Source organism: Halichoeres trimaculatus, unplaced genomic scaffold (genome assembly GCF_033239565.1).
Source record: "Halichoeres trimaculatus isolate MK-OKI-2021-1 unplaced genomic scaffold, fHalTri1.1 fHalTri1_scaffold_15, whole genome shotgun sequence".
Lineage (NCBI taxonomy): Eukaryota > Metazoa > Chordata > Actinopteri > Labriformes > Labridae > Halichoeres > Halichoeres trimaculatus.
The window spans coordinates 34,517,698-34,661,876 of record NW_027437193.1 but is presented as its reverse complement, the minus strand read 5'-3'; the positions used below and the strand labels follow the sequence as shown (position 1 = coordinate 34,661,876).

The 144,179-nt window shown below is 42.8% G+C and overlaps 2 protein-coding genes across 5 annotated transcripts; one reads left to right on the top strand and one right to left on the bottom strand.

The window, feature by feature from the left end:
* Positions 1-827: 827 nt before the first annotated feature.
* On the top strand, positions 828-47,566 carry asph (aspartate beta-hydroxylase). 3 transcript variants are annotated; one of them, XM_074687998.1, is made up of 12 exons: positions 828-1,018; positions 16,616-16,777; positions 18,471-18,515; positions 20,289-20,357; positions 35,746-35,832; positions 36,195-36,275; positions 37,195-37,295; positions 38,592-38,663; positions 39,597-40,278; positions 40,771-40,809; positions 43,508-43,558; positions 45,252-47,566. In XM_074687998.1, the coding sequence occupies exons 1-12, from the start codon at positions 976-978 to the stop codon at positions 45,257-45,259; spliced, it is 1,440 nt and encodes a 479-aa protein (XP_074544099.1). In that variant the 5' UTR covers positions 828-975; the 3' UTR covers positions 45,260-47,566. The 3 variants fall into 3 exon arrangements, with proteins under 3 accessions (XP_074544099.1, XP_074544100.1, XP_074544102.1); XM_074687999.1 differs by lacking the exon at positions 18,471-18,515; XM_074688001.1 differs by lacking the exons at positions 18,471-18,515; positions 20,289-20,357.
* Positions 47,567-76,236: 28,670 nt separating this feature from the next.
* LOC141804783 (phospholipid phosphatase-related protein type 4-like) lies at positions 76,237-131,883 on the bottom strand. 2 transcript variants are annotated; one of them, XM_074689400.1, is made up of 11 exons: positions 131,220-131,883; positions 101,312-101,497; positions 99,751-99,880; positions 98,223-98,418; positions 96,370-96,427; positions 96,116-96,289; positions 88,383-88,521; positions 87,549-87,777; positions 86,449-87,055; positions 80,071-80,206; positions 76,237-77,854 (listed from the first exon to the last, which is right to left on the bottom strand). In XM_074689400.1, the coding sequence occupies exons 1-11, from the start codon at positions 131,301-131,303 to the stop codon at positions 76,944-76,946; spliced, it is 2,850 nt and encodes a 949-aa protein (XP_074545501.1). In that variant the 5' UTR covers positions 131,304-131,883; the 3' UTR covers positions 76,237-76,943. The 2 variants fall into 2 exon arrangements, with proteins under 2 accessions (XP_074545501.1, XP_074545500.1); XM_074689399.1 differs by having other exon boundaries at positions 76,238-77,854; positions 87,549-87,780; positions 131,220-131,882.
* Positions 131,884-144,179: the final 12,296 nt, after the last annotated feature.

Genomic DNA, 144,179 nt, shown 5'->3' with positions numbered 1-144,179 from the left:
CTCACACCCAAAACACCTCTCCATTCAGTGATCAGGTCATTTTAAGCTGAACTCAAACATTCAGTGTATGAGAGCAACCGTGGGGGGCTGTGAGCGGACCAAATGTGAGATAGGCCTGAGAGATAACCAAATGCCCCATGCTCAAAGGGACGGGGGGGGGGGGGGGGGGGGGGGGGCAGGGTGGAGCACCATCTACTGATAGTGGAGCAGATAGTGTAGACTATAATGTTTTCCATTGGATTAAACAAAAAGTTTTTAAAATACGTAGTGTTGGTCCCAGGGGGTGTTGTCTGAATGTGATTGGTCAGAAAGTTATCAGCACAGGAAAACTTTTTTTTCTTTTTATTCTTTAGAGTAGGTGATGAAGCTTTAATGGATTACCTTCACAGAAGAGTTACTGGACTAATTTTTATTCAGCTTCTCTGTGAGGCTCTGTTGACTAATAAAGCATAATACAACACACCCACCATTCGTTTATGAGCCGGAAACGCTGCAGCGACGAGTCAGACATGTGTGGTGAGGGAAGGGATCATGTTCTGTGACTTTGATTTGTCGATCTTAAACCTCAGTAGTTCAGGGGTTTGGGTTTAATCTGGTGGTTTAAAGTAATCTCAGCATGGCAGCAGCAGCTACAGCTCGCTCAGCCGTCTACCATCTTGCCACGTTCCAGAGAAGCGGAGGGGGTGGGGCTTAACAGAGGACTGTCCACACAGTTGAATAAGCCCGACGCCTCCCGAACACGATTGGTCCAGAGATTCTTACACCCCGCCCCTCTTTGTGTCGCAGCCCTCTAATTGGTGGAGAGCCCTGTCAGTCATAAGGGGGACGGCGCTTCAGAGAGTCTGAGTTTTATGAGGCAGGAGGTAGAAATAGGATTTCTTTTTGACTGCTGCAAGTACAGCCCACGGCCACTTCAGCCCATCTTTCAACGGCCCCTGCAGAATCCAAGCAGCCCACTTTCTCCCGTGACTCGTCATGGCTTCAAAGAAAAACGCTAAAGTGAACGTGAAAGCTAAAGGTGCGTGGCAGCTTCTTTCTGTCTTCATGTGTTGCAGTGATGGATTCAGCTTTGAGTCGCAGGCCCCGCAAAGTTAAGCGCGGGTCCGGGCTGCTATTTCATTCAAAGCTCGCTGTCCTCTCCCTCAGGAGGCTCTGGCTCTGAAACTGTGGGTGCTGCGCGTTTAGTGCAAGGTGCTTTAGCCGTGAGGTTACGTAAACGTGCTGTGTGTTGCATGTAAACACACTTTTATTCCAGCACATCTACTGAAGCGTAACAAAGTTAACACGCTATTCCACTTTGTTAGGCACAGCGCCTCTTGAGATGTTAGCATCACAGATTGTAGCATTGCTTCTTATTTGTTTGATTTTAACTCGCTATTCGTGGTCACACCAGCTGTTTATCTACTGGTGACAATGGCGACTGCAGCTCGTTGGGATTATAGTGGAAAACCGGCTCGCACGGCAGGGTTGGAGCTGGCCTATTTCGTGCGCAGGCTTTCCCAGAGTTCCGCTCGTGGGCCTTTTAAATAAAACCCGAAACGTGGGTAGAATCACGGCGTACTTTAGCAGAAAGAACTTCATTAATGTTACCAGTTTATGTGCAGCTAGGCACCCCGCCCCCATATCAGTCGTCCCCTCTCCGAATGCTCACGTGTCAATATAAGATGCCGTGGGTGGGGTTATACGTGGCTCGTGGGGGTCCTCGTCAAAGCTCGAGCTACATGCAGGGATTCATTATCATATCTCCTTTGTACAGATTGCTCATGTAGTAACGTTGCATAATGCTACTTCAAACATGGCCTCCAGTCAGAGCGCGTCGTGGATCACTCAAATAATTAAAATAACAAGCAAATAAGTGCGCACATGGTCCACCCGAGTACTACGATCTGGATGCTGCTTTCGAGGACAGTTTGAAAACCTTCCCCTGAATAAAGAGAAGTCTGTCTTGGTCTCTACACTTGAATGATGAAAGTTTCTGACGCGTGGCCGTGGGAAAAAAAAGAGTGATGCTATTGTAGTATTCAAACTGAAGGGGTGCGCGCTGCATCATGAGTACACAATGTTCTGTACTGGCTCTGCACCCCGAGGTCCTCACACAGCACAATTTAAAGTTACAGATATTTGGAGCACATCATCCAGACCTCTTACTCTGATGCGTTAAAAAAAAAAGCTCAGGTTTGGATCGACGTGTGCAGTCCAAACGCAGCACTAGATTCTCCAGTGTCATCATCAGTGAATGGAGGTGGAAAAGTCGCGGCGCACACACGGGCGCAGCATATCTGGGAAGAATGCATAGCTATTCCTGAATTTTATCCAGATTTTCAGAGTTTTTATTGTTAAATGTGGCAGTTCAAAGGGCACACAGTTGTTTGGAAGCCCAAGGAACAAAATGTTCAGTTGTATGAGCCCTTTTTTCTTTGCCCCGCCCCCATAGCACCGTGGGTGTGTGTGTGGGTGCTTCCCAATGTGCCAAAATGCAGTCTCCTATCTCCTCTCTCCTCCGCGACACCGGAAGTACTTTGTGAGCAGCCATATTGGAGGACATTCCAAAGCGCCAAATGTGCTCGGAGGAGAGAGGAGAGAGGAGAGAGGAGACTGAGCTGGAGGAGGCATAATCGAGGAAACACAAGTGCAGGCTTCGCGGAAGTCTTTTCACTGACAGACACGCCCCCTTGTGACGTATCAGAGCCGGCCACAAAGCGTCAGCTGTCCACATGTGTGAAACGTGAGCACCATGGAGCAAGATACGCTGTTTAAGTGTAAAGCCGGGCTCGCACTTCAGCATTCTCGCCCGATTTAACCCAGATTCGGTCCTCCCCACAATCAGGGAAGAAATCTGGTCGGAGACTAAAATCAGCCCCGACGTTCGGCGAAGATTATCTTCTAGTGTGAGCTGTTGACAGATGAATCTTTAGCCCCACGATCGTCTCACAGACTCGTCGGAGCCGCCCCGATAATTTTGAAACATGTTTGATATTTATCTGGATGATTACAACATTCATTCTCACCGAGGATGAAAACAGACAATTAGAAAGAGCCCCAGAGACCGGACAACAGACAACAAGGCTCAAGGTGAAACTGAAAGGCTTCGGGTCAGCTGACTGCGCGCTCCACTGGCTCACTCCAGCCAGTTCAATAATGCCTTTAAAAATAACACATAACCACGCAATTGTCATACAGTAGCAAACTGTTGTTTTATCAGTGATGGGTGTGAGATCATGCAATTTTTGGCTGATACAGCAACAGTTTCACCTCTGTCCCTCTGCGTGCGCGTAATGGATGAAAGGCACCGCTGCAGACAGCTCCTCTTCTCTCTCCTCCTGTCCCACCAGTGCGCTAAGCAGTGCTTATAGCAGAATAAATACATTATTTATGAACACAAAGTGGCCCCAACATAAGAATTAAAAACTATCAATCTGGGCCTGGGAAAACGTGACATTTTTCTTTTTCATTCATAAACATATTCATGTTAAACTGATGTAAAAGTGAATATGAATTTTCCGTGGTCGAGCGCCCTGTTGTTTACATTATTTTCCTTAATTTAGTTTCTCCCGTGCGTTCAGACCGGTTTATCCAGCTGTGACGCCGCCATCACTACAAGACTGACGTCATGTGACGCTCCGGAGGAGAGGACATCTCAATGCTCATAAAATGAACCTCCTCGTCTCCTCTCTCCTCTCTTCGTTTCCTCGCGTCTCTGGCATGCATCTCTGGTGGGCGGGACTAAGACGCAAGTGGAGGAGGCGAGTGGAGGAGGCGTGGATGGAACTTTGGAGCTTTGAGAAGCACCCTGTGTGTGTGTGTGTGGTTCAACAGTCCATGCTGATCATAATAAGACAGCCAGCAGGTCTTTGTAACAGGACCTCTGTCAGAGACACGCTGGACTCGATCAGTCTACAGTCACATTGCCCTGACCTTTGGTGCATAGCTGCACAGGAGCTCTTCTTGCACATGAAACTTTTCAGCCTGTAACTCCAGGTTAAAGTCAGTTGTATTGATGAACAGAGGTGGGTTTGACCAGAGCGCTGCAGAGAAAGGCTCGTACAGTCAGACTTCATTTATTTGTGTTATATTGCATGATCAAACACTGAAAGTGGCTTGTCAAATATTTGATTTGTACTTGCAGAGTCAAGCCTCAAAGTAGAGAGTAAACAGTGAATTCACAGTCAGGTTATTAAACATGCCAATAAACAGAGAGGGGGGCTCCACGCTGACGTGTGGAGACAGGTTTTCCTTGTAGTGCATCAATCACAGTGGAATAAATTGGCGTTACATTTTCTGAAAGCTTTCCTCAGATTTTTGCTTCATCCTTTACCTTTAGCCCTCCTATCCTCTCTCTGCCTGTCCCCTTGACTCCTCTACATCATGTTTCATCTCACTCCCTCAGGCCTCCTCCTCCCCTCTCCAAAGGGCTGGAAGTGTGGAAAGCTGCAAGGGTAACGGCTCTGTCTGCTCCTCGGGGACTCGTGTGATGCTGTGTTGTGTTTCTTGCATTTGCAGAGTGGGGTTGTTTTTTTCTTCAGTGTTGTGGATGGAAACTTTACCATATCACCTTGCATGAAACTGCCGTGCTGTGTGTTTTTGTGTCGGGTGAATTTCAAAGGAATCTAACAGCACTGGTTCGTGCATTCATCAGGTTACTGTTTCAAGTGATCTACAGACTTTGAGTTTTGTGAAACTGCTCTGGGATTAACAAGTCAAGTTAAACTTAGTTTATCAGACAAGTTAGAGAAACATTTAACATTTAATGTCAAGTAATGTTTATGCTCTTTGTGGGGAGGGTGGGTTACTTAGCATACTAACTCACCTGAACTGAGGTCATGTTGCTTGAAAAAAGGACTATAACATTCGTGCTGATGTTTCTACATTGTGTCCAATGATTGAAGATTTTTTTTCCCAACTTTTGTCAAATATTGGAGTTGGTGTATGTGGTGGTTGCCCTGTGAGCACATTAGCTATGGGTCTCAGCTTTAGAAACTGTTTAATATATTGATGTACAGGTAAAGACAAAGAGTAAAGCTATATAAAAATGATTAATATCAAGATAATTTTAACTAATCTGCTTTCTGAATTGGAAAGAAAAAATACAGATGTGTTGCTTACACATAACCCACCAGGGTTTTATTGACTTATAGAAAAAAACATTTTTTTAAAGATACTTTTGAACTGTTGAAATCAACCATGCTGAAACTACAAAAAGACAGTGATTTGTTAATAGATAATTTTAATCTTCTCTTGGATGTTTAAAGGTACAAAATGCACAAATTATAGGTTAAATGTATTACATAACAAAACAAAGTAAATCAAGTGCTTCATTGTCATTGAAGCAGGGAAACAATGAAATTGGAGTTGCAACTCCACTTGGTGTGCAGCATCGAAAACAAAAGGTAAAAACAAACATCGACAGTTAATATGGCAGGAAGTAATTACTAAATATTTATGTATAAATGTTTGAAGTAAAAAAATCTACTAAACCTTATGCCTTGGTGAGGTGTTAAAGTTAGTAAAGCAGGTAAAAAATTAATTGTTGCGAATAATTCACCAAAATAGAAATAGTCAACCAGATAAAATAAAATAGAAAAACAAACAAACAAAAAAGCACATTTTAAAAAATTCTGCTAAGTGCCATACGTTGTCATATTTTATGTTTGACATCAGATATTTTAACCATTGTGTTGGAGTACCAATAAGAAGCCTTTCTTTGGTTATTTTGTTTAAAAGGTAAATAAGATATTTTCACAATATTAAATATTTTAAGTGACATTTTCACTTTTTTCTTCTGGCTTATTGTGTCCTTGTCCAGAGAGGACAGGATTGTGCATAGAGCAGGAAACGTGGTGATAGTGGGGATTTAAGCCTGAGTCACATGGACTGTCAAAAAAACTGCACATCAGTAAATAACAATTCATAAAATATTTGTCAGGATCAATTTGTAGGCAAAAAAAACACAAAGGGTTTATAGGAATATTAAAGTGATAATATATTTTTAATATTTTTGTTGTATCCCGGTTAGTTGAGATAAATATTTAGGTTTTTGGGGTATTAAAAAATGCTTTTGTAGACTCGTAACCCCTGATAGTGAAGCTGCTTCTCTCACCTGCTGTTCTGCTGTCTGCCTGTTGGAGCTCAGGGTTTTGCTGACACACACACACACACACACACACACACACACACACACACACACACACACACACACACACACACACACACACACAAAGGAATGCATGCCCCCACATGTTTAATTCACTGAGTCACCACTAAAACCAGGTTATCAGGATCAGGATGCTGTGGCCACGCTTCCAGGCTTGATTTGCATTTTTCCCTGCTCAGCCTGCCCCTCCCACTCCTCTCTGTCAGACACACTCCAGGGATCCCAGTCTAACCACTGTTTGAGCTCACAGCACAGAACTGGTCGCAGTTTAAAGGAATTCAAACTGAAAAAGTTTTTTTGAAGGTGACAAGTTGAAAAAGTTGCTGTGCTTTTTCCAGTCTTCTACGTTCAGCACATATCTGGCTTCAGTCTCTGAAGGCTGTGAAATCTGGCGCTGGCTGTCAGTAAGGTTTGAAACACACGGTGGTAAAACCAAACCTGCTCTTATCTTCTCTTAATGGTTTGATAAGGTGTCAGCTGCCGACTAGAGAGCTGAGGCCTTTAGCACAGGGTTTGTCTCTTTATCTAATAAAACCTAGGACATACAATCTCCCTGTGTGCGTATACTGGGTTCAGCCCTTTGACAGCTGCATGAACAGGCAGAAAGGGAACCGGTAGAGCCACCAGATCCTGAATCTACCACAGAGAGACTTGTGAAACAGTGATTATTGGCAGGTCATTAGCCTGTTTTATCAGTGAGCTAATGTTTTGTTTCTCAGTCCATTATGTCTGGATGACAGTTTTATTGTTTAGCAGTGATAGGTATCATGGTGTGTAGTTAATCAATGAATTCAAACTCAGCGCAGGTATTAACAGATTTCACTCAGCTGATGAATGAATGAATGAATGAATAAATAAAAGTCAGCAGAGTGAGGAGACCAAGGCTCCTGCTCTTTAGACAAAATTGCAAAGTACAACGAAATTGAAAACTACAGACTACGGACTCGCAACTAGTTCAGTAGGAAAAACTGAAATCTAAGCAAGTGTTTATGTCAAGTCAAGAAAAATGTCTTCATTCCAGATGTTACAGGCAAAAAATAAGGCCTGGAATAATGAACGTGAGCAAAGTTCTGTTTCTACAAAGTGGTCCGGTTTGAATCAATGCAGTCTGGTATTGGTTGGATCTGTTAAAGTCTGATCCCAACCGTGCTCTTCTTGGAAGGCTCAGTGTAAGCTGGATGCTGATAGTTGTGTCAATAATGTACATATATACATAATAATGTGACGGCGTAGCAGTGTGACACAGTGTACCCTGCTTATAAATCGGATGAAGAAGAAAAATGCGACCATGGAACGATGTGTCGTGACAACACTTTACAAACGAACAGAAAGTTTTCTTCAGGAAGTGGACAGGCGATTTCAACATGGTGGGTTATGTGTTTTTCTTAATTACTGCTGTCACACAGGAGGTGACCGTTCTTTCCACCAATCAACAGACTGCAGTGTTTCTAGCTCCACCCTCTGGAGTCGGATCAGTTCGTCGATCACCTCAACAGATGGGAACAAAAAAGTGGGACGGTATGGGTCAGTGATTTGTGGACCTGTCTCAAATTTAGGCAAAAGCCCCATTTCCACCAAGTGGTTCAGTTTGGTCACTCAGTACGGCACACATTTTGTTGCGGTTTCCAAACCAGTAAAAATAAACAAATCAAATTAAAAACAGCTTACAGCGAGAGTAAAAAAAATCTGCCAGTTGGTTTGAAAAGTTTGCCTTTGTAGTTTCCTGTATTAAGATATAAGGTTTATCTCAAGATAGTTGACAAGTAAATGTTTCTTTGAAAAGAAAGATTTTTGGCCTTTGTTGAGTCTGATAAAATCTAGAAATAAGACTTGAAATAAAACATTAACCCTTGCTTCGATTTCAGTTTTTGCAGTACGCCACTAAAAGTCATATCTTTGCATTTATTGTATGAGATCTGCAGGTGGAACAAGTGTTAGCCAGAGATGTTTGTTGAATGTAAGGAAGTTGTCCAGAGCAGCTGTTTTATATAAATTATTACGGGAGCCATTTGATATTACCAGCTCATGGAAATCTAAAAGAAGCTTTCCCTGAAGTTGAGCTAACAGTTTCCCCCCAGGTGGATGTCTTTATTGGTCTTGTTGTGCTGAAAGACCGTAGCTGTGTTTCCATTACGCCCAGAATTGTGCAAAATGTAAAAATTGCAATAAAAAATGGTAATGGAAACACCACATTTTCGAAAAAAACCTCTCAAATTTCGAGAAAAGTTTTTACGCTCTCATGAGGTGGTTTTTCTGAAGTTTCGATATTAAAGTTTCTTGCAAAAGTGCAATGGAAACACCTTTTTCGCAAAAACATCACATTGTCATAACAACACACCTCCCTCATCTCCTTGTACATGTCCACTGCCACAAACGGACTCTGGCAGGATAGCTGTGAGTGGGTCAGAGAGCAGCAGGAGGGAGGAGGGGAGGTGTGTGTGTGTGAGTGAGAGTATGTGAGCAGGAGATGATGATCTTCATTCAGTGTTTTGTTCGTGCCTGTTTTAAGTTAGCGTGATCACGGCTGACAGTTTGAGCAGTGAATAAAAACACTAACGTTCAAAAACCGGCGTCATCATGAGTGCAGTGTCCGGACGGACATTATGTTTTACTTTACTCAAGTTGTGTGCAATTCTGGTTGTAATGGAAACACCAGCAAGGCAAAATTTTTCTTTATCGAAACTTCAGAAATATTGCTTTGATTTTGCGAAAAAGTGTAAAGGAAACCCAGCTTGTGATGGGCTCCAGTCAGACATGTATACCTGCCTGGTATAACAGGACCCTTGAGGCTACATTATGTAAGGACTGAGTTTTTTGGATTCAGTCTGTACTGTTCAGTCACCAAACACGGATCTCTCTCCTTCTCTTTCTGTCTTCACTGTCCTTCCTCCACCTCTCCCACAGCCACCCTTCCATTAACCTTTGTTTAGGGTCAGGTTTGGCGTGACCGTGCACACTGAATACCAGCGGAAAGTGAGTTTTACTTGAAGGCGTTGTGGAGCAGCCTGCCTTACATAAGAGCTCGGAGCAGCAGCTGAACTATGTGTACTATGCCTCTCAGAGAGGAGTGGCCTGGACAGGGTTTGTCACTAGTGTCTTTTTGTTTGGTGAAGAAGGAGACTACTCCAGGTTTCTCACATCAGGAGGCTGCAGAGGTGTGTGTGAGGCGTTGTTACGATGGAGTGTGTAGAAGCACAGATGGGTATGTTGATGCATGATTTCCAAGGTTTGGCTCTTCTTTGTTGTGTGTCTTTATCTCTGGGATTGATGGCTCCTCGCTGATTGAAGCTGAGCAGAAAGTGTGTGCAGTGAAAAGAGCTAACCTCAGAGCAGCTGGAGTTTGGCACCAGCTCTGTGCTTCTCTCTCAGCTGGCTGGGAAAGCTGGCTCAGCAGATGCTCATCCACATTAGAGTCAGTTCACTGTGTTTAATGATGGAGAAAAGTTCAAACAAAAGTCTTTTTTTCCCTTTTTGACAGGCAGCCTGCTGTGTTTAAACCTCTCATCTGTAAGTCTGAGCATCAGACACTGAATTTTCTGCTTTCTGATGCACAATTTGGCACCTGTTTATCAGGAAACTGTTGTTATTTAGGTGAAGGTTTTTTCATATAAACAGAAACATCTTCCTGCAGGTATACCGTTCTAAAGACACGTGATAGTCTGATAATCTCAATCTAAGACCAAGAGACAGGCTCCATTAATTTCCTCAGCTGCACCTTATAGGAGTCAGTCCATGAAAAACATGCAGGAGTCATACTCTCTTTGTAATTCATTGTGGATTAGATCATTTTGTGTTTGTCCGTCCGTCCATTCATTTCATACCACCATCTGGTCCAACAGCAGTGTTTGAAATGTCAACCTGTTAAACAACTTCTGACTGTGTAATCAAGACCTCACACCTCTGTCTGTATCCTCTCTGTCTGTCTTCAGTGAGGGCTTCTGTTAACATGTATTCATCCATACTTCATCAGCATGAGGGAGCTTTAAACACACGCTACATGAAGTCTCTTTATTTGCAGCATTTTTTGATTTGGATCTCAAAACTTTGTTGGCACATTGTGTCTCTAATGACCTAATGTTACATGGAAGCAGCAGGTCCTGCCAGGTTAAAGCATCTTCTTTAGGGTGCAGAGGTCTCACTGAGTAGAAGGCATGATAAATCTCTGATACAACTGCAGGTTTCTGGGTTTTGGAGCTGTGCAGCAGCAGCCTTCATGTCAGAAAACACAGACTCAGCCAAACTTTAAGAAAAGCTGTTTACACTTGAGTAGAGGTTTTATTTCTTTAACAGTTTTTAATGATTCAAATCAGATACTTGAAATAAGTGTGAAGGGATCTTTTAGAGGACTTGGAGACCTATCTGAATAACAACAGTCAACTCAAGACACACAGCGGTGTGTTTGTTTCTGTGGGTGTGTTCCCAGCTTACACAGGTGTTGCTATGGACGACGAGTGTTTGTTATTGATTGTCAGTCTCTTATATGAACCTCTTCTTTTGACCCCTAATGGGAAACATTTACAAAGTGAACTGTAGAAAAATTAATTTTAAATTAGACAAAATATTCAGAGGAAAAAAACAAGAGGTATTCGTAGATAAGTGGTAAAATAAGCAAAGATGGATGTGGATTATTTCAATAACACTTACACTATTTTTCCCAAGAATTAGTGAGGGACTAATGTGTTTTTTTTTCAGCACCAATACTGATCATTAGTAGTAAAGGAGGCCAATAACCGATATTTGGACTTTGTTTAAACCCCTTTAAGCATAGGTTAATTGAACAGGCTCAGCAGCATGTCTTATAAAGTTAAATGAACACTTAAAAAAAATCGCTCCCTAAAGTTTAAACCAGTATATAAAGATTTCCATAAAATAGCTCAGTGTAACAGATCAGATGGTGGGTGACTGTGGGTGACTGTGGGTGACTGTGGGTGACTGTGGGTGACTGTGGGTGACTGTGGGTGACTGTGGGTGACTGTGGGTGACTGTGGGTGACTGTGGGTGGGAAGAAGCTAGAGACAGTAGTGACTGCAGACAGGGAAGCGCCGCTGCATCAGAGCCAAAAAACAACAAAGTCTTAAATGATTTCTTGTTGTCTGTTACATTAACAATAAAGGCCGGTGCAGTTTGCCTCAAAATGCGAAATAGTTGGCCCAGCCGATCATCGGTCCATCCCTATCAAGAACTATCTCAGATCTGGGCCTGTATTAATGTCCAGCCATTGGAAAACAAACAGTTAATCATGAGGGGAAGAAGGAACGCGTTAAATTTAATGGAGGCAAAGTAAGTCAGAAGTGAGTCTAAAAGCTACAGAGAAGCTGCGTCAGACGACCAGCCTGGAGCTGTGGAAATGGTTTTCGCCCTCTTTGGGGTCCACGCCAGGGTCTGTCCCCACCTTACCAACGCTTTACAACTGTGTTTGTGACAACACACAAGGTGTCAGCAGAGACTCTGTTTTCAAGTTGTGAATGAGGAATCCTGGGAACAGAATAAGTAGATTGGAGCATTTCTTCTGGAAGGTGAACCTTTCATACTTTTTTATGTTTCTTCATGTGATTTAGGGAAAACTCACAAACCTCTGCTCTGAGGAAGTACTAATAGGCCAAAACAAAAGAAATCTGTACATATAATTTTAAAATGTAATTCCCATATTTACTTACATCTCCAGTAATGGATAAAATATGTGATTGTTAACAGGGTTTCTGCTATAAAAAAATGGCACCGGACAATGTGACCGGCAGGTTTTCAATTTACCGGACAAGCGTTTGATTTCCCGGTCAAATATTATCTGAATTTATTGAGCTTAAATGTTGCAAAGTACCCCAGCAGCTTCTGTGAGGCTGGGGCGGGGCAGGGGGGGGATACTTTTCAAAGGGCCCTGCCCTCGCCTGACAAAGTTCATGCGGACTAAATTTCAATAGAGTGGTAGGGGAATTTATTCAAAGTTATGCCCAAAGATCAGTACATTTATATAACGTGTACTCACCTGCAGAGCAAGCCTGTAAAAAAAATCTATTCCTTTTATTAAGTGGGGGTGTATTTTTGATCGATGTAATCTTTGTCGCTAAACGTGACAAAGCAACTTAAAAACATAAATAATTTGGTACTAGAAACATTTGTTCTATCTTCAAAGTAAAGTTGTGTAACAACCTGAGTGGACTGATTCCAAAAAAGTGATTATAAAACCCTGCACTGTGCGTCAATGAGTAATGAGGAGTCAAACAGCGGAGTCCCGCGGACAGCTCCTGAATAATGACAGTTAGGATCTGCACCTCAACAGCGACGATGACATTTGGGCTCTATAGGGTGATCTGTCACTGCAGGAGTGAATAGCCTCATGGAAGTTATATTTTGCAAGCCTTTACATTATTTACTGACGAAATTTGTTAAGGCAACTAATTTGGTGCTTTAAGGTCATGCCACTAAGTTTACATGGATCCTCACGTTTACCTTAAGGGACAGACTTAAAATGATGCGACGTTCATATAAGAATGATATTAAAGCATGTCACTTTATAAAACTTTCTTTTAAAGCATAGGCTATATCAAATAAAATGAGTGCCATCAACTGACTCAACTGGTTATCTTAAATTAATACTGCACAGCAGAAGCTTCCATTCGGTCCGAAACGACCGACTTTTCCTTTTCTTCGGCAGGAGGCAAGACATCATCTGCTGCAGCCTCCGGGATTTCAGCCTCACCACCATCTTTCTCCTCTGAATTATTCTGTTTAGTAAAGAAGTCTTTAAGTTTCGCCTGTTTCGACATGTGTCTCCCGCTGTGTTGTTGTTCTGCGCTGTGTCGGAGTAAATGAAACCTGTGCTACAAGTTTAGTACCGCCTAAAAAAAAAAAAGTTTTGTTCCACATAGACCAGGCCTATCCATAAAAGATAAGAGGGGATGTTTTTCACCGAACATTTTGACCGGTGGAGCTGAAATATGTCGGACTTCGGCAGATTTTACCGGTCAAGGTCCGGTAATTACCGGATAACGGAAACCCAGATTGTAAATAGTTTCAAAAGCAGCATAGCTCCTGTATTGAGTCTCTGTCTATAGCTGGTGTTGCCCCATCAGTTTTTCTCCCCTCTCTTTGTGTCAGGGCCAGCTGGTCCAACAGCTCTATAAATAGATGTCTTTGACCTCCACGGTTATATTAGGATCTGAGAAAAAAGTCACTGAGCAGAGGCCGGTGACAGACAGAAGACAGAGGAGGAGAAGCAGGGACAGAGACGAGAGCAGACAGCAGCGTGACTGTTCTCACAGAGTTGGGGCAACACCGTACTTTTGGGCCTATCAGAGCCAGGCGTCAGAACCAGCTGTCTGCACGGATGGGTGATCCAGCAGCTCTGGCTGATACCACCATCCCTCCAGTGGCCACAGCGATCCCTGAGGTGATAGCTGGGGAAACCCAAGGTAAAGACAGTTTCAGTTTAAGGGTGTCGAGTAAGCTGAGGGGGACCAAAGTGTGTGTGTGTGTGTGTGTGTGTGTGTGTGTGTGTGTGTGTGTGTGTGTGTGTGTGTGTGTGTGTGTGTGTGTGTGTGTGTGTGTGTGTGTGTGTGTGTGTGCGTGTGCGTGTGCGTGCGCGTGCGTGTGCGTGTCAGTCATAGCATGGGTCTAATAGGTTGGTTAAAGGATGGAGTGGAACTGAAGTTGGGGTTGGCTCGTTGCTGGTCTGAGAGCAGCTGGAGCTTTGTGTGAGTGTCGTGTTGCAGCATGTTCATGACTCTGATCTGTATCAGGCCAAATTGGAAGTTTTGCTGTGTGTAATCAGACTGGTGCTGTTTGAGGTACTTCCTCTTCTCTTTTGACCCCCACTGGTTTCTCCAGCTCTAATTAAAATAGAGTTGATAAAACACTCTCAGCTCTTTGTTCTTCCTCCCTTTTCACTGAGCTGTAGTATTTCTGGATAGTCATGGATTTTCTCATGGTAAATGCTCATTGCATCAGCACTTCTCTTCGTCTTTGCAGAATGCTTCTCTGTAAAGGTCTTTCTGACCGTACACCAAAGAGTAATGCTCTGTGAGAATGTCCCTGAGTATGACCTGACACCACAGAGCTGACGGCACCACCTGTTCTTTTCTTTGTCACTATTTTCTCCCATCATTCACTGTGGGATGCCATTACAGCCCTAGAATAGCTTCTTGGATGTGGTTTATTTGTCCCTGTGTCAAAGGCTTTCTGGCCTTTTCCTGGAGTCAGCACTGAAGTCTGAGGGCGGCAGCAGGAAACCTTGTAAATGCCTTTGGCTGATGTATAAAGATGAAATGCTTCATGTTGTGAATGAACGGTTTATTTTCTCTTTGTTGGGTTTGATTTGAAGTATTAAGATGAGAAACAGCTCATCTAAAGCGACTCAGATGGGAGGAGAAGTGTTTCTGGCATGTGTGATCTCTGGATGGTATCTAGCCTAAGGCTGCATTCTGAAGCTCAAAACGTCCCTCTCTCTGTCCCCTGGATAGCTCGACCGAGCCTGAAGTTCCAGTTTGAGATGTTCTGTCAGAAAGGTGGTTATGAACCGTCTCTGTTGACTCAGGCTGTCTGCTTCAGGCTCTGAATGCTCATCTGAATGGGTCATTTGTTGCGCCACACGAAGCTTCTTCCACACAATAATCTGATGATCATCGGCCGTTCGCTACAGTCAAACTTTGATTGGATTGATGTGATCTTTGACATTTGCTGCTCAGTTTGCTGCTCAGTTTGCTGCTCAGTTTGCTGCTCAGTTTGCTGCTCTTGGTTGCAGAACCAGACTCCCCTCGCTCGAAGCCTAACAGCAGGAGCAGTGCCTGATGGTTGCTGCATGACTTTGTGTGGTCTGGTGTGTATTTTAACATATTGGAGCTCTAACAGCATCTCTAGGCTAACATATCATTATAAAAATAAGGAATGGGATATGTGTAGATTTACCCAGAATTCAATACATGGTCAGTGTGTATTAAAGGGTCAAACCCTACAGAGTAAACTCAGCAGATCGGAGCCCTCCATGATGATGATGCTGATGAAGTAAGAGCTGTTTTGGGGGTTGGCAGAGATCTGCTGTGAAGGAAAAAGTGTTTTAACCCAAGTGATCTTTTTCTAAGATCACAGTTGCTGAAATCACATTTGGTTTACGGGCTCAGCTCTGAGAGGGAGTTTCATGCTTACTCTCAGAGCTCTGCTGCAGCAGCACACGGACCATTAGCACATTTGATCTCATCAGATAGTAGCTTATATTCCAAATACAGTCCCAAATGTTAACAAAAGAAGTTCAGTCTACTGTTTGCACAGTGAGGCGCCCCCCCTACCGTCAGTTAATTTCATTCTAAATCATATTTCAGACAGTGAGTGTGTGATGCTCTTTGTTGGGGATCCTACCAAACTTTGACAGACATCACATAAATCACGACGCTCTAGATTTAACCCATTTAAACGGGACGCCACATATGTGCCATTATTCCTTTTAAGTTCTTGTGAGGACTTTATAAGTGATCTAGAAAAAGTCTCCCTTCTGGATATCTAGCTGATCCTAATCCACACTTTAAAATGAGATTATCAGCAACATTTAGGATTATTCTTAAATGCTGTACTTAGCTTCCTGATCGGGTCGAGCAGGACAGGATTGGTTTACAGCACGTCTAAGTCTCTATGACAACACCACACCAGCTGATGATGTTTAGTAGAGAGAAGAGAGATCTGTGTTTTTCTCTGCTGAAAATAATTTCTGTGATTAATTTTGGAGTGATGGTGGACACTGGAGCCTACCTGTCAGACAGAAAAAGTAGAGAAGAGCAGACAAACAAGGAGAGAGAAAAGGTTTCATCATCACTTTTCAATCAACATTGCTATGATACCTCACCTTGTGGCATTGTATCCAGTAAAAAGTTGTCTTGGATGGAGATCAGATATTCATTTTTACCCTTCAAGTTCATCTCAGACAGTGTCATCCATCTTAGCTGTCAGGAAGGCCTGTTGTAAAAAGGAATTAAAGAATCCTGAATCATACCCTTCATCCCTCCATGTGTATTTCAGCCAATCTCGGCACATATCCACCTGTCTCAGAAACGATGACACCGTCTAAAATGACTTCTTCACATTGAGCCTCAAAGGTAGAAATGTGTTGATGTTGCATCAGCTTTGAAAGGGTTAATATTGAGGTAGTATCATGTTGAGGTTTGTATTTATTTTTGTGCTGCCATCTCTCTCTCTGCACAGCTTTATGTCTGTCTGAGAATCAACCTGTTTCATGTATTTGCATCCTGAAACCGTGCCCTGACATGTTTTGCAGCTATAGTTGAAGTGGTCTGTCTGTGTCAGTCGTTGCCTCTGTTTTCTTTCCCTCTTTTCTGTCTTCTTTCTCTTTCCTGCTCTCTTTTTGTTGCCTTTCTCTCTAAACTGAACTCATTTGGTGGATACACAAACAGCATGGCGGTTAGTGTGTAGACAGAGACGATGTGTCCAAACAGCCACTCATCCACTGTTTCTGTGTTGCAGATGGTACCAAAGCCCAGTCAGCCAATAAGAATGGGAAGAAGTCCGACTCTGGGTCTGGCGGCAGCAGCTTCTTCACCTGGTTCATCGTACTGGCCTTGTTGGGTGTGTGGACATCTGTAGCTGTGGTCTACTTCGACCTGGTTGACTATCAGGGAGTCCTTGGTGAGTGTACCATGCAGCACACACTGAGGCTGTTTTAAGGCTGTATGTGTTTGATCATTCCACATCAGGCACCTCGTCTAAAGGATGTCCCAGTTGTCTTGTTGTTCTTATTCACTTCCTTTAGTGTCTCATGGCCATAACCATGGAGATAAACCATCTGTTCATGAAATGACTTCATCCGTAAGCAAAAGCCAGTCATACCAAAGTAACTCCCACATTCGACCATGGAGTTTGGAGTCATGGTGAACATAGAGCTGTACAGTCCTGCATGTGGCTTCCTCATTCCAACCATTATTAACCAACCACCATGTCTACCCCTTCCTCTTGGCCCTCTGTTTGGAGGTGAACACATTTCTACAAAGTGATGATAAACTGATGTCAGAGCAGGGCGACACACTCACAGCAGACTTCACTACCATGGACTGCATTACAGGAGTGATGAGTCAGCTAATCTTTGAAAAGCTATATGTAGCTTCTGAACACCATTTTGTTAGCTTAACATAGCTGATGTATTTAATGCAGCTCCTGAATGCAGCTTGGCTGTCTGGTTGTTCATGAAATGCACTTCATCGTAGTGAAGTCTGTTTGCTGTGGATATGTCACTCTGCTCTGACATCACCGTAGCTTTTGCTAGCTGTAACAGTGTTAGCCAGATCGTTATAACAAGCGATTTCAAAATACAACCAACAATTCAAACATGGCTAATATTAACTAACGTGGAGTAACAGAGGACTGGGCATCTGATAAAAACATGGGTACTGTTATTTCCTGGAGCCTCATACCCCTTCCTTTCAAGTGAGGTTTGTTTTAGTTTCAAGGGCTTTGTGTCCCTTCCCCTTAGCCCATCTCCTTCACCTCACAGAGAAACGAGACGCCCCTTCTCTAGATGTGAACGTGCAGCACCAAGGGCCAAGGGGTAGAATTGGGGTGGCCTTAAGAGTCGGTGAATCAGAGTCTACCTTCAGTAAACATCATTTTCAGCATAAGTGGTGATCTCTGCAGTAAAATAATAACTGTGTTAACGACTTTACTGAGTCTGCTTCCATTGCTCGTGCCGTATTTGACGTGTCATTGATGGGAGGGACTCTTGGGTTTTTGTTTGGGCTCTTTTGCTGTTACACAAAATGATGCTCCGTAGCTGGTTCATTATCAACTTATCACCCTGTCTGACCATGGAGCTGATGGAAGTGACTCGGTTTCTCCAAAGAGCCTTTCATTTTGCAGATCATAAACACTTACAGAGCCAAAAGGCCACTCACTCAGTTACGGTTTAATGTTTTTTATTTAGATTTCTTTGGGTCTGTATCAAAAAAAGACCCTCACATAACAATCATCACCACTAACGATATCATTTGATTATGCTTGACTCTTCATCATAAATAATGCTCAGCCTCTGTTTGAGAGTGCGTACAGATTTACTGTTACTAAAACTGTTATCTTTGATTCATATGATGTTCATTTCTCACCCCATAAACATCCATCTCTCATTGCTCTGTGGCATGAGGACCATCATGCACTCTCCATCACACTCATTCTGTGAACTGCATGTCTGCCTCACCCTGTCACTAATCTGCTCTTTCCAATGAGAAATGATGAACATTCCTCTCTGACCATGATGATGATTGGTGTATATGTCATGAATCTGTTTTTTGATCTTTCTAAAGTAATCTGTGTGTTTTGTGTTTGCATGCAGACAAGGCTAAAGGCTTACAAATTAACCTGTCTGACGCCTTGCAAGGTAAAAATCACTGGAGTGTTTGTGCTGAATTCTGTATTCTCAGGAATGATTCTGTTCTTCTTGTTGTCACGCTCCCTCAGGGTCTTCAGTTTTCGGCGATATAATTTTTTCAGACAGACAGCAATCTTCCTAACAAAAACAAATTCTTTCACCAACTACCAAACCTAAGATTTTGAGCCTCCAGATGAAATTGGTGCAGTGCGTAACATTTCATTTTGCTAACTGTGACTACAGCACACCAGATTCAGGGTACCTCCTCAAACCTGTGCTGTGTGAAAGTAAAGCCGCTGTCACAGTGGATGTGCTTTACCACACATGTTGTGTAACTACCTCTGTAGTGAAGCTTTTAGCCAAACTGTTGTTTCGACTCGTCCTGGCAGATAAGACGACTTCTTCAGACCAAGAGTCAACCCTGAACTCTTATCGAAGCCACAAATCTAAGAAAATTGGTACCCAACCCTGGTTTATCCAACCTCATGTTGCTCATAGCTGTTTGGCTTCTCATAGTTGATGGACAAAGACCCTCCAGCTGTTACCAAGTCAGTCAGAAGTGAGGCCAAGGGTTGAAGGAGAAGGCTTCAGTCTATTTTCTTACACTGTTAAAAAAACATGCTGTTTTTATGTTCAGTAATAGATATGTTATCCTCTAACCCTTTCTGAAAAACTCCTCAGCTGAAGCCATTTTCTCCCATGACCCTTGGATTTATGTTTATTTCTGACCTTTGACCTGTTAAATGTGTTTTTACATGTTTCTTTTTTACATATGTGTAAATCAGGGATGTCAAACTAGTGCCATGGAGGGCCAAGAGGCTGCAGGTTTTCGTTCCAACCAAAAACTCTGCCAGGTGATTTCACTGTTTATCTCGCCTTCAAGCAGAGAGCAGAGACTAATCAGTGAAATCAGCTGGTGGAGTTTTTTGGTTGGAATGAAAACCTGCAGCCTCTCGGCCCTCCGTGGCACAAGTTTGACACCTGTGGTGTAAATGATGAGAAGTTAAAATCTAACTGATCTAGAAAATCAATCAGACTGTCATTGCCTCACTGACTGAATACCTGTTAGGAAATGCACCTTGACAGATCACTTTCTGTAGTAGAGCCTGTTTTGGCCCCTGAAAGGACGAGATGGACACAAAATAAAGTAGTCTTAAAAATCATACCCATCCACTGATTGACCAGTCCCCTTATTATCCAGCTCCTGATTAAAGGCAGAAACAAGCGGACTCAGTGAATCTTAATCTATCTGCAGGAGTTTTTCTGTCCTTACTTAGGCTCTTATTGCTCTGATGTTGACTTACCTTTGTGCCGATCCCTGTTTCACATTGGCAGCTAATGCAGTCTGCTGCTCCACTATTGGTGTCTGGATTGCAGGACAGGATATTGCTTCTCTCTCCATCTGATGGAGATGGTTTGGGTCAGGCTGCTCACAGACTGAGCCCGCTAACTGTCATTATTTCCAGACCTTAAAAACCACCCTGAGACAGCACTGGTGTTTTCACAAAAGTGTGTTTCAATGGTTTTACCAAACTGTCAACAGGAAAGGCTGAAGTCTGCCAGATGTGTTCCTGCAAATTGATTAGATTTTATCTTCACCAATCAGAACCAAGTCTCAAACACAGCTAGGGGGTGGTTAAGAAACGGCTCGTCTTCTGGAGGCTTGGTGCATTTCCTACCTGTGGATCATACATGTTGAATGATGCATGTGAATGTCTAATGATCTCTGTAGCTCAGACAGAGAGAAACACTGAGCTCAGTGTGTGTTTGTCGCTGCTGTAGGTAAACTGGTGGCATACGATACAGATGGCGATGGTGATTTTGACGTTGAAGATGCTAAAGTTCTTCTAGGCAAGTTGATTGATTTATCTCCATCTTCCTGCCAATATCAGAGCGGATCGTCAGTGGCTCACAGGAAGCTGCACACCAACCATTGATACTTTGTTATTTTGACAACCAATGTGATGGTTTTTAAACTCCTGTCACAGAACTAATGGATACTGAGCAGACTATTCCTGCAAGCCACTGATGTCCCAATCATAACTGTGTTTATGTCTCAGTAATTGGAATGAATTCAATTGAATGGGTTTCCTTTGCATGACTCAGAATCCTAGAGATGAATTGTTTCCCTCAGATATTAACTGTGGCTTGGTGTGTCCACTAAAAACAAAGAAAACACAAACAAAACCACATTTTAAAAGGTCATTTTTAGCTATCTGATTTTTTAATTCTGGAGCTTTTACTTCATTGATCTACGTAATTCATTTATATACTATTAACTCTCAGACCTGATTCCTAATAAGATTTTCTTTAAAGTAAAAAAAAAAAATGAAATGTTCAAATTAAGGCATAAAAAATTACAATAAGTCAGGAATGATAATTAAAAAAAAGCAGCACTTTGATCCGCTCACCTTTCCACTGTACTTTCCTCCCCACTTCTGTGTGTGTGTGTGTGTGTGTGTGTGTGTGTGTGTTTGTGTGTGTGTGTGTGTGTGTGTGTGTGTGTGTGTGTGTGTGTGTGTGTGTCTACATGTGCATTTTGAACTGTGAGTGTTTCATTTGGATTGATCAGCTGATCATTAACCATGATTTTGTAGACCAGCGACTCAGTGGCATTCTTTGTATCAGACATCTTTGGTATTGGTTACAAAGTAAGCCTGAGTAAGGGGTGGCCTGTCCCATATTTAATGATTTAACTCTTGTGTTATAAATCTGTTAGGTAGTCTTGATAAAACCGCTACAGAAGTTTAGCCATCACCAGAGAGATGACTGCATCTGTGAATTCTGTTTTTTTTTTTCATTATTTATATTTTAATGGAGAGAACCACATACTTCTGCATCGGTGAGTCCAAGTCACTCTGCAGTATACCTCCAAAACACATGAGGGCAATGTGGTCGTCAGATCCCCCGTTCACAGTCCTGCTCAGTTTTCTGCTAAATCACAGACCCTGAGCATATGGATCTGTACTGTACCGATTCATGTCTGCATTCATCGTACAGTGAGTACGACCAGGAAGGACAGAGAGGAGACGTCTGAGGACAGGAATTTACAGCCAATGTGTGGTGATTCTGAGAATGATCCTGATCATCTAACCACTACTCATCATTTTCAAATGAATAAAGTGTGTAGTTGTGTCCATATAAGGGCATGGCTGAATTAACAGGTGGACACCCTGTAGTTGTCCGCACTAGAACAAAGTAATGCCAGGGATACACCAGACGCATCTACGGTCCAGCTCCACTCTGTTGCTTATTGGCTGCGTGCTAAACTCACACTGGCTGCATGTTCAGTCCGGCCTGCACCAGAACTGACAGACAGCTGGAGTCTCGAATCCAGAATTTCCTCAGTTTTTGCTCCAATGATGATTCTCTCCTCCTTTATGTTGGGCTGTAAAACTGCAAACCTGTTAAGTCCTGGTTTGCTTTCCCTCATTATGTCCGTTTATTGTTGTAGTCAAGATAAACACAATCTGGTTTTGACTCAGTTTGTTTTACTTTGAAAGTCACTGTGTGTCTTTTCATTATCCTTTTTGTAAGTTGATGTGTCACAGCTCCAGCACCGAGTAGTGATAGGGGTGTGAACTGGCTGAGCAGGACCTCAGTGGAGTCGATCCAGTTGACACACTGACTTGAATAGAAGCCTGTCCGCTCTGGGGCTGTTGACAAAGCACAGCCGGACCAAAACTTCGTGAACTGCATCTGGTGTGCTTTGAGGTAGCAATTAAAATATGGCTCCTATTGATTACCGTCTTAAAAACTGAGGCCTCGTTTACGCAACAACGTTTCATCTGAAAACGCTGAAACGCAGTGAAAAAAATCTCTATTTACACAGAAACGCTGATGGACTGAAAACACAGTAGTAAGCATGCCAGGCCTGTAGGTAGAGATATAGCTGTCTTGTCCAAAGCAGCTTTTGGAAGATCTCCACTGAAGTAGAGTTGAGCCAGTCATCTGGTGTATTGGGGAATACTAAGTTAAAAAGTGGAGCCACAGATGCACATTTTGTTGAAAGACAGTCACAGAAACAGCAGATTGAGCAGCGCAAGCACATCATGGTTGTTCGCGACGATCGTACCAATGGTGCTGTTGTCCTGTTGTATGTGTGCGCGAGGCGGAGTGTGACATAAACGTTTACACTGAAAACGCCAGGGCCCTGTTCTACGAAGCAGGATTACTGCCTAGCGAGGTAGCTTTGAGGATAGGTTTCGGATTCCCTGTTCTACGACACGGGATCACTCCTCAGCGAGGCGAGTCTCCATGGCAACGTACGCTGAACGGCTAACCTGCTCCGGGGCAGGTTAGGTTCCAGATTGAACTCCCGGACTATTAAAACCCCGCCCACTGACCAATGAGCCCTCACGAAAAAATGGCTTGTCCGTTCTTAGAGGATCCCGTGGACATCGGAGCCCGACCCACTCTCTTTTTCTGATGACCACCTTTATGAAAGGTACCGGTTTTCCAGGGAGAGGTTGGTAGTACATGACACTTTCTACAGGTAGCCTAGTTAAAGGGAATGAAGAACTCTCATTGCCGTAATAAGATCTTCAATGCCAACACTTCTGTTCCATGACAATATTTTATCGCCCGTATTAAAATTGTGACAGGAATTCATGTAGGGCTCATGTGGGCTACGTATCACACAAAAAATGTAAACACGATAGGAATGAACAAATGAATAAATTCATCTAATAAATAAATTAGGTATGGTGCATGTTACAGTAAAAGTGCATGGTGAACAGTGCTATTTCAGGATGATAATGGCACTAAAGATTTTATTTGCACTACACCACTACACTTACGCATTTAGACTGTCAGCAATTTTCTGCCAGCACTCCTTCCGTGCTTTAGAAGCGGCGACGGTGCTGCTTTTAACGTTAATTACATGTTTCAGCTCGTCATACTTCCTCATGATCACCTCCTGCTCCTCCTGTGTGAAGTATGCGGTCCTTCTCTCTCCGGCCTGCTCTGACGCTCCAGACTGCTCCATGTTCGTGATTGGTCAGATGCAGTGGGCTCCGCCTTATTACGTGCACGCGCTCATTGCCAAGCTGGATCCACTTATGAGGTTGATAACCAGCGTCGTAAAACCGTGTAGTGAGACCGCCGGCTAACGCGCTCAGTTCAGCGAGGTAGCTTCAAGGCTATCTCGCTAGGCTGAACTTGCTTCGTAGAACAGGGCCCAGCTTACTGTTTACACGGCAACGGTGTCGGCAGGGTTTCAGAGAATCCCGCTCTGGAGGCCGTTTTCAAAAGTTTGCGTTCTAGGTCAGCTGAAACGCCATTTTTGTGTAAATGCGAGGCTGAAACGCAACAAAACTTTTGCTTTTCACCCTAAAACCAATGTCGTGTTAACAGCCCCCTGAGTGATGTCCCGCTTTTGTTCCTGTTCCTGAGTCTGCATCCATACTTAAAACAATCTGTGGCCAGGCTATGTGATGCTCCAAGCTACACAGACCTACAATGTAGGGCACTCTGTTCATTCAAGCTACACATAGAAACCCGACACCTGAAACTAGTGTCTGAAAGCAGAGCTTCTTTGACGTATTACTCTCAGTTTTATATTGAAACCCATTTTAAACTAACACCAATTCTTCTGCACAACCTATCACAGCAAAATGGACCAACATAAACGCCTGTTTGTCCTGACTTGCTCTCCTTAATGCCCGTCACACTCCAGCTCTTCCAGTGTCAGTCTGCGTGCAGGATGAAATGGGCTGTAGCCCTGATACAAAGATTACTTTATCATTTACGGTCACCAGAACTCATCACATTAACTTTAAACACTCAGAGGACGAGACACAGTGAATGTATCACTTTCTGAAAGTAACACGGGACAGACTCAGTCTTCTGCCACGATAGCACACTCACTGCCCATCATCACGCAAAGACATCAAGACGCTGACTCTACAGACTACTTTTTGGTGAATTTATCCATTGAACTGATGGTGCACCTTTGGACTCGGACACACATCAGCCCACTCTGTGGTCTCTGAGTGAGCTAATAGCCTATCTCTTACTTTAACCCAAACACACACGGTTCCTCTGTTTTCTACGAAGAAGGTGTCCTTTAGCTTAAAACAAGGGATGTTCCATACCACACCAAAACCAAAATAACAGCTGTCAGAGTTTAGGTAATTAACACAAGTGCAAAATAAAACCGTTAATCTGTTAACTCTCCCTGGTTCATTCATATGGTCAGAACAGGATCTGGTGCACATATTCTGTGGTGTCAAACCGTGGCAGTGTAGCACCAACTACTGGTGAAGAGGACTTAAAGAGGACATATCATGCTTGTTTCTCCTTTTCACTCTGCCAGACTAGGATGCCTGTAAAGCATTTCTGCCTTCAGTACAAGTCATTTAGTTCCTTCCTTGCCCCACAATAGCGTTCTCAATATCCTCATTTTAGGCCATTCTGAAGATCTAGTTGAAACGCTCCGTTTGGAGAATGACCTCCAGTAACCTCGCAATGTCACAGCCCTTTGTGCTCTGATTGGTCAGTTCTGTCAGAGGGGCGGAGGGGGTAGAGCCAGGGGCAATTTTTGCAGCATGCCAGTATTTACAAAATCACCATACTGGATGGGGCAGACAGAGCGAGTTTGCTGTTTGCCAAAACTTCACCATAAGGCATTGATAGCAGTAATAAAATGTCAGAGTGTAGGATACGTCCTTTCGTATTGGACCCCGAGTCAGACCCGGACGGTTCTGCAGCTCAGGAGGAAGAAAATCCACCTTGACACAGATCATCTCAGGACGCTTCAGTGTGGTGAGTCAAACTGGTACTGTAACATGTATAGTTCATACGTGAAAATATAGGCAGACTTCACCAATAAACTATTTCTATAACAGGGCTCCATCCTGCTCCTTCACTTTTCTCTGTCTGTTTTATCCATCATGCTGAAAGTGTAGTCTAAAGATCGCCTCTACCGTCAGTTCGTCACTATGTTATTACCACCTCATTATTGTGGTCCAGGTTCACAGTGCATGTCAGAACAAGCATGCAAATATCACAGTCTCACAAGTATTACCACATCTGCTAAAACTACAGTGTTTTAACTGCTAATTCACCACGTAAAGCCGCGCTGCTCAGCAGAGCAGAGTCCCTGCATCCAGCACTTAGTCAAGTCAGCCAGAGCTGCTAGGGAGCTGTATTTATACTCTCCTCTCGGTGGGTGTATCCCTTGGTGGCGGTTGTGTGACTAACTGACATCACAGAGGAGGAGCTGCTTTATCAGATTACTCCAATAAAAAGAAAGGATCCTCGTGGCATCACGACGTTTGAAATCTCGCAGTCATCACAAAAATAGGTCATCGCAATGACCTGTTTTCAGAGGCATCAAATCTCGTTCTAGGATATCAGAAAAAAAACAATATCTCATTTTTTGAAAATTCAGGGGGTGTAAGGTCTTGTTTTCAAATTTATTATATTATATGCAAGTATTAAATCAGGCATCAGCATGATATGTCCTCTTTAATTGACGTAGGATATTTTTGCTTTGAATATCAGCTGCTGCTATCGACAGCCTTCACGAGTATGGATACCTTGAAATAAAGCTGGTATCTGTTCTCGCCCATCCCCTTGTGAACAATGACCAAAGAGACCTCTGACATTTTCTGATGCAGTTCTTCAACCAATGCTAATCCAACCAGTATAAGAACTGTGACTTCCTCAGGATTTGGCTTGATGATGCAGTGTGGCAGTTTGTTCCTTATGTCAAGGTCAGGTCTGTAATATCAACCTGCACATGGACGTAACTTCAGCCTTTGCAGACGACATCTGTCTTCATGTTTCAGTTTTGTCCTCGTCATTTTGAGCGTATTTAGACCAAAGTCAGACAAAATGAAGAAAGATGCAGAGCTGTAGTTGGAGGAAACTCAGCCTGTAACTCGTCGAGAGTGAGACATGCAGGTTTTTAAAGAGATGCTTCTTTTCTTAGTTTTCCACCCATGGTAAAACCAGCTCTGTCTTTGTTAAAGTCGCTGTGAGGAGTTTCCAAGTGATCTAGAAAAAGTCACTCTTCTAGATATCTCCCTGATCCTAATCCACATTTTGAATTGGGATTATCGGCGGCAGCAAAGATTATTCCTAAATGCAACTTCATAGCTTCCAGATCAGGTCAGGCAGGACCAGATTGATTTACCAAGTCTCCATGACAACACCACGCCGGCTGATGAAGTTTAGCAGAGAGAAGACAGATCTCTGTTTTTCTCTGCTGAATACGGTTTCTGTGATTAATTTTGTAATGATGGTGGACACTGGAGCCTAACTGTCAGACAGAAAAAGGACAGAAGAGCAGAAGGAAGAGAAACAGGAGAGAGATAGAGCACCAGCTAAAGGCTAAAACATGAGCTAAAGGCTAAAACCCAGGTTAATGTGTTTGTGCTAATGTTTCCTCCAACCCACAGTCAGCAGTTATTCTGCAGTGGTCTGTTCAAACTTGAGGGTCTATCAATAAAATGAAGAGCCAGGTTACGTTAGCTCTGCTTGGTGAGGTTGGAGTTGGTAGATGAGCTCTGGTAGGACAGAACCAGGATTCACTAACGTCACACGTTACAGACACGTCTCAGAGCACCGGGCTGTGTGTAGAGATAAATATAGCAGCTACTAAACTACGGGACAAACTGACAAAGTTCGCTTGTTGTCAGGTTTCAAAGCGTAGCTCTCCCTCACTGTTGTTGAGAAATACCTCAGTTGGTCGTATTGTATCCAGGGATTTTGTATATGTTAATGTGTTCATTAATATTAATTAAAATCTCAGTTTTCCATTTAACATATTTATTTCTCAATGCATAAACTTGCAATGCTGTGTTCATGTCCAGTAGGAAAATCCCCTACTCTTCCACTCCCTCACAGCCACAGGGATGTGTTCAGGTACCAAAAATAGCACCATTTGATTCTATGTGAATGTGTACTCTGAACTACAGACAGAATTTGGTCAGTACCTAGAAAAGTACCTCATTCAGTGCCTGTCTCTAGTTCTATCTGGTAAAAGTTGTCTTGAACAAAGCAAAGTAGGTGAAAATAAGATTTGAAATGAACAAACACCTTGATCGAAGTCGCTGCAGGTGGCGCTGCAGTGTAGTTAAAACAGATCCTCATTACAGTATCTTCAAGAAAAAAATCATAAAAACTGCTCTCACTGATAATCTGATTACTAAATGCTGAACCAGCAGACGTATTTCTTGCTGTTCTTCTATTGTTCTTTTTTATTGTCAAACTATCTCATTGGGTGTTTAATTTTCAGTTTTTATGCCCTTTTTAAAGGAGCCTTCCTGCTTTTATTTTGTCTCTGTTAGGGTGATCCCCAGTTCCCTGTGATGCTCTGTTCACCAAACACAGTAAAAAACCAAGCTGCAGGCTTCTTATGGTTGATTTAACTCATCTGCTTTCAGTGCCCTCCTCTTTAACAACTGCTGACATCTGTTGGATTTTAAGGAGAAATATTTCACTGACCCCCAGTGTTCCTCTCTTTTCTGTGTCTTAACTTCTGTCCATCACTCTGAGGCTGTCTCCACATGAAGAGCAGTACAAGCTGAGCTCTGCGGTGTGTGAGTCAGAGCGTAGAGCTGTATGATTTTAAAGACTCACTAATGGACTTAAAGTCAGAGTTTTAACATTAGCTCAGGCTCCCACAGTGCACCCCTCCTCTCATGTGCAGACAGCCCTCCTCCAGATGCTGTGATTAAAGTTTGAGTAGTTCCCTAGCTGCCTAACCTACGCTTACAACTTCTCTTACCTTCTCCTCTTATTTCTTTCCCCTCTGCTCTCAACCCTGTCTTTCTTCATCCCATCTTTACTTTCTACATTAACTCAACCCTTTCGCCCTGTTTTTTTCACCTTCTCCCCACACGTTTCCATCCTCACCTACACGAGTTACGTTTCCTCCCTCCTCCCTCCATCGAACCACGCCTCCATCCCTCCCCCCTCTTTGTTTGCGTAGGCCTGACCAGTAAGGGCGGTGGTCAGGGTGATTCCCAGGTTCTGGATTGGTTAGAAGAAGTGGAGGAGAGTGGGACTGATTGGTTGAACGGTTTCTTCACTTTCCTATACGGTCTGATAAACCCCTTGGAGACCTCGGAGGAGGAGGAGCGCAGTAACTCAGGAGGAGTCCTGGAGGCGCAGGAAGAGGACGAGGAGGACGAAGACGAGGAAAGGGAAAGGAGGAAAGGAGCCAAAGAAAACGGGAATCAGGGTCAGAAGATAGTCATAGTCGGCCTCCAGAACCAATAGCGCCGGGGGAACTGCTACACCATGATTTCCCTTCAGCTCCTCAGTGACCAACAGCCAAAGCTGACCAGTTGTGAAAATGGTTCACACCGATTTTGGCCAGTTTTGGCGACTTGAGAGCCGAAGCTTTAGATCTGAACATCTCTGGGCTGACTTTGTGTGATGAGGCTTGACACCTTAATGAGCTCCATCACTGTATGATCAGAGTGCTGACACCCCGAGTCAACCCTTTACAAGTTCCACATCACTGTTGATCCTGTTCTCATGTGGACCCATGGACCTGGATCTCAGGAACTCTTTTAAAAAGTCTTCAAATGTTTTGTAAAATCTTTTTTTTAGCTTTTTTTGGCACTGAACTGTCAGCTGAGACACTCTGACTAACATGAAGTGGACATCTGCTCCTGTCAAGCTGCTGTCCAAACCTCCTGTTTTTACCTGTTGCTGCATGCCATGAAAGCAGATCTGTACCATATGTCGACCATCGGACTATAAGCATGAATTTGTAACTCAGACCCTTTATCAAACCAGACTTTTCTCCTGGGCTGTATTTGTACCTGGTTTTCATTCACTCTGTAGATAAGGAACGTAAGTATCTTGTTAACATGTTGCCAGGGCTTGTTCGGGATGAGCCTGCCTCAGGTCTCCGTAAATAACAAACCCGGCCATGATGCCTCCATACCTGCTCCCCTGTAGATAACTTTTATGAGGATTTTATGCTGTAGTAATGAATATTTAAAGATTAGTTCATCTGCCAATCGGAGAGGATTATTTCACATAACTAATAATAAAAAACTTCCCAGCTAGTTGAAAAGTGTCCTCCTCAGCATCTTTCTGCTTCCTCTGCTTTTGGCCAAAAAACTGTGAGCTGCTTCACAGCGAGTACGACCCAATCCACCCTGATGATGAGCTCTTAAAACTTTCTCTGAAAGTAAACTGTGTGAGTACACAGTTTACTTTCAAAACTTTCCCAGCGTATCAGCGGTGTGGTCATGGACACAGCTGGTAAACAGTCCTCTGCATGCAAGGACACAAAAGTCCCATGTCCACCACTTGGTTCAGTTCAGTTCCTCCCAGTAGGGCAAGGATTTTGTGATGTTTCCTTTGACTAAACCAGGACAAGTCCCCAAATCACCGACCTGTACCATCCCACTTTTTGATACCCCTCTGTTGGGGTGATAGACAAACTGATCTGACCCCAGAAGGTGGAGCTAGAAACACTGCAGTCTGTTGATTGGTGGGAGAAATAATCACTTCCTGTGTGACAGGGGTAACAAAGAACAACATGTAACCCTGCTATGTTGAAATCTCCAGTCAACTTTGGGAAGACAACTTTCTGTTTGTGTGTACAGTGGCGTCACAAACACTGTTCTGCAGCGATGTCATCCCGCTGTCAAGTAGCTAAAGCAGCTATCAGCATCCAGCTTACACGCACTTACCAAGAAGGGCATGGTTAGCTGTGGAAACACAAACAGGATCAGGCTTTACCTAACTGTACTGATCCAAACTGGACCACTTAGTGGAAACAGGGCTAAAGTAAGATTAACCAATGTGAATGATTTAATTTTATTTTTGAAAAATGATATGAGCAAAATTACTTCTTTAGATAAGTTAATGATGTATAAATATAAAAATTGGTTTTCATTAGAAATGTGGGAAACAAAGGTGAGGCTTCTCCTCTCCTTGGGGGTGCTTTTCCTAGTGCCCTCCTCAGCAAATAACCAATAAGAAACTGTTGCTGGGCAAAATACACTCATATTACAGTGAATTTGGCCAATCAGCATCGTGGAAAATAATCCCTTCAGGGCAGTTCTTAATTTGTCCTTCGAGGAAGTTTGGTCAGTGTATGTGGTTGAAATACAATGGCTCTGACAACGATGGACACTGACCCTGTAAACAGCTCTTCTCCAAAATCCATTCAAGTAGAATATGTTTATAATATGTTGATAATACGTTTATGATATGTTTATAATATAAATATGATAATAACACTTCCTCATATAGCACTGGTATCTTGCAGTTTGTGTCAAATCGCAGTGGAACAGTTGTTAAAATCAGTGTGGCATGGCCCTACCAAGATCATGTTTTACCAGCTGCCACTAAGATTAAGCACACATGGACCCTGGAGGCTGTGCAGGTGGATAAAGCTTTGCTCTAAAGAAAGAGATGTTTCTGTGCTCTCGTCCCCTGAGGCTCTGTGAGAGGTCGGGTTTGTCATTCCTTACCTTAAGCTTGTTCTCAGACATCTACTCAATCATGTTCATGGAGTCCTGTCAGGTTTACCAACACCAAGATTTTCAAATCTGGCTTTTCAAAGAAAAGTTAAAGTTTTAAGAATTATCAAAGAATATCGCTTGTGTTTTCTCTAAGGTAGGGGTCTGGAAATCACTCTCCTACTTTTCAAACCTCGGTTTCTTGGAAGATGCTCTAACTTCACTGATGAATCACGATGCCACCAGATTTGGTGACTTGAGAATCGGAGCTGCACATGGCACTGTCAGCTCTTCAGTTTGATCCAGAGGCTGGAAAGCAGAATAACTGATATGTCATGGTTGCCCGTTGAGTCATCCTGGCTGCATGTTGAAATCTGATACGCTCAGGATGAAGAGGAGGCTGAAATGTCAAAGCACAGACTTTAACGCACGCATGATGAGATTGATGAGGTGTCATTTAGTGTCACTTCATGTTTGGAGGTTCCTCTAATCACCTGTCTTTATCTCTGTAGGTGTATGAACCGCCCTCATACCTGAGTGTTTGATTCTCAGAGTGATTCAGACTCTGAGGCAAATTGAAATGTCACATTTGAGTCTTCTTTGTTTGCGAGCTGTTTGACTGAATTCCCTCCATGACTGTTGTCTCTGGACTTGTCCAGGGTGTGTGTGTGTGTGTGTGTGTGTGTGTCTTTGTTTTCAATGCATGAGTGACGGCTGATTCAGGAACAGGCTCTTCCTGCTGCGCCTTAGAGAGGATCTAGCTCTAGAATGAATCCATGTGACGCTACCGTAGCAAACAGACGGCACAGATTTTTATTTTAGTCCTTTTTCTTCTCCTGTCTTTGTATTTTTACATTTGTCTGCAGCTCTTTTTCCTCTGACTCCATTTCTCTCCTGAAGTGAAGTGTACACATCAGTTCTTATTTAAAGCCATGAGTTTGAAGATGCAGACAGGAAGTACATGTAGAAAGCGCTTAGTCCCTGAGCACGATATTGAATTTGTTCTGTGTGTGCACACTGCCCCCTACTTGGGCTTCAGGATATTGGAAAATCAGTTCCTTTTCTTTCTGTGATACTTCATCTGGATTTTAAAGCCTTTAATGCAGAGCTCTTTGGTTCTTCATTTATTAACCCAACATTGAAAAACTCCATAAAACAGCTGTAACATTCATATCTGTTTAATGTTTCTCTGTGGTCATGAAACCTGAGGATCTTCATAGATACATATGGTCAAACTTACTTTAGATCTTCATCAGCAGTCCTCCTCAGAGGTTAGACAGGATGTTGAACACTTAACCTTCAAGTCTTTGACTCAGCAACCCTCCAACTGCTGACGAGCACACACCTCCTCAGTCCTCAGTCAGTTTTAATCGCTCTGAGCGGACCGCATGAAATGTTAAGAAGAGGCAGAGGAGACGTCTGATCATGCTGTTAGCCACCAAGGTTATTTTTTTACGGTGTTGTAGTCCAGTCACTGAACTTCAAGGCCGCTCTGGTCGAGTCCCGTTTATCTGAGTTCAGGTCAGAGTTTAGTCTTGGTTGGTTATATTGTATATTACATGGAGGACAGCTGGAACCAGTGACTGTGTGAGACCTTGAGGATGTTTAGAAAAATCTTCTGTTGTCAACATCGGTTCAATACACAATTTCTAAAAAGGTAACACAAACAAATATTAGATAGTCTCTGTCAATATGTCCCAGAATCATCCTCTCAGTCTCCTGATTTCTGACGCATCCAATGCTCAAAGCCCACTGCAGTCTGAGCACTGGACTCAGATACTACAGCACAGTTTGTTTGAGCAGTTTTTAAAGCTGGAGTATCACCTGTTACCTACCTGGCTGTAGTTCAGTCATACCCAGAGCGTCACCTCAGCTTCACCCCTCTGTGCGTTCCTTTGTACACGTCCCAGTGACACTGCAAAGTATGGGCAGCATAAACAGCTGTTTAGGATCACACTTTCTGTGACATCACAGCACCAGCACACATCGTAGTTACTGTGATATGTTGAGCGTCCTGTTAGCCTCCTGAAATGTCCTCTTTTAGCTTGATGATGGCGTGGCCGCGAGACGTAGAGCAGGAAAAGAACATGTTCCAGCAGACTGGTGTTAAAACTCGTGTTTTCTTTGTTTGTAACATCAGATGAGAAACCAGATCCGTCCAGGACTGGACTAAAGAGAGGTACCAACCTGCAGCTGTTAGCATGACGCTAGCTCTTTGACTGAGGGATGGACTAACTCAGAAACCCTTGTTTGCTGAGTCATGCTGACCTTGAATGCTGGCTATAAGCTATATTAACACTGTTTTATAATATATCACTAACTTCATGGTTTGGAGTAGTTCAGTCTTTCTCTTTCTGTGCCTGACACAAAGTGTTTCAGAATCATGTTTTTAGATGCATTTTCAGACATTTAAAGGTGTAACATGTGTTCTTTTTATCAGTTTGTTGTGATTTTAAAAAAGTTTCAAAAAAAGTGGAAATGACTCACAGCCTGGAGGAGATGTGGCGTTGAGAATGGCGTGATTTAACGGTGGATACTCTGGATTTGTTCACTGACCAGCCTGACTGAAGTGTGATGAGGTCTGTTAACGGCGTACCCGGGCATGATCAGCATGTTTGATGAAAGTTATTGTTAAAAAAGGTTAAAACCTCAAAGTCTCGTTGCTTGCTCATCCCAGAACCCTCTTCAGCCAAAGACGTGGGCTTGAAGCTGCGGGAGGCCCTAAAGCAGCAGCTGGCCATCATCCACGAGCGCGTGGAGGCCAAGAAGCTGGCCAAGCTGGCGCTGGCTGAGGTCAGGGAGCTGCTGATGAAGGAGGAGGAGGAGAAGGAGCTGGAGCTGGGGAGGAAGGACATAACAAGCAGGGTGAAGGAGCGAGTGGCTGCCAGGCTGAAGGAGGAAGAGGAGAAGATGGAGAAAGCTGAGATGGAGAAGGCTTTGGAGAAACTGAGGAAGGAGAAACAGAAGAAGGAGGAGGAGAAGGAGGCTAAGGGCGGAGGAGAGGAGAAGAAAGAGGTGGAGGACAAGAAGGCGAAGCAGGAAGATGGAGGAAGAGGAGAGTCTGCTAAGGAGAAGAAGAAGAAAGGCAGAGTGGATAAACCTGAGCGAGGAGGCATCAGGAAGAAGTGAGGTGCAGAAGAAGATGAGCAAACATTCACAACTGGTTTCTGTTTGAGTCCAGGTCCCGTCCTTCAGATCGATTTGACATGAAAAGATGTTTCCTTACGCCGCTCACATTCAGCGCTGTGTTTTCAGCTGTAAGGTTAAACACACCTGCTCTCTGTATGCATAGTTTCACTTCTTCATCTGTAATTATTAACCCATGGTGTGCTGTTAGACAGCTCCTCATCCTCATCAGTTTACCAAGGGAAGAGTCAGATCTGCTTGTTGGAAGAATAACTGCAATGATCAATTTTAAGTCAAACCGTCTCACATCAGTCTTTTTTTATTTTAGCTTTATTTGTGTAGGATATCAGAAATACTGTGTTGTCTTCTGTCAATAAAGTAGATGGATCTGTGTGAGTGTCTTCTCTGGCCTACAGCGGTGGATTCAGTCTCTGGGTTCAGATGTGTGTGTGCTGAGAGGTTTACAGGAGGTCAATCCGGCGTTAATCAGCTGTCCTCTCTTCAGACTGTGGACGGGCCGAGGCTTGAGTCACTAAAACTGGATTTAAAAAATGGGTTTGAAAAGCATGACCTGCAGTTAAGTTGAATGTTTTGAAACTGAATTTATATGCCTTGAAATTGTTTCTTACCTACTTTAAAAATTCAGTTTCATTTTGCAAAATTCAACCTTACAGTGGTTTGTGTTTGTATGTATGGAAGAGGTCTGGGAAATGTCACAATCTGTTGTCAGCATTAGCATCTTTAGTTAGTGTTAGCATTAACCAGCTGACTCAGTTTACCACGCTGACCAATTGTAACCCAGTTATTATTGTCGAAGTGTCTCACAGGAAAGTCAGATGCAATGACGACAAACTACAGGGCCGTGCATTTTCCTATTTTTTTTTTTTTTCCCTTTTTCTCCTTTTTTTTTCTCTTTTCTTTTTTCTCTTTTTCCCCCCTTTTTTTCCCCTTTTTTACTGTGCATGTGCTCTTAAGTCTGAAGCAAACCTGATTCAACCTGAATCTGCTCAGTCTTCCTCATGCTCTTAGACTATTCTCTAACTTTTAAACTGGATCTGAATTGTGCAGACTAAAATTGAATTTTGTATTTTTGAACTCAAGAAATACAAAGAGTTTATTTTTCAAGTAGGTTAAAATAAAACTTCAAGACAAATAAATTCAGTTTGGAAACATTGGATTCAGTTGTAGGTCACGCTTTTCAAATTCAGTTTCTAGTGGCACAAACCTCAGCCCATAAACTGTCCTCTCTGCGACCTCTGTGAAGGACAACAGCGCAATCTTTGGATGACTGTTGATATGTCTTTAACAAAAAGTTGTTGTCAAACATAGGCAGGTATCTGTCTGCTCTGGACTGATTTACTGTAAGAGAAACTAAACCAGGAGAAAACCAGAGGACACGCCAAGCCACAGTTAAAGGTTTGAAAGGAAACCTGTTTGATGAAGTGACGATTTGTTTTCTGTGTTTCCACTGACCGGCCTCTTCTTTCCTTCACACACTGAATAAAAAGTTAGATTTTGATGAAGCTGTGATTTTACTGCAAGCTTTCATAGGAGTAGATGCTTTCAGATACTTGACCTCGCTGCAGTCTCTCCTGTAAGTGTGAGTGTGTGTGTGTGTGTAGCACCAACACCAAACGCACATGCCTTGCCAACAACTTCTGCATCGTTTCATGTAGGACTGAAAGAGAAAGCCGTCGTGGTCACTTCCCGTTCTGGAGCCGCGGCCCCAGGGATGGTTCCTGAACCAGAGCCTGCACCTGAAGGTACCACTGAGCTGTTTTTATTTCACACACACGCGTGACCTCAGACTTCACCAACACTATCACAGGAACATTTCAGTGGGTCACTGAGGATGGACAGACGGCAGCTCAGTTAATCAGCATGTTGTGATCAGCACACACTCTGATGGCACCGTGACATGTTCTCTAACATCAGTGTCCACGTGTTAACGTGTGGTTTGCATCATACACACATCATGAAACAGTGAAGAGATGAAGTACTGGCTATGAACAGCAGAACGGCTTATTTCAGCTGTTTTCTGAGTCAGGAGAAAGAGTGAACTTTAAATAACCACAAAGACTTTTCTTCCTCATCGATCCCTCGTCATCACTCCTCGTCCTGTCAGCTGTTGAGGAGCCTGAGCCCGTGCCTGATGAGGATGTGCTGGAAGCGGTGACAGCAGAGGAAGCCGCTGCGCCTCCACCAGGTGTGTATGCATGCTTTCATTCAGCAGCTGCTCCTCATTAGCACAGGGTTAGGGTACGACAGACTGAATAAGCACAAACCGTTAGGAATGTGGGGACTCTGAAAGAACCATGTCACATATTTAATCGCTGTTATCATGTTGGAGTCCTCTCTGTGTGGAAGAAGACGTTTAATCTGAAGTGTCTAAAATCCTAAAACCCACAGCTGCAGGGATGTTTACTCTGAGGTCTTTCTGCATCATCAAAACTCTTGTCCAAGCCCCGTGAAGACTTTGAGTCATCTTAAAAAAGTCTCACTTTAATATTTGCCTGAGATCATCAGCGACAAAATATAATTTCTAAATGACGTTTCTCTGAATCTGTGTCAGGCAGATTATTCCTGGGAGAACAGGAATCTATTTACAGCACACAGAAAGTCCTTTTGATGACACTGCAGCCCTACGGTAGGACAGAACCAGGATTCACTGACGTAAGACACGTCTCAGAGCACCAGGCTGAGAGTAACACTGAACAGTCTGCTCACCTTCTGGACACTCAGGCCTCATACACACCTAGCCAGGTGTTTTCAAAAAACCAACATCTCCTCATTTGCTTTTAAGAGTGTCTACACATACCTGCCAAATCTGCAAACAACGCCTCAAACACACCAGATACGTCTGCAGTCAGACTCCGTTCTTCTGTGTCTTGACTGTGTTCATCAATTCAGTTAATCTCTCCGTTGCTGGCTCTTTCAGCAGGCAGGTGGTTTACCCAGGATGAAAGCCCGGTGAAGAAGACTCTCCATTGTTCATTTTTAAACACGTCTGTTTCAGCCCGCCTGGACGTGCCCACGGTTTTCACCATTAGCAGATCTGACCCCAAGTCAGTGAACGAGTTCATAACCAGCCACCTGTAAAACTCTGAATCTGTTTCTCTTCTCAGAGCCTGAACCTGAGGCAGCAGCTGAACCTGAAGAGGTGACTCCTGAGGCTGAACCAGAACCTGAGGCTGAGGCTGAGCCAGAGCCTGAAGAGACTCCTGAGGTTTGTTCAGATTTCTCAGTTTCTGTTTGTAAAACTTTCTTGAACCCTTATCTTTATCTTTTTCTCAACAAAACCTTTGTTCAGAAAGTTAAACTCAAACATACGCTCCAAGGAAATACTGTAATTAACAGGATCCGGTTCTCACTTCTTTGGTCAGTCTTTTATGTAAAAAACAAACATGTTTCTGTTTGAGACAGTAAAAAAGTGTAAGCTCAAAATCTGACATGCAAAACTTCCAACCTACACTCCTTAGCACAATTGGATTGAAAAGAAACTAGTTTACTCATATTTCAGTCCCTCCTGGTTTGAAGGACACATCTATTTCTGTCTCGCCATGATCTGATCCTGCTCAAGGGTAACTTCTAGCTTTAGACTTTGGTTTAAAACCTTTTTGTTAACTTTATAAACAAATCAAATGAGATGACAGATTTTGAAAGCAAATTTTTCAACAAGCTTTAACTATATGCTGAAATTTGTTCTCATTTCCCAAACCTCGTTGGACTTCTCCATAAGTGATCAGGGTAGATATCTCTGAGGTTTGCAAACCGTCAGTACAGGCTCTTAAAAAAACACCCATCTGTTCAGGAAAAGTGTGACTTTGCTCAGAAGTCTTTCTCAGAGTGGACGTTTAAAGGCAGCGATAACAAACATGCTGCAGGTTTACAGTCATACAGATTTTGAGAGGGAAGTTTGGTTAAGTTTAAAAACTGAATAATTTGAGACAACACCGATTTCCAGCTCAAACTAAGGAGAGTTCACGTCTAACATATCGTAATATTTTCCTCTTTAAGAGTATCAACCATGACAAATCAAAAGCTGCTTTTACCTTGATGCGTGGTCAGAATTACCTCAGGACTCTCACATCCCTACCTTTGAATTGATGATCATGGTAAGGTGTGGATAATACTCAACCTGAGACACAGAGGTTCAACATTAAGACACAATGTGATTGAACCACCCTGAGCACAGCTCGGAGCAAACAGCTGCTGTTAATGAGGTGAATCACAGAGATGGAGGAATTAATCTTTTTTTATTCTAGGGATGATTTAGTGGATATGAGCAGCTACCACATGTGACTCACTCTTAAAAGTCAGTGATTAAATAATCCAGCCTCAGACTTTGACAGATTTGTCTTTATCTCAGGTTAGAGATCATCAAGCAGGGATTCAACACTTAAGGATTGGAATTTTAGAGAATGAGCGTCTTCAGTGATTAAAAAAAAAAAAAAAGGAAAAGTAAAATAAAATAAAAATGATGCGCACTCTATTGACAGTGAAGGGATGAAATCTGTTTCAGGTGATTGAAGAGGATCCTGAGGTGCTGACAGAGGAAGCACCAGCCGCAGAGGAGGAGGAAGCTGCAGAGGAGGTTGGTAGTGTGTCTGAAACTGAATCAAAAACTGTGCAGACACAGAAAACTTCTAACGCAAGGAAATCCAGAAAAACAGCTGGACTATTGTAATTTCTAGAGCTTGGCACTTCTGCTATCAGTTCAGTCAGTCAGGGTTATTACCACTGAGAGTCAGGGGAGATGATGGTCACAGGGTGCAGATAAGAAGACCTCTGATAACACATGAATGAGCTGTGGTTGCAGCTGTGGTCTGAACCCTGCAGAGCGGAAGATTAGTCTGCAGGAAGAGGCCGAGAAAGAAGAGAAAGCTTACTCAACAATGAATGAGAGGGAGCTGGGAATGCTAAAGGCTGAAACACAAGCTAAAGGCTGAAAGAAGAGCTAAAGGCTAACACAGGGGCTAAAGGCTAAACCATAGGTTAATGTGCTAATGTTGACTCCAACCCACAGTCAGCAGTTATGCTGCAGTGGTCTGTTCAAACTTGAGAGTCTATCAATAAAATGAAGAGCCAGGTTACGTTAGCTCTGCTTGGTGAGGTTGGAGTTGGTAGATGAGCTCTGGTAGGACAGAACCAGGATTCACTAACGTTACAGACACGTCTCAGAGCACCGGGCTGTGAGTAGAGATAAATATAGCAGCTACTAAACTACGGGACAAACTGACAAAGTTCGCTTGTTGTCAGGTTTCAAAGCGTAGCTCTACATAACTGTTGATAAATACCTTACCTCATGAAGTTGAATCTGGGAAAAATTTGACTTGAACGAAGAAAAGTAAAGTTAAAAGAAGATCTGATCTCCGTTCATTTCCAAAACAAACAGCCCTGGGTGAAGCCATCCTGCAGCTCCACCAGGTTAAAGTTTGACGTGAGAGTGATTTGTCGGACAAACTTGTTGCTGCTTAACGGAGAACACAAACCCTTCTCTAACCTGTGGAAATGTTTCTTGATTCAGGCTGCTCCCGTTGAAGAGGAGGCTGCAGCTGAAGCTGCAGAGGAGGTAGAGGAGGCAGCAGCAGCTGTGGAAGAAGAGGTGGCTCAGGCAGAGGAGCTGGTGGAGGAGGTCCAGCCGGTGGTTGAAGAAGTGGCCTCAGAAGTTTTAGAAGAGAGCGCTCCTGTGGAAGAAGAAGCTCAGCAAGAGGAGGCTGCTGCAGAAGAAGCTGTCGAAGAGGCTGCTGAGGAAGAGGAGGCTGCTCCTGCTGAAGAGGCTGTTGAGGAAGAGGAGGCTGCTCCTGCTGAAGAGGCTGCTGAGGAAGAGGAGGCTGCTCCTGCTGAAGAGGCTGCTGAGGAAGAGGAGGCTGTGGAGGAAGCCGTAGAGGAAGCAGTGGAGGAGGTTGCTGCTGCTGTAGAGGATGCTGTGGAGGATGCTGTTGAGGAGGTAACAGAGGAAACTGCTCCCGTCGAGGAAGCAGTGGAAGACGCAGAGGAAGAGGCGGCTCCTTTAGAAGAGGCAGCAGAGGATGCAGCGGAGATTGCAGAGAGGGTACAAGAGGAACTGGAAGCAATCTTAGAGGAAGCCATCGCTCCTCCAGCAGATGCTGCTGAAGAGGAGGAAGCAGCTGCAGGTGAACCTGAGGAGGAGGCACCTGTACAAGAGGAGGCAGCTCCCTCAGAGCAGGAGGAGGAGGCAGCAGCAGGTACGCTGAAGAGGACATTCTCACTGTGTCTTTTTCTCTTTGTGGTCCAAATGTGGTGTTTTCACTGTAATCCAAACAGTCAGTCTAAAGGAGCGATTCAACATTCATCATTTAAAGATTGATGGAAAAAGACTTTTTAAGGAAACTTGGTTCAAATGTCAGTTTGTTCGCAGGAGTGATGGAGACTCAAATGTAAATCTGAAAGTAAAACATTAAATAAGAAATGAGACCAGGTGTTTGCCACCTGTGGCTCCTGTTTGCTGCTCTAAACACAGATCACACACACACAGCTCACACACAGCTCACACACACAGCTCACACACACAGTTATCATTCAGCATCCTGAGCACTGAACTATTTACACAGGTTCAAGTCAAACTAACAGACTGGTTTTCCAAAACATGACGCAGGTTTTTGTTTTTAAGTTATGATTGTTGTCTGTATTTATTTGTTTGTTTTTTTGAATAAATTTATTTGTTTGTTCCCTGACAGAGAGTGAAGACACACCAGTGGAAGAGGATGCAGCAGAAGGTTGGTGTGACTGTTAGTCAGTTTTTGGTGGTGGTATAGTTGCATCAGTTTTCAGCAGAGAGAGAAAAGAAATGCTTCAGTAATGTTGGTAAAAGTGGTTTATTGAGAGCAGATGCAGCGGGGTTTACACGTGTCGAGCTAGACCCTGGCGGAGCTTCACAGAGGCTGAGTCCTCCTTTTGGTCAGTGGTTGTTAAGAACTTTTGAAATAATCAGTGTTGTGTGGACGCACTGCAAAAACTGAAATCAAACAGGTTTTGTCTTGTTTTTTTCGTAAATAAAAAAATGTATTATTGGACTTAACATGAGCCACTTTCACCTTCCGAGTCCAGAAAACGTCTTATTCAAGATTTAAGAGACAAAAATAATTGTTCGTAAAAAAACAACAACAACAACAACAACAAAAAAAACTGTGAAAATGTATTTTTTCAAACTTTTTTTGCCTCATGGCAAATGTATTTCTTACCTTTCTGAGCACTCAATGAGTCTTTTTCTTCTTTTACAGTGAAACAAACCTTTTTTGGACTTGTCAGGTGAATATGGCTCATTAGATATAATAAGATAATTTCTTAACAGTAAGAAAAACACATCTGCTGGATAGGGACTGCTAGACAGAGATTTTAACTATTTACCCTGAAGTCCACTGTAAAGATCAGTTTAAGTGAAAGAGTTTTAAAGGAGCAACTCATCATGAGGTAAGAGTCTACGCAGGATGTGTGGGGAAACGGGAAGGAAAAGGTATTTGTTTGATAGTAAAACTCTCAATATTTCAATCAATTTCTGGAGAAGAATCATCTGGAAAAGTGGAATAATCTAGATTTCCAACAAGATAAGGCCCCAACCCTGAACTCTAACCCTAACACTAGCCTTGTTTATTAGTAACACACATCCTTTTTATAACCCCCTATGACATCAGCTGTGTGGTTTCCATGGTGATGGAACATCTCTATTCATTTCAATGGTCCAAGACAAACTGGAAAAAGTTAGATGCTTTAATAAGTGTAAGAATGAGCAACATGAGACATACAGGCACACTCCTCCTGAACATGCTGAACAGTTTGAAATTTGAACAGAGAAAATTTGTAGGAACAGCAGTGAGCCGTGGGGAAGAGTAATGAGAAGTTCTTTAAAGTCTGATTTCTATATGTCAAAATGTGCTCAGCTTTCCAACATAACTGGGTGGAGGACTGAGTCAGGGAAACCCAAACAAACAGTTTGGTTCAAATAAGAGAATCAAAACCACAAAAGAAGTTCTGATGGAGGTTTAAAAGAACAACCAGGACAAAATAAACTTTCATATTTCTGCTACAAATCATCTTCTTGCTGTCTGGCCAAGTGAGCTAAAGAGTACGGTGGTTGGGTGGGTGCTGCCCACACCCCTCTAAACACACAGGTGTGTGTGTAAACACGTGTGTGAGATGTAGTTTTTAACAGTCTGCAGAACAGATCCTTTGTCGTTTTCCCCAAACGTCAGGAGAAACTGTCTCTGAGCCTCAGTATGTCCTCTCTTCATCAGGCTGCTCAGGGGAATCAGTCCTCCATGCAGGAACACCAGCATGTGGTCTGAAACTGTACTGCAGCTCTGTGTCATGGCCATTAAACACAGTGTTTACTGATGCACACACACATCACTGAACACACACAAGGCCTCAGGACTCTGGCTGAACCTCTGTACAGGGTGGTAATCCAGTTCCTGGGGGAGCTTTTACGCTTGATTTGTCTACAAGCACGAAATGTGGCCCAGATGTTGACTAGACCTGATTGAAATCATGTTTGAGTGCGCCAAAGGATCCAAGATCTCAAAGTCTGAAATAACAATTTCTGAGAAGCTGAGACAGACTCACTGGTGAGACAAGAGGTGCTGGGCGGATGCTGGGCGGATGCTGGGCGGATGCTGGGCGGATGCTGGGCGGATGCTGGGCGGATGCTGGGCGGATGTTGTGGTGTTTGCAGCTAGCTCGTGGCCTGAGCTCTAACTCTTTACTCAGCCAAAAATGATCCTGGAGATGCTCAAAAAACTCGTTAGCTGGGACAGTCATAAGTCAAGGTACGACTGTATTATGTTAATTAAAAAAAAAGATCCTTTTGTTTCTCCTCAGATGTACTCAGGATTAAATGGCCTTTATTCAGATCAACACCAGGCAGATATTATTCCTGTAATTTAAAGAAAGTGATTGGATGTGAATATGACATGGATTAACCTCTGTATCTTTTAAGGTGGACAGGTGATGAGTGATCATATGATGAAATATTTCACACTTGAGTTGATGGTGGTGGTGGTGGTGATATAAAGAGGACACAACTCTACATTATCTCAACACTGACAACAACTGAAAGCATCAGCTGTGAATGTTGCTGTCATGAAGCCCGTTTCCATGAAGTGGTCCAGTTTGTATCAGTACAGTTTAGTACAAGTCTGATCAGCAAAGCCTGGTCCTGTTTGTGTTTCCACAGCCAACCGTGACCTTCTTGGTAGGCCAAAAATCCCATAGCGTCTGGTGGCCATCCTGGTTTTTTCCAATGAGTGTTGGCTGTGGCGCCCTCTAAAAATGGCTTTAGTAACGTCTCGTCTGTCTCTGTGCCAAACTTCATGCTTGTAGCCAAACCTGCTCTGTGCTCTGCTCCAGGGTCTGGACTGTGAGGTCTGTGAGCCCATCGCTGACACTCGTGTGCTCAAACGTGTGCTTCTGTCTTTGCAGCAGCAGCAGAGTTCGCTGACTCGATGGAACAGATTCTGGACGAGCCCACAGGTGAGTCATGTTTCTAACACGTCTCTAACATGTCCCACACATTATATAACAAGCAGGGAGGTTTCCATAAGTCCATGTTTGCTCTCCACTCTGTGTTTGCTTATCAGCTGCACTTTGGCTGCTTTTCAGAACGCCTTATCTGTTCTCTGGACACCAGAAAGCTCCTATACGGTGTGAACCTTTCATTAAGTTCCCTGATGGTTGTATCCATTACACAATGAGTTGCATCAGTGGTGCGTGGTGAAGGTTCACCACCTTTAGACAGTCGTGTAGTTTGGAGGGAGAAATACGCTTTTATTCATTTACACACAGGTTTACAATTCATCAGTTAAGAGTAAAACCCCATCTCATCATACCAACGAACCAAAATATGTTCTGACAGAGCAGAAAATGTGGCCTTTACATGGTTTCATAGGATGTTTTTTCCTCAATTTTTCATGGTCGTAATTTGATCTAGCTGCCAGTCCTAGACCTAAAACAAAGACCTGAAATGAGCTTTAGTACAAATCGTACAAATAATCATCACATTTTCTGTTTTTTTGTTTTGTTTTTATTCTTTGGGGATTTAAACCTGAGCAGTCAAAAAGCATCAAAACCAGATTCAGTTTTTATTTTTAATGCTCACTTTTTTGTTTTGTACTCTGAGCAGTCTGAAGCTCTCAACTCTCATTATCCACGGAGAATTCAGGATCAGGCCTGACCCTCTTTTTAATTCATCACTGCATATCAGAGTCTGTCCAAAACCCAGACTCAGATTAAAAGGCTGTTGTTCAGATGTAGTCGAGTCATGTAGTCGACTGATGGCTGAGCCATGCCTCCTCTCACTCAGACAACCAATGAACATCCAGGCCTTGTCCACACGTAGCCAGGTACTTTCAAATACAAAAACAAAAGTGAATTTCCCCCCTCATTCATTTTTAAAAATGCTTTCGTCCTCACGCAGCAGGCAAATCCCTCTAAGTGTGTCTCAAAGCATGTCGAACCCATATTTGTCAGCGTTTACCAGACATAAAACCTGTGCCAGCCAATCAGAATGAGCCCCTGCCATTCAGCTGTGATGTTTGAGAACCAGTAACTCGAAACTGTGAAACCAGAGTTTTCAAAAAACTTTGGCCAGAGTTTTAAAAAAACATTTTATTTTAGAGACGTAAAACTGCAGTTTTGTGCGGACGACAGGTTTAAAGGTAGAAAAATATATCCCAGATCCTCAGTCACAGGAGCTATGGCAGGTGTCACGGTAAGAGACATTTCTCAGGATGCTGTTGATGATTGTTGGAGACAGAAAGATCACAGTTCATCTTTCAGTCCCTAAAAGTCTCTTAAGTCCACGTTGGAGGGAGATATGAATCATTTTATTGTTGAAGCTCGATAAAAAGCTTTAAACTGAATTTACAGCTCCCAGAGCAAACCTGACAAACAGCATCTGGTTAAAAAACACACCCGTCACCCAGACTCTCAGGATAGCTAGTGTGGGGGTTGAATGTACCCATGAACACAGTTTCACCATTTTCAAACTGACTCTCTGCGTTTCAATGGACGTCCATGCAGAGTATGTCCGGTTTGTGGGAATACATATACACGCTGTAGGTCAGATGCAGGATGAGATCTGAGAGTGATGTTGTTTAGATGTGTTTTTTTTTTAAGTGTGTTACATATGTAAAAACTGAACCCCCTGTTTGCTCTCCTCTCTTAGAAACGTAGAAGCTGTTGAGCCATCATGGTGACGGAGCAGGGACCCTCTGATGTTGTATCATCTGCACCACCTGAGCACACGTAGAGCAATGATGCACCTCTCCATCTCCAGAAAAAAGAAAACACCCATCTCTGTCCCTCTTCATGTTTTCACACCTTCTTTAAAATTTCTGTTCATTTGAATGAATATATGAATGAGATGATGAATTATTCCCTCCCCCCTCTACCTCTCCTCCACCCTTTTTTTTTTGGCTCTAGAGCAAGAGCACTCATTTTTAGCTTAGCTCCTCATGGTTCATACCAGCAAGTCTCAGGCCGGGTGAAGGATTTGTCCACAGTCTGTGGAAGCTGTGACGTGAAACCTTAAGGAAGCTGAAGTTTTGTCCTGACAAACTTTGGTTCCTCGAGCTAAATCCTGTTCATGATCCTGAAGCCAAAGTTCCTACATGAGCCTGTTTCAGCCTGTTTCAGCCTGTTGTTTCAGTCTGTTTCAGCCTGTTTCAGCTCACAACAAACATCAGAACCCTTCCTCCACCTTCCCTCGTGTTCTGGTCAGCCTCTCTGATGCTATGCAAAGCTGTCTTCACGTCTCTGACCCCCTCATCTCTCCTCACTCCGACCCAGTCTGACAGTTGATTTACCACTCGTCTGTGTCCAATTCAGAATGAGCCACGTGCTACCTTTTAGTTTCACACAAAGCTGGTGTGTGTGTGTGTGTGTGTGTGTGTGTGTGTGTGTGTGTGTGTGTGTGTGTGTGTGTGTGTGTGTGTGTGTGTGTGTTTCTCTAATGAGAGAGCTCTTGTGTGATGTGGGACTAACTAAAACTCTGTGAGCCGTAGATTTCGTGTCCAGTGTAAGGATCGTGTTCATCGTGTGTTTTTGTTCTTCCATCTGTACCTCAGTGTGTTTGTTCTCCAGGTTCCTAGCTGGTCTTTATTTTTTTCTTCTGTCAGTTTCACAAACATTTACTAAAACCATTTCTAACTAGCAAAACATTTGAGCTGGAGTCTTTCAGTGAAACTTCAGCTCTGTCTGTTAAAGCTGTGACATAAATGAGGGAAACACGAACAGTGCGAAGCTGAAAATCGAAAATCTTTGGTGTAGAAATTATTTTTTCTTTCTGATAATCCAGCTCAACATGGACCCAGTTCAGTTTAAGCGTTCTAAACTCATCCACTGCTTTAATCTTTAAAAACGGTTTGTATCAAAGGGAAACTTGGTGTCCCTGTAACTTCTTGGTCTCTCAGTGTCTCTGTGTCTTCATGTCTTCATGTTTTGGGCGTCCCTGCAGCCACAGACCCGTGGCTCTGGGGTGCTCTGTGGTGCTCTGTGGTTTCAGGACTCCTGCAGGCTCATAGACCTGAGAGCAGAACACCTCTCTGTCACAAGACTCTGTGTGAGGTCAAATGACCACATGCTGTGTGGTCTTTGGAAGGTGATTGTTAACTTCCTTTGGGACAGCTGGTGCATCACTGTGGATAGCCGATGAAATGGATCTGACCAAGAAGGGTTTATCAGGAAAAACACTACACTCAGTGAAAGAAGCGGCTGACTATGAAACAGATCACTCTGCATTACGGTTTTGGTGTGTTTCTCTGGCCCTGACAGTCTCTATCTACCAGATGTTTTAGGGATGTGACACAGTCCATGTTGTGCAGTAGTTCTTTGTAAGTTGTCTTCTCTGTTTCCTACGTGATAATGATATTTAGTCTTTTCTACTTCACACTTTTCAACTCAATGTGAACTGTAAAAGCTTTTTAAAATCAAGATTTCAGTAAGTACAAAGACAAAAACCTAGATTTTTGAAAGGAACATTTTTAAAAAGGACTTGAGGTAAAAAAAAAAAAAAAAAAGGAAAAAGGAAAAAAAAAAAACCTCTTCTGTGTAAAGCTCTCTACATGCTGTACATGGTCTGTGCCAGGCAGGTTAAAGAGGCAGTGCTACTTCAGGAAACAACTTCTCCAAGAGTTCAAACAGAAGAGCAATAACCTTTAAGCAGCCCAGGAGCGGTCCTCTGACGTCCACGCTGTATTTGATCAGAAGTCAGACACACGCTGGGGAGTGTTGTCATGAAAAGCACAGAGTCTCGACCAAACTGAGACGCCGGCAGCACACTGACACTGACCTGCCGGTTTAAAAACGTACCCATGTCTTTACCTGACGGTCAGTCTGCAGGTGTGACCACGTCCTGTAGATGCTTTGATGACTAAGTTATTGTGAAGTAATGATGGATTGTGTAAAGCAGTAATGAAGTGTCACAGTACTCTGTAACAATCTGTTGCTACCTGCAATAAAAAAGGTTTGGGGAAAAAGAAAGCTTGTGTTTGTGGTTTCATGAAACTGTTCACTGTAAAGACGGAGCTCCAGGAGAAAGAAACGCTTTGTGCCTGAAAAACTCTGATGAACTGTATCTGTGACAGATCAGATGTTTTTAAGCTTTAATAAGTCACAATCAGCTGAATTAGGTTACACTCAGCCTTTAAAAGGTTTTAAAAGGTCATGATCTATTCGCCTTTCACAGTTTGTTTTTCAGACTGTGGTTCATATCATTTGATTTTACAACAAAAGGATTTATACTTACATAGTGTTTTTCTAATCTTTCTAACCAATCAAAGAACTTAAACACCAGTCACATTCACCCATGCACACCCCATCCACACACTAATCAACCAATCATCTTTTATTTATGTGTTAACTTTTATACAAGTAAAATGCAGTTCCAGGTGTTTTAAAGTACGGTGGCCTGTAGGTGTCAGTCCATTTTCAAATGGAACAACACAATGGAAGTCACAAAAAAATGGAGTATACTTCAAGTTTATTTTAGCAAGTGTATATTTAAGTAAGGGTCAAGTATATGTTTTAAGTTCACTTTTTGCAGTAGGTGTACTGATGTCAATGTACAAGCAGTTTTTTTTCAAGTGTACTTTTTCAACATCTTTAGGGAGTAAAATTGCCCATTTAAGTTTTAAAAACATATTTCAAATGTTTTTTTGTTGAAAAGTAAACTTTGAGTACAGTCCTTATTTGTGTTTGATTCATCTTGTCAAGTAAACAACAAGGAGACTTACAGGAATACTCTTATACTCTTCACCATTTTTGTTTGTTTTTCGGGCACACTTTTCAGTTTCTTAAAGTATGCTTCGAAAAATTTAAATATTCAGAGATGAAAATATAAAATACTCACATACATAAAGTTATGGAGACTGGAGATTAAAATTAATTTAATTGATTTTAAAATATGTAAAATAAAAAAAGGAAACAGACATGAAACATCTTTTTGAGTATACCAATGCTCATGAAAGCAGTCAAATTACAGGTGGTCAATAACATCTCTTCACAAACTTCAATATTTTGTTACAAATCAAACAAACAGGGAAATGTGAGGAAGTTGATGAGGAGGAGTAGGCATTGATGTTGATAACTCATCTGAATTAATAATTAATAGATTAATAAGTACCAACTATAACTCATTAGAAACTCCTCTTTATGGGTTCCGTTGGTTGCATGACTCACATGAAGACTGTGCTGGACTCCCTGCTGCGTTTGCTGTAGCAGAGCTTCATCAGTGATGGATGGATCTGCTGCCTAGAGGCCTCAGTCTCAGTCTGTTATTAACACACAAGTGGATTTCCTTTAAAATGGTCACTCTAACTTCTCTTAGTACATCAGTGAAAAACTGTTTTATTAAAGCACACGTGGTTCCAGCAGCTCAGGCTGCATCTCCAAAGATATTTCAGCTATGGACAATAGTTGTCAGTAAAGTAACGGCTCACACCTCCAGGACTCAGACTGAACAGAGTCCAGATGGACCAGGACTGACTCAAAGAGGACCCTTTTTTCCTTAAAGACACACTGCTGCTTATATTCAGGCTCTTATTTGTTCACTCTGTCATTTTAAAGTCCTTAAGCCTATCAGCCAAATCTGTCTGAAACATCTCTGCAGCTGGACCTGTGTGAGTCTTTCTGTGAATCTGTTTGAACCCTTAAATGAAGTACTTCCTGTTTGATGGTGAACAGTCCACCAGCAGAGAACTGCATAGACCCATGTGCTCTTTGGGGATAGGAGGGGAAAGGTCTCAGGATGTACTAACAGGTGGCTCTATGTTTTTTTTCTTAAAATTATTTTTTTTCAAAGATGGAAGCATAAAGTTTGGACTCCTCAAAGCGTCTTGATTCTGACAGACAAATAAACTGCAGCGGGCCACAGAACAGATCATTTATATTCGTCAACATAGAAACACTGAACCAGTATCTGAATAATTAGCTAATTAGTTCACCTAAAAACAATAATCATACAATTTCTGCTGGGACAGGATAATTTATACTCAAATTATAAAAAAAAATAAGGCTTTTCTTGAACAGTTCAGATGAGACTGAGGCTTTTGATGACTCATTTAGATTTTTTTTCAATTTGCAATTTTAGCAAATAAACAAGGACATTAACCAATCTATCTTTGTTAAGGGTAACACATCCACAGTCCTCTGTCCCTCTGAAAAGAAGAAGGAGAGTGTTGGAGAGGAAGAAGCAGCTGGTGCCACTCGCTCTGAGCTCTGTCTGTCTCTGTGTGGTGTTAACGTTTGCTCCTGAACCTCGCTCTGTGTTTCACATTAACTGATGGGGTGGAGTTATTTTTACTGTCTGTAGCTAAAGATCTGTTGATTAGGTGCATTAGACGCATTTTTGTTTTAGTGAGCAGTGTTTTATTCATTTCTTTTTTTCTGTGATTGGATAAATATCTTTAAAAAAGCAGCCAGGCTTCGGTGGGAGAGCAGAAACACATTTTGTGAAACGTTCTCTACTACCAACAAAAACTTAAAAACAAGCGTGTTGAGCTTTTCACAGACTGATATGGATCCATTCATACTTCTTGTTGTTCCATATTAGGTTGATCCAAGGAAGCTTCTGAAAAACCCTCATGCACTCAAACTGTGTTACACAGTATGGATTCTCCTCTGGCTGCTGTAGTTGGCCCACTCTCTGGTCCTTGTCCCTCTGTGTGGTCATCTGGTTGGACGTGTTGGACTGTTTCAGAGGGGTCGTAAACATCTGAATGAACAGGGTTTAATTATGGTTTATTTGGTTTAAACTTCAGGAGACACAGAGTTCAGGGGCGTGATGGCCCCTGCCTTTCTCATGTACGGTGGCCCTGAGAGCTCACAGCAGGCAGAAAATGGGAGAAGGTCTAACAGATACTCTGACCCCTCAGCCTGGAGTCTGTTACAGGATGACTTCAAGCTGAAGGACCCGGTGTCCTGAAATGTTGTTAATCTAAAATACAAAAAAACACCATGGAGCCAGATTCTGTAAGATGTTAATCTTGTATCTCTGCTTTGAACAGTTGATTCACAGAATGACTCATTGATTATTTTTAGCCCATGAGGTTGTTCTTTGTTTGATGTTTTTCTTTTTGTCTCTCTGTGTTTTCCAGCTGTAACTTTGTGTTTCTGCTGCTGCCTGTCTCGGTCAGGTCTGCCTTCAGAAACAGGTGTTTGATCTCAATGTGACTCACCTGGTTAAATAAAGGTTACATTAAAAAAAAAAGTTTGTGAATGTCCATGAAAAAAAGAGCAAGAGGCGGACTCAGGCCGTGAGTCAGTGTCATGGCATCCTCTGTCCTGCCCACAGTCACTGCAGTGGGGTGATGCAGTGGGATGATCTTCACTACTTTGATAAAATAAGCTGTGTGATGTCATCTTCAGTGTGATCATGTGTTTCCTCCTCTAATCCTTCTTTATTGTCTTTATAACCTCAGTACACAGTACACACCATGTTTATATCTGACAGACAGTGACAGGCAGTGACAGATACACTCTGCTGTGGATTTCTTTGGGAGGTTAAATTGTATTTTCAGGTTAGTTGAAGTTTTCTGGTGTGAAACTGAATCAGTCACCATCCGTCTGTGTTACGGCCGCCGCCGCATTATGAGTGGGCAGGGTTGCCATGTCTGCGAGATAGTGCTTTGTGTGTCTGTGTGTGTGGTGTGTGTCTCTCTCTCTGAGTGTGTTTGCATGAGAAGGTGCTGCCCACAGGGTGCTGCGATTGGCGGATGAGCAGTTCGGCGGGACCAATCCACGTGGAGCAGTGGGCTCAAGAGGCTGCAGACGCGGACGCACGGGGGCAGACACTTTTGTTGGACCTTTGTGAAATGATGTTTGTTATGTGTGACGAGGGGAGTTTTGGTTGTGTTAGTTATTTTGTGTCTATGTCGCTCTAGGTTAGAGTTGATTTAAGTTGTAAATTTGTGTCTTTTAAGTAGCCACCTCCTCCCCATTCGTTTGTACACCTCTCCTTTGATTAATTGCACAGTTTTTTCGTTGAAGTAAATAAATAACTCTATTATTTACACCAGAACCGGGGTTTTATGTTGCTTCCCTTTCCCCTCACGAGTCGGGTTGTAACAGTCTGTCTGTAAACAGGCTCAACATCCATGTGACCTTTAGACCGTCACTGCTCCTCAGAGATTTGATTTTCGAAGAACAGGCTTTACCAGCTTCTCAGTAATGTGTGTAAACTTAAGTGTGAAGCTTCTGAGCCTGGCACTGCTCTTCGTCTTTAGAGACATCTCCATCTTTGCTGGTCATGTGACGTCCATTTAAAGTCTTTAGAGAGAACTTCTCAGATGACTTTCAGAGTTATTGGAGCCTGTGCATACAGACACTTACAGACAAGCATTAGTGGAGTGGATGGGACGCTCCCCTCTCAAACAGCTTGTGATCATCATTAAATACTGATCTGATGCAGAGATCATAGTATAAAGATCAGAGTATAGGTATAAAAAATAAATTCCCAAGGACTTCTCTGACACGTTGAGCTGAAGGTCTCCAGTTTACAGGGTCACTCTTTAAACTGGAACACCAGAAGCTGAAAGATACACACTCACACCATCAGGCTCAGAGACCATTAGTCAGGAGGAACTAAACCAGGAGGTGGATGACAGGTCCAAACGTACAGAAACATGTGGTTTCCCAGATACCCAGGTACGTGTGGACATGGCCCGAGTCACTCACAGCTGGGGGTCGTCTTACTGTGGACAGAGGGAGGGGGAAACACTGTGGCCACTCCACCAATCATAAGCATTCAGCCTACAGGCCCCGCCCCCTAAAGTTCCTGGACATGTGGAAAGTACAAAACCTGAGGCAGGGCTGTTTCCAGGGATACTTAACACCCCTTTATTTCTTTAGTTCTTGGTACCCAAGAACTAAATCTAGAAATTCTAGTTCTGAAGGTTGAAATGCACATAGTTCAGGAGGAAAGTTCCCATCAATATAAAACGCTCATTAACCCTTTAATTTTCACTTTTTGAATTCAACGATATGAAGTCCATTCAATTTCAACCCTCTGATGTTCCATCCAAGGGAAAAAAAATCTTTTTACATTGTTGAAGCACTGAGATTTAAATTTTTTTTTTTTAGAAACCTATTTCAAGCCATAGAGACAACTTAATCAGTTTTTACTCAGTTCTACACATTTCAGTTAGATATAGTGAAATAAAAAAATGCTCTACCAAAGAGTTGAACAGGAAGTTAAATGGCTGAGTGGTCAGAGGACTGAAAAACACACCATTACTGTGGTGTATTTTCCATCTGGATGATAAGAATCTATCCAGCAGCCGGACACCTTTCCCCTGACACTGTTGGAAACTGCACTGGAACAATAGTGAGCACTGGGAAATAAAAATGCTGCTGAAAGAAATCCTTGATGCACTCTTCACTAACACATCTGCAGTTTGATAATGTGTGAGTGTATGTTACAGCCCCATCCACCCCCTCTACTGTCTCTGTGAGGAATAACACTGTTTTTAAGTTCAACATTCAGACCCTTCACATCCTGTGTGTGTGTGTGTGTGTGTGTGTGTGTGTGTGTGTGTGTGTGTGTGTGTGTGTGTGTGTGTGTGTGTGTGTGTGTGTGGTCGTCACACCGGCTGAGGTCTGTAAATCTTTGACTGCTCAGACAAACAGAGACGATGCTGCTGCGTCTCTGCTCTGATATGTGTAATAAAGCACGGCTCTGTCTCCCTCCTCTTCCTCTCCACATCCCACCCCCAGTCTGTTGGTCTCCCTGCTCTCCTTCATGCTATCACCATGGAAACTATGCAAAGATTGCAGGGTTGCAGCTGCAATGAGGAATTATGGAGCCAGGCAGAAACAGAGGAGGTAAACCGGAGCAGAGGAAGATGAAGAGACGATTACTGAGATTTAAATAAATGACTTTTCACTTTAAATCACTGACAGATCAGTCAGACCTCTGCTTGTCCTTTCATCGTCTCACTTCTCTGACTCTTTGTTTTCAGCTCACAGGTGATCTGACTCATGGTCTGTCTCTGTATCAGTATGATGTTCTTCTCTTTTTATACCAAAAACACTGACGTTAAAGCTTCTTCGACCAGCACTGAGGTCATCTGAAGAGCAGCTCCAGTTTCCTTTTCTCTCCCTGCTATGATCAGCAGTGATCCAGATATTTATGACCTTGTTTTTCTGTAACTAGGCCTCGTCACAGTCACCTATAAGGCTATTAATAGCCTTAATGTATCTCTTCTTTTCACATGATTTTTAAGCTACATACAGTCCCTCTGAAGCAGCTCTACATGATTTACAGCTCAATCCTTAATCCTTATGATCAATCATTATTAATTATTAATTATTATTATCAATCCTTATTTTTTGTTTTTGTCTGGTGTTTTAGAAAACTTATTTCAGTCTGTGTCTGAAACAGAGACTGAAATACAAAGCTGCTGTCTCTTCAAGGCTCCCTGCTCCACAAACCCCCTTCACTCTGATTGGCCAGCCCTCTAGAGGCATGTTCTGTTGACACAACTTATTACCTGAAAACACAAACGCAGTGATAACAAAAAATCTGCATTTGCATGGAAACACCGAGGAACTGAAAATGCTGTAGTGTACCAGGCCTGTGGTTGGCGCTATACCTTTAATATATATACTAATACTGGCACGTGTCGCTCCAAAACGGCAACGCCAGGTTATAACAGTGATCAAAAACGTCAATAAGTTGTTTTATGTTGTTTTCTTAACGCTTTAGGCAGAACACTTATAGAAACAATGAAGAGGAAACACACGCTTACACCAGAAAGTTAAAGTATAGCTTACCCTTCTGCGTCGTCGTTCCCGTAGAGCTAATGTGCTGTCGTCCTTTACGTCGGATCTACTAAGCACCATCGCCCAAAGCCGTCTTGTTCTTTCGGCTGTGTTTCTTCTCGCAGCACGCAGCCTTCTCTGAAACAAATCTTCGTTGCGCTTTGTAACAAAGAACCACATGCCAATCATGAAGAAAAACAGCTGCTGTATGTCCTCCATCGCTGCTCTTTGTTTATTATGTCGCATTTTCTTCTTCGTTGAATTTATAAGCGGGGCACACTGAGTTGCGCGGCTACGACGTCACGCTATTACTCAACATGCAACTTTCGGCATCCGGCTTACGCGCCGCCTACCACAAGGGGGTACGGCTTGCGGTGGAAACGCAATCAGGATGAGGCTCAACCGTACCAAACCGCCCCAAACCGTACCAAACCGACCCGGACTGCTTGGTGGAAACGCAGCTTTAGAGACACATCTCTCCACAGACCAGGGCCCTGTTCTACGGAGCAGGATTACTGCCTAGCGAGGTAGCTTTGAGGATAGGTTCCGGATTCCCTGTTCTACGACATGGGATCACTCCTCAGCGAGTCTCCATGGCAACATACGCTGAACGGCTAACCTGCTCCTGGGCAGGTTAGGTTCCAGATTGAACTCGCGGACTTTAAAAACCCCGCCCACTGACCAATGAGCCCTCACGAAAAAATGATCCCGTGGACATCGGAGCTTGCATTGTCCGAGGAGCTCGCATTGACCCACTCTCTTTTTCGGATGACCACCTTTATGAAAGTTACCGGTTTTCCAGGGAGGGGTTGGTCGTAGGCTACATGACACTTTCTACAGGTAGTTAAAGGGAATGAAGAACTCTCATTGCCGTAATAAGATCTTCAATGCCAACACTTCTGTTCCATCACAACATTTTATTGCCCGTCTTAAAATTGTGACAGGAATTCATGTAGGGCTCATGTGGGCTACATATCACACAAAAAATGTAAACACGATAGGAATGAACAAATGAATAAATTCATCTAAGAAATAAATTAGGTATGGTGCATGTTACAGTAAAAGTGCATGGTGAACAGTGCTATTTCAGGATGATAATGGCACAAAAGATTATTTTTGCACCACACTTACACATTTAGACTGTCAGCAATTTTCTGCCAGCACTCCTTCCGTGCTTTAGCAGCAGCGACGGTGCTGCTTTTAACGTTAATAACATGTTTCAGCTCGTCATACTTCCTCATGATCACCTCCTGCTCCTCCTGAGTGAAGTATGCGCTCCTTCTCTCTCCGGCCTGCTCAGAGGCTCCAGACTGCTCCATGTTCGTGATTGGTCAGATGCAGCGGGCTCCGTCTTATATGTGTGCACGCGCTCATTGCCTAGCTGGATCCACTTATGAGGTTGATAACCAGCATCGTAAAACCGTGTAGCGAGACCGCCGGCTACCGCGCTCAGTTCAGCGAGGTAGCTCCAAGGCTGTCTCACTAGGCTGAACTTGCTTCGTAGAACAGGGCCCAGAAAAAGTCTTGTCCACTGCTGATAAACAAAAAAGGAGAAGTGCAGAGGTGGGCAACCAGATGCTCCTTTTGTTGAACGACAGTTGATAAATTCAGTGGCGGTAGTCACGGTAGTCTGCTATAGTTGCTGTTGTTGTTGTCCAGTTCACACATGGCAAATCAAGATGTCATAACTGATGCTCAAAGCAGAGCGTGATGTCAGTGTTTCCACTAAAAACTTGGGCTTACTGTTAACAAAACAATGGTGGTGGTGTTGTATAAAAATTCTACTTTTTCAAAAGTTTCCATTTTAAGTCAGCAAAATGCCGTTTTCATGTAAAGTAGTGGCTGAAATGCAACCATACCTTTGCGTTTCAGCCAAAAACCATTGTTATGTAAACCGCCCCAAGGTGTTTGAGGCCCTGCCCTTCAAACATTAACATTAGGGGTAGGATTAAATAAGTTTAAATTCTTCCTACTCCTTTTCGAGCATATAGATCTGTAACACATGCAGGTTGTTGCTGCAGTCTTTGTTTTCTTTTAATTTTAATATGCATGTCTTTGTTTATGGTGACGACCTATTTTCCGTTTTCTTTGCATGATCAAAATAAAAAAAAAAATCATTCATTCATTGTGGGGATTCTTGTAGGGCTGGACAATTAATTGGATTTTAATCGTGATTTCAAGTTTGCCATCTGACAATCATAAAAACAATATAATCAAAGAAAAACAATTATTATGCCACACAGTGTAGATGTATGCAAGTTCCTGTGCTTCATAGCTCTTCTGTGTTCCATGTGCAGCCACAGAGAGTGTGTGTGACTTATGTGAATCAATAATACTGTATGTGCCACTTGCTGGTTCTTTAAAGTTGAGTTTAAATCAGTACTGAATTTTTTGAATGAAAGAATAAATGTTTATATTAATTGTTATTTCAATATCACTTAAAATAATCGGGATTCTTATTTTTACCGTAATCGCCCAGCCCTAGATTCTTGTGTTTTCACCTGCACCTGCATACCTGTTCCCCATCAGGCTCATCAAGCTGCGTGGAGAGAGGAGACCGGTGCCAGTGTACTCTTGCTTGTGCAAGTGGTACATCGGCCAGCTCCTCTGTGGGGCAAGTTTCTCGTTCCGTTTTTTAAGATTAACTGAAAGCTAACTGCTGTCTCTTTTTTTCTGCCACACCGTCCGAACTCTGCCACACTGCCACACTCACTTTCTGGACTCTCACCTTCCTTCACATGCCTGACAGCTGAAATACACCTGCTGTGTTTCCTGTCTGTCTCCGCTCTGTCACAGCACTGGATCAGATAGGTTTCCATTCAAGTCAACCTGTCAGCTCACGCTGGATCCGTTCTGTTGTGGTCCCGCTCCGTGGCTGGTCCGGCAGGTTGCAGGCAATATGCAGCCATCCTATTTTTGCTGGACGCAGAGCTGAGGGGGATAAACTCAGCGTAGGGAAGATGGAGCTGGGAACGAATTCGAGAACGGAAACTACTTAAAAACACCCAGAGACTTTCAAAATGAAACAATCAGTTCGTGTTTATCTTGACTACAACGTCAAATGGACATAATGAGCAGAGCCAGACCAGGAGTCAACAGGTTTGAGGTTTAACAGCCCAACATGAATGAAGAGAGACTGATCAATGGAGAGAGGGGAGCAGGAACTCCTCGGTCTGAGACTCCAGCTGTCTGTCAGTCACGCTGCTTGTTGGACTGAACACACAGATGGTGTGAGTTGACAAACCCAGTCAACACAGAACAGAGCCGAGCCGGACCGCAGACTTACTCGGGAGTGTTTGAGACGTCACTCCTGCACATTCGGGATCTCACAGACTCTTTGGACTCAGAACTCCTTCCCCCGTCAGCTTGAAAAATAAAATCACTTCAACCGCTGTGTCTGCCTCCACTGGGTCTCCGTCCTTTAACCGGTTACACACACCGTAACCAGCTTTACATGATGACCTCATCATTTCAGCAAATCTGGTGAAGATCTGGTGAAGAACTCGTGTCAGACTGTTTAGAGCAGTTCAGAGACAGATCCATGGATTTCTGCGGCATATGAAAATCTGCACACGTTTGGTCTGAATATCTAGTGTTGTTGCTTTTATCCATGTTTAAAATTAGCAGAATATTCCCTCTGTAACTTTTTAAATGGATGATTCACACCGATAAATGTCAGCTTGACTCCAGACTTCTAGAAAGTCTGATTTATTAAACAATTTAAATCAGGACCTTTGGCATTTATCTCATCAAACAACTGATGAAATTATCATATAACAAGTCTCCTGAGGGCACCATGAGGGAAGTCAACAGAAAAAACAATAAATACGAGGGAATATTCATTTCACTTTGAAACACCCTCAGAAACACACAGAGACAAACAGGAAGTGGCATTGAGGGCAGGAACAACACGGACTGAACAGAGGACAATGAGACACAGCTGCAGACGATCAGAGCAGGGAGATAATCAAACAGGCGGGAAACACACAGCGACAGGAAGTGAAAGATCTGGAACTAGAGCAGAGGTAAGTTAGCAGAAAATGAGCAAACACACAGGAGTGATTGAGACTATGGCCTGAAAAGAGGATCTGGAGCGATAAAATCAAATATCATTTTAACCCACATCTCAGTCCTTCCCTCTTAGAGAAGGGTGTTCAACACCCAGCTCCTGAAGGGAAGGCTGTAGGCCCAGAGGGAGCCCTGTTGACCCGGATGTTCATGATGATGGAGGTTTATCTCAACTGATATTATTCTCAATCATAATCATACATGTTAATACATGACTGATTTCTTTTTTCTTGTATTGTATTTTCTTGTACTGTATCTTGATACAGTTCATTCTCACCACTGAGAAGGCCACTAAGTTGTGTAGCTTTTCCATGACATTTCAGCTCATTTTTGCCACCGAAGACAACAGTTTAGCATACATTTCAGCTCTCAAGAGGGCACATCAGCAAACTTAAAAGAGCTGTGAGGAGTTTTAGGAGATCCTGAAAAAGTCTCTCTTTCAGATATATGCCTAATCCTAATCCACACTTACCGATATGGGTTATTCCCTAATGCTGCTTCTAAGCTTCCTGATCGGGTTGAGCAGGACTGGACTGAGGTCTTAACTCCACACCGGCTGATGGTGTTTAGTAGAGAGAAGAGAGATCTGTGTTTTTCTCTGCTGAAAACGATTTCTGTGATTCATTTTGTAGTGATGGTGGACACTGGAGTCTAACTGTCAGACAGAAAAAGGACAGAAGAGCAGAAGAAAGAGAAACAGGAGAGAGATAGAGCACCAGCTAAAGGCTAACACAGGGGCCAATGTGTTTGTGCTAATGTTGCCTCCAACCCACAGTCAGCAGTTATTCTGCAGTGGTCTGTTCAAACTTGAGAGTCTATCAATAAAATGAAGAGCCAGGTTACGTTAGCTCTGCTTGGTGAGGTTGGAGTTGGTAGATGAGCTCTGGTAGGACAGAACCAGGATTCACTAACGTTACACGTTACAGACACGTCTCACAGCACCGAGCTGTGAGTAGAGATAAATATAGCCGGATACTAAACTACGCTACAAACTGACAAAGTTAGCTTGTTGTCAGGTTTCAAACAACAGTGCTCAACTCAACTCAACTCAAACTTTATTTATAGAGCACATTTAAAACAACCGAAGCTGACCAAAGTGCTGTACAAACACAAACAACACATATGGCTTAAAATATCTAAAACATAAGCAAAAGTCAGTATTCATTAAAATACATTAAAACACATAAAAAAAAACTAAGATGTGCACTCAACTTTGATTAAAAGCCAGGGAGAAGAGGTGAGTCTTTAAAAATGATTTAAAAACCTCAACTGAGCTGGCGGAGCGGATATTCTCAGTTGACTGTTCCAGAGCCGAGGAGCAGCCGCCATGAAAGCCCGGTCACCTTTAGTTTTTAGTTTTGTTTTTGGGGGGACCAATAGCACCTGTCCCAAGGATCTCAATGTCCTGGCCGGGACATTGAGATCCAGAAGCTCAGTCAGGGACTGGGGGGCTAGGCCATTAAGACCTCTAAAAACAAGCAATAAAATTTTAAAATCAATTCTAAAAGCAACTGGTAGCCAGTGCAAGGAAGCCAGGACAGGAGATATGTGATCAAATTTGTGCTTTCCAGTAAGGAGACGGGCAGCTGCATTCTGCACCAGCTGCAGGCGGTGCAGGAGGGACTGGTCTAAGCCAGAATAAAGTGAATTTCAGTAATCCAACTTTGAACTGATAAAAGCATGGACCACAGGCTCCAACTATTTTTGTGGTAGGTACCCCTTGACTTTTGATAAAATCCTTAGAGGATAAAAAATATTTTTGACAACAGCGCCAATCTGGTGGTCAAGTTTTAATTTGTTGTCAAATATTACACTGAGGTTTCTGGCCGAAGACCGGACGTTGGCTGCAAGAGGGCCCAGAAAACCATCTGAAAAAGCAGTAGGATCGCAACCAAACATTAAAACTCCAGTCTTTTCTTTTCAGATGCAGAAAGTTTGTGGACAGCCAAGATTTTATGTTGAACAGACAGTCCAGCAAAGGTTTAGTGGGGTTATTTGATTTCAGAGTCAAAGGGAGGTAAACCTGGACATCATCGGCATAACAGTGGAAGGACATATTGTGTTTCTTAAAGATCAATCCCAATGGCAGCATATACAGCAGGAAAAGAATTGGCCCAAGGATGGAGCCTTGGGGGACCCCGGAGGTGAGAGGTGCTGAGGAAGAGGTGAATTCACCAAGCTGTACAGAGAAACTGTGATCAGAGATAGGACTGGAACCATGAGAGAGCCGAGCCTGTAATGCCCACCTACTGCTCCAGTCTTGTCAAGAGGATCTTATGATCTACAGTATCAAAGGCAGCTGACAAGTCCAAAAGCACCAGCATAGCAGGATTTCCAGTGTCCATAGTTAAAAGCAAATCATTAAAAACACGCAGCAATGCTGTCTCTGTGCTATGGTTTGAAGGCAGATTGGAATTTTTCATAAATATCATTCGCTACCAAAAAAGATTGAAGCTTATTAAAAACCACCTTCTCTAAAATTTTAGAGAGAAATGGTAGCTTAGAGATCGGCCTGAAGTTGGACAGCACAGAGGGGTCCAGATTTTATTTTATTATTTTTTTCTTTTTCTGTGCTGTGTATCTGTTCATAAATACTTCACCTTGTGGCATTGTATCCAGTGAAAAGCTGACCCGAACAAAGGAAATTTGTTAGATCTGATCCTATCTATATCCTATAGGTTGCTAGGCGCTGCCCGAGTAGCTGTCTGTTGCAGCAGCTCTCTCTTCTTTGTCCGTTTCTTGTCATTTTTTCGTCTCTTTTTCCTCATCTTTGTATTTGGAGTGGATCATTACTTTGTATGATTCATTGTCGGTCATGGACACCAAACTTTTTGTGGCTTCGGCAATATTTTTACTACTTTTCTCCTGTGTTTGTCTGGAGATCCTACATGTAACCATGGCTGCATTGTTTACATGTGAAATTAGCTGTTAGCAGCCTGTAGCATGTCAATGCTAACTAGTGTAAGGCTTGATGATTTCCCTCAAGGTGAGGAGGAGGAGGTGAGGACGATGTGCTGGTTCTCGGGTGTGAGCTGGGAGGTGATGACGTGGACCTGTCCTTCCATCCATCGTTGTTGGGAACATGGGATCTATCTCTGGTGGGATGGACGAGCCGTGCTAGCCCAGCAGCATCGTGCTGTTCACAGATGTGGCTGACAGAGCTGACATCGGATGCCTGCGCCACATTGGAGGAGCTTTGCCTGCTGTAGGCAGACAGGATCCAGGAGACAGAGACTGAACAGACTGCTGGGGAGGCTCAGTCCTGGACCCTGTGGAGGTGGAGACTGGCTGGGCTGGATTGTGGTGGACGGGAAGTCGTCATCTATTTTCTTATGGACCTTTTTGCATTTTCTTTACACTTTCTTACTTTTGTTTTCTTAAATGCTGCTGTGACTCCTGAATTTCCCCTCGGGGATAAATAAAGTATTTTCTATTTCTATTTCTATCTATTTCTATCTCCATTTAATAATAATAAAAAAAACACTTGTCAAAAGTCACATCTTCACGACAGTGTGCATGAAACTCCAGGCCAAAAGATGGCGATGCAGTCCACTTGAAACAGATCCTTCTCACAGCATCTACAAGTCCCTGTTTTGGATCCCAAGAGGGCATTTTTACCCATGTTTGACTCTCAGGGGGGCTTGTTTGTGTTTTGTGACTCGAAGGGGGCACTTCAGTGCGTGCTTTGGCTCCAAAACTTGTCACAACATTCCCCTTTTTGACACAGTTTAAGCTTAATGATGCCAAACTTAAATGCAACTTGGCTGAAATATTATAAGTAATCATTGTACAGCTGTCTTGCTATCTGTCGGTTATTGCAGAGTCTCCATGTTGAGGTTCATGTCCTAGATTATAATTATTGTGAGTCATTCGGTGAATCCTGTCATAGAGTATAAAACATATACTGTATGTATTGAGCCCCGTTGCCCCCCGCAAGCGTTGTGTTGTAGGTATTACGTTGTTGGTATTATACTGTTGTGATCTTATAACTCCCTCCTCTTGATTGGTCAGATGACTCTATCTGAGGCTGTTGGCACAGGAGACAGCTATCGCCCACTCTGACTAGGAAGCTGGCACCGGCAGCCAGAGCCTCCCACCAGCAACTACAGTTTTAACTAGCTCCTACTGGCACCAGGAAGACAGCACCCAGCACCACCCACAGCTGGGCCCCAAGCCAGTTACAACAAGCAACTGCAGCAGCCTGTTCCAGCTGGATCATCCAGGACCAGGACACCAGTACCACTCAGTGTCAGCCATCAGGAGCTGACACAGGATGATCCAGGTCTGTCACCTGGAAAAGAAGGCCACCATCATGTGTCACTGATTATCTGCTCCTGCTGGTGGATATCTGGTGCCAGGATGAAACTGGAAACTGACACTGCGATGCCAGTCCACCCCGCTGCTAGCAGCATCAACCACTGCAGGCTGCGCCAAATGAACGCTTGGCGAAGGAAAGCTGGTGGTGCCTCTCACTACCTCAAACTCTCTAAGCAACCTGTTAGTCTCTGAAATACCACTGCCCTTACCCCAAAATCACCACCCCAAGCAGCACCAGCTGGGGCATTAGGCACCATGATGGACACACCTGTCCACTAGCATCAGCCACCAATAAATGTGCCAGCATCAGCTCTTCAGTGAGAAAGTTTCCCTCATGTTGCTTGAACATTAACTCAGATTCTTCAGTTTTCTCATCTGGACTCTGCATCTTTCTGAAATCGTCACAAACCACAGTCTGTTATAATAAGAAAGGAGCTGACTGAAGCCACATCCTATGCAACAGGCGGCCCATAGCTGTCAGAAAGGAAGCTCAACGCCTGTGTCATATCCACTTTGACCGTATTCAACAGTCAGCTTCATTTCACTGTTTCAGAAACAGACAGGTGACGATGTGAAGACTACGTCCATATTTCATACAGCCTGTGGTGTGTGCATATGTGGCCGTGATCCCTGCTGAACTGTCGACCAGTGTTTGTCTCTTTCCTGACTGCAGCTGAACAAAGCAAATCAAAACATTTCCCCATGGAGAAAATAAAGTTATCCTCTGTAGTTAAGGTGTCCCATGTCTAAGCTAACACTTCTCTTCTGGGCTGCTCTGTTAGCTCACATTAGACATGGCTTTGTGTCCAATCTGTGGGGCAGCATCTCTTTACATGAAGCTGCTGCTCTGATTTGTACTTCTGGTCCCATCTGCCCCTTCACCACACTGAGTTTTTTTTCTAGGGATGGCCATCTATCTTCTCTTTGATTATTTTAGTTTGTTTTTCATAAATGCTGTTTTATGTTTGTATGTTTTCCGTCAAAGCCAGTGGTTTGCTGATTACTGGTCTCCTTACTTTTCTGGACTGCCACATGTGAGTTTAACACAGTCCCATTCATGGATATGAAGAATCAGAAAGATGGTTTAGCTCAATTCACTGGGACTTTTCCTCGTTTTAGTAACAAACACTTGGCCACTGTGACTTGGTCTGAGGGTCCGTAGAGACTTCATTTAAACTGCACCTTTGCTTCACTTTAGGTTAAGATCACTCATAATCAAGTCAAAGGTCAGTTTGACCTCAGTCATGGTCACCACATTAAAAACACCTTAACCATTTACTGGAACTCAAACTTTGTTGATCTCAGACTTTGTTAAACTCCAACTTTGTTTACCTCAGACTTTATTTAACACTCAAACTTTGTTGACCTCAGACTTTGTTAAACACCCAAACTTTGTTGACCTCAGACTTTGTTAAACACTCAAACTTTGTTGACCTCAGGCTCTGTCGATCTAGAACTTTGTTAAAATCTGGCCTTGTTAAATTTAGGCTTTGTTGATCTCAAACTTTGTCAAACTCATGTTAAGTTAACCTCAGGCTTTTTAAAAATGAGGCTTTGTTAAGTTCAGCCTTTGTTGAGTTCTGACTGTGTTTAGACTGTCTTTAGGCTGTGTCAATCACAATTTTTCTTAAACAGAGGGTTTTTTTTCAATCCAAGGTTTTATTGATGTCAGGCTTTGGAAGTTTAGGTTTTGCTGTTCAGAAACGTAACTGAAAAGTTGCTGAGTTCAGGCTTCAGTGATCTTAAACTTTGTTGTTCTCAAACTTTGCTAAGCTCAGGCTTTGTTGAGCTCACACTAACTCAAAAAAGGCTTGTTTTGGTTGACTGAATTTGCTCCTTACCCCCAGGTCCTAGAAGTGTTGATCCAGGAGGAGAAACCAGGAATGGGTTCAGAACAAACTGAGACGGACACATTTGGTATCAAACTTTTATTTTGTTACAGATTAGCACTGGAAAACAGATATTTGAGCATGTTTGTCAGGGACAGCGTCCTGACACTGTGGTAGTGTTTGTGTTCACAGAGTCACACAGTTAACCCATCCACACTGATTCGCCTCCAATGTGAAAGAAGAGAAGTCCCAGTTAGAGTCAGTCATGAGTGTTTTCTTTCAAACACAGCCCAGTCAAACAGTTTGTCTACACATCTGTCCTAGCAGTGAAAAAGGAAAGAGTAAAAATGTTGTAAAAAGTCTGAGTGAAGCTTGAGACCGTGACAGAATGAGACGACATGTTTCCATCAGGTGAGTCCTGATGACCCAAAGCGTGCCATCTCTGTAAAAACCGTGAAGTTGGTACCTGCTCAGCATCAGCTGGCTCGGACAGCTTTGACAGAAAAGAAATGATAGAATAACACTTCCCCCTAACCTGCTCTGTGTGCGCATATACCAACTTCACCAATTACAGTCCAACTTCAGTCACAATGTATTCACAGGACAGCACAAGATCACATTACCACTGCTCATAAAAAATGTTATAAATCTGGAGTTTTGTAGAGAACAACACAAGTTTAAGGCCTGGTTTCAATCCACTGGAATAAGAAATGATATCTGAACAAAGAAGCAGTAATATCTGGAGTCTTCAAGCAAGCAGTACGGACAGGTAAAAATCAGCCGGCAACACATTGGTGCCTGCTGTTCTCTCAGGTTACGCTGTGTATGGACAGACTCCTGTTTGATTCAATCTGGGCCCTGCAGTAAATACTTTGAGTGCATGCTGTACATTTAGCATTTCCCAGTGAGCAAACAACCCAAACCATCAGTCCAAGTTCACATCAGAATATACTTGATCAGCATAAAAATACAAATATATCTACTTACAGCAAGAGAACCAGCAAAAGTTACTGTTTTAGTTCATACAAAAAGCTATCAGCTCCTATCAGCTGACTTGAATCTATTTAAAAAGCAAAAACCAACCAAACCCAACACCAATAACCAAATGAGACAGTTTCACACAATCAGTCCACTGTGCTTTTTCTGTTTGTTTTTTTGTTTTTGTTTTTTAACAAAAGATCAGAAAAGAGGATTTGTTGAGTCACATCACCACAGTTCTGTGAGAATCAGCTGTCTCCATCATTTTGGAGAAATCATACAAAACTGTGACAAGACTGAATCTGTATTTCTGAGAGAGAAAACATGAAGGTCCTCATCATGACACACACATCAATGTTGTTTGATCTCTGAGGGTGGCAGTGAGTGGTCAAAGAGCTGTTAGCCTCAGGTGTGACTGAATGGATCCTTGGAGTGTCGGGTCAGAGCGGTTAGCTCCACCGCGTTAGCTTCAACGAGGTGGAAAAATTGAGTAAATTTTTACTTAGTCAATTTCTGGAAAGTTTCCATGGGAATTTTAGCTTATGAATATCAGAATTTTTCAGGGTTTTGTGGCTTTCACCCAAAGGGCCGGGATGATGTGCTTTTCTCCCCATTAGATTCTTCCACACAATTTTTGGTTGGCCATTTGATTTTAAACACAATTCCCCAGTATTTCATTTTTTTTGCTATTTTTAATTTACTTTTATCAGACCATGTGAAAAAAATTAATGATGATGACGACGATGTTTACAAACTATATCAATATTTCCCCAAAACATACACATCACATGTGAGTCAGTGTTATATCAGGGGATCTGACATCATGTCACTAGGTAGTCAGAAAAAAACATTTCACTCCTGCTGGAGAAAAGTGGAAACTTTTTACCAGCCTAGTTTTTGAACAAAGACTTAAATGAAGGATTTAAATTTAAAATATGAACACAATATTGCAATTTAATGATACTGATACAAAAAACTCTGATACCTAAGTGAGTCAATTTTGTCCTCCACCTCTCATAGATGATTTTTTCCAAAAAATTAACTGTCAAAAATTCTTATATTTTCAGCCCTTATAGTTTTTGTTGTTTAGTAAAAGAGAAACCATTTCGTGGCATTGACGATGACGTCCAGTTGTGGAGTTGAGGAGGTCCAGGAGGGACATGAGGAGTATGTCTTTTTTTAACCTTCATGGTTATTGTTGCTCATTACTAGAACTGATTGGTGTCATAATGAATAAAAGTTCCTGAAATTTTCTGAAAATATATCCATCATTTTATTTTAAAATATTCTATTAGACATATTTGCATGCATGTCTGCTAATAACAAAGCAAAAAGTTTCATTATTACACATGTAAATGTCCAGGTAGATGCAGTTAATATAAACTCCCGAAAGTTCCCATGGAAAGTTTCCAACTTTGGAAATTCTCAAAATGTTGTAACCCTAGTTATCACGGCTTTCTCTAAATGCTGACTTATCTTTGAGCTGAGCCAAACTAACCCTGACCTGATCATCATGGAGACAACCTGATGTTGAACTTAAATGTTGTTCCACAGACCAAGCAACCACTCTCCTCATTGGTGTGAAAGCGCTAAAGTCCAAGCACAACAGACGCGCCAACAGTGAACCAGTCACAGAGAGACTTTAAAACCAGAGCACTGCAGAATAAACTGAGAAAAAAACAACATAAAGTTTCTGTAAAACCAGTTTCAGGGCCCTGGACAGAGTGAAATAAAAATACAACAGCAGCAACGACCTGCTAAACAAACCATGTCCAGTGTCTTATTATAAATTCTACATCTGAGCTTGCTGGGACACTTTTTGGGATACAACCTTAAACATAAAAACTTAATTTAAGAAGCAGGTTTTCAAAAGCTACAGAAAAGTTCAGGTGGCCAGAGATGAGAAAAGAAATAGCCTACTTAATACTTAAACAATCTGTTCTTGGAGCGCAGTCCTCCATTCCTAACAACCAAAGATGAACTACTTATCAGATGAAAAATGGCTCAAAGAGGAACAACTATCACTTATGAGATTTTTTTTTTATGACTGACATTCAGAAAGTCTTCCAGTTCCTGATTTCAAAGTATCTGATTAAAAACTGCAGCTTAAAATATGACACTCAAAAGGTCTATTAACCATTAAAACCCTGAAAAAAATGGACTTTTCATCATTTGAGTGCTTTCTCTCTGTTAACAGCTGAGGCCTAAGCAGGTGTCTAACTCCAAACCATGTGTACAGAGCTTCACTGTGTCTGCAGCCTCTTGGTAAAACAAGCACATGATCCTAGCTGATGATGATGAATCGGCAACATGTAAATCCTATGTTTTTGCTTTAATTTCTGCTGATTTGAACTTTTTTTTCCATGTTTTGTTAGGATATAGAATACTAGAATACTTTCATAGATAAACTAATACCTTCATATAAACTTCTGGGCTCTGTAGAGTGTTGATTTTGGTTATTTACCAACGACTCTGAATCAACAACAATCAACTCCTCTGCCTCCTGAAAACACAGTTAGCTAAGACAGGCTTTAACAGCTAGGCTTAAGGGCTAAAGGATGAACTAATAAATAATAGATAATACATAACTAATAAATAATAATAAAAGTTTGGCAGTAAAAGCCTTGTGTCATTCAGAGTAAATGTTAGTATCAAGTTTTGGACTGGATGCGCTCAGTTTTTCTTGTTATTAAACTCAGTCTCAGCTCAGTTTTTAACCTTTTTCACAATGGGACACTCAGTCACCCTCAGGAGGAGCTACTGTAGGCAAATTTAACCTGGAAACTTATTCAACTTTCATCCATTTAGGATGTTAAGTCATCATGTTTCATGGACTTTTGACTCACTTGCAGTATGTAATGGTTATGTGGTGGTTATGTAAAGACCCTGTTTTTAAGTCATCTTAAATCAGTCTCACTTATAATTATTCCCTAGTTCATAATGCTTGGTTTAAAGGCGCTGTGAGGAGCATCTGGAAAAGCTACTATTTTCAAGAATAAAGACTCAGTTTCCCATGAGCACTTGCACCTACTGTCATGAGGATATTCCTCTCAAGGTGCGTGTTTGTTTTGACTAGCAGATCCTTTAACTCTACTTTAGTTTGTTCAAAAAAACTTTTCCCAGGATGCAAAGCAACAAGGTAAGGTATCTATTAGTAGTTTCATGGAGACATTGTTTGAAATGTGACAACAAGCTAACTTTGTCAGTTTGTCCCGTAGTTTAGTAGCTGCTATATTTATCTCAACTCACAGCCCGGTGCTCTGAGACGTGTCTGTAACGTGTAACGTTAGTGAATCCTGGTTCTGTCCTACCAGAGCTCATCTACCAACTCCAACCTCACCAAGCAGAGCTAACGTAACCTGGCTCTTCATTTTATTGATAGACTCTCAACTTTGAACAGACCACTGCAGAATAACTGCTGACTGTGGGCTGGAGGCAACATTAGTACAAACACATTAGCCCCTGTGTTAGCCTTTAGCTTGTGTTTTAGCCTTTAGTCTGTGGTTTAGCCTCCAGAATCCACCATAACTATAAGTAATCCAATAAATCCTTTTCAGCAGAGAAAAACACAGATCTCTCTTCTCACTGCAAGACTTTGTCGGTTGGCGTGGTGTTGTCATAGAATCAAATCCATCCAGTTCTTGGCGACCTGACCGTGGATACTGGAAATAGCATTTAGAAACGAGCTCTTTTGGTGCCGATAATCTCATTTTAAATCATAGATTAAGAACAGGCAAACATTAAGAGACTTTGAAATGAGATTATCAGCAGTAAAACAGAGATCATGACTCAATTACAGCACATAGACTGAAAGTCCCTCTGATGACACCACAGAGACTGACAAAGTTTAGCAGGGAGAAAAGAGATGTACTTACACGTTTTTGAAAGAACTGTTTCCTCCTAAACAGATGCATGCCTTGGTTAGAGTCACGCCCCCATGACAGTGGGGGATCATGAGAAACAGAGTCTTTAGTCTTATCCTTGGAAAAACACTATTGATTTTGACACAGGTGTCACTGCAATCAACTCCAAACAGAGACCCCTCACATGACCTTTACTCAGACAGCTTCAAGTGAAAGTGACAGTGAAGCCAAAACCAACATGTGCCATATGTAATTTTATAATTTTATTGTGTCTAACAGTTGCCAGAGAGCTAAAGAAAGAGAAAAGGAATATTTAAGCCACGCCCACATTTGTTTTTCTGTCCTTATATAAATATGGATACAGGCAAGTCTTTGGTTGAACAGATACAGGTGATGGCGACCTTGAGCAGCCTCAACATGTGGCGCCATCTGTTGGTTGCTTAGGGTACTGTCTTTAAGATCTACTTCTACATTAAACATATAAAATGTCCGTGTTCTATAAATCAGTAATGGGCAGGAAGAAAACTTACACATCCCAAACCAAAGCTTATCAAAGACTTAAAGGGGGCATATCATGCTGATCCGTGATTTAATACTTACATATAAAATAATAAAGTTGAAAACAAGACCTTTCACCCCCTGAATTTTCAAAAAATGAGATATTGTTTTTTTTCTGATATCCTAGAATGAGATTTGATGCCTCTGAAAATAGGTCATTGACATTTGGCTTCGAGATTTCGACCTTCACGACGACAAGAGGATCCTTTCTTTTTATTGGAGTAATCTGATAAAGCAGCTCCTCCTCTGTGATGTCAGTTAGTCACACAACCGCCATCGAGGGATACACCCACCAAGAGCCGAGTATAAATAAAGCTCCCTGGCAGCTCTGGCTGACTTGACTGAGTGCTGGATGCAGGGACTCTGCTCTGCTGAGCAGCTCAGCTTTACATGGTGAATTAGCAGTTAAAACACTGTAGTTTTAGCAGACATCGTAATAATTGTGAGACTGTGATATTTGCATGCTTGTTCTGACATGCACTGTGAACCTGGACCACAATAATGCGGCGGTAATAACATAGTGAGGAACTGACGGTAGAGGCGATCTTACACTTTCAGCATGATGAATAAAACAGACAGAGAGAAGTGAAGGAGCAGGATGGAGCTCTGTTATAGAAATAGTTTATTGGTGAAGTCTGCCTATATTTCCACGTATAAACTATACATGTTACAGTACCGCTTTGACTCACCACACTGAAGCGTCCTGAGATGATCTGTGTCAAGGTGGATTTTCTTCCTCCTGAGCTGCAGAACCGTCAATTCAATGTGGCGATTTTGTAAATACTGCCATGCCGCAAAAACCGCCCCCTGGCTCTACCCCCTCCACCCCTCTGACAGAACTGACCAATCAGAGCACAAAGGGCTGTGACGTTGCGAGGTTACTGGAGGTCTCTCCAAACAGGTCTCTCCAAATAGAGCGTTTCAACTAGATCTTCAGAATGGCCTGAAATGAGGATATTGAGAGCGCTATTGTGGGGCAATAAAGGAACTAAATGACTTGTACTGAGGGCAGAAATGCTTTACAGGCATCCTAGTCTAGCATAGTGAAAAGGAGAAACAAGCATGATATGTCCTCTTTAATGAAATCAAACCCCCAGTCACATTCAAACAAAGAGTTTCTTTACATTAACCTGCCTTATAAATGCTGTCTACAATACACCTTAAACAACTAGCATAAATAAAGCAGCAAATTTAAATTTCTCTCTAACTTGTGCATGAAACACATCGACATATCAACAGCTTTTTCACCAAGCCGAAAGCAGCATCGCCACAAACTTCCTCTGAAACAAATCTACACAAAGGTGAACACAAAACCTCCAACTCTGAGGTGGTGCAAACTGTGGTCGGTCATTTTTCACTGTCATCAGTCAGTTTCCTGTACTTTGTGATCCAGATAAGAGAACCTTCGTCTTACCAGTCATAATTTAATGATTGAAAGTCAACATGGAGCCCTGAAAGTCTTTCTTGTACTGAGCTGACACATAAACTATACATGTTCTGTGACCATCCATCAGTCACTGAAGGTTTCTTTGATGGCACTTGGGAATTTGAGTTGAATGGTGGTAATAGGTATGGAAATCAGTACACAGTGCATTAAAGCATCAGTGTTTGATTAATACTCTTTAAACATTCATCAATCATTCACAAATCTCTTCATCTCCTAAACTCTGAATTAACCACATCAACCACATAGGCTCAATATGGTACAGAAAAAAAACACATTTAAATATGTTTTATGTATGTTTATATGTATGTGTACATATATTTATACACGTATACATATAAACACAAAATAAACTTTGCACAAAAAGAAGTAAACCTGTGTTTGGTGGATTATTCTGGTAACAATATTTCTTGGTAATAAATATTGTCCTGTTCATTTCTCTTTAAAGTGGAGCCAGATTTAAGGAGAACATGAATTTACCAGACAGTTTGTTTCTTTTGTTTTTCTTTTGAGCATGAGCCCTGCCGCAGTGGTCAGAAGGCGTCTGCTCCAAGAATCAGCACGTTTGACTGGTCAGGATCGGGCTCATGTGATGGGGCGGCTGGTGTCCCACCAAACCAAGTTGAAGCTGTATTTGTAGTGAGCCTTCGCACCAAGGTGAAGGCCAAGCTCCATATAACACGGGATGTCAGGCACAGAGTGGGTGTCCCACGGGATCAACACACTAAACCCTGTTTTTACCAAGGGGTTCAGTTCAGTCCATCTCAGCACACGTTTTGTGGCATTTCCTTGGACTATAACCAGGACTGATCCCCAAATTACTGACCTGTTCAGTACCACTTGTGAGTACCCTTCTCTTAGGGTGCCAGGCACACCAATCCAACTCCAGAAGATAGAACTAGACACACCGCAGTCTGTTGATTGGTTGGAAGAATCGTCATTTCCTGTGTGACAGCGGTAGAGAAACAACCCATAACCCAGCCAGTTGTTCTCTAAAACAAAGAGGAATTGCTGGATGTCTTCTTTTGTTGCTCTTTGTTTACTGTGTCATGGTTTTCTTCTTGGTTGGATTTATTAGCAGGGGACACTGTTGCATAGCTGACGCAGCTAATAGTATGTGGCTTAGCACCGCCTGCCAAGAGGGGGCACGGTTGGCTGTGGCAATGCAAACATAATCAGGCTTTACACATCTCACCCATACCAAACTGTACTGATCTATACCGGCCCACTTGGTGGAAGTGGGGAAAAAAAAAAGACTGTTTCCTCTCCATGACAGCACTTCAGACAGCACTGTCTTCTACAGATCTGCAGACAAGGTTTGCAGGATGATATGACTGACAGCTCTCTGCCCAGACCAGGACGGACTCCAGGGAGCCTACCTCTGGTCTCACAGGGCTGCCAGCAGGCCTGCTACGACTGTCTTGTCAGGCACATTTGCTCTTGTGTCGGCATCATGTGCACTGGAACATGAACATGTTTAGCAATAAGTCCAGATTCTTCCTTGGTGTCCGGTGTGGGCAGCTTCTTCCTCTCTGGTGAAATGAGGCTCATATCATTGGAGGATATCTGAATGCAGAGATATCAAGGTGAGACTCTGCAACCAGTAACAAGCCAACATCTCCACTGTCAGGAGCTGAACTCTGTCCTCCAAGATGACACCCACACAGCAGGGTTTCTCAGAGACTAGCTCTGGGGTCTGGAAGAGGAGAGGGTGGAGTCTGACAGCAGTCCTGACCTAAACACCACTAAACACTTGTGGGGTCAGCTTGGTGTGCTGTCTGTGTCACAGTGACCAACACAGGCCTGTTAGCCCACTTGTGCCCAATTCTGGCTGAAGAATAAGACACTATCCCTCAACAGTGCATGGGCAGTACCCCACTAACGCCCCTGTTTGTGAAATTAATCAATTCTTAAAGTGCCACCATGTCTTGTTTCCTCACACTCCAATCAGCCAACCTGCCAAAAAAAGAGTAGTGGGAAAATCACCTGCTTGGTAACGGCAGGGAGGATATGGCAAATTATTCATCTGCTGCTCATCCCACAAATACATGTTCCTACGAACATGGCTCCATTCCTCTGAGAAATAAACAGGCTATACGACAGGATACGGCATTACCATAACCAAGGAACAAAATAGAGATAATCCAACAAACATTAATTCTGTTACTTTTTGTGCTCATATATATATATATATATATATATACATATATATATATATATATATATATATATATATATATATATATATATATATATATATATATATATATATATATATATATATGCCACATATTATACAATGAAAAAAAATATTTCAGAGAAACTTTTAAGCCCACATGAATATTTTTATATATATATATTATATATTAAAATCTAATATTCATAAAAAGTCTGAAAACTTGAAGAAAAAAACCACCACTTAAATTGAGTTTAATTTTTCTAAAAATTGTTTAAAAATGTTCTAAGTGTTATAAAGACTTTGTAAAATATTTCTACAGCTCACTTTATCGTAACAAAGAGGATTGTGTTGGACTTCATGCCAAACTGCAGGTCGGGTTATGGGTTTTAAAAACGTGGATTGTTCTTTCAGAGACTCTGAGAAAGACATGCAGACACATGAGACATTCAACACTCTCTTCCCCCTCATATAGATTTAAAAATTGTTTAAAAATTCAAAAAAAAAATCAGGTTGAGAAATTGAAATGTCTATTTGTAATTCCTCTAATGTGTTCTGATGTACAGCCCTGTTAGAGCCTGAAATGTAATTGGAAAATGTCATAAAGCCTGAAATATAACAGCTAATTTATTCTGTACCAAAAATGCTAAACCCAGAATGTAATAACTGACTCAAAATGTTACAGGTTGTTCAATTTTGGGTTTTATTAGATTTCAGGTCATTGTTGCGTGTCTGTTTTGTGAATCACTAACATTTTTAAGTAATGATTATGCTGTCATGACTTTGACCCTTAAAACACAATCAGTGTGATACCAAGACTTAATGTTAATCAAAGGATTGTTTGATTACTTTAAATTGTACATTTAAACTCTCTGTGAGGCGAACTTTGAAATTCACTCTAAATTCAAAATTGAAAGTTAAAATCAGATTTTTGTTTTATTTTTTAACCAGAAATAATTTATTGATGTTCTAACAGTTTGACTTCAGTGCTAAATTCTTAATTTCTATTACTTGCAGAGACATTTTAGACTTTTTCTGTGAATAAACTTTTTTTTTAGAAACTACTCTGTACTCTGTAATATATTCTTGCAGAATGCATTTTAACCCTGTAATATCCTCTTTCTTTAGTAAAATTAGAACTATTCTCGTTATATAAATGGACTTTATTTTCTTTACATCAGACTTTGTCTTTATAAACATGTCTGTAGATCTTTTCCCCTAATCTCACAGCTGCCATACAGTTGGATTGATAATAAACCCATACTTCTGGGGTTGGGGGGTTCATAGTGAGAATCAAACAAAGAGAAGAAAACGCTCCTCTCCCGACAGTCTTTGTGCTTGTGTATGATCTCCATTCGTTCCAATGGTTTCCATGCAGCGCGGGTTAAAGTACAGTTCAACCATTACACAGTGTGCATGAATCATATACTGCACGTAATGATACAAAATGCTGAATTTAAAAAACTGAGCCCTGTATCACTATATTTAAAACACTACATAAGTATACTCCCATTATATTGTTTTAATGACACAAATATATATATATATACCACCATGAACCAATAGATATTATCACAGTCAGAATGAGACATCGTGATGTCTAGTAAGAACTGTGGTCCACTTCCACAGTGATCACCCACAAACAGATGCACAAAAACAGTACTGCTCCAGGTTTAGAAACTTCATATATAACGGCATGTGGGTTTCTATACAGTTTATAATGTGTTTTTATAAAGCTTATGTATGTATGTAAGTACGTATGTATATGTGTATGTATGAATGTAAAATTGTATGAATGTATGAATTTATGTATGTAAGTATGTATGTATGTATGTATGTATGTATGTATGTATGTATGTATGTAAGTATGTATGTGTGTATAAATGAATTTATGTATGTATGTCTGTGTGTATGAATTTATGTATGTGTGTATGTGTGTATGTATGTATGTATGTATGTATGTATGTATGTATGTATGTATGTATGGATGTGTGTATGTGTGTATAAATGAACTTATGTATGTATGTCTGTGTGTATGAATTTATGTATGTGTGTATATATGTATGAATTTATGTATGTATGTATGTGTGTATGAATGTATGTATGTATGTATGTATGTATGTATGTATGTATGTATGTATGTATGTATGTGTGTATGAATGTATGTATGTATGTATGTATTTATTTTTGTATGTGTGTATGTAGGTATAAATTCTTTATTTTCAGTTCATCCTTACTGACAGGAGTCTACTTAGTGTATCTGTAGTTTTTTGTATGATGAGATTAATGGTTTAAGTGCTGTGATTTTATCCTTAATTCGTATGTGTGTGTGTGTTTGTATGTATGTATGTATGTATGTATGTATGTATGTATGTATGTATGTATGCATGTGTGCATGTATGTATGTATGCATGTTTGTATGTATGTATGTATGTATGTATGTATGTATGTATGTATGTATGTATGTATGTATGCATGTATGCATGTATGTATGTATGTATGTATGTATGTATGTATGTATGTAGGTATGTATGTATGTATGCATGTATGTATGTTTGTATGTATGTATGTATGTATGTATGTATGCATGTATGCATGTATGTATGTATGTATGTATGTATGTATGTATGTATGTATGCATGTATGTATGTATGTATGTATGTATGTATGCATGTATGTATGTTTGTATGTATGTATGTATGTATGTATGTATGCATGTATGCATGTATGTATGTATGTATGTATGTATGTATGTATGTAGGTATGTATGTATATATGCATGTATGTATGTTTGTATGTATGTATGTATGTATGTGTGAGTTTGGGAAAAGAATGCTAGCCCAATCACAGCTAAGCCAGCAGCCCTTTAAGAGCAGGGCAGAGTCGTTGGCGAGCAGGGCAGGGTGGTTGAGCTTCACCCATCCTCACTGGCAGGGAGCGATGACAGAGTGAGTAGGCTTGAGTGCCTTTATGCAAATACAGCCATTATATTACACCTTTAAAAAATGACAGCTCCCACCAGCGGTCCAGGGTTAGAAAAAAGAAAACCAATGACAGAAACTCACCACGGGAATGAGCGTTTGTCCTCGCTGTGTGGTCAGCAGGAAGTCAGGGGCGGAAATTTTCTGATGGTATGGCTTATGAGTGGAAATGTGGGGTGAATCTATTGCTCGTAGGTCTGAATATTCCTACAGTAGGACACAGATCTTTCCTTTCAGATGCTAAATCAGTTGGGATGCTTTGAAGGACCAGTGAGAGGTGGCACCCTCCCTGTTGGCGGCAGGTTTAACCAAACGTCTGTCTAGTTCTGGTTCGGTGGCACAGACTGAAACAAGGATGCAAAAGGTTGTTCCCATCACTGTGCAGGTCATTCTTTGTAGGCCAGCCCTAAGTTAGGAGGTGGAGTCTGAGTCATGATGGGGCGGGGTAGGGTCGGGGGAGGAGTGGGGCTAGGCCGGCCGTACATCCCTTGAAACTGCCTGTTGGGGTGGTTCAGGTGGATGGCGTTCTCTTGAAAGCTCCTCAGGTTTTCCTGGAAACGGTTGCTGCTTTCGTTGTCATCACAGAGGCGGTGGTTGGTGTGGAGGTCAGCGATGGGGACTCTTTCAGGGACCTGGACAATGTGGGAGCCGCTCTGCCTCCTCAGGGTGGACTCACGGCTTGACGAAGCCACTGATTGGCTGTCGGAGCCACCATCACTGCTGGGCGCTGTAGCTTCCACTGGAGTGACTCTGATGGTGGTAATGGCCTGTGGGTGGGGGTGGAATGGGGTGGGGATGTTGTCAGTCTGGATGAAGGGCAGGTTTGAGTTGGCATTGGGATTGAACTGAATGCTATTGAAGTTAGGATTATTGGGGTGCTGGAAGTTGTTGGGGTTGTTTGGGTGTAGGGGGTGCAGAGGGTGGACTACATGTGGGTGGTTTGTGTATAGAGTCCCTCCTCCTCCCTCTCCTGTTCCACCTCCTCCTCCTCCTCCTCCCAGTCCTCCTCCTCCTGCCCGTCCATCTCCTACACCTACACTCTCCATCTCAGCGCCCGTCATGCTCCTGCGCCCATCCACCGACCCTCCATCCCTCAGCGAATCACAGCTGTCAGTGTGTCTGTTCAGGTCGTTCAGGTTGAAAGCCGACTGCCGCAGTGAGGCTCGCTGATCCGGAGGTTTCCAACGCCAGGAGCCACTTCCGTCTGTGCTAGGAGGTTTCACCACTGGTTTGTGTGGTCTGGACTCTGGGTGGGCTTCAACACGGACTATACTGCCAGTCCTCTCCAAACCTCCCCCTGAGGGTACAGGAGAAATGAACACATGATTTATTCCAGGCTGCAAGCAAGAAAATTTGTCACCTTGGATCTATTTCTAATTCTCTATCAAAACCCATCCTCTTTTTTTTAAATCAGGTCTTCCCTCAAGAGTTATCAGACTTAAATGTTTCTGCTCTTACTTTAGTTGAGTTAGAGTTATCTGTTTGTTTTGAAGAGTGGCGGTTTCTGAGCTGTTTTGTAAGAACTATATGTCAGATTGAGGAAAAAAGTGCTTTAACGCCCGAGCTGATGGTAGTAGGGTGATGTACAAACCATAGACTTTATCTAGCGTGGACAGAGTGGCTCTGTTTTCAACCATTGTACGACTTTGAAGCCAAAATACCCCGTCACAGACGCCGCCATTGTGCAGCCAGAATCTGCACAGAAGAGACAACACCCCCGTTTCCACCAAGCGGTTCGGCTCAGTTTGTCTTGGTAGCCGTTTACACGTCAATGGTTTTAGGGTGAAATACAAAAGTTGTGTTGCGTTTCAGCCTCGCGTTTACATGGAATCGGCATTTCAGCAGACCTAAAATGCAAACTTGAAAACGGCCTCCAGAGTGGGATTTTTCTGAAACGCTCCTGACACCGTTGCCGTGTAAACAGTAAGCTGGCGTTTTCAGTGGAAACACTGACGTCACACTCCACCTCGACCGTGCGCATACAACAGGACAACAACACCGTTGTTACGATTGTCGCGAACTTCCATGTTGTGCTTGCGCTGCTCAATCTGCTGTATCTGCTGACTGTCTTTCAACAAAATGTGCATCTTTTGCTCCACTTTTTAACTTAGTATTACAATACAATACACCAGATGACCAGCTCAACTCTACTTCGGTGGAAATCTTCTGTCTGCAACCAGGACAAGTCCCATTACCGACCCGTACCATCCCACTTTTTGGTACCCTTCTGTTGGGGGGCCAGACGTACTGATCCAACCCCAGAAGGTGGAGCTAGAAACCCTGCAGTCTGTTGATTGGCTGAAAGAATGGTCACTTCCTGTGTGACAGTGGCTGCTGTATTTCTCCTGACGGCTCACAGTCTTCTCTGAAACAAAGCTTGATTGTTACAAAAAGCCACATGTCAATCACAAAGGAGACAAATTATCTTCATCATTGCTGTTTGATTACTGTGTCGCATCTTTCTTCTTCATTGGATTCATTAGTGGGGTACACTGTGGCGTGCTGCTATGGCGTCACGATATTATGATGTGACAAACATCATCTAGCTTACACCCTGCCTTCCAAGAAGGGCACGGTTGGCTGTGAAAACACAAACAGGAGCATACTTCACAGATCCAACTAAACTGTACTGATCCAAACCAGACCACCTGGTGGGAACGGGGCTTGTGAGGATCTCTGAGAAAATCTGAGTGGAGCCGAGTGACAGAACACCAACATATCTTACTTTTCTCCCAAAAAAACTATTCAAGAACAGCAGCTGTCAATCATTGTAGTATAACTCTGTTTTTAACCTTTAAAAGCTATTGGAAACAGAACTTTTCAGAAAAAGTTGGACCTGAACACAACACAGCCCAATAATATCCACATATCCCCACAGCATACAGGTGAGAGAAACATTTCCACTAGGTGTATTTATTCCTTACAGTTTGACCACAGCTCATATGGAAAGACTGGGGAGAGAGTTACTGACCTATACTGCTGCCAGCCACCAGGGGGAGCCCAGTGAGATGCTGTCCATCTTTTTTACAGTCTATGGTATAAACGTGTTGCTTCATCAGGCTGTTTAAAAAGATCTCCGGTAACAACAGAGCGTAAGGCACAGAAGAAACAGACATCTTCAGCTTTGAGCTACATCCTAAGGAGTTACTGATGATTAATCCCGAGTTCATGAAAAGGATTTGTTAAACTTTAATGAGTTTTTAATTCATTGAGCAAGCCAGATAATCTAATCCGCACTGAAGCCAAATATTGTTGATCGTTATCTAATATCCGTTTAGTTCAGCTGAGATCTTCATCCTACATGAAAACACTGCAGAGAGGAAACATTTCAGAAGTCTTTTTGTGTTCATGCATTCTTAGCTTAAGCCATTAAACCACCCACTGAACTGTTTTCTGTGGACGCTGAGTGTGAAGACTCTCAGACTCTAATGATTGATGTTCAGCTAGTTCAGCCCACGTCTTTCACTGAGCATCATTTTTAGGGAGAAAGTTAGCACAGCTGTCCATACAGACCTCCTCCTCCCACTGCTCCGGTGGTGGAGGCCGGTGGGGACGGGTCCTGGTCTGTCAGGGCTCGGTAGCGGATGGATCCACCGTCCTCTGATCTCGGAGAGTGGAGCAGGCCCTGCTGTTTGGACAAAGCGATAACCTAGAAAGGACAGAGATCATCACACATGAGATAATCCTCATTTCACTGCTAGGAATAACAAGTCACTGTCACTTTGCTGCTTTTCTTGAAAGGTGGGTGAGATTTACTGACTTTGAAAATTCCTGGAGTTTTGTGACCCATGTTCTGATGAATTAGGAAAATTCTGGGACAGACATGATAATCTTGCTGAGTTCGTTTGGTTGACCTCATTGCTCATTTAGGTACTCTGGCTGTTTCCCAAACCACCTACTGAGCTAACAGCGCTCACTGCTATGGCCAAAGTGCGGTATGTGAAAAAGAGCATTATCTGCAGCAGTCCAAAAATATTTCATTTCTGACATCAACTGGATAAAACATGGGGTAGTCGCTGCTATGTCACCTGTGTGTTATTGATGCAGAGTAATACAGCTGATTGTAGGTGGGGGCCATGTTAAAAATGGCGCATGCTTTGAGCTTCCTTTCTAACGCTATAGGGCACCTGTCAATCACATGAACTGAGCTGCACGGGTGATTGGACAATCTGATGCTCCAAATTTCTTCCAAGCCGCCAAAATCATTCACCACCCTTACAGTGTGTGTGGTTACACTGCAAAAACTGAAATCTTATCAAGTGTTTTTGTCTTATTTTCAGTAGAAAATTCCTTTTTAGACTCAATATGAGCCAAATTCACATGACCAATCCAGAAAAATGTCTTATTTAAAGTTATTTAAGGACAAAAATGAGGTCTGAATTGCTCGTAACCAGTAAGAAAATCTGCCAATGGAACAAGAGAAAAGTTACTTGTATTAATACATTGTTCTAGTCTTAAAGAAATTTTCAAGCAATTTTTTCTTGTTCCATTTTTTTTACTGGTTACAAGCGATTCAAACCTCATTTTTGTACTCTGATAACTTGAAACAAGACATTTTTCTGGATTGATAAGTTGAAAGTGGCTCATATTGAGTATAATAAGACAATTTTTACTTAAAAAAAGACAAAAACACTTGATAAGATTACAGTTTTTTGCAGTGTAGTGAAATTAGGCTGTCTTTTGAACCAGGCTGTAAATATGTTTTTAATGCTGTAAAAGTTTGGTTTTTTTGTCTTGGTATGTACATGGTTCCTGGTCTTTCTGAAGCCAGACTCATGTGGATAGTCATTGAACAGCAACTTTTAGCACTTCCACACAGGAGTCACTTCTCTAAACAGGATGTTGTCCCTCGGTCACTGATCTAGTCATTCCACAGACCAGTCTATGTCACATAATGCACGGCAATAATACCGTTCTTCTTCTTTTCCATTTATGTCTGGTGGTAGGTGCTTTACCGCTAGGGCTGGAGCAATACACTAAATTTACCATACAATACAATTTATGATACTCAGCTCATGATAGGATAAATATCACAATACTCAGCCAACTATTAGATATCATTTGATTTGATTCACTTGGGGGGCGTCGGTGGCGCAGTTGGAGAATGCGCTTGGTCGGTGATCGGAAGGTTGCAGGTTCAAGCCCAGCTCTGGGTGACACATGGGGTGCTTCTCAAAGCTCCAAAGTTCCATCCACGCCTCCTCCACTCGCCTCCTCCACTTGCGTCTTAGTCCCGCCCACCAGAGATTCATGCCAGAGACGCGAGGAAACGAAGAGAGGAGAGAGGAGACGAGGAGGTTCATTTTATGAGCATTGAGATGTCCTCTCCTCCGGAGCGTCACATGACGTCAGTCTTGTAGTGATGGCGGCGTCACAGCTGGATAAACCGGTCTGAACGCACGGGAGAAACTAAATTAAGGAAAATAATGTAAACAACAGGGCGCTCGACCACGGAAAATTCATATTCACTTTTAGATCAGTTTAACATGAATATGTTCATGAATGAACAAGAAAAATGTCACGTTTTCCCAGGCCCAGATTGATAGTTTTTAATTCTTATGTTGGGGCCACTTTGTGTTCATAAATAATGTGTTTATTCTGCTATAAGCACTGCTTAGCGCACGGGTGGGACAGGAGGAGAGAGAAGTGGAGCTGTCTGCAGCGGTGCCTTTCATCCATTACGCGCACGCAGAGGGACAGAGGTGAAACTGTTGCTGTATCAGCCAATAATGGCATGATCTCACACCGATCACTGATAAAACAACAGTTTGCTACTGTATGAAAATGGCCTGGTTATGGGTTATTTTCAAAGGCATTATTGAACTGGCTGGAGTGAGCCAGTGGAGCGCGCAGTCAGCTGACCCGAAGCCTTTCAGTTTCACTTTAAGCCTTGTTGTCTGTTATCCGGTCTCTGGGGCTCTTTCTATTAGTCTGTTGTCATCCTCAGTGAGAATGAATGTTGTAATCATCCAGATAAATATCAAACATGTTTGAAAATTATCGGGGCGGCTCGGACGAGTCTGTGAGACGATCGTGGGGCTAAAGATTCATCTGTTAACCGCTCACACTAGAAGATAATCTTCGCCGAACGTTGGGGCTGATTTTAGTCCCCGACCAGATTTCTTCCCTGATTGTGGGGAGGACCGAATCTGGGTTAAATCGGGCGAGATGCCTGAAGTGCGAGCCAGGCTTTACACTTAAACAGCGTATCTTGCTCATATCTTGCTCCATGGTGCTCACGTTTCACACATGTGGACAGCTGACGCTTTGTGGCCGGCTCTGATACGTCACAAGGGGGCGTGTCTGTCAGTGAAAAGACTTCCGCGAAGCCTGCACTTGTGTTTCCTCGATTATGCCTCCTCCAGCTCAGTCTCCTCTCTCCTCTCTCCTCTCTCCTCCGAGCACATTTGGCGCTTTGGAATGTCCTCCAATATGGCTGCTCACAAAGTACTTCCGGTGTCGCGGAGGAGAGAGGAGATAGGAGACTGCATTTTGGCACATTGGGAAGCACCCATGGCGATGTGTCCTTGGGCAAGACACTTAACCCCAAGTTGCTCCCACTGCTGCGTCAGTGGTGTGTGAATGGGTATGAAAGGGTGTGACTGTGTTAGATATACTGATGGATAGCTATCATAGTAAAGATTGGTTCCATCAGTGTGTGAATGTGAGAGTGAATGGGTGAGGATGGGTAAGTGTGACCTGTGGTGTACAGCAGCTTTGAGTGGTCTGTGACTAGAAAAGCGCTATATAAGCTCAAGTCCATTTACCATTACCATTTACTTGCAACGTTTTCTGAAAGGTGTTAAAGGGACAGTGTGATTTTGGTGACATCTTGTGACAGATCCAATGACTTATTTTGATTTAACTGAAGTGAAACTGACTTCTTTGGTGTAAAGACCGTATCTAGATGGGTAACATCGGCACCAGAGACTGGCTGACCTAAGCTTTCTTCCTGCAAAGTGATCGAGGTGAGGGTGAGGGGCAGCAAGCAGAACGCAGGGCTTAAAAAGGGGACTTGAATGAGACTAAATGTATCAACACTCGTGGTGAAAAAAAATGAATTGTTGCAGAATCGATTAAGTAGATCAGTCTTAATTACTGCCACCTACTGGAATGATTTTCCAGTGCAGTTTCTATACCATCACCATATGACAGTTTCATTTGCAATAAAACAATGCATAAGAAATGTTTCTGATTCTGGTCACTTGTAGTGGTTACAGAGATAATAGTCATCTCACAGGTCACTGTTCACTTCTATAAATAAATGTTACAGTCTTTATGAACATTTATTAACTTCTGACCAATCCTGAGTTGATGCTAAGGAAGCAGCATCAGCATACCAAGGATTATTTCAGTGGAGTGAACATTTTATTTCTGCTTCTTCTTCCTGTATCCATAGCAACAGCGGCATGGCGGACCTCCTGTACTCCAAAGACCAAGATTCCTTGCAAGCAGAACATACTCAGAACAGAAATGAATGTTCCTTTGGATGGAGATATCCTGATAGGTGTTTACATGACCAAATATTCAGGTTAGAAAAGGAGGAACCCAGGAGGGGATTTTCAGGTTTTTAAAAACCCGAATATAAGCATATTCTGGTTTTTAAAAAGAGTTAATGGTGTTTACATGGCTGTGCACAACTAGGTTATTGCTTATACTCAGAATATGAAAGGGTTAATGACTGCATGTAAAAGTAGCCCATTGGTGAACAGTGTTGCAAACTTAGCTACTCTGTCTCTTTACTAATGCCTTTACAGACCTCTCTGGTGACTTTTTTAGAAAAGCTACTTGCAACAAATCCAGCCACTTTCTTTGGAGCTCAGAGACTGATGTGAAAACTTGTATTGATCTCCAGCAGCCGCTGCTTCTCTACAAGCATCTTCTTGGTGACATAGAAACAATAAGAATCCCCAGGAGAAAGTTGGCTGTAAACATAAGCCCTGTTTCCACCAAGCAGTCTGGTTAAGATCAATATGGTTTGGTACAGGTTGGCTCAACTAAGCCTGATCCTGTTTATATTTCCACAGCCAACCATGCCCCCCCCCCCGTGATAGGTGGCGAGCAAGCGGCAACCTCCGGTCTGGAAATATGAGACAATGCGGAAGTGCTAAAATCTGCTGTTTCTGGAGTGTTTGCTTGAGGCTGGCTCCAGAAGTACAGGAAGTCACATACACACCAAGCCAAAAAAAGCCATTTTCAAAGGAGAAAGTAACCTGTTCACAGCCTGGTTCAAAACACGTCTCCTGTCTGAGTCGCTAATTTTACTACCGGCACTCACTGTACGGGGGGTGATTTTTTTTCTAACGCGGCCATTCAGAGGATATTAAGATCGTGAGCTCCCCAAATAGGAGACACAGCTGAGGGTCACGTGAAGGCTGGCGCCCTATGGCTGTAGGCGAAGCCCTTGCCACTACCAATATGGCCGCTATAGTCGATGTGCTTCATTTTCCGTTTTTAGAAACAGACGGGTGATGTCTGCGAGACTACGTCCATATTTTATACAGTCTATGGTGGCGAGTAAGCCAGGTGCTGAAAGCTGCAACAGACGATCCAAACTGAACTGCTTGGTGGAAACAGGGCTATATTCATGTTGTTTTTACATAATTTCTGTCTATCCAACAACTATACAGTCTACAACATTATTCCTTTCTCCTGCAGGGTCTATTACAATTACATTACAGCGTATTATGCAGATTAGGCAATGATGTCATTTAGTGACTTCTGAAACAGCTAATAGTGACTTTCTTTACTGAGGAGGTGGTAACACTGCTGGTGAAAGTCTGCTGAGCAGTGAGGAGAAGCTCCTTCTCACTTAAGTAAGTGGAGATGCACCGATACCAATCCTGGTGTCGGTGTACTGGTGTCCCTCAAAGCTGGATCGGTATCGGTGTGAAGGGGCCGATCCATGGTGCAGATACAGGCGAACAGCTCTGTCTCCTTTTTTACCAGCATGCCTGGCTACTTTGAAACATTACCTCTGATTAAGGCCCCGTTTACACGGAGACTCCCGCAAAGATTCTTCCTTTGTGTTCCCAAAAGCCACCCGCGTTTACATGAGGACGGCGTGAAAACAATCGTTCATACGACTCCAGGAGGACAAGTCTCTTCCTCTAATCTTTCTTTTTCTGCCGTTTTGTTGTGTGAGTCGGTCGGCAATCCAACCATGACGCGCATTCCCGCCACCTTCTGGACCGGAATGGCTCAACTGGAAATGTGGCTGAGCGCGCAGCCTTCACCTGAAACTGCGAGTGCGCATGCGGTGAAACGCATGCGCACTCGCCCTGAAACGCTCCGCTCTGTGTTTACATGAGGCTGGATGGAGGAGCGGATTCAGATCTTTCCACTCTGGGGAGCGTTTTCAAAAGATTGCGCTTTCACTGAAAACGCAACATGGTCTTATCTAAACGGAAGGCCAAAACGCAACGAAATGTTTGTGGAATTGACTGTTTGCGGCGTCATGTAAACGGGGCCTGACTTTCGCTATTTTTTGCTGCATTACCAGTCAACAGGGTTTAAAGTTTACAATTAAATAGAATTTCTATTCATTGTAAAACTTTGTTTTTTTGGTAAACATTTAAAAATTTTAGAGTTTGAACAGATATCAACTTCTGTAATTCCACATACTAATTTTTTGGCTTTTACCCAAAACATTACCTTATCCCACTGTAGGGTATGCAGGTTATAATCTAACACTGGTCTCAGATCAGTATCAGTCGATACCCAAAGCCCAGGTATCAGTATTGAAACTAGACAAGTTGGATCAGTGCATTCCTAAATGAAATATAACAGAGCAATGAAACCCAGAAAGGTGTGACACACATCAACGATCTGACAGGACAAAGAGCTTTAACGCATCAACACATCGACCAGAAGAGAAGAGAGGACGTGTACCTGCATGAGACGAGGCTGTCCTCCAGCGCTGAGGGGTCTACAGGGGATGGTGGTCTTCTCAGCCACTCTGAGCCACTTCTCCCTGACTGACCCGCCTCCATCCATGATGCTGTCCTCTGATTCGCTCTCCTGATCCCTACAGTTGGGGTTTTCCTCCTCAGGAATATGAACCAGCTGGGAGGATCCGGGTCTAGACTGGATGGACACCCTGGCCCCACCAGTCATGCCAGTACTGCCGTTATGGGCCATGTGGTTGTGAGTGGCAGTGCTGGCTGCTAGTTTCATGTACTGAGCTGGGATGTGGCCTCCAGCACGCAGCTCCGCCTCCTGACTGATGACCACAGGAAGGTGTGCTCCAGCTCGGAGCTCCGCCTCGAGACCCATGGCAGAGGGCTCAGAGGAGCAGCGCAGCTCCATGTTCCTCTGAGGAGATGAAGAGGAGGTGGGTCGTATGCCGTCCATCACTTGGAGAGATAACTTCCTGTTATCGTTTTTATTCTTCCACTGGCTCAGCAGCTGTTTGGATCGCGTTGAATCCATGGAGGCGTGGATGGAGGCATGTCGCCGGGGAACGCGACCCTCCTCCAGTGACGATCCTCCATGGGATCTGTTTGAGACCAAAGATGTGATGATGCAGGAGGAAGACAAGAGCTCTGTTTGCTTACATTTAGAAACTCATACTGACAATATGAACACATGGAGGACTCACAAAAACTGCCTTTAAAAACCTGAATCCACTCCGTGGGTGGAGGGATGAATGACATGTTGGACGGTGGATGGAAAGCTGGATGGAGGGATGGATGGCATAACACATAGATGGATGCATGGACTGACAGATAGATGGACCTACATCAAAGGGACAGATAGATACATGAATGGGATGATGGCTGGAGGGACAGATGGGTGCTTTGATGGATGGATGGATGAATGGATGACAGAGGCATGTAGATGAGCGTATGATGAACAGATTGATTAATGGCAAAGGAATAGATGGATGGATGGAAGAACAGAAGACGGGATGGATGGATGGATGCTTGGACAGAACAATGAAATAACCCTGCAGTTACTCTGTTTCACGTCCAGAATAAAAACACGCTCACCGTGGCAGAGTGCTGCTGCTGAAAGTCATCATGTTGTCATGGTTACCCAGGGGACTGGAGGGGGATATGATCTCCACCTCAGCACTGGCCCTCTTCAGATTGGACATAGAGGGCTCTCGGTAGGAGGCACTTCTCGTCAGGATTGGCGCTGGTCGGTTGGGGGACAAAGTGTGTGAGGAGGTCCTTGTGATAATGGGCTCTGGTTGGCTGGGAACCAGAGTCAGGTGACCTACTGAGAGAGCAGAGGCAGGTCAAACTCAAAAGGTGTTTTATAGAAAGGTAAGTAAACCTGCAAAAAAGACATCATCATCATCGTCAAACCTTTATTTATTCCCGAAATGACATTGAGGTTTCCAATGCCATTGAGATTACAGACTAAAACCACAGCACAATAAAACAAGTACAGAATACACACTGTGAATAACAATCTCATCAGTGACAACAAGGTAGATAAATAAAATCAGGTAAAACAGTTGACAGAGTATAGGGCCAAAAATGGAGCCTTGCGGCTCACCCCTATTGATGAACAAAAAGTCTGACTTGGTGTCACCTGATATCATAAGCTGACGCCTCTCAGACAAATAGTCATGAAACCAGGCACATGCACTTTCACTCAGGCCAGTTTACTTAACAGTACGTCGTGACCGACTGTATCGAAGGCCTTGGACAGATCTACAAAACACTGCGGCACAGTGTTGCTTCTTGTCCAGTGCTGATATGATGTGATTTGTGACTAATGTGATGGCTGAAATTGTGCTATTATTTGTTCTGAAACCAGACTGGTGTGGGCTAACACCAGTCGGTGAACAGTGTCGATATAGAACAGGGCTGTACCTTGGTGGCTATTGGTTATCGCCGACTGGCTGACGTTGGGCAATGGAGAGAGGTGGGCCTCTCTCAGGATGGGAGGAGGATGTAGTCGGCTTCTGGATCGGTCCTTACTTGGCTGGAAATTCCCCACTGCATAGACACCCTGCAGTCACACACACACACACACACACACACACACACACACACACACACACACACACACACACACACACACACACACACACACACACACACACACACAAATAGAACTCAGCAGATCCAGCTACAGGTGCTTTATGTCATATCCTGTCCTGATGTCACACAGAGGACGGGGTACCTTTGATTTTCACTCAGGTTGTGTTCAGAAAATCTGATAAGACAGTTTGACCTGAGAACTAGCCCTGGTGGACATGGGGGCGAGCCCCCCCCGCATGGGGGGGGCGCTTTTGGCTAACCTCAGACTGGATATCAGATCCAGTCAGCTGCTCTTTTAGTCGTGACGACTAGGGATGGGTATCGAATTAGGAACTCTTATAGGTAGGTAGGAACCGAACTCTGTCTGTAGTGCTGATTCACGTAATGTTTAGGTCCCTAAACGCATCCTTGTGATTGTGAGGGAGAGAAGGAGTAGGAGATTTTCCATGCTGGACATGAACACAGCATTGCAAGGTTATACATTGAGAAATCTAAATGTTAAATTGAAAAACTTTGACAATTTATTATCAGACAAATTAATATTTTTCACCACATAAACAGACATAAAAGTGCTGAAAATTGGTACCGATTACCAGGTATTGGGCATTGGTACCGTATCATTTCAGATGTGAAAGGAACCCATCCCTAGTGATGCCACAGCTCCAGAGGGCATGTGGAGTCCTCGCTCAGTGTTACCTCTGTCTGATGGTACCTCCTCTGACTGTCCTCTTCTCATAGTAACCCTCTGAAGGAGGAGTAGGAAGGCATCAGTATGGTATGGTAGGGCAGGCTCTGCTCTCTGCACGGCAGGCTCTGCTCTCTGCACGGCAGGCTCTGCTCTCTGCACGGCAGGCTCTGCTCTCTGCACGGCAGGCTCTGCTCTCTGCACGGCAGGCTCTGCTCTCTGCACGGCAGGCTCTGCTCTCTGCACGGCAGGCTCTGCTCTCTGCAAGGCAGGCTCTGCTCTCTGCACGGCAGGCTCTGCTCTCTGCAAGGCAGGCTCTGCTCTCTGCACAGCAGGCTCTGCTCTCTGCACGGCATGCTCTGCTCTCTGCACGGCAGGCTCTGCTCTCTGCACGGCAGGCTCTGCTCTCTGCACGGCAGGCTCTGCTCTCTGCACGGCAGGCTCTGCTCTCTGCACGGCAGGCTCTGCTCTCTGCAAGGCAGGCTCTGCTCTCTGCAAGGCAGGCTCTGCTCTCTGCAAGGCAGGCTCTGCTCTCTGCAAGGCAGGCTCTGCTCTCTGCACCGCAGGCTCTGCTCTCTGCACGGCAGGCTCTGCTCTCTGCAAGGCAGGCTCTGCTCTCTGCAAGGCAGGCTCTGCTCTCTGCAAGGCAGGCTCTTTTAATGCAGTACTCAGTATCACAGTCAACAGATACATACATAGTCTGGATTAGGACTCTCTACACCTCACCCTCAGCCACAGTCATCACTGATGGGTCAACTTCACAAAACTTTACATTGCACAGGGGAACTAGGCAAGGGTGCCCACTCTCCCCCTCATAATTTACTATATTCATTGAACCCCTAGCAGCAGCCATTCGCCAGAATAGTAACATTATAGGTATCCAGACTCCAACATCTCATCACAAAATCAGTTTATATGCAGATGACATATTGTTACATCACAAATCCCAATCTAGATCATTAAAAGAAACAATCAATTTAATCGGATCATTTTCCCATCTATCAGGTTACTTAGTAAACTGGTCTAAATCAAGTATTCTTCCCATTAAAGACAGCAGTTGGGATGTGGCAGCCCATACATCACCTATCCCGATATGCACCAGTCACCTGACATACTTTGGTATTCACATGTCCTCCAGGTTGTCAGAGCTGTTTAATCTAAATTTTACACCACTGTTGAAAACAATTACGGATGACCTTGAACGATGGATGAACCTACCAATATCTCTCACAGGCAGAATAGCTACTATTAAAATGTCAATATTACCAAAAATAAATTACTTATTCTCAATGACTCCAATTCAACCTACACTCACTTGGTTTAAATCTCTAGATTCCATCATTTCAAAAATATTACTGGAAAAATAAACCAGCAAGGATTAAATTATCCACACTACAGAAACCCAAACATCTCGGAGGCTTAGAAGCCAAACAGTTCTTCCACTACTTCTTAGCAAACCAACTGCAGTATATCACAAAGTGGATCCACAATAGTCAACAATGCAACACTTGGTTAGACATAGAAAAAACATTTTGTAAAGAAATAAAAATTTCAGACCTACCGTTCTTAAATCAATCAGTTAAACTCCACCCATGTTTTAAAAGTCTAACCATATCAACAGCTCTGAAAGCTTGGTGGAAATTCCACAAAATCACAAACACCTCTTCCGCTCTGTCAGACTACACACCAATTTGGAACAATCCGGATATCAAAATCAACAAAAAAATCAATTAACTTCCATACAGAGACCAGAAAGGGAATCACTCATTTTAGACACATTTTCACAAATAACACTATGCTGCCATTCTCTGATCTGGTCCAGGAATTCAGCATGGGGGGGAAAACCATTTTCTTGAATACCTACAACTTAAATCTGCCATTACCTCTAAATTCGATATCACTTGTACAAACTTAAACTTACCTGCCTCAACTTTGGACCTAATTAAAATCAACCCTATAAAGAAAAAATCATTGTCCAAAATATATAAGATTATTGCTAACTTAAACAAATCAATATCACTACCAACAATAAAGTGGGAACATGACCTGGCCCTCACCCCCAATGCTGACTTCTGGAACCAAATCTGTGAAAACACCTTCTCCATGAGCACCAACAGTAATATCCAACTAATCCAGTACAAAATCATCCACAGGGTTCACTTTACAGGGCACAGGATGTTTAAAATGGGGTTAGCACAAACTGACACTTGCATCCACTGCTCCCAACACACTCGAGACACTTACCTTCATGCCACCTGGAACTGCACACCTGTCCAACAATTTTGGGTTGATATTATCACATCTGTCTCAAATATTCTGGGCTGCCCCATCCCCCTGTCCCCCTCACTGTGCCTGCTAGGGCTATCATCATTGCTATCATCATTAAAACATAAAATGATAATAAATAAACCTCTCCTCATAGCTCTAACCATTGCTAAGAAAACTATTCTCATGAACTGGAAATCAAAACAAGCAATAAATATTACACACTGGAAAAACCTCCTGGCCAACCACATATCAATGGAAAATCTAACTGAATCAAAAATACAAATGACTGAAGACCAGGACTCAATCTGGCAACCTTTTCTAGCTTAACCAAAGATTCTTCTCATATAAGCTAGTACTCCCCCCTCTTGCTCTATTCTCTCATTTTTTGTTTTTTTTTGTTGTTGTTGTCATTGTTGTTGTTTTTCTCCCTCTCCTCTACCCGTTTGATAGATCAAAGTTTCCTGGGAACTAAAGGAGAGGAAATAGCATAGCCTCGTGGGTCCCAAAGAAGGTAATCATACTCTGGTGATGGTGGTCGGAGACATCTTTCCAACTAGATACCCAGGTTGACCCACTACCTTGTGGGGCTCGCCTGGCCACCCCCTCTGGGGTACTGCGGTGCTCGGTGCCTTCCCTCGTGTTCCCTGTGGCTGCTGGGTCTGTGTTCAGTCAGCAGGGGCTGGGGATGGTGCTGGCCTCCTCTCGCGGTGGTGCCTTGGCTGGCCCTGGGGCTTGGGAGTGGTGGGCTCCTCTACTCTGCACCCGTGTCTTTTCCTGCCTGCTGTCCGCCCTGCGGCCCCTCCTCCTTCCCCCTCGCCTGCTCCCCCTCTCTCTTTGCGGGGGGTTGGGGGCCCCTCGGCTGCCTGGGGGGCAGGCCGTGACCTCCATCCCACCGCTACATGCCCACATCTTGCCCCACCTGGCCTGGCTGTGGTTCGTGGCCTCCCCTCTTGGGGGGGGTCTGGTCCTGGGGGAACTGGCTCTCGGATGGCTTGGGGCCACTGCTTTGGGCCCTGGGTGCTGTCTTTGGTGTCGGCGGGGAGGCAGGTCTGTGCCCCCTTGAGTCCTGGGGCTGTCCTAGGCCTGGTAGTTTGGGGACTGTGTGGGGGGGTTCCGGGTGCCCTGGTGGCCCGGGGAGCGCCCGTGGCTGTGTTTTACTTACTTGGGTATTCGGTGACCACCTCACACGCATGCAGATACTCAAGCTTCTGTCGAGACTAACTAAGAGATATGATATATCTATATATGCTGAGTCGGGTACTCTTAAGCCGCGTTTCCACCAAGCAGTCCGGGTTGGTTTGTCTTGGTATGGTGCGCTTTTAGCGGCGTTTCCACTGACTCATCCTGGGACGGATCCCTAAAAACCGAGACGAGCTGTCCCACTTTTTTGGGACCCTTTCGTATGGGTGCCAGACTGAACCGATCCGCTCTCGGAAGGTGGAGCAACACACTGCAGATGGTAGATTGGTCAAAAGAATCATCACTTACCCCAACAGTGGCTGCATTTCTCCTGGCTGCACACAGTCTTCTCTGAAACGAAGCTTGATTGCACTTTATATCAAAGAGCTACATGCCAATCACAGAGAGGACGAAATGCTGCATGTCTTCCATCTGTGCTCTTTGTTTACTGTGTCGTGTTTTCTTCTTTGTTGGATTTATTAGTGGGGTAAGCTGCTACGGCATCGCGCTATTGTTTACCAGCTGCGGCTTCCGGCATCCGGCTTACACGCCGCCCACCACGAGAGGGCACAGTTTGCTGTGGAAACGCAAACGGGATCAGACTTAACTGTCCCAAACCCTCCCAAAGCGTACTGAACCGACCCGGACTGCTTGGTGGAAACGCAGCTTAACACATCTTCTCACATCCTGTGATGCATGCCACTCCATCTCCTATCCACGTAGGCCCACACTCCCCACACTATCAAGACCCCACCTTTCTGGTGTCCCTGGTTTCGTACAACCTTTACTTCCTGTATTGAATTAGCCCAGCACTTGAACTGCTATCTTAAATCAACAATAGTATACATTTGTCCTCCCTCCTGTTTGTCTTGTCTCGTCCTGCCTGTCATTATTTCCCCTTCTTTCACACTGTGGTGTGGCACGGCCCTCCCCTTCAGCTCACATCAGGGGTTAAATAAAGTTTAGAATGATGGAGTAGCCTACAGGGAGGGCTGGTGATGGTCACTTTAGGAGTTGATCATATTCACATCTCTCTGACTGCTAGAAAAATAATGCATTGGTCTTTTCAACGCTGTCATCTGACACAGTGCTCAGCAGAAAAGATAATGCAGACAAGGGGAAAAAACGAAAAAAAAAGGAAGGCATCGGTATCAAAGGAGTTGCGAAGCTTGATGTGAACATACTCCAAAGTGCTCCTCAGTCCTCCTTCCACCTGCTGTAGGCTACTGTCCCATCAGCACATTCAGATATCTTACAGAGCACTCAGGGTCTTCAAACATCAGGGGACAGACTCTGTGGAGATGCTGAAGCTGATTCTCACAGCTTTCTTGGGGTTGCCTGAAGATCTGAGGTAAGTCTGGATGGTCCAGCCTCTCTGTTAGGACCAGAGCTGGTGTGAAGGGGCCTCTCAGACTGTCCAGAACCTGTCCTCATAGTTGATCCACTAAGGTGGGCTTCAGTGGACCCACTCTGTTGTGGTGAAGCCACAGCTCTGATGCTGAGGATGGAGCCTCGTGGGAAGGTGGGCTGTCACTGATGACTGATTGCTCTGATTATTCGCCCACTGTCTGAGATCAAACCCTGCTTCTGCCAGTACAGTACACACGGCTCACACCTCGAGTACGAAGGCAAAGCTTTTAGACAGCTGTCAGCCTTGATGTCCTGATTACAGAGCACCACTTTTCTTCAGGGGGGATCTGCCATGTGGGAGGTTTCTCCCTGTTTGTGAGGAGCGTTTAGGCTCGCTATCTGCTCAGCTGAGCACGGATCTTTACTGGGATATGTCTATTTCTGGTCCGTACACTACTCTGGACAGATTAAAAGACAATGACAGACATTTGGATTGCCCACTTTCCACGTTTCCACTTTCTGTAGTCTCTGTGTGGCTGTGCACCTGTTCATTGATTGAGTTTGCTCTTTTAACATGGAGGTAATGGATGCCTACGTGTTGATTCTCTTCTTCTTTACCTTTTCATCACTCTGACGTCTCAAAGAGGAGTGTAAAAAAGTTGTGGATTAAAAAGTTCTTTCTGATCAGACTTAGGTTTTGAACCTAGCCATGTTTCATGAATTAGTCATAAACCACCTTTATGAATTTAATTCTGAGTAAAGACCCATTGTGTCCTTTAGTTATACCTCTTCACTTGGAGTGGGAAAAGCTGTCTTGAGCAAAAAAAAGCAGTGGCACACAAAACCAGTTCTCCAAAACAAACACGCCTTTATCAGAGTAACGTCTTTACAACAGTGGTTGATGGTGCTCATGGGAAACAGAGTCTTTATCCTGGAAATAAACTACCAAATCCAGATAGTCCTCACAGCGCCCTTAAAAATGTGTAATTTTAATTTTGGAACATACATCTTCTTCTCCAGCTTCTTTATTTAGATCCGTCTTTTTATCATCTCTCATAAAATGACTCTAATATGTGAAGTCAGATCAGTCTCAAAATTTACTAATGCAAAATTTGTGTGTGTGTGTATGTGTAAATGCATCCACATCTAAGTGAGCTGATCCACAAACATGTAAACATATTTGCAAATGCGAAAAATGTTTACAGATGTGTGCAAACACGAATGCACACAGAAGGATTCACAAATGTAAAAAAAAAAAATTTCTGTCATTGGTAAACCTCACAGCATTTGTATGAAGATCTTTGAGACTCCCCTGACGTGCTCTATTCCATCAGTGGATTGACTCACACATATTTGATGCATTTACACACAAACAAATTAGCATTTTTAAATTCTGAGACTGATCTGACTCCATACTAGTATGTGGTTGCAGCAGCAGCGTTCTTTTTTTTAATAAAAAGAATCAAAGTGAAGTGAGAGGAAGAGCAATGACAGCGTTAACGTGCTGAACACTCTGATTTGTTGGCATTTGTGTCTGAAAAGTCAGCCCCTTGTTTCAGCTTCCTCCTTCTTATGGATCAGCGGCTGAGTGTGGGTCCAGGTGGGCTCCACTCCCAGGTTCGACACCAGATTACATGCACACGATGTGTGTGCAGCACAGTGAGTCTGTGCTTCTCTGCTGTCAGGTCGGCCCGTGGTTTGACACTGCTTTCCGTGTGTGTGGGCCCGAGGACTGTTGTGTGTGGGAGTTATCAGATGTGCTCTACAAAAACCAACGCTTGCTCTGCAAGAGCTGAACATGGAAGGCTTTTTCCACAACATAAAACTGGGCTGAATGAAATAATAGATCACAGCCACTGCAGGGAACTGTGGTGAAAAGGATTTTCATTTCTTTAATGCACATGTGTCACTACAGTCCAGTCCAAAGAGAGCAAAACAACACATCAGATCCAAAATGTCTGCTAGAAGGAGGTCTGGACATGTCAGGAGCTAAAAATGTGTCAAAGGGCAGCCGACTGAAAACAGGAAGACTTTACCCTCTATAAGTCTTGTCATGGCTATGATTGGCTGACTCTCCTACCAGGTAAATGGCGATGGCAGCTCCCAGTAACCATCCACAGTAGACGTCCACAGGGTGATTCCTGAACTGAATGATCCTGGTTAACCCTGCCAGGATGGCCAGCATGACGAAAGAAAAGACCAGGACAGGCTTCAGGAGCTTGGCCGAGTCTGTAAGCAACGTGTTGAAGTACATCTGAGGACACAAACAGCATCTTTAGTAACTCTGTCGTACATGCTACGTGCTACATGTTAAAGAGTGAAGCAACAACTTACTGAGATGTAGACGGCAGCAAAAGCAGCCAGAGTAGCATGTTGGGACGGGAAGGACTTCCTACGAAGAAACAAACAGACACTGAGCGGTCCTTTATATTCAGAAAGCTTGGGGAAAATACTCATCAGAAACAGCTGAGTGACTTCCAAATAAACCTATTATCATTTTTTTCTGGACATTAGGTGCATCAGTCAAAACCTGCATCATGAAGAGGAAAAAAAACAAATATGAGTTGCACTGGACTGTACATCACATTTGTTGTAGTGCTGCCAGGTGAGTTAAAAAGAATAGTCTAATTAATTACAGGATTTGTAATTATTAATCTAATTAATCCCATTTTCATCTCATATCTGCTTAGAGTCCCCAAATAAAGAATCTGAATTCGGGGACATTACAAAATTGTAGAGCATGACTATTCAAATGAATTCGCAAAATAGGGAAGATTTATAAATCCACATTTTTTTCAACTGGCCAATATTAAAATTTCTGTGTTCACTTCCACTGGCCTCGATAGACGTCAATGTAGAAGTAAAGTAAGACTATAGAAAAAAATTGTGTTTTTCAGCAGGGGAGGCAGGGTCTGGTGGAGCTGTCAATTAAAATCCTGCTCGTAAACTACTGTGGGTGAGAGCAGTGTGCTCTTTGGATGAGAGGTCAGCATGGACATGAGGAGAAGATGTGAAATGACAGAGACATAGCGAGACGCCCCGAGTCAGAAAAGTTCAAGCAGCTCACGCTCCAACTGAGGATGTGTGGCGGTAGTTCAGCGAGAAAGAGCGGGGCCATCGTGAGAAAAGACAACAGAGATCATGGAGAGGATCAGAGGATGCAGCACCCAAGACGAATGCGAACTAAAAAAGTATTTTATCTGAAAAGGCGAGTTCTTCAACAACACAATAGCACAAAGGATGGCAGACTGAACACATGTGGGTGTGTTAACATCACAGTTTATTCAACTATGGGAAGGCAGAGAGCAGGGACTTATCAGTGAAATCAGCTGGGGGAGCTTTTATTTGAAAAGAAAACCTGCAGCCTCTCGGCCCTCCATGGTACAAGTTTGAGATCCCTGGTCTAAAGTATGTCCAGTGTGCGAATTCTAGAGGGTCTAGAGCAGGGATGTCAAACTAGTGCCATGGAGGGCCAAAAGGCTGCAGGTTTTCTTTGCAACCAAGAACTCCACCAGCTGATTCCACTGATTACTTAACCTTCAAGCAGAGACTAATCAGTGAAACCAGCTGGTAAAGGTTTTGGTTGGACAGAAAACCTTCAGCCTCTTGGCCCTCCGTGGCACAAGTTTGACATCCCTGGTCTAGAGGGTCAGAGACCCCTTAACTGACACAAGAGACTAGGGATGGGTATTAAATGCTCTCATCAGGGATGTCCCGATCAGTTGTCTTTTGCCCTGAGTCCGACCCGTTTGAGTAAAAGTGTCTGTCACTACTGAGTCCCAATCACCCCAAGTCTTTACCACCCAGTTTCCTGCTCCTCAGTCCTCATCGGGTCATCAAGATCCAGCCTACTCAAGACTTCTTTACCACATCAGAGTCTAGACTTTATTCTGAATTCATCACTTCATTGTACCCCCTAAGCACACATTATCCTGAATGCTTGATGGGGTCTACCCACCCAAACTTGCAGCTACAACAATAAATCTGTTGGTAACGCTGACTGGTGTATTAGTCTCCCCTGATTTATTGAGACCTGACACTGAGGAGATACGCCACCTGGTCAGCATCAATTAGGACGGGGTGAGAATCAAATTTTACTCCCTGTAGGATCTACATGACCACACCATGATCATGTAGATCAACACTCCTCCCTCTGCTCCTGCTTCTCCTGCTGACAGGACCCTTACCTCCCAGCATTGATGAGCCCACTGTCAGGGCCGGAGCAGATGTCCTCCAGAATAAAAGCTTCATCACAGGTGGACATATTGATGTGGGTCAGGTTGGGTTTACACACATCCAGCCAGTACGGGGTGTGTTGGCCAGTTGACAGCTGGAGGATGTCGGTTATCAGCGCTGTCACACATAGGCCGAAGATGTGGACCCCTGAAACCGTACATGACATTTACAAACGCAGCATTGGAGGAGTCATTTACACTGAGAAAAACTGAAATCCTATCAAGTGTTTTTGTCTTATTTTCAGTAAAACATGTCTTATTTTACTTGATATGAGAAACATTCAACTGGTCAGTCCAGAAAAGTGTCTTATTTCAAGTAATTCAAAGACAAAAATGAGGTCTGAAAGCTGCATTTCCACCAAGCAGTCCGGGTCGGTTCAGTACCCTTTGGGACGGTTTGGTACAGTTAAGTCTGATCCCGTTTGCGTTTCCACAGCAAACTGTGCCCTCTCGTGGTGGGCGGCGTGTAAGCTGGATGCCGGAAGCCGCAGCTGTTAAACGATAGCGTGACGCCGTAGCAGCTTACCCCGCTATTAAATCCAACAAAGAAGAAAAACGCGACACAGTAAACAAAGAGCACGGATGGAAGACATGCAGGAATTTGTCCTCTCTGTGATTGGCCTGTTATAAAATGCAATCAAGCTTTTTTCAGATAAGTCTGTGTGCAGCCAGGAGAAATGCAGCTGCTGTCGGGGTAAGTGATGATTCTTTTGACCAATCAACAGTCTGCAGTGTGTTGCTCCACCTTCTGAGAGCGGATTGGTTCAGTCTGGCACCCACATGGAAGGGTACCAAAAAAGTAGGCCGGCTTGTCTCGGTTTTTAGGGATCTGTCCTGGGATGAGTCAGCCACAAAAAGCGCACCGAACCGAGACGCACCGAACCGAGACGCACCGAACCGAGACGCACCGAACCGAGATGCACCGAACCGGTCTTCTTGGTGGAAACGCAGCTTAACAGGTGAAACAAAAGTACCAATGGAAAAGGAAAAATGTGCTCGTTGCAAGCAAAATGTCTTAATACAAGTGACTTTTCCCCTTTTCCATTGGCAGATTTTTATAACTTGTTACAGCATTTCAGACCTCATTTTGTCTTTAAATAACTTAAAATCAGACATTTTCCTGGACTGGTCAGGTGAATGTGGCTCATATTGAGTCTAAAAGGACATTTTCTACTGAAAGTGAAACAAAAACACTTGATAAGATTTCAGTTTTCTGTAGTGTGCTTTGAACAAACCCTGTTTACTAAAAGAGCCCATCATTTCTGACTTATTCCTTTCCCATACACCAGGGGCAGTGTTGAGGTGAAGTGTTTTGCCAAAGGGCAGTTTGGCCTGTGGACAGTGAGACCTGGAATCAAACCCCTAACCTCCTGTGATATATGTTACTGTTACAGCTGTAGTAACTTGTTTCATCCGTTCAATTTTTCATTGTTCATCTCATTCAGTGAGATTATGCAGAGCAGAAGCTGAATGCTCCCACCTATGAAACGTACAGCCCGGCGAATGTAGGAGTTGAAATTACAGCCTGCGGCGTTGATGTTGGCTTCTGTGTGCGCGGATGATGACCTCCTGGAGAGGTAGCAGTACAGAATGGCCTCTCCAATCAGTATCTACACACAAAGACAGAAAGACAGCATAGTTTAGTGTGTCACAAAAACCCCATTGTTATTTTCAGTTTGTATCATAAATGATCAAAAACTCACCGGATTGGTTTAGATATGGATATGTGTTCAAGTCTTTGAAATGATTAAGCCATTTTAAGTTATCAAAACACTTTTGCATGATAATATGACTTGATTAAAGACACAGTGAACTCCACACTCACCTCTGACCCAGAGACAGAGTGAGTAAACTCTGTGATGGTTTCCATGGCGTCTATCTCTCAGATCTGTACGGGTTTGGAGGCTTAACATGGTACATGTCATGTTTAATTTATTGATAGGACCGAGCTCAAGCCAAAAGTCTGACTCCAGCTGAATGATGCTGTGCTGGCAATGTAGAGTGCCAAAGATAGTATGTAGGGCAGCGTGTGAGGCAACATCAGTTCAGACTGTTGGACACAGCTAAGCTCTCACTATCTTTCACAGAGGTTGCTTAAAGAGGGGGTATTGTTCCTTTTTTCAGTCTGAACACTGTCACCATGGTACCCCACTCTACATAATTTACAGCTTCTAAAAATGCTTATTTTCCTCTCACTGGTGTTTTGGAAAACACTTATCAGAGCCTCTGTCTGAAATACTTCATCTTAGCTGCTGTCCCTTTAAGGATCCCTGCTACACTCACTCCCTTCCCTCTGATTGGCCAGCCCTATGAAGGACTGTTGGGGTGGAGCTATAGGTAGGCTTTGGTAGCTCTGCTCCATTGTGTTCTAGCAGCAAGTCACTCACATCCAGCATTGGTACTTCTTATCCATGCTCATAGGAAAACAGAATACCCCCTCTTTAAACGATTTTAAACCAACAGTTGTTCAATCTAAATCACTCTGATTCTCGGGGGTTGACTTTTTGTCTGACACTGTCCTACAGGAGCGGGACTATACACCCTTGGGGATTAAAGGTGGAAGTATAAATAAAATCCCCACAACGCCTTTCCTCCTTTGTATTTCCACATTCCACAGAATAAGAAAAGGAGAGGGACGTTAGATTCATATGTTTTGTTTGTTCAGTTTTTGTTAAGAAGACCATATCAGAACTGCTCAGGGTTGAAGTGTAGAAAACTTTTGTCAAAAGGCCATGACTGTGCTTAAATCACAAAGTGTAAAACATTCATTAGCTCTCAAATTATTTCCAAATACTTGAATAATTCCATTAATGTAAATGTGAGTATATGTAGTGAAACCAATATCTGTAATGCAACCACAACCAGGCTCAAAATAACTAACATGGACAAAGACTATGCAATGCATCTTCATCTTAAACCAGCATGGTCAGGAGGAAATCTAACAAATACTAGGAGGTGTCAGAAGTCAGCAGAGAGCTTCCAACCCTCGCTCAACGATATTTACATCTTCTCATGGGCAGAGGAGGTGAGGGTGTACTCACAGTGGCTGTTGGAGCAGCGAAGGCCAAGCTGAAGAGCAGAGGCAACGGGCAGACCTCGTGTTTGGGCTGGATGTAAGGCAGGGACAGACTGCGGTCGTTACAGCTGTACCCAGAATGCACTGGCTGGAAGATGTCCGTCAGCTCCAGGAAATACAGACTGACAACAGAGGAGGCCAGGATAGGGAGCTACAAAGAGGAGAAAAACAGCCCCGCACAGCAATGAACGGATTGCACACAGCAAAACTGAATGTTCGGCCCAACCATCGTTTTCAAATGGTTCAAACTGATCTTTTTAAAGGTAAAGGGCTCTAATTTCCTGGTGCAGCGCAGGGGGCGCAAGCCTGGCGCACCCCGTACAATGTTAATTCCGTGTGGCGCACCGCCATGTGCTGCCAATTTGACAATTTGGTTGACCGTCTGCGCAAAGATGGGTGTGGCGGCGTGCCAGGGGGAGTTGACGGCGCACCAGGGGGAGGTGTCAGCAGATTCAGGTTGCTGCAGTGACAATTTCGTGCCAAAAACAGTGCAGAAAGTGCGCTGAAAGCTCGCCAGCTCCAACCTGGTCTATTCTCGGCGCAAAGTGGAGCGCACCCTCCACAGCTGTAATTTGGTGACAGGCGCACATGTGCGCACATGTCAACAAAGCCTAAGAGGCAGGTTTCCAGAGTGTCAGGTACATTTTAATGGAATAAACAATGACAGCAATCACTATTTAATGTAACCATCTGAACCAGCATGTACATTTATATCTATATTAACTGTCCCGTCACATCTGATGTCAGATTAAAGCCGTTTGTCATAATGGAAAGTTAACCTGACGGCAGCTGGAAGTTTGATGCACATCTTACAATTAAACAATAAACAGCCTTAACATCTGATACTGAGTATATGTCTGGCTTCTCTCATTTCATTTAATTCAAAGAAAAGATGAAGAAAAAAGAGACAAAATAAATGTGTGTCACTCAGGATTTACCCGTGATTTCCCATAATTCTCTGTTTTAGTCTTTATTTTTAGTGTGATCTAAAAAAATGGAGTACATTATTGTAAGGAGGATGAGGCAGAGACACCGGGAGAGCATACAGTATATCACCAAAGGTTCTGCTATTTGTCGATGACAAACCAGGAGTGCAGGTGGATCAAAAGTATTCTGAATGGATAAGCCAGCTGTGTAACTGTCTCTTCATTTTGTACTCCTATTAATGACAAAGAAACAGATTACATCTGTCCCAGGAGCTGGCCCACAAGGTGACGCGCTTCGTGTCCTCCGATGCGCCCCGCTGTCCATTCTCCTGCTGCAGGGACAGCGGCTCTGACCGTCTCTGCTACCGGGTCTTTCCAGCACACTTTCTGCTGTGTCGGGGATCAGTCAGACCAATCAGACGCTGCGCCTCGGCTGCATGGTATTCAAAGGCGAGGAGAGGTGCTCATTTGATTGGTGAAAACAGCGCTCGGCTGTGTTAAACCCACTAACTGCTTTTCTCCTCCCTCTCTGCCATTTGCGCGGAGGGAGGCGTGAACGCGCTCCACTGAGCCTCTCCGCACTCCACTGCGCCTCTCTTGGCACTGCAGGAAACTTGCAAAGTGCGCTGGTCACACCCTGTCCACGCGGCAAAGGCCTGAGCAGGGCAGGTGCGCCTGCACTTGCACCTAATCTACGAAATTAGAGCCCATAATGGTTGATGCACCATATCTATATGGGATGTCACACACCCCAAAAACTGAAATCCAAGCAAGTCTTATGTTTAAAATTTGCTTTTCAAGTTTCTGGAAAAGAGAAAAAAAAATGTCTTCATACAAGAATCTATAAGTATATTTTCTGACCCCATTAGCACTTTGTTTTTTACTCTCTACGATAAATTCATGCATCAGTCTTTTCTTATAAGATCTTGAAATAAGACATTTTCTGGACTTGGCCGATTCATGTGGCTCAGATTGATAAACACATTCAGTTTTTGAAGTGCAGTCACCATTTCACACCTCATTCATTCACTGAAACCTTATTCTTACCAACCGTTAAACAACAATCCACACCTGGCAAAAAGTACTGTTAAGTGCCCCACACTGTTTTGTTCAGTCAAACCTGTTTAGTGATTTGGTCATGTGGTGATTGGAACATGGTGAGTTTCATGACTTTTGTGTTCAAGTTGTTTCACTGAATTTTGAGGCTCCAACAAGCGATTCATCCATATCAACCACAGTAAGCCATGCTTTACAGCCTGAGAAACCTGAGCAAAGCAAAAACTTTACCCTAGATGCAGGCGACATTACAACCTTTTTTTAAACATTGTTGTTCCAAATCAGAAACAGACTTAAATCATAAACAGTCAAACAACATGACTATTACAAACACAGATAAGACAGAAAATGCCTGAGCACTCCTCTGAATGTGGCACAAACAGTAATGCAACTACTGTTTGACGGATTCATTCTTGGATGCTTCTTGGTGATAAGTCTTATCCTACAGTAAAGTCTGTTTGTTTCTCTTTTGAATTAAGTCATGATTGTCAGGAAGCAAAGAGCCTCCATGATGGTTCACTGGAGCACTGCTTACCCTGAAGAGTCTGTGTGTGGATAGGATTGCTCTGAATCAGTTTGTCTTGGATCAAACACTTGGTAAACTGGACACAGAACTGGAGTACAGTATTACACAACTAACCCAGGTCATTATAAGCATCGATCCTTTTTGAAGAGCTGGACCCTGAAATTCACCAGAACCACTGAAGTTTTTATTGCTGATGTTATAACTGAAGCTGCTGGTGAATTCAGCACCAACCACTGACAACATGGAGGATTTACAGCGTGTGGCCTATTTCCATCCACTCCCAGGGGAATTCATTGTCTTAACACATCAGTGTGTCTCTTCAGTCATGTGTACAACACATTTTTAACATAACACATACTGCTCTGATAAGAACGTCACACTTGTTCGATTGAGGAATGTATTGTAACCAAATAAATATGTAACTGTCCTCTCTTTGGTTTGCAGCATGTTCGACTCACCATCCTGTCCACATGTTTCACTTTAATCATTTCTCATTGGTTTGGTTCACAAAGGGCAGGGCAGTGACATGAGAAAGGCGTACATCTTGTTAAAACCTGTATGTTCCTGTTGACAGCTCATGTCAATTAGAGGTCCTTATTTCCAAACAAATACTTCACTCTGGAGCAGTTAAGCAAATTCTCTGTTGTTGTTTTTTATTTTGTTTTATCTCAAAAAATTTCTGATGCTACAATGAATCAAAGACTCTTTGGGATTGAGAAATAAATTTAATTTGAATCATTTCATTTAAACTCTAAAATTTAACTTTTCAGACCCCTCCAGCACCATCTTTTTGTTTTTTACTTCTTTTTGAAAAAGCGACTAGCCACAAGTCCAGCCACATTTCCAGAGTTTGGAGACTGATGTGAAGCATGTACTGATCTCCCTGCTGCTCAATGTGCTGAACCTCTACCCTAACCAAAACGCTCACAGGCAGACAAGTCCTCCTCACTCACACAGCAGTCCCTCCCTGCTGCAGCCAGAGCAGCTAACTGCTGCATGCAAACCAATCAGGTTTATGCTTGTCTCTTTTGGGTTACTTTTTTCCTCATCCCAAGCCCAAATATGGGAGAAAGGTTTTTAATTTGACCCTAAAAAACAAGAATGAACAGAGGAAAGTTCATTCACAGTTGTAAACATATTTGCGTTATACTCATGATGTACTGACCCTTAACTTGTCCGCAACTGTTCTTTTGCACAGGCAATTATTCCCTTTTTATTTATCTATTTTTTAGTGCTGTCAAGCGATTAAAAAAATAATCTAATTCATTACAGGATTTGTAATTAATTAATCTAATTAATCACATTTTAATCTCATATCTGCTTAAGGTCCCAAAATAAAGAATTTGAATTCCAGGACATTAAAATTACATTAAAAGACATTTAAAATAAGGTGGGAATATATACAACACATTTTTAGGTACCCTGAGGCATAAGGAACAAATGAAAAAAGTGTTATGGTTCTATCTTTACAAAATCTACACAGTCCTGCACCTAAGGTAAGCTGATTTGATTTTTAGGATGTTTTTTTGCTTCTGTCACATTTTTACTCGATGTGGACTCAATTTTCACTGCAATATGAACTTCTATACTTCTATGAGGTCAGGAGACCCAGGGCTTAAGGCTAAAAACTGTGAGAAACTATGTACAAAACACTTTTTTCAAGTCTTGGATCAAAGAAAAGTGAAGTATTCTCAGTTTAACATGCTCTGAACACACAAACTGTTGCTGATTGGTGCAGAGCAGCCCCAAACTGAAACATGACACCAGGAAGATGGAAGGAAATTTTCAAAGAATTCTTTAGATTTAAATACATGACATTTTTCGATCATTCAGGGCTTGTTTGATGCATTAGAGAGTGTAAAATTACCTGTTTTTTACAGAATTGAGCTAGAGCAAATGGTTGATTTTCTGTAGATTTTCAAAAAGGACATGTGAATAAACGAGATGTGGAAGGCAGTCCCCTTAAAGGATAATTTCGGTTTATACAGCTTTTACATTGTTTATAGAATGAAGTAGAACAAAATACTCACCAAGAAGGTCTTCCTGATCCAAGCAGTGCTTCGGGAGATATTTAGATCCAAAATCGTGCAGTGGACGTCCGTATGATGGGATCCATCGGGGCAGAGACAGCGCCGCTCCTTAAAACGGCATTAATCGTCCAAAAACTTGTGTTTTTCACCAATATTCCATCAGGGCTCGCTCCAAGTTAGTGCTCTGCTACAGTCTGTGTCACTCCAGACAGCGCTGTGCGGCTGTACTGACCTCTGAACTGACGAAGACTTTGTTTACACTTGCCCCTCAAAGGAGTCAGTGCTCCAGAGAGTACTGTGCAGTTTTAGGAGCGGCGCTGTCTATGCCCCAATGGATCCCATTATACGGACGTCCGCTGCACGGTTTTGGATCTAAATATCTCCCGAACCACTGCTTGGATCAGGTAAGCCTTCTTGGTGAGTATTTTGTTCTATTTCATTCTATAAACAATGTAAAAGCTGTATAAACCGAAATTATCCTTTAACAGCGCTCTCTCTACCCCCGGTTCAAAGCATGTTGCTAGATGTGATACATTCAGGGACCGTCAGAAATTTGAAAATCTGACGAGAACACCACTTTTTTCATGTAGGACAAACGGTTTGTAAATGCTAGACATTTGAAAATAAGTGCGTCTTTGAACGCCTCGCGGGTTTGGGATCCAGATTAATCTGCGTTAATTTTTATGGCACGTTAATTTGCGGTATAACTAATTAATCTAATTAACGCGTTAAAATGACAGCCCTACTATTTTTGTTAACATAAGAAAACTGCTGACATAACGACAATAACAACAACAAGCGCAGGGACCAAATGCCTGCTGGATAAACTCCACAGGAACATCAAATGGGCATGAATGGAGATAAAACCCAGCAAATCCTGCAGTATCTCCATTGTCAAAGGCCAGCTCATCAATGAGAGGTTCCATGCCAACAACGAGCCAATCCCAACCATTCTGAAGAAGTCTGTCAAAAGCATTGGCTGCTGGTACAGCTCTGAGCTTATGGACTCAAAGCACTAGGAGCAACTCAAACAAGATACCATCAATGGCCTCAAGCAGATCAATAGCACAGCACTACCTGGAAAACTGAAACTGTGGTGCTTTCAGTTTGGGCTGCTGCCCCATCTCATGTGGCCAATCTCCATCTATGAGGTCACTATATCCCATGCCAATCGGCTAGAGAGACTGGTGAATGCACAAGTGAGGAGGTGGCTTGGACTACCTAGATGCCTTAGCAGTGTAGGCTTGTATGGCAACGGAGCCCTCTCCCTACCAATCTCAAGCCTGGTTGAGGAGTACAAATGTGCCAAAGCAAGGCTGGAGATGACTCTCACAGAATCCCGGGATCCACTAGTCAGAGGAGCTGCTCCAACCCTAGCTACGGGGAAAAAATGGAAGCCATTTTCAGCAGTTGCAGTGGCAAAGGTCGCCCTCAGGCACCGGGATATAGTAGGGCAGGTCCAACACGGCAGAGGTGGCCTTGGGTTGGAGACAACAACACCCACCTGGCAGAAGGCTACTCCAGCTGAATGGCGGCACATGGTGGTGGAGGAAGTACGCCACCATGAGGAAGCAGCCAGGTGTTCCACAGCAGTCTCCCAAGCTCAGCAAGGCTGCTGGATGAAGTGGGAAGGCATGGAGAAGAAGAAAATCACATGGAGCGATATGTGGAGCATGGAGTCCAACAGGTTAAGCTTCATCGTTAGAGCCACATATGATGTCCTGCCCTCTCCAACCAACCTTCATGCCTGGTATGGAGAGGACCCAGCTTGTCTCCAGTGCGCAGCCCCGGCGGCCCTCGAACACATATTGGTGGGTTGCAAGACCAGCCTAAAGCCAGGAAGATACTCCTGGCGTCACAACCAGGTGTTGAAGTGCTTGGCCGCTGAAATCGAGAACAGGAGGATAACCAGAAATGCCATGCCTCTAAATGCCCAGACCACAGGCCCAAGGAAAAAGACTTTTGTTCGGGAAGGGGAAAAAAGAGGGACCAAGTCATCTCCTTCTGAGCCAGGCCCACTCAACTCAGCCCGGGACAGGAAAATGCGGGTGGACCCAAAATTGCAGCGAAAACCTGCGTCCAGACCTGGTCCTCTGGTCCAAATCCTGCTGGCGTCTTTTCATCGTTGAGCTGACTGTCGCATGGGAAGATGCAATCGATGAAGCATTTAAGCGGAAGAGACTGCGATATGCCAACTTAGCAGCTGAAGCAGAGGGGCGGGGTTAGAATGTGAAGGTGTGGCCAGTGGAGGATGGCTGTAGAGGCTTTGTAGCAAGGTCCACAACAAGGCTCCTGAAGGAAGAAGAGATCAGAGGGCAGGCCCAACGGAAGGCAATTCAAGAACTTGCCACCGCAGCAGAACTGAGCATCCACTGGCTGTGGCTGAAACACAAGGATGCAGTATGGGCTGCCAAGTGACCACGTGGTGCCACCGTGCTCCACACACCCAGGATTGATCACCCTGTGGTGGGCCAACCTCAGCAGAGGGTGTCTTGTTATAAGAGACCGAAACACCCAATGAAGTTCAGGGCATACAACTGATGATGTGGCGTGCTGGTGGCACCATGTGATCAGTGCCAAATCCCACCCAAGAGTAGAGGACATCTCCAGCAACGTTCAACTGACGTGCTGATTACTAGGAATATTAAACAACTAGTCCTATTAAGAAGTCTGCTCAGAATGGAAAAATACTGAAGCTGAAAAATAAAAGTCAAGGTTGAAACCATAACGTGTAATCTAATTTCCTTTCTGTTAGAATTGAAATGATAAAATTTGTATCGAAAAAAGTAACGTTCGGGAATCGGTCTTTAAGTGAACGTATTGCATTGATACAGCTGTTGAAGAGTTTTAATTGATACCCAGCCCAGCCTAAATGTACTTACTTAATCAGGCAGTTTGCTCTTAATCTTATTTTAACCTCATTTTTCTCTGTTCCCATTGAAGCTCCACTCAGAACTATTTGGAGCAGCAGATTTTTCAACTTTCCTCCTGTTCTGATTTTCACTGTGCTGTACACCGGGCCCTTCAGCTTTCTCCTGATATTCAGACTGTTATAATATTACTGACTGTCAAAAGCAAACAGTTTTCAGATACCCAACAACCTCTGCTTACAGTCACATCTCATTACAAACAGTCACAGGAACTATTTGATTTTTTTTATTATTGAATAGTTATTTGATTGTTTGAATACCACGACTCATTCCTAATGAATATTTAATATTTCTTTTTTTTGTAGCCATGAAAGTTAAAACCAAATCAAAAAGAAAACAATTAAAAAGCTTCATCATTACCCTAAGAGGAGAAATGAACTCCAGGATCTTTGTTCTTATAGAAGAAGTTTAAATAAAGGACGACGTTATCGACAGACCAGTTTGTGGCTTAAACACAGGATTAAACGTGGACCGCTTCAGTTCGTCATGTTTTCCTGGATTCCAGCAGTTCGTACCGCAGCACTGCCTGTTTGGTTGTCAAATGCTGTGTGATGAGGTGTTTGGTTTGATGAATTCATTCAGCGTCACCACAAACAACAAACACACTGTGGTCTGGGCTCTTCCTCCCACTGGATCCAAATCTGAGGTTTCCTGAGTCATATCTCTTTACTGTCAGCAGGTGCTCAGGAAAACTCACAGACGCTGCTGGAAGTAATCAGGCTTCTCTCATCAACAGTTCCTGCTTTGAGACACCGTTTCAGGGTTTTTGAACCACATGTTTTGCCTCCACTCATGGTGTGGGAACAAGCCTCTGTCACGGGTTAGTCTCCTTCTTCAGGGGATACCATGAGCTGCAGAAAGACACTGAGACAAAAAGTTATCCAGGAGTGACCTGACGACGCAACCATTGCCTACTACTGGGGGGTGTCCACGTGCCAGCTCGTTCAGATGCCAAGCAATGTCAACAACCAGCCTTAACTAGGGATGTCCAGGTCAGCATTTGTTGCCCCTGATACTGATCCGATTTTTAAAATTTCTTAAAAATAATAAAACTGTTAAATTCTGTCTTGATCTCATTTGTTTCATGTTATTTATTTAAGCTAGTTTTGACGTTACAGCAGTGGCGGTTTTTCACGGAGGCCAAGGGAAGCCTGGCTTCCCCAAAAAATATTGCAAAAAAAAAAAAAAAAAAAAGCCTATAAGCAAGCTTAACCACAATGTATTTTATATTGTCATTTCCTTGTCAAACACTACATTGGCGCACTTCTGCTTTGGCTGAGCATGAGAAGCAAAACAGCGCCCTCCTGTCAAGCTCTCATTGTGTATTACACTACGTGTCTCATGCCCTCTGCCCTGTCAGTCAGCTTTGAGGCCCGCTTCACTTTTCCTCCCTTAGAAAAACAAACAGCCCGTATTAGCCAATCAGGTTGAAGCCAGGCTCATCGCTTACTGGTTGATGCATCATTAAAATAAATATGAGGGAGGCCAGATCGAATCTGGCTTCCAGCCAATAAGACACTGTTACGAAAAAATAAACACACTGATTCAACTGTGCCGGCGCCGGTGTGAGTGTGTCAGTGTTAGCCCACAGCTATTGAGTCAGAGAATGGATGGTGACAGAGACCTTGATTTTTTTTGTAAAAAATGACTTCACAAAACTTCCTTTTGAGGTTCAACTTCAAGTCCAGTGGGACGGTAGGCCGACTCCAAAGCTCCACTTAACGAAGGGTAGAGCTGATGGAAAAGTCCGCTCTGAGCACTGAATTAAATTCGTTGTCGAAGCTGGCTCCCTCTGTAATTTTTAACATGGGCCGCCACTGCGTTACAGTCATTGAATCTACTTCACATGGTCTCCTGGATGACGCCTCCTGATCTTGTGTGGATACAGTGTAGCACGCTAAAATCCAAGGCTGTCCTGAGCACAGCTCTCATGAGACAGTGCAAGACCACAAACTCAAATATTAGACCCTAACGCAGTTATCTCCTGTTTTTTCTCCTTTCATTGAAATGGTTGACCTGAACCATCCTAAACTGGAAAGCAGAGGAATCCAGTGTCCTGTGAAGCTCAGCAGACTCACAGGACAAACCGCTGCCTGTGTCAAACTGATATTGTTTAAATCACCTTGCACACACAGACTGTGCTGTACAGATCTGATGAAGCGTGATGGGAAACCAAGCGTCTGAACAGCAGGACATACCGTGGTTAACGGACCTACCTTCTTCTCAGAACTTTTTGGACGCTCGCTCTCTCCGTAGATATTTATTAGTTCTTTTAAAGCTCAGAAAACAGCAGAGCAGCCTTTCCTCTGTTAATGCACTTCGCTGCATGTTGTTCCAGGATGTTCTGGTCGTATTGAATGCCTCAGGAAAAGATCATAAATTTGTTCTTGTGTGGCAGGATAGTGTTGCTAACTTAGCAACTCTGTCAGTATATTTAGCGGGGATGCGCCAATACCAATACTGGTGTCTGGGATCGGGTTACAGTGTATTCTGTCTCTCAAAGCTGGACCAGTACTGTCGGGAGGGGACCGATCCATGGTGCTGATCCAGACAAACAGCTCTGTGACTTTTTTTTTTTTTTTTTACCAGCGCTCTTGGCTACTTGATTTGAAACATTACCTCTGATGCACTTTCCTTTTATTTTGCTGCATTACCAGCACAGGGTATAGAAGTTTACAACTGAATAGTAACTTCTGCACATTCTGAAGCTTTGTTTTTCCAAACTGCTGGTAAATGTTTTCATTAGTGCTGTCAGGTGATTAAAAAAATTAATCTAATTCATTACAGGATTTGTAATTAATTAATCTAATTAATCGCATTTTAATCTCATATCTGCTTAAGGTCCCAAAATAAAGAATTTGAATTCCAGGACATTAAAATTACATTAAAAGACATTTAAAATAAGGTGGGAATATATACAACACATTTTTAGGTACCCTGAGGCATAAGGAACAAATGAAAAAAGTGTTATGGTTCTATCTTTACAAAATCTACACAGTCCTGCACCTAAGGTAAGCTGATTTGATTTTTAGGACGTTTTTTGCTTCTGTCACATTTTTACTCGATGTGGACTCAATTTTCACTGCAATATGAACTTCTATACTTCTATGAGGTCAGGAGAACCAGGGCTAAAGGCTAAAAACTGTGAGAAACTATGTACAAAACACTTTTTTCAAGTCTTGGATCAAAGAAAAGTGAAGTATTCTCAGTTTAACATGCTCTGAACACACAAACTGTTGCTCATTGGTGCAGAGCAGCCCCAAGCTGAAACATGACACCAGGAAGATGGAAGGAAGTTTTCAAAGAATTCTTTAGATTTAAATACAAGACATTTTTCGATCATTCAGGGCTTGTTTGATGCAGTAGAGAGTGTAAAATTACCTGTTTTTTACTGAATTGAGCTAGAGCAAACGGTTGATTTTCTGTAGATTTTCAAAAAGGACGTGTGAATAAACGAGATGTGGACGGCAGTCCCCTTAAAGGATAATTTCGGTTTATACAGCTTTTACATTGTTTATAGAATAAAGTAGAACAAAACCTCACCCAGAAGGTTTTCCTGATCCAAGCAATGCTTCGGGAGATATTTAGATCCAAAATCGTGCAGTGGACGTCTGTATGATGGGATCCATCGGGGCATAGACAGCGCCGCCCCCTAAAACTGCATTAATCGTCCAAAAACTCGTGTTTTTCACCAATATTCCGAAACACTGCTTGGATCAGATAAGCCTTCTGGGTGAGTATTTTGTTCTATTTCATTCTATAAACAATGTAAAAGCTGTATAAACTGAACTTATCCTTTAACAGCGCTCTCTCTACCCCCGGTTCAAAGCATGTTGCTAGATGTGATACATTCAGGGACCGTCGGAAATTTGAAAATCTGACGAGAACACCACTTTTTTCATGTAGGACAAACGGTTTGTAAATGCTAGACATTTGAAAATAAGTGCGTCTTTGAACGCCTCACGGGTTTGGGATCCAGATTAATCTGCGTTAATTTTTATGACGCATTAATTTGCGGTGTAATTAATTAATCTAATTAACGTGTTAAAATGACAGCCCTAGTTTTCATATTTTATAGCTTAATTAAGTATTAATTTGGGTAATTCCATATACTCATTTTTGCCTTTACCCAAAACATTACCAGTCTTATTCCACAGAGGGCAGGCGGGTTATTAAACTCTGGTTGGTACCAGTATTGGTCGATACCCAAAGCCCAGATATTGGTATCAGTGTCAGAACCAGAAAATTTGGATTGGTGCATCCCAAATATTCAGCAACTTTTTAGACCCTGCCAGAACTTTTTTAAAACTATTTGCAGCTAGCAGCTTTTGTGAAGTTTGGGGACTGATGTTAAATGATGCATTCATCTCCAGCACCCAGTGAGCCTGCTGAGCCTCTCCCCCAACCAAAACACTCACAGACAAAAAAGTTCTCCTCACTCACACAGCAGGCCCTCACAGCTGCAGTCAGAGCAGCATGTGCATATGATTCACGCTTATGCTTGTCTTTATAAGGTCACTTTTCCAGCTTGGGACTGGCAATGAAGGAGGGTTTTTATTGTGACATTAAAATATAAATGAATGAATAATTGACAGGAGAAAGTTAATTTATAGTTATAACACATTTAAGATGTACTGAATGTATACCGACCTGTCATTTGTTTGCAGGTGTTCTTTTTCACTGTCCATTATCCATTGTTTATTTTTCATGTTAGAAAACTGCTCAGAGTGGAAAAATACTGAAGGTGAAAAATAAGATGCAAGGTTTGTACCATAAAGTGTAATCTTATTTTCTTTTTGTCAAAACGTTATAGAGCTGGTATCCAAAAAAGTATGGTTTAGGAACTGGTACTGGTCCAGGTGTAATACATTTTCTGATCAATACCCAGCCCTACCTCTCACCTTCATTTTTTTCGGTCAGATGGAAACTGGCTTAAAAATTATAGTGACAGAAATGTGTCACAGTAGAGATCTTAAATCCCTGTATCTATTCCGACCTACATCCTTTTAACATGGCTTACATCAAGAAAACACAAAAATTACGATAAACGTCCTGGATGTAAATTCTCAATGACTTAATGCTGTGGCATGTTAAAAGCTAACAATCATTTTAAAGACATTTCAACACAAACCTCAGTGGTTTCTGTGCACAAAGGAGAAACCAAAGTGCAGTCAGCAATGAGGATGTTTTTCGCCTCTTAACGTCTCCAGCCCTGAACACAGATATAAAAATACACCACATTCAGAGGGCCATGTTGCCTAGCAGCCAGTTAGTGGGTAGGATGGTGTGACAGTGTGTGTGAGATGAACAGGGAGAGACAGAGAAGCACTGTCTGGATGAGAAAGGAGAAATTCTGATTATCCATGTTTAGATACTTTCCAATGCCTGTTCAGAACAACACACCTCTGAGTGTTTTACATTAAAGAGCCTCAAAAAGCAGGTTTTCTAAATTCAGTTTCTCACCAGAGCCAGCTCCTGTTCCAGCTCACTTTGTGTTTGCACCTGAAATTACTGATGCTGCACAGCAACTTTTGTCTGGACAGGTGACGTCAGATGGTTTGTGATCAGCAGCAGAGAACAAAGACAAAATGGTGAGGGGGGAAAGGAGGAGACAGGCCGGAGGAACAAGCAGAAAGGAGCCGTGTTCATCTCAGCTGACAGCCCAATTTGATGAACCCTGTCACAGAGAGTCTTTGGAAAAGTGAAGCTTCATAGCAGAAGCAGAAGTGCAGTTTCTGCAGCATCTCAGTGAAAAGAGTTTTGTCCATAGATGGTTCATGCACCTGAGCCTCAGTCTGGATTTATAGCAGGAAATTTGCTGACAGTGCTGCTCAATGTGAGACGAGAACCAGAATCCTGACTTCATGAGTGCTGACATGTTGCCCAGATGGAGCCAAGACATGCGCAGAAGAGCTCAGGCTGGTGAAGCTGCAGGATTCACATCACACCAGTGAAATGTCAGGATCCTTCAGGTCGGTCCAGTCCACACTGGAACAGGGTCTGACTGATTCAGACATTTACATGGTACTTTCACAGTCCCTGGTGTTGGTGCTTGTCTTGTCTTCTCTATCACCACGTTTCCTCGATGCTGCAGAGACCACCATTGGTCCACAGAGCTCTCAATCACTGACCCTTTAAAAAATGAATACTAACTTTTAGGGCTGGGCGATTATGGTAAAAATAAGAATCCTGATTATTTTAAGTGATATTGAAATCACAATTAATATACACAATTATTCCAGTGTTTCCCATTAATTAACGAGACTGTGGCGGGCCGCCAGCGACACTGGAGCGGGACGTCTGACTCTAAGGCCCCGTTTACACGGAGACTCCCGCAACGATTCTTCCTTTGCGTTTTCAAAAGCCACCCGCGTTTACATGAGGACGGCGTGAAAACGATCCGCATTCATACGACTCCAGGAGGACAAGTCTCCTCTTCTCTTCTTTCTTTTTCTGCCGTTTTGTTGTGTGAGACGGTCGGCAATCCAACCATAATGCGCATTACCGCCACCTACTGGCTCAACTGGAAATGTGGCTGAGCGCGGAGCCTTCACCTGAAACTGCGAGTGCGCATGCGGTGATGTCAGCGTTTCACCCTGAGACGCTCCGCTCTGTGTTTACACGAAGCTGGATGGAGGAGCGGATTCAGATCTTTCCACTCTGGGGAGCGTTTTCAAAAGTTTACGTTTTCACTGAAAACGCAACGTGGTCTCGTCTAAACGGAAGGCCAAAACGCAACGAAATGTTTGCGGAATCGACCATTTTCGGCTTCATGTAAACGGGGCCTAAGTTTCAGTGCAACTTCTTTTTTGGGCATTAGCGCCCATGCTAACTGTGGTCGTGGACACAGTATCTCACTGCGCTGTCTGCCCCCCTGCTCGGGAAGAGGAACGGCTGCACCACGCACGTCTCGGTACCAGAGTTTCAGTGACAAGAGCAGCCACACTGTTTTAATATCACAGCGCATTCAGAGTCAGTGCAGGCACACAGTACAATTACCTGTACAATACCAAGGAGCTGACGCGGCTTATTATTTCATATTCTCCTCTCCTGGGGCCTCATTTATTACAGCAAAGTCCTCTTAAGTTTCACTTACGACGAAAAGGCAAAACGTGCAGACGACCAACACTCTTTTCAGATCTATCAAACTCTGCGTACACAGGGCTGCACGCTATTCCCCTGATAAATCACACCGCGCCGAGAAAAGTATGAATGTGGTGAGCGCGCCTCCTTTCCCGCCTTCAGCTGGCCCGAACTTTACCATATATAGTCAATGCAAATCAGTACGTGCATATTAAGTAGCCATGTGCGCTCTGCTATTTTTGTAGTAAGATAGTGAACACAACAGACGGAGAGAGCGTGGAAGAAGATGACTTTCTCTCAAAGTCAGATACACAGCAATATCAGGAAATATCAGTCAGAAAATGATCTTGCATTGATTTAGGCTACATTTTGTGATGAAGTGGGCCGCAGCAAATTTAGGAATCTTTATTTATCTAGACTATTTTCTGTAGTCACTGTAGAAAAAAAAAAGAATAAAAACACAACACTCCTAAATCCAGATAAGGGAGCAGAGAGAAGAAGAATCGTAATCTGACCCTTTATCCCAAAAAATATTTTTTTAAGATGTTAAAACAATATAAAGGGTTTCCACTTTGCTTCCCTTTCACCTACTCACATCCTCGTGCTCTCTTTTCTCTCATCAGCTTCAAACACACACCTCGTTAACTCAGGTGAGAGAATAACGGTAGGCTACAGTCTCAGTAGCCTGATAACGGATCACAGATCACAGAAATAGTGTAAATAACCTGTTGTTGAAATGTTGTTCAGTAAATTGTTCAAAATATTGTGTGAGTGAGTGAGTTTTTGGTTTTGTTTCTGAATCAAATTTAAAATATTTCTGATATGCCTTTGTAAGTTCTTATTTATCAGCGTACGTTCATGTCCATGGTCCCAAACTGCACTTACTGTAAGGGCGATACATCGCGCTTAAAAACGTACACACACATTAAAACCGCAGAGGGTCAGCGACTCTGCCACCACAGTCTCCTAAAATCCTGTGGGAAACACTGTATTCATTTATTCAAAAACTTCAGTACTGATTTGAACACAACTTTAAAGAACCAGCAAGTGGCACATACAGTATTATTGATACACATAAGTCACACACACTCGCTGTGGCTTCACATGGAACACAGAAGAGCTATGTCGCACAGGAACTTGCATACATCTACACTGTGTGGCATATTAACTATTTTTCTTCGATTATATTGTTTTTATGATTGTCAGATGGCAAAATTGAAATCACGATTAAAATCCAATTAATTGTCCAGCTCTACTAACTTTCTACCAAAAATAACAGCTTGTACATAGGTGGCTACAACAATCTGATTTGAAAAAGCATGTTTCATAAAAAAGGTCTCTGACACGTTCTTCAAGTTTGTAGTTTGAGTCATGTTCCACCTATTATAATGGAGATGCTGACTTTTAAACCTCAGACTAATGGCTTTCCATGGGACAGCTGTTGTTATGTCTGTTCTCTTTCACAGATACAGTCCATGTACTGACCCAAACAAAATACATCAGGTTGAAATGAAAGGTATGGGCATAGATGTCTCAATTCTGATCTGAGTATTTCTTTTTTTTATACATCTGTGATTTAGACTTGAGACAGTCATTACGTCCCACTATTTCTGTCATCATGGAGCACAATGTGCAGCTGACCATTAGTGCAAGGTGTAACTAAGTGTTGTGTTTTTGCCTAACTGTGTTTTCTTTATAATAAAGCAGTAAACAGGACACTGCAACCCTAGGCTGAAATTAATACAATTTTACAGTTCTACATTTTTATTAAGCAGAAGCCTTTTTTTAAAAAGATGTAAAATAATGTAGCCATAACTAACTACAATAATCGCTGCAAAAATATTGTTCAACCTTCAACAACATTCAATGATCAGTGCTAAATATTGACTAAGAGCTGGGTCTGAGAACAAGACCCTGACACCATCTGACTCATTCTACCTAACAGCAAAACACACAAGCAAAGATAGACACTTCAACATCTGCTTTGTGCTGATGTTCGTAACTCTCTTAGGCTGGATGCTTCCCCGGGAGGGAACATAAACCAGGCACAGGACAATCTGTTACACTAGCATTAGCATTAGTAACCCTGTGGCTTTAATTTTAATAGCCTGCAAACTATAGCTAAGATGATGTGCTTGTCTCCCGATTCGATTCTTTGAGGGTGCCAATTTAATCTAAGTCATGATTCTCTGAAATTTATGATTTTTGCTATTTTTAGTTCACTTTTTATCACCAGACAATGTGAAAAGTTGAACAATGATGATGATGATGCCAACAGGCTACAACAGGAGCCATGTTTTCCCCAAACATGCACATCAGAGAGTGAGTCAGAAGAAAAACATTTTGCCTTCTGTTGGAGAAAAGCAGTAACTTTTTTCCCAGTTTATAAGACTGAAATGAAGGATTTAAATTGATTTTTAGGGGAGGGCAGCACAGGAGAGCCAGTGTTGCATCTTCACAGAGAGAGACGTTTCTTGTGGTGTTTTCCCAGCTCTTTGTCCGCTGCATGCAGTGTGGTTGTCTGTGTGTAAAGTGTGCATGTGTTTCTGATCTGGTGCTATACGGAAAATAAAATTAACTCAACTTCCAGGGGGGGCGGGCTGCCCCTCCTATATAATGGCAGAGGAAACACTGCCTAGTGGAAATATTCTGAACTAAAATTTCCATCAGCCACGGGGTAATTTATGCAGAAAATGCAGCTCATTTCCATGGCAGGTAATGAAGGTTTATACTATCTCCTTGATCCATGGTGTGTTTTTGACCCACAAAAACATGTCATACACTACCCACGGTGTTACACACACACAACAAAAACAACTTAAATGGTAAACTTCATACTGAACACCTGTCTGACTATGTCTGTGACCATCAAGCAAATTCACCCCTGTACAGAGTGTGTCAGTAGAAAACTCAACCTTTCAGATCAAAGTCACTTTTTGTTCCAGACTGTTAACATGTTTATTCATGAGTTTTGTATTTCCAGAGCCAGCCTCAAGTGGACACTTGATGAACTGCGGTTTTAGCACCTCTGCACAGGCTTCATTTCTCCTGGTCTGAGGATGCGGCTTGGCAAAGACACACCCCTAAATGGTATAAAGCAACACAGCAGCAGTTTATTATCTAAATGTTCATGGCTTGAGCTCTTACTGATTGAGAAAGAGGATGTTTGACCAGAATCACATTTTAAAGCACCAACAGAAAGCTGCTCAAATGAAATGCAAAATCAGCCACTGACAGCCTTTAGCATCACAGCCAGAAGCAAAATGGTTGGTAGAGAAATAAGTCCCACAGCACAGCAGTGTGTCCATCCTCTCTCTCACACACACACACATACACACACACACACACACACACACACACACACACAATGATTTACAAGGTCTGTTCCTGAGAACAACCCACTCACTGTACTTCATCTTGCTTATTTCACTACTAACCTCTAAAGAAAACAGTGCTCAACACGAAATGCTGATACAGACAGAGCTCCTCCTAATATGGAGCTGCAGTTTATGGATGAGCAATAGCTCAATCCTAGGATGTGCAGTGAAGGCTTCATGCTGCTTCTTCTTTTATTCTCAGGGGCCATTTACACAACAACAGTTTAAGGGTGAAACGCAAAAGTTTTGTTGCTGTTTTGTTGTTGTTTCAGCCGACCTAAAACGCAAACTTTTGAAAACAGCCTCCAGAGTGGGATTTTTCTGAAACGCTCCCAACACCGTTGCCGTGTAAACAGTAAGCTGGCTTTTTCAGTGGAAACACTGATGTCACACTCTGCCTTGCGCGCACATACAACAGGACAACAGCACGTGTTACGATCGTCGCGAACAACCATGTTGCGCTGCTCAATCTGCTGTATCTGCTGACTGTCTTTTAACAAAATGTGCATCTTTTGCGCTACTCTTTAACTTAGTATTCCCCAATACACCAGATGACCAGCTCAACTCTACTTCAGTGGAGATCTCCCAAAAGCGGCTTCTGGACATGACAGTTCTAGCACCACCAACAAGCCTGGCATGCTTACTACAGCATTTTCAGTCCATCAGCGTTTCCGTGTAAACGCAGATTTTTTTTTTCACTGCGTTTTTACAGCATTTTAGCGTTTTTAAATGAACATTGTCGTGTAAACGGGGCCTTAATATCTACAGTCTGTGCATCAACCACCTGTAGAACAGTAATAATACTGATGTTTGTGTTAATGTCAACAGGAGGATTGTACTGAGTACTCTGCTCAAAGGGTTTACCTGTTTAATACTGTTTCTGAAAAATTGATTCTGCTTTGTTTTAGTTTTGAATCACTGCTAACATTATATTAACATAATACTAATATATTATATATTACGCTCTGCTTGTGAAAGACGCCTGTTGCACCCAGTCAAGTGTGGCTCTAAATCTTTAGCTAGACTCTTCTCCTCTGTTGCACCCAAATGGGGAATGAATTACCTACCTCTTTACAATTCCCGGGGCCCATTTCTACTTTAAGAGATGTCTGAAGACTCATCCCTTAATCTGAGCCTTCTCCTCTTTGTCCTCAGAGGTAGAATGAGTCAGAAGGTCTCAGACCCAGCTGTTGGTGAATATTTAGCACTGATTATTTAATGTTGTTGAAGACTGAACTATACCGTTGCAGCGGTTAACAATGGTTAGTTATGGCTACCATAATGCTACATGGGAAAACAAAACATAACAAAACAAAATAAAATGTGTTTTCCTTCTGTCTAAATTCTTGCTTGTGTTGTACGTCGCTTTGGACAATAGCGTCTGCTAAATGAAACTGTAGAACTACAGTTTTACAGTTTCCTGCCTCCTGCCTCTGCGTTGTAGCATATTACAATATGCTACATTAACGACACATTTAATACCAGGACTTGTTATATCTGTTTTTTTGCATTACAATACAGAATAGTAATGAAAAGTGCCAAACATGCCAAACATAGACTGTCTCAGCTTATCATCCACATCAATACTTGACCCATGGATAACACATGGGCTGATTTTAAACTGCTAACTACATACTATTTATATACATGTATGAATGCAAACTGCCTATTGCTTTTGAGCGTAGCTTGCAGTTGGTGTAGACTGTAATGTTGGATCTGTTTTGTAGGATGCTTCACTGGTGTTAGGTTTTGGAAAGTAGAAGGAAAGCTGATCAAACCAGTTCTGCATTATCAACTTGGGTTTTGAAATAAGTTAACAAGTAGTTTCTAATACAGACTTAATTTTTGGTTTAGTTTCTGGAAATGAACAGTTACCTGTGAGATACAGTGGATATGAAAAGTCTACAGAGCCCTGTCATGATGCAGGTTTTCAAAGGGGTTCAGGTCTGGGCTCTGGCTGAGCCCTTTCAAAACCTTGCACCCATTGTTTTGTTTGTTATGATGGATGCTTTGGCTCGTGGTCTTACTGAAAGATGATCTTCATCTTTCTATCAGAAACCTGAAGGTTTGTGCCAACACTGGCTGCTATTTGGAACTGGTCATAATCCCCTCCACCTGGACTAAGGCCCCAGAGCATGATGCTGAACAGCACCACCATGCTTCACTGTGGGTCTGCTGTTTTCTTGCTGATGTGTTGTTTTATGGCCAGAAAAGTTCAACCTTGGTTTCATCGGACAAGAACACATTTTGTAACGATGCATTTGGAAAACTTTAAATGTGTTTTTGCCAAATTTAGCTGGGCTTGGATGTCTTCCTTTGTCAGAAAAGGCTCCTTCCTTCCATCTGCACCCCAACCCACAGCCCAGACATATGAAAAATCCAGGAGACTGTTGTCTTATGTTCTACACAGTCAGTACTTGCTTCAAGAAATTCCTGCAACTCCTTTGATGGTTAACCCCTTAGCAGCCTCTGTGGCCAGGTTTGTTCTTTTTTAAAATCAGATTTGAAGGGAGGTCCAATTCTTGGTAATGTTGTCCCTGTTGCTGCGCTATTTCTCTGCTTGATGCTGACTGACTTCAGTGTTCATAGTATAACCAGTGCCTTAGCGAGAATTGATTGATTTATTTGTTTCTTTGGTTGATTAATTATAGGTTTCTGAAATGATTAACCTTGGTCTTATTTTCTTTACGTCACAAACACCTTGCAGTATAACAGGGCTGTGTAGACGTTTTATGTCTTCTCAGGGTATCGCTTCTGAAATGAGTAGAAGTAAAAACAATCTTCAGTGTTTCTTTTGCATTACTTCACTGTGAATTTAACAGACTGTCAAACATTAGTATTGTAGCATTGTAGAAGTAACTCATCTCCATAGGGGCTGGTAATGTGCATAAAACTGAGTGCCACCAGCCATAAACAGAAAAACATCATTAAAGTTGAGATTTGTGGGAAACTGTACACAACGTAGACTGGCCTGTTGATGTCTGAATAAAAAACAGTCACCCTGTATAGCTGTGAATAGATCCAATGGGTGCACAGTCAGTGAAACGTTTCTGGGCTTTTGAAATGACCTGAACTTGTCCATCATATCATACCTGAGTTCTGCCTGTATGTAAGGAAAGTTCTGAGGCTTACAGCTCTGCAGCTGACATGACACCTGTTTGAGCTTGCTTTTAGATATGCTCACTGAACTGATCATCGTCATTGATTACATCTCTATCTCCTCCCTGCAGCTCTAAATTAAGCTTAATGAGCGGGCCACTGAGATCTGAAGGAGAAATAATGAAACCAGAAACTCACAGGATTCCTCAAGCTTTCCATGTTCTACATGTCATCAACTCTCCTGACACTCTTTGATTTAAGGCAACAACCCTGTGTTCAGCCACCTAACATCTTTATACAGTAACAGGCCTGCGTGGTCTGCGCCTATCCCAAGTGAGTATTAAATAACCAAGTCATCAAACGGATGCTTTTTTCACACCTTCACTTTTCCTTGAATGGCTTCTCACGTTAGCAATGAGTGTAAAGATGACACAATGATAGTTTTTCACACTGCTCACTTTTTAACCTTGTTTCTATTGAAGGTCAAAGTTTGTATGTGTCTGCAGCATTTGGTTCACTTAAAACATAATCTCTAGTTTGGCTAGCCTTTAGGATGTTTTTTTTCTTTTTTCAGAAGATGTTTGGGTTGAAGTAGATGCTAATCAGAAGCCCTAACGCTCACTCTAGTGTCCTGGGTTTCTATTTCCTGGGTCAAATGTTAGCTAAATCCTGCTTACACCAAGCAGTTCACTTTGTCTTTGTACACATTTTGTGGAATTTCCTTTGACTAAAACCAGAACAGGTCCCCAAATTACAGACCCGTGCCGTCCACTTTTTGATACCCCACTGTCGGGGTCCCAGACATACCAATCTGTCCCCAGAAGGTGGAGCTAGGAACACTGCAGTTCACTATTTGGTTGAAAGAATCGTCACTTCCCGTGCAACAGCAGTGACAAAGAACGACACATGAAGCCACCATGTTTAAATCTCCAGTCCAATTAGTGAAGATAACTTTCTTTTTGTTTTGAAAATTGCGTTACCAAACAGTATGCTCTTTGTTTACTATGTCACATCTTTTTCATGCTTTGGATTTATCAACGGGTTACACTGTGTCTTTCTGCGTGCTATTACATAGCTGAAGCAGTTTTGTCATCTGGCTTACACGCCACCTAGCAAGGAGGGCACAGTTAATTGTGGAAACGCAAACAGGATCAGGCTTTACTAATCTGACCCATTCTAAACTGTGCTGATCCATACTGGACAACTTGGTGGAAACAGGGTTTGAGCTAGCTGCTAATGCTATCCTATAAAGATAAAGTAAAATGTTATTGGAACATTGCTTAACTACTCCTCTCTTCAGGTGTTTTTTTTTTCAAGCAGAAGATCCAGACACTTGTTGTTCCTGCTAAAAAATTCTCAGGAACCAAAGACAAGCCAAAGACCTGGGTAGATTTTGCAAATCAAGTCAGTGTCACACAGAGGAAGATGAAGGAACACTCCATCAGACCAATAGAGGGCAATAAGACAACGAAAAAGGCCATTCAGCAAAATGACACCATACAAGGAGACACAAAAGCTGCCATTTTTGTGTGTAGCACAGCAGTTAGCCTATTAGCATGGAGGATATTCAGCCTTTGTTGGGTTTGATCCTGCTTTATTCCATTGCAGATAGAGTTTTTTGCACTTGAAAGACGAGAAGCGCTAGAGACAAATTGTATATCAGCTGAAGGTTCCCAGTGTACAGGGTCACTCTTTATACCAGGAGCTGACAAAGACACAGACAAAATAAAAAAAAAACACCTCTAAAGTTTCTCTTCTACAGCTGATATAGGACAGAGTCACACTGTGCTCAAAGGAATCGTGACTTTTCTTTCTTGCCTTGTAGATTTCTGTGGGAAATTTTTGGCACTAATGCAAACCAGTGAGTAGACCTTAGTCATGGCAATATTCACAATGACACTATGGCTCTCTGTATTTGTTACAGCTCTACCCACTAATATTATTTTACACCCTGCTGAGGACTCTCCTGCCCACTTCAACATCACATTCAGCACCCAATGATGAAGGCAGAAGCTCAGCAGCAGAAAGCAGACTCTAGCTCCAGGAGTTTTGACTCATAAGTGTGTTTTAAACAAGAAATATTGAAACCAGAGAGCAGGGATGTGTGATTGTATTCTCTGTCTGATCAGTCCACAATTATCTTTCTTATCAGACACTCAGTGACAACACTATAGGTATTCTATGGGACGTAGCCCACATACTATTTATGCTCAAAATGCTCTTCTAAGAAACAAGGATCAATAGCAGTAATGAAAGAGCTTGATCTAAATTAAGAAAACTAAAACAGGTGACTGTTTCATCTCGCTGACTAAAGCTTCTGACTAATGGCGTGTTACAAAGTGGTCCAATGCTGTATTGTATTCACCATTGTGGACAAACATCTGGCACATCAGAGTTTGATCAGCTGACTGCGCATACTGGCTTTTTCTGTGCCTTTCTTCCTGATTGTGCCTGGGTAAAATGGTAGACAGCATCAGTACCATGGCAACAAACACCATGGGATGTGGACTGAAAAACATTATGACCACATGTGCATCTAATGCAAACGACCACAACAGCTCTACTCTTAATTATACTACTACAAAGTAGAGCTGAAACGATCCCTCGAATAATTTGAGATACTCAATTTGGGGGGCGTCGGTGGTGCAGTTGGAGAATGCGCTTGGTCGGTGATCGGTAGGTTGCAGGTGGCGATGTGTCCTTGGGCAAGACACTTAACCCCTGGTTACTCCTGCGTCAGTGGTGTGTGAATGGGTATGAAAGGGCGTGACTGTGTTAGAGATACTGATGGATAGCTGTCATAGTAAAGATTGGATCCATCAGTGTGTGAATGTGTGAGCGAATGGGTGTGGATGGGTAAGTGTGACCTGTGGTGTACAGCAGCTTTGAGTGGTCCATGACCAGAAAAGCGCTATATAAGCTCAAGTCCATTTACCATTTACCATTACTTAATTAGAAAAAATGCTCGAGGAATTTTCTCCGCCTGAAGAATCCTTCAATTTAAAAAAAGATCAAAGAGTGGTATTTCAAATAGAGCTGACCGGGTATTTAGAGAGTTTTCAGACCCCTCGAGTTACCTCTTTTAAAAATATTTCTTGAAATCTAGCTTCTTTTCTGGAGTTTGGAGACTGATATGAAAGCATGTATTGATCTGCATCAGCTGCTTGTCAACGAGCCGCACGTGTTGAGCCCCTCCCCTACCCAAAATCACTCACACGTCACAGACGGACGTCTCGCTTGCTGCAGTCTCTCATCGCGGTCACACTGGCTATCTGAACTGTTTTCATGCACTCTTCATAGTCCATTATGTTTGACCAGTGTGACCACAAGACTCACTCCACCATAGGAGAGGTGGGCTTCAGCGCGGTACACTTCATTCACGCTCACAAACGCAGACACTCCTTATGATCAATGATATACGATCGCTGTGACCGCTTCTCTCAACAGTCATTTTAAACAATAACGGGGGTTTCAGAGGGCTGTGTCGCACCAAAACAACTTAATATGAGCCTAAAAGTCACTGAAGTTGTAGCAGTGTTCTCTGCGCCTCATTGTGCAGGTTGATGGAGTATGGCACGGCTTGAATGGCAGAGTGACTGCACAGGAGACTGCGTATGAATGAATAGTGGAGGAGGATGGATATTTTAACATCTCAAAAACAGCCAACCAAAGAAAGTTTATTTGTAGCTGTAAACACATTAACAGTGTGCAGTGTTTCTCCTACTATCATATAGGGGGGGCGGCCCGCCCTCTGAATGCCGAGTTGTTTTTTTTTTTTTTCCATACAGCACCAGATCACAGCAGAAGTGATTTAGAGTTCCCTCTCTCATAAATCTGGTCTATACATTGTTTTTTAATCCAACAGACAAAACAGCCTTATGTTACTAATCTAATTTTCATGACAGGATGTCGTGCCTACGTCGTTCAGTTCACATTTCTCCCTGCAGAACTTCACCGTGCGCGAAAGAGCGCGTGATCTGTAGCGCACGGCGAAGTTCTGCTCCAACGTGTTCACAGACACACAAACACATGCGCGCATTTACACACACAGACAAGTTCATCCCCTATAGAGCACAAACAAACCACACCACCACAAGAAACACCTCCGAGCGCTTTCTCCGTGAAGATGCCACACTCATTGTCCTGCGCTCGCACCCCCCAAGATACACACTTTCTGTCCCTCATTCCATGTTATTCCTCTCTCCTTCAGTGTCCACAACCGTTACACACAAATGACTTGTTATGAAAATTAGTTGATTACTCATTGAGTGTTGTGGATAATCTGTAAAATACAGCACTGAAGAGTGAAGAAGCTGAAAACAAAAACATAATAGAGCTAACTGGGCAGGTGTCAAATTTAGCTCACAGGTCAATGAAGGATAAAATATCAAGCAGTAATGGAGCCACATGTACCCCAATACAGCAGGGATACTCATTTTAGTCTGAACACTGCAAAAACTCAAAATCTTTCAAGAATGTCTTATTCCTAGTTAAAATGTCTCATATCTAGTCAAATCGCATTTAAAATGTATCACCCAAAATGACTTGATTTTACACTTGCTTGAAACAAACTTCCTTTTGAAAAATAAACGCTCTTTAAGTACACAAAAATGTGTTTTATCCGATTACTCGAGTACTCGATGGAATTTTCAGTAGAATACTCGCATACTAAAATATTCGATAGCTGCAGCCCTACTACAAAGCTTTCACATATCCAGCTTTTGTTGTCATGTCGAAGAGGTGACAACAGCGCAAGCTAACACACTTATTACTACAATGACAATACTACTGGTAGAAGTGTGTGAACTAATGACCTTAATTTTTATGGCAGGTAAAGTCAACATTTTATCAAGATGATGCTGATGATTATATCTGTTGGTGTAGAGCAGCACTAAAAATGATCATTATCAATACTGAAATGATGGGGTCAGGCAGTGTCCATGGCAGCAGACCATCATCAGCAATAATCAAAAAGAACCAATCAGGTCAGGGAGCTCTGGGACTTCCAGAAAGATGTTCTCCATATTTACAAAAACTGTAAAATTGCCCAGTCCACGTTACAACTTACACTACTTTGCCAAAAGTAACACAACACCCCTCCAAATCAGTGAATTCAGGTGTTTCAGTCACTTCCATGGCCACCAGTATATAAAACACGTCAGTGGCACAAGTGGAAGAGAATGGGAATAACAGCAACTCACCAGATTTTACACAGTAGGCCTTGTCAAATCACAGAGCAGGGTCAGTGCATGCTGGAGCGCACAGCAAGCAGAAGTCACCAACTTTCTGTAGTCAATAGCTACAGACCTCCAAACTACATGTGACCTTCAAATTAGCTCAAGAACAGTGCGAAGGAAGCTTTGTGAATTGGGTCTCCTTGACAGAGAAGCTACGCCCAAGCCTCACTACACCAAGTGCTGGCTGTGGTGGTGCAAAGCACACCACTATTGGACTCTAGAGCAGTAGAGTCATGTTCTCTGGAGTGATGAATCACGGTACTCTGTCTGGCAATCTGATAGATGAGTCTGGGTTTGACCATTGCCAGGAGAACGATGCTTGCCTGACTGCACTGTGTCGAGTGTAAAGTTCGGTTTTGGGGAGGTTTTGGTGTGGAGTTGTTTTCCAGGGGTTAGGCCTGGCCTCTTAGTTCCAGTGAACGAAACTCTTAATGCCTTAGCGGACACCAAGACAAGCGGACAATTTAACCTCCTAACTCTGGGTAAACATTGTCGGGGTGACTCCTTCCTGATCCAACATGACTGCACACCAGTGCACAAAGCGAGGTCCATTAAGACATGGAAGAGCCAGTTTGGTGTTAAGGAACTTGACAGGCCTGAACAGAGTCTTCACCTCAACCTGAAAGATCACCTTTGGGATGAATTAGACCAGAGCCATTGAGCCAGGTCTTCTCATCCTAAACAGTGCCTGACCTCACAAATATGTGTCTGGAAGAATGACAGAAAAAATCCCATAATAACACTCCTAACCCTGGTGGAAAGCTCTCAGGAGAGTTTGAGCTTTCATAGCTGCAAAGGGTGGGCCAACTTCATGTATAAGGAATGTGATCCTATAGGCCACAACTGCATTTATTAAACATAGTTCTACTATTACTGCTTTCATTTCACATATCATAAATCAAGTGCAAGTACCAGAAGGAGGCAAGGAATGACAGCTGTATCATAACTATGAACAAGCGCTTTGATGGGCACACAGTCTAAACTGTAGCTGATGACACAGATATGATGACAAGGGGCGTTGTGTAGGCGAGGGAAGGCCAAGACTTCCTGCAGGTGGGGGTGTCTAATTCTAAAAACGCCTGGATTGTTATAAGTGTGTTTCTGGGTCTGTGCCTCTCCTCTTCCATTCCGTTGCTAGGCGCTGCCCAAGTAGCTGCCTGTAGCATGTCAATGCTAACTAGTGTTGGGCTTGATGATTTCCCTCGAGCTGAGGAGGAGGAGGTGAGGATGACGTGCTGGTTCTGGGATGTGAGCTGGGAGGTGACGATGTGGACCTGTCCTTCCATCCATCGTTGTTGGGAACATGGGATCTAGCCCCGGGGGATGGACGAGCTAGCTGTGCTAACCCAGCGGCTCGGTCCTGGACCCTGTGGAGGTGGAGATTGGCTGGGCTGGAGAGTGGTGGACGGGCTGTCGTCATCTATTTTCTTATGGACCTTTTTGCACTTTCTATACTCTTTCTTACTTTTGTTTTCTTTAATGCTGCGGTGACTCCTGAATTTCCCCACGGGGATAAATGAAGTATTTTCTATTCTATTCTATTCTATTCTATTCTATTCTATTCTATTCTATATCATCCTGACTCAGACGCAAAACATCATGTTAGAAATTATCCACCAATCACATCCTATTTACTGAGCACTATGTTCAAAGTCACAGCCAGCAGGTGTTTATTTCAGTGAACAAAATTGAGTTATGAGCATTTTTCAAAGCCAGAGATGTCATTGCATTGCAGTTTTATGTCCTCTATGGAGAATATTGGGATGCATACCTCTGCTAATTAAAAACATCAAGAATGAGCATCCAGCTTGGATCGATACAGAGTTGATGAGCAGGTTCATGAATCTGCTTCAGACTTCTCTCAGGACTGTTTCTAAGAACAAATCAAAGAGAAGTCTTGGGCTGTTGATGTATGAGGCCTGCAGTGTGCTGCCATTTCTGAGCATCCCACACACTGGGCCCTACAGCATACAACTTCTCCTGGCAGAGATTCACTTCACAGAGATCTAATACCAGAGCATGAGAGATATTTAGTTAGGCCAGAATTGACAGATTCAGTGACTGTGTGGGATAAGGTCAGCTTCTACTGACTCAACGCTGTTAGAGAATGTGTTGCTGCACAGCAGAGGAACATGGACTTCCTTCCACCATAAAAGTGAGTCAAAGAGAGGAGTTCTTTTCAGCCTGGAGGTTGATAGTATATGGCCATCAGCCAAAGGATCAGGTTTTTCTGTCAAAAAACATAAATGCTGCATGTGAGGACATCACAGGTGATCTGTGTCAGGGTTGAGTGTGCCATGCAAGGATGGTTTATCTAAATGCATAAAAGCATCTGATATTGTGTTAACATAAAGCTCTCATTAAACCAAGAAAACCTGTGTCCACGAATATGAGATCTTCTGATGTCATGAGTGAGGATGCACTGAGATTTTTATATTGAACAGTTTCAAAAATTGTTTGGGGAATTTCTTTGTGGTTTTTTATTTAGCTTTACTTCAAGGACGTCGTCTTGCTGCAGTCTTTGTCACGAAGCCATTTCTGACTATCATGGTGAAAAGCTTCACTACATTTGACCTGTTTGGGACTACTTTTCATTTAGGTGGTAGTGGGATGATGAACTGAAATAAACCAGATTTTAAAATTTAAACTGGATGTTTAGGTTGTCTTACTGATGTGGGGGAGAACGGGGTTGGTTGCCACATGGGCTTGGTTGGCATACTCACATATCACCACCCAGAGAGCTTTATCCCTCAAATTGTAATATGGAAATCTACAGAACTGGGATCAGAGCTCACTCACATGGTCTTTGCTGATGTGGGACAACTGAACTTGAGGTGAAAGGAATTATTGTGTTTTTCATGTCAAATTCTAAATATTCAGCTCCTCAGTTTTTTCTTCTTGGCTTTTACACAATGGGCTAATAACGAAACTGTTGTTGCAACTGTTGAAAGAAATGCCAGTTGGTAGCCCATATGTTTATATGCAGTAGGCTGGCCTAAAGACGTGTTTCCTGTTCATGTTTTTTGCTCATTTTGTGTTAAGATGCACTAAGTTATGTATTTGTCAACCTATAGATGCAATTCAATTTTCAATTTTGTTTTTACCTTCTTGCCTTTTTTAAAAAAAACTGTCCCATTTAAATACCATAGTTTGTGATCATTTTAAAAATGAGAGGGATAAACATGTATGCCAACACCATCGGCTTCAGTTTAATGTGGAAATAACTATCAAAAGATGTTTTCACACTAGAGTAAAGTGTGACAACCAACCCCATTCTCCCCTACCATGACACTGTTGTGAACACGGCACAGTGTTTAGATGGTTTGAAAAATTAGCTAATATGATTGAGAAGCCAATTTTGAGGATATCAATCAGCCACTTCTTATCAATCAGTCTGTGACTAATGAGAGGCTTGCCAGTCAGTCAACCACTCAGTCAATCAAATCCAGCAAACAGCTGCCTGCCAACCTGTGCGGGTTCAGGGGATTTGGCAGGTTGTTCACTTTCAGTGAGCATGCACGTAATCCTGCACCTCTGCAAGACAGAGAAACAGACGGACAGACAGACAGGAAAACAGACAGATGGGCTAATGTTATCGATAGATATTACCTCTACAAAATAAAAGCAGGGCAGCAAAGTGACGCTGTCCTTGGTCTCATTCCCGCCTTTCAGCCGCTCCTTGGCACGAGACATCACGAGCTGCCGGTGGTCTCCCCCGTTGCCGGGAGACAATGAGCAGTACTTGATTCCGGTCGTAATTTTGGCAAAAATTTCTGACCAAGTGTCAGCTCCCTAATCCTTCATAGACAGCACTCCATGGCCCGACGAGCTGGAATTGACGCTGCTGGGTACAGAGGGTTTTCCGCGGTCGCCCCTAAACGCGTTTTTGGGGATGCAAAAATTGTTCCAGCCAAGCACTGACACCGTCCCCTGTAAACGTGTCTGCAGGCCTAGCATGCACCGACGTCAAACATCGACCAACACTTCCTCCGATGAAATGTGGGCTATGCTGAGCCCCGCACACAGAAACACTTGAGTTATCTGGAGGCTGTCTGTCTCTCCCTGTCTCCCTCTCAGTGATGCTCCTCCACTCGCTCTGCTCCTGTTCCGCTGCAGCAGGTACCGCTGTAAAGTTGGCAAAAAAGGACAATACTTCCTGTCACGATCTTCAAAATAAACACGTCTGAGCTGTCCTCAGTAGCCCTGCTTCCTTCGGAGTCATAATCCAGGGGAGATGAGGAAATAATAATTATTTTTTTTAAATGCTCGGATCTCAGATAAAATGTTCAGATTAGGCGTTTGATTTCCTAATGGTACAATCCTACTACAGAAATAGTGCTTTGTTTATGCAACCGCTGGTGTTAAGTAAGGAGGTAGTGCGCAAGTGCAGAACTGTTCGCCAAATGTCAACTCCAAAAATCAATCAGTTTACCATTTTTAATTGTCTTTTCTCTTTCTAGCTTCTTTGGTCTACGTCATCAACTAATTCTGGTCCGCAATTCATCAGACTTTATGAGGCAACAGGTAGGGAGGAGGCCAAGATTCATTCAGTGAGAAAGCAAAGAGAATCAATGGGTGATGTCCTGGTAGCTGCATGTAGCTATTAGGCATAGGATAGACATAGGTTATTTAAATGTTTAGAAAGGACCTGCAGCTATGGTATAGACAACTGAAAAGTGACTGGACCAGTGCTATGAAAGTGTGAAATATAAACAGTATGTACGGGTAAATGAAGCGACAATTATTTTAACTAATGGACTTACTGAGACAGCCAGATAAAAGAGAGTTACAGTAATCCAACCCTAGAAGGAACAAAAGGGTGGACTAGTTTTTCTGCATTGCTCTGATACAAATTAGATCTGATTTTTTTATTTTGTGAGTGTGAAAAAAGGTTGCCCTTGATTTTTTTTATATATATATATATATTTTTTTTTTTTTTCATTTTTTGATGCTGTGCTGATGCCATCAAAGGTGGTTATCTTGCCATTAAAAGCTTCTCTGAAGGGTTTAGGTCCAAATTCAATAAAGTTTTTTTTCTCTTTTTCCTGAATTTAGTAACAAAAAATTATTTGAGGCATGCTTCAAGTTTAGATACCTGGCTGGTTTCATAGATAAACACAGCTGAGTGTCATCTGCATAATGGTGAAAGTTTATAGAGTGCTTTCCTCTAGTAGTGGCTGGAGTGTCAGGCAGGGAACAAGTCTTGAACCCACGAGCAGAACACAGGGACTGGAATTCAGATGAGTGTTCAAAGGGATTTATTATATTACAAAAGCTCTTGTTTAGTGAGTCCGGGATATATAGTCCAAAAAAAGTCCAGGGAGGGGAAAGTGAATGTCCGATGTGAGGTTAAATCCGGTGATATTGAAGAATCCAGAGATGTAGAGAAGGGTATGGCAGGCTGGGATTCCAGAGCAGGTTCTAAAACAGAGGAGAACAGGACTGAGCTCGGGCATCAAAAAGGCACAAAAGAATTATTGAAGCAAAGGCTGGAGCAAGACTAACTCTTAAATAGGGTCTAAGGCCCTCCTCACACGAGGACGGCCCCTTATCGTCTTGGCGTCAGCATCAAACATGTATCGCTGTTTACACATCGTATTGTGCATAGGCTTGTGCATTTACATGACAACGCAAAACGGTTGTCGGGTTGCCCGTCTGGTTCTGCTCCAAGGCGGATTCCACGTCAACAAGATCTCATGCACGCGTAACATGCTGCGTCTCTGCATGAGCACTTGTTGTTGTTGCCATAGCTGGTGTTGTTCATGCTGACTGAGAAAATGTTGATATAATAGTCGAAGCAATATTTGTAGCTGCTGGAACAATATCAGAATCAGTCCGCCTGTCGCCATTGTTGTTGTTGTTGTGTGTGACAACGTGGGTGGGAGGCGGGGAGTATGAGGGGTACTATGAGGTCACCGTCTTTTCCGGACTTATCTGTTTATACCAAGTACGGCATGAAGAGGAATACGCAGATATCCACCTGCAGACCCGTTTTCAAAAAAGATGCAGAGTCATGGACAAATACGCGTCTCCGTGTGTCAATATCACATGATAGTTTATTTTACGGGAGTTGTAGAAATTTGTACTCGTGTAAAGCCCACCTAAGATCTGGCAGCTTGGTGGAGTCGGAGCCCGGTATTTAGAGGGGAGCGATTTGGATGCAGCATAGGTGTTGTCCACTCCCACACACCTGACTCTACTCCTGAAATCAAGCACACAGTCACACACCTAAGCACACACGCCCACACACACAAGGTGGAAAAGGAAGCCTCCTGGCTACCTCGAAGTGGAGGGCATGACATGGAGTTAGAGGAAGCATGAATGAAATGAAAAGATTTGGCCTATGCATGGTGCCCTGTGGAAATCCTTTACCAACCCTGGAGCTCAATAAAAATGGAGGCAAATTTTTTAGGTCACTCTCTTATACATGCTTTGGCACAGGTAATACACATAAGCCAGGCATACACTATCGTTTGTTAAAAGTCATGAGGGACACTGTACCCAGCATAGACTAATTATAGACTTTTTATAGAATGGACAGCGTGGCTCCACTTTTTACAATTGAAGCATAAATATACCCATCACAGGCGCAGCCATTGTGAAGCCAGAGTCTGCACAGCAGAGACCATGAGGGATTCTGAGAGAATCTGAGTGGAGCTGGGTGACAGATATATATACTTTTTTGTGCCTTTAGAAAATGGAATCTCTTTTTGTCTCTCCTTTCCAAAGTATTTGACTATTCCCGAAAAAAACTACACATGAATGGCAGCTGTGAATCATTGAAACACCAAATTTCCCCCCTGGGTATTAACAAAGTATTCCAGATTCAGATTCTGACTAAATGTGACAAAGAACCTACTTTTTAACCTCTGATAACTAATGAAAAAAAGAAAAATTGGACACAATACAGCGCAATAATACCTTCATATCACCACAGCATATGGATGTGAGAAACATCTCTAGGAGGTGTATTTATTTTTTGAAGTTTGACAACAGCTCATCAGTAAAGACTTGGGATATAAAGTGTTTGACCTACACTGCAGCCAGCCACCAGGGAGAGCAGTTTTTGAGGTGACCTCACTTTAAGGTGGGCGTGATGACGTCTTTTTTTTTTTTTTTTTTTTTGGGGGGGGGGGGGGGGGGGGGGGGGGGGGGTCTACGGTACCCTCACTGTAATACTGCACTATTAGCCACAACCAAAGCTAACGTACAGCCCAAACATCAGACACAACCTAAGTGCTCGCACAGCTCATGTAAATTCAGACAACTTTCATTGTTTTCTTTGAAAACTCCCACAAAGAGAGCTGATGTCAGATAATAAAACTACAGGAATAATAAAAAAAAATCACACCCATCACCTCTCTGATGCTTTAACATAAACCGAGAAAACCGAGGGATATTAAAGACTGAGCACTTGGGCAGTATCTTTTGCTTCCCTTGTCTCCTTCCATCATGTCACTGCTCGCAGAGGGGCCAAACTGGGTAAGACAAGGGTGCCCTCATCCCTAACTCCTCACAGCTCTGCTCTACCCCTGACCCCTGCATGGATAATAAACTCCAGCCCTTTCACTTATGCAGCACAGTGCAGTGTGATCATTACTGGAGATATAACAGCGATCGTTGCATCACTTGAACTTGGTACAGTGAGTGTGCTGGGACAAAATGGCACAACCTTTTTGTGCCCTGCACTTCAGCTCTGAGTCACAGATCAGACAGAGCAATTTGGGTGTTTACACTCATTATTAAAGACATCACATGCAGGTCTTCGGCTGACACCACAAGGCTCTTAACTTTCCAAACTGCACCTGATGACGTTACTCCGGCTCCTTTTCTATGTGTCTTTCAGCTGTGAACACCATCGAGCATGCTGCCAAGCTGCTATCAGGAAATAAAGGTAGATTGGCTGCATTGACTGTGTTTTCTTTTTGCAGTTGCCAACCAAACCTTTTCCCTGCATGAGATTTGTCTGAGCAGTCATGAGTTGGCTCTTGTGACTCCCTGTACCCTGCATGGGAACATGGCGTGATCGGTCTAAAACTCAGCCTGACAACCAAAGCACTTGTGTGACTCACAAATCAGGCAGTGGCAGCCTGTGTGCTGAGGTTTTACACCCTAAAGGGCACTTTTAATGCAGCTTTCTAAACATAACCTGTTTATGTTTTAGCATTTCATGATGAAATAGCTAGTCTAGTTTCCTAACAAAGAATCTCTTTAATATTTAGTCTGTATTAAATTCTTTCTTTTTCTGTCTGAAAACCACAAAGTATCCTTTATTTTCACTGCAGTATTTTTTTTTATTAGCAGCAAAGTTACAAAGAAACAATAGACACAAAAACTTAAATACACACTTAGAACAACAAGTATACAGAACAACTAACTCCAGGTTTGAAACATCCCCCTACAACAGATGGAACATGTGCAGACGGATGCATCTGCCTCCAAATCACTCAAAATCCGTTTAAAAACATCTGATGAGCCCAGCTCACCAATCATAATTTTGTGGCGTTTCCTTTGACCAAAACCAGGGCAAGTCCACAAATTACTGACACCTACCGTTCTACTTTTTGGTACCCTCTGTTGGGGGGCCAGACATACCGGTCCATACAAGGTCGGTAGGTGTCAGACGATTTGCAGAAGCAACAACATGGATGCAAACAGGACAGCACAACGAAAGTACAGCCACAATGGATGTTGAGAGAGGTTGGTTGTACCAATGGACACAGAAGAGTTTTAAAAGTAAGTAAATGATTGTTTCCTTTTTAACTTCAGCTTTAATAAATAAAGCTTCATAGGGGTTCCATCTTGTGATGTCCTTCATAGTACTTATATTTCTATATTTACCAGTAATGTGTTTTCTTATATTTAGCTTTATGAATCAGTCATGCCATAATCTTAGCATTATAGCTACATTAGTCTTAGCTGTATTTTAAATGAAAAACAATCATTTACACTCAAAAAAGGAAAATTGGTGTTTGTTCAATCAGCATAAATAAAACATGTAGCTTCTACTAGATTATTTCATGTTCAGTGGTTAAACATGATTAAAACATGTTGTTTCAGCATGATGTGCAAAATTGTTAAAACAACAAGATCACTTTATGTTAACTCAACCTAATTGGTTTAGGAAGGAATCCCATCTGCAACACCTCTCCAGAGCAGGAGGTGGCAGTAATGTACAATAGGCCCGATTCATCAAAGCAGAGCCAGAGGATAACCTGCACTGTAAAAAGGGAATCTTGGATCAGTTGAAGTGAAGTAATTTTTTTTAATCAGTCCAACTCAATATTTAAGTTAAGGTTTCCAATGTGTTTTTGTGGATCATATCAACTTGAAATTCTGTGTAACTACAACTATTAAAAAGAAGTAGTTGGACCAACTTAAATTATTTAACATGGATTTAGTTGTGATCTCTTAGGAAATGTGAGTAAAATCTACTGTGTATATTTGAGTTACAACAACAAATGTTATTCATTTGAAATAACTTAAAGATAACATGTACATTAAGATTAAATAAATTATCTAGATCTAGATAAAGATGTTGCGTGCAACTGCTAAAATCAATAAAATTGGGTTAATTCAACAAAACATTTTTTTCAGTGAACTAATAAAAAGAAGTAGTTGGACCAACTTGAATTAATTGTTTCAATCGGTCACACCTAAATTAATTAAGTTCTTTGAAATAAAATTAACAAGTTCAATTTACACAACTTAATAAGTCAAATAAATTAAATATTTTAATTCTTCTCAAATCAATATTTTGCATTAATCCAACATAGAATTTTAAGTTGTTTCAACTTAATAATCTGCAAAACCCAAAAGGAAAAACCGTGGGTAAGGAGGGATCACTGTGGATATGAGACCCTAATGCACATTAAGATACCATGCGGGGACAGTGTGTCAATGCTCCATTGCATGGACCAGCTGCCTGTCTGTGGTCCACTGCGCTGGCTGGCTGGCTGGCTGTGCTCCACAGCATAGGCTGGCTGGCTGTGCTCCACAGCATAGGCTGCCTGGCTGTCTTTGCTCCATGACAGTGAGAGCTCCAATTAAAATACTCTCACAGTAATGGTAATTTGAATATAACTGAAGACAAAACCCAGTTTGTTATTTCTGATCATAATTTCAGCCCATCAACAAATCTCATTATTAACATATAAAATATATTAAACATGCTTCAAGGTACATGGTCCATGCCACAGATAGCAAATCCATGCCATGTGGAGCACAGAAAACCAGTGCCCTTGGCCGGTTAACATCTTAATGTACAGCTGGGTCTAATATCCACTGCACTCCCTCCTCACTCACGGTTTGAAATGAGTCAATTCAATAATTCAATACAATTTAGTTGGATGAACATGGGTTTAGTTGTGATCTCTTAAGAAATTTGAGTAAAATCTACTATGTTTATTTGAGTTACAACAACAAATGTTATTCATTTGAAATAACTTAAAGATAACATGTACATTAAGATTAAATAAATTATCTAGATCTAGATAAAGATATTGTGTGCAACTGCTAAAATTAATAAAATTGGGTAAATTCAACAAAACATTTTTTTCAGTGTACTTACTTTCACAACTTTTCTGTGTCCATTAGGGGAAACTGTCCTAACTTCGGTTGTACTTTCGTGACATTGTGGCATTTGCATTCGTGTTGTTGCTTTTGCAAATCATCTGACACCCGCCAGCCACTGTAGGTCCAACACCAGAGGGTGGAGCTAGAAACACTGCAGTCTGCTGATTGTGAAAAAGGTGAAAAGAATCCTCACTTCCTGTGTGACCGCAGTGATAGAAAAACAACACACAACATTGCACTTTGTAACAAAGAGCCACATGCCAATTACAAAGAAGACAATGTCTTCAATGTTGCTCTTTGTTTACTGTGTCACATTTTTCTTCTTCGTTGGATTTATTAGTGGGGTACTCTGTGTCCCACTGCCGTGCTGTCACGCTATTATGTAGCTGATACAGGTATCAGCATCTGGCTTACACACCACTTACCAAGAAGGGTGCGGCTGGCTGTGAAAACGCAAACAGGATCACGTTTTACTAAACCTTCCAAACCGTACCAAACTGCACTGATCCATATCGCACCGCTTGGTGAAAACGGGCTTTTGATTTGTTTTACAGTGTTAATGAACAAGAAAGATGGAATCTGGAGTTTTTGTGTTGATCTCAGAAATGAAACTCATATGATGCTTTCCCTCCCCCAAGAGTGAAGGATGCGCTCACTTAATTGACTCCGATAAAATAGCTGTGGAAGCTAAAATAAAATTTAGCTGGTTTCGTTTCGTTGCAGTGTAGATTACGTTGTAACTTTGAAGACGTCATTGTCCTTTATTCATCCATGGGTGTGTTTTTTTCCCTACTTATTATGTATTGTGGCGGGAATTAGAACAAAGGCAGAGCAGAGTCGCAGAGTGGGGAGCTCAGATATTTTTGTTGACTGTCACCTTTTCATTGTCTTTTTATTATTCTACCAGCATTATTTGTTAAGTTTTCATCGAGTATTATTTTTTCACATTTTGCCTGAATTACATATTGGCTCGTTTTGGATTTTGGACTTTTTGCAAAGTAAACCCTTTAAACTCATCACTGGACTTTTATTGAACTTTTTTGGACATGTCACAAAGTAAGAGCTTCACCCAGCAGCTGAGCAATTGTTAGACAGCCGCAACAATCGCTCTTCCCCTTGGACCTTGCGAGAGTCCTGGCAATTAGAGGAAGACCCACAAGACCATAAAAAACTGTTTTTGCAACCCTCCCGGGCCCTTTTTAAGCCTCAGTGTGTGTGTAACGTACCTGTTACCACTAAGTCTAATGCCACAGGGCCTCAGTGGCTAAAAACAGAGTCAAAAGTTGAATACAACAACAAGCTCAGACAAACATGGCGACTGTGGAGAAGGTGTTGCTGATGTAGCTCTTACATGAAAGACAAAAACAGAAGCTGAAGTTTCTCATCAACACGCAACGTTTTTCTTCAAAAAGTTCCGCTGTTGTTATTTCTTCCTTTCTTACTAGAGCTTTGTATCAGGTAGTAACCATACCTGCCAACATAAGACGCTGACAAAGCAAGAGTTCCCCCATCCATTGACCTGCATATTGACCTCCTTATTTTAAGCTGTGATCTGTGAGTGCTTGTAGCTGCCATATGGGATTGCCAGGGTTGATGACACATATCCAAACAGTATTTATGAACAAGCCTTATATTAATGTTGCAGCATCAGCAAAAGAGACCCTGAGACTTAATCCTCTTTTTGATTTTAATGGTTCATCTGACCACTCAATTAATGCTGGTTACTGTTGGCTGTAACCACAACAATAAAGTAACACTTGGCTCTATATTAAACTCTCTGACAAGTGCGAACCACAAATCTCTCTGAAAACACTCAACACAGTGACGCTGGCCCCTGAACTGCTGATTTCAGGTGATGCATTCACTGAGCCTTGTAATTCTCAGACACTAAAAATGAGACTAACAGTGCAAAGCGCTTTGAGTGGTCGGGAGACTGGCACTAAGTACTGGTCCATTACCATTTACCGCCCAGTTACAGTTATAGTTGCAGCATAAAAATTATGAAACAGGAGCTCAGTGGGAGAGGGGCTAAAAGAAAGGGAGACACTTGGTTAGACATAGAAATAACATTTTGTAAAGAAATAAACATTTCAGACCTACCGTTCTTAAATCAATCAGTTAAACTCCACCCATGTTTTAAAAGTCTAACCATATCAACAGCTCTGAAAGCTTGGTGGAAATTCCACAAAATCACAAACACCTCTTTCGCTCTGTCAGGCTACACACCAATTTGGAACAATCCGGATATCAAAATCAACAAAAAAATCAATCAACTTCCATACATGGACCAGGAAGGGAATCACTCATTTTAGACACATTTTCACAAATAACACTACGCTGCCATTCTCTGATCTGGTCCAGGGAAAACCATTTTCTTGAATACCTACAACTTAAATCTGCCATTACCTCTAAATTCGATATCACTTGTACAAACTTAAACTTACCTGCCTCAACTTCGGACCTAATTAAAATCAACCCTATAAAGAAAAAATCATTGTTTAAAATATATGTGATAATTGCTAACTTAAACAAATCAATATCACTACCAACAATAAAGTGGGAACATGATCTGGCCCTCACCCCCAATGCTGACTTCTGGAACCAAATCTGTGAAAACACCTTCTCCATGAGCACCAACAGTAATATCCAACTAATCCAGTACAAAATCATCCACAGGGTTCACTTTACAGGGCACAGGATGTTTAAAATGGGTTTAGCACAATCTGACACTTGCACCCACTGCTCCCAACACTCCAGACACTTACCTTCATGCCACCTGGAACTGCACACCTGTCCAACAATTTTGGGTTGATATTATCACATCTGTCTCAAATATTCAGGGCTGCCCCATCCCTCTGTCCCCTTCACTGTGTCTGCTAGGGGATTTATCATCATTAAACCATAAAATGAAAATAGATAAACCTCTCCTCATAGCTCTAACCATTGCTAAGAAAACTATTCTCATGAACTGGAAATCTAAATAGCACAGCTTTGTGGGTCCCAAAGAAGGTAAATATACTCTGGTGATGGTGGTCGGGGACATCTTTCCACCTAGATACCCAGGTTGACTCACTACCTTGTGGGGCTAGCTAGCCTAGCGGCCTCCTCTGAGGGTACTGCATTGCTCGGTGCCATCCCTCCTGTTCCCTGTGGCTGCTGGGTCCGTGTTCAGTCAGTGGGGTCTGGGGATGGTGCTGGCCTCCTCTCGGTGGTGCCTTGGCTGGCCTGGGGCTTGGGAGTGGTGGGCTCCTCTGCGCTGCACCCGTGTCTTTTCATTCCTGCTGTCCGCCCTGCGGCCCCTCCCCTCCTCCTTCCCCATCACCTGCTCCCCCCTCTCCCTTCGCGGGGGCCCCTGGCCGCTTGGGGGTCGGCCGCTGGGGCCGGTGGTTCTGGTGCTGCAGTCTACTGGGGGGGGGGGGGGGGGGGGGGGGGGGGGGGGCGCTTGGTGGTATAGGGTTTGTCACGGGCATAGGCTTGGTGCGGGTGTGGGGGTTGGGCCTTGCTGGTTATGACTTTGTGGGGGGCGGGTAGGGGTTAGGCGCGGGCCCTGGGGGGCGGGTAGGCCCGGCTGGCTCCTGTATCCCTTGGTGGGCTGCGGTGCGTGATCCTTCGGCCTGTTTCTTGCTGGGGGCCTCAGCATGGCAGGCTCCCTGTGGGGTGCTGTCCTGTGCAGGCTGCCGGGGGGGGGCTATCCTGTTGCTTGGGCAGCGGTCTCCAAGGCCTCTCATGGCCTCTCATGGCCTTGGAGGTGGGAAGGTTCCTTCTTATAATATGCTAAGAATGTGAAGCATTACCAACTTGTGATCACGCTTTGATCCATGAAGTTGCTAAACATGCAGAATTATACTGTGGCTGTTATCATTGTCCAGGCTGGATTATGTGCAGGGTACTTTAGGATGGTATGGCTTACACATAATGTGATGATCTCATCTGAATGTTTCAAATAGACTAGCTCGGTGCAGGCTGATTTTTGTCAGCATAGATGAACAGTAGGAACACAGTGTGATTTCAAGGAGACATTGTGCCAAGAGGCCCTGCAGACCTTTCAATTTTTCAGACTGTAATTATGGATCTGTTCGCCTGTGCTGTATAAAAATACACAAACTCTGTGCACAGCTTAATATAAACATAGTATGTTATTTTGGGGAACTGCTTTTGACCACCTGTCAACATTTCTGTTGTTTCACTGCACCCTCCTCTTAAACACTGCCTGAAGAGAGGAGGGTGCAAAGGGTTTTTCCACCAGTGTGCTAAAAACCTATTTTCAACACTAGTACACCCATATGTGTGTGTGTGTGTGTGTGTGTGTGTGTGTGTGTGTGTGTGTGTGTGTGTGTGTGTGTGTGTGTGTGTGTGTGTGTGTGTGTGTGTGTGTAAGTGAGTGTAAATGCCCCCTTCTAGCAAAAAAGAGCCATATGGTTAGAGATAGTATGTAGAACAAGCAGCCCTGGGGATGTCACCACACTATCACATGTTGTCTGTTATTTCATTAGGGGAGTGGGAACATCTACAGTGGAGAAAATAAGTATTGAACGCTTCAACTTACATGTGTGTGACTCATTACATTTATTTCCAAAGCTGCAATTCAAACAAAATTTCTCCCAGACATTGGTAACATTGGTTAACTCAAATAATCCACACATGAAAAGAAATCACAACGTTCAGGTCTATAAATAATGATTGTGTGGAATTAAGTACAATAACACAGGAAAAAAGTATTGAACACACCATTGAAAGGCTGTATACTTTGGCAAGGAAATGCACCATACCACCTGAAATCTGTCAGTAATTATTATTTGAACTTCCAATTGGCAAACCAACATCAGCTGGGCTAGAGCGAATTGATGGTCCTATAAAAATGGTCGTTTTTTCACCAAGCAGTTAAATACGATACACCTCATGAAGGGTAAAGGCAAAGAGCTCTCTGATAACATTCACAACCTGATTGTTGCTCAGCGTCAGAATGGAGCTGGTTACAGACTTATATCAAAGCACCTGAATATTCCAGTCAGCATTATTCGTAAGTGGAAGAAGCACCACCTTACCATCAGCAAGCCACGCACAGGAGCTCCTTGCAAGATTTCGGACCAGGGAGTCAGAAAGATAGTCAGAAGAGTACTCAACGAGCCAAGGACCACCCTGAAAGTGCTCCAGAAAGACTTAGAGGCAGCAGGTACAATTGTTACAGAGAAAACAATAGGCAATGCACTCCACCGCCATGGCCTCTATAGATGCTAAGCACGCAGGACCCCATTCCTCAAGAAAAGGCATGTTGAAGCTGTTTTAAAGTTTGCTTAACAGCATCTTGACAAGCCTGTAGAATACTGGGAGAATGTTTTCTGGTCAGTTGAGACCAAAATTGAACTTTTGGGCTGTCATACTACAGACCATGTTTGGAGGAGAAATGGCACTGCACATCAGCCAAAAAACACTACACCAACAGTGAAGTTTGGAGGTGGAAGCATCATGACATGGGGTTGTTTCTCATCTCATGGTGTTGGCAAACTTCATATAATTGACGGAGCAATGAATGGAGCCATGTATGGGGATATTTTTTATATGAATCTGCTGCCATCCACCAGGATGATGAAGATGAGATGTGGCTGGACCTTCCAGCAGGACAACGATCCAAAGCACACGGCAAAGTTGACTCTTAAATGGTTTCAAAAAAACAAAATCACTCTGTTAGAATGGCCTAGTCAATCACCTGACTTAAATCCAATAGAACATTTGTGGAAAGAACTAAAGAAAAGGGTTCACCAGAGGGCACCAAAGAATATTCCAGATTTGAAGACAATCTGTGCAGAGGAATGGGCCAAAATCACACCTGAGCAGTGTGGGCAAATTAGTTCAACATACAAGAAGCTTCTGGAAGCTGTCATAGCAAACAAAGGCTTCTCCACTAAGTATTAGATGAGTCTCAGTTAGCATCTTCAATACTTTTTTCCTGTGTTATGGTACTTAATTCCACATAATCATTATTTATGAACCTGA

Excerpts from the sequence above, each read along its gene's own strand:
- asph (XM_074687998.1), top strand. The coding sequence starts at position 976 with ATGGCTTCAAAGAAAAACGCTAAAGTGAACGTGAAAGCTAAAG. Across the intron at positions 1,019-16,615 it reads AGTGAACGTGAAAGCTAAAG|ATGGTACCAAAGCCCAGTCA; the intron begins GTGCGTGGCAGC and ends TCTGTGTTGCAG. Across the intron at positions 40,279-40,770 it reads GGAGGAGGAGGCAGCAGCAG|AGAGTGAAGACACACCAGTG; the intron begins GTACGCTGAAGA and ends GTTCCCTGACAG.
- LOC141804783 (XM_074689399.1), bottom strand. The coding sequence starts at position 131,303 with ATGTCTCGTGCCAAGGAGCGGCTGAAAGGCGGGAATGAGACCAAGGAC. Across the intron at positions 96,428-98,222 it reads GGGCTCATCAATGCTGGGAG|GAAGTCCTTCCCGTCCCAAC; the intron begins GTAAGGGTCCTG and ends GTTTCTTCGTAG. Across the intron at positions 88,522-96,115 it reads CTGCCATCGCCATTTACCTG|GGTGTCTATGCAGTGGGGAA; the intron begins GTAGGAGAGTCA and ends GTGTGACTGCAG.